At 44.3% G+C, this 111,298-nt stretch overlaps 7 protein-coding genes and 2 long non-coding RNA genes across 10 annotated transcripts; 5 read left to right on the top strand and 4 right to left on the bottom strand.

Moving 5' to 3' along the window:
- The first annotated feature begins 14,078 nt into the window (after positions 1 to 14,078).
- LOC132383925 (uncharacterized) lies at positions 14,079 to 28,066 on the top strand. The gene is made up of 3 exons (XR_009508798.1): positions 14,079 to 14,247; positions 22,116 to 22,220; positions 23,911 to 28,066. It is a non-coding gene; the product is annotated as an uncharacterized LOC132383925 (long non-coding RNA).
- A 3-nt stretch (positions 28,067 to 28,069) lies between these two features.
- Positions 28,070 to 28,369, top strand: LOC132383690 (histone H4-like). The gene has a single exon (XM_059954882.1). The coding sequence runs from the start codon at positions 28,070 to 28,072 to the stop codon at positions 28,367 to 28,369; it is 300 nt and encodes a 99-aa protein (XP_059810865.1).
- Positions 28,370 to 29,597: 1,228 nt separating this feature from the next.
- Positions 29,598 to 34,657, top strand: LOC132383917 (histone H2B-like). 2 transcript variants are annotated; one of them, XM_059955109.1, is made up of 2 exons: positions 29,598 to 29,897; positions 33,738 to 34,657. In XM_059955109.1, exon 2 carries the CDS (start codon positions 33,979 to 33,981, stop codon positions 34,351 to 34,353), a length of 375 nt encoding a protein of 124 aa, XP_059811092.1. In that variant the 5' UTR covers positions 29,598 to 29,897; positions 33,738 to 33,978; the 3' UTR covers positions 34,354 to 34,657. The 2 variants fall into 2 exon arrangements, with proteins under 2 accessions (XP_059811092.1, XP_059811090.1); XM_059955107.1 differs by having other exon boundaries at positions 33,738 to 33,983.
- Positions 34,658 to 42,974: 8,317 nt separating this feature from the next.
- On the top strand, positions 42,975 to 45,926 carry LOC132383689 (histone H2A-beta, sperm-like). The gene is made up of 2 exons (XM_059954881.1): positions 42,975 to 43,277; positions 45,747 to 45,926. Exons 1-2 carry the CDS (start codon positions 42,975 to 42,977, stop codon positions 45,924 to 45,926), a joined length of 483 nt encoding a protein of 160 aa, XP_059810864.1.
- A 2,942-nt stretch (positions 45,927 to 48,868) lies between these two features.
- LOC132383918 (histone H2AX-like) lies at positions 48,869 to 84,805 on the top strand. Its single transcript, XM_059955110.1, has 2 exons — positions 48,869 to 48,960; positions 83,663 to 84,805. Exon 2 carries the CDS (start codon positions 83,779 to 83,781, stop codon positions 84,157 to 84,159), a length of 381 nt encoding a protein of 126 aa, XP_059811093.1. The 5' UTR covers positions 48,869 to 48,960; positions 83,663 to 83,778; the 3' UTR covers positions 84,160 to 84,805.
- On the bottom strand, positions 50,214 to 50,624 carry LOC132383916 (histone H3). The gene has a single exon (XM_059955106.1). The coding sequence runs from the start codon at positions 50,622 to 50,624 to the stop codon at positions 50,214 to 50,216; it is 411 nt and encodes a 136-aa protein (XP_059811089.1).
- On the bottom strand, positions 51,276 to 56,030 carry LOC132383922 (histone H4). Its single transcript, XM_059955115.1, has one exon. It carries the CDS (start codon positions 51,608 to 51,610, stop codon positions 51,299 to 51,301), a length of 312 nt encoding a protein of 103 aa, XP_059811098.1. The 5' UTR covers positions 51,611 to 56,030; the 3' UTR covers positions 51,276 to 51,298.
- On the bottom strand, positions 66,630 to 82,509 carry LOC132383926 (uncharacterized). Its single transcript, XR_009508799.1, has 3 exons — positions 82,371 to 82,509; positions 73,786 to 75,199; positions 66,630 to 66,749 (listed from the first exon to the last, which is right to left on the bottom strand). It is a non-coding gene; the product is annotated as an uncharacterized LOC132383926 (long non-coding RNA).
- Positions 84,806 to 84,879: 74 nt separating the features above from the next.
- Positions 84,880 to 85,252, bottom strand: LOC132383921 (histone H4). The gene has a single exon (XM_059955114.1). It carries the CDS (start codon positions 85,194 to 85,196, stop codon positions 84,885 to 84,887), a length of 312 nt encoding a protein of 103 aa, XP_059811097.1. The 5' UTR covers positions 85,197 to 85,252; the 3' UTR covers positions 84,880 to 84,884.
- Between the last annotated feature and the right edge of the window lie 26,046 nt (positions 85,253 to 111,298).

The raw sequence follows: 111,298 nt of genomic DNA, 5'->3' as shown, positions 1-111,298 counted from the left end.
TGATTTCCACTGATCGAGAGGAAGGGCTGGAGGGCTGGATATTTTGGAAAAAAAGCCAAAATAACACTTCAAGGTACAGTATTGTTTAAATGTGACCCGGGAAAACCTTCTTTTATCAATTCCATTAAATTAACTGCAGCAAGGCACAAAATGCTGGAGGCACTCAACAGGCCAGGCAGCATCTATGGAAAAGAGTTCATATAACATATAATCATATAACAATCACAGCACGGAAACAGGACATCTTGGCCCTCCTAGTCCGTGCCGAACCCTTAATCTCACCTAGTCCCACCTTCCCGCACTCAGCCCATAACCCTCCACTCCTTTCCTGTCCATATACCTATCCAATTTTACCTTAAATGACACAACTGAACTGGCCTCTACTACTTCTACAGGAAGCTCATTCCACACAGCTACCACTCTTTGAGTAAAGAAATACCCCCTCGTGTTTCCCTTAAACTTCTGCCCCCTAACTCTCAAATCATGTCCTCTAGTTTGAATCTCCCCTACTCTCAATGGAAACAGCCTGTTCATGTCAACTCTATCTATCCCTCTCAAAATTTTAAATACCTCGATCAAATCCCCCCTCAACCTTCTACGCTCCAATGAATAGAGACCTAACTTGTTCAACCTTTCTCTGTAACTTAATTGCTGAAACCCAGGTAACATCCTAGTAAATCGTCTCTGCACTCTCTCTAATTTATTGATATCTTTTCTATAATTCGGTGACCAGAACTGCACACAATATTCCAAATTTGGCCTTACCAATGCCTTGTACAACTTTAGCATTACATCCCAACTACTGTACTCAATGCTTTGATTTATAAAGGCCAGCGTTCCAAAAGCCCTCTTCACCACCCTATCTACATGAGACTCCACTTTCAGGGAACTATTCACAGTTATTCCTAGATCTCTCTGTTCCTCTGCATTCCTCAATGCCCTACCATTTACTCTGTATGTTCTATTTGGATTATTCCTGCCAAAATGTAGAACCTCACACTTCTCAGCATTAAATTCCATCTGCCAACGTTCAGCCCATTCTTCTAACTGGCATAAATCTCCCTGCAAGCTTTGAAAATCCACCTCATTATCCACAACACCTCCTACCTTAGTATCATCGGCATACTTACTAATCCAATTTACCACCCCATCATCCAGATCATTTATGTATATTACAAACAACATTGGGCCCAAAACAGATCCCTGAGGCACCCCGCTAGTCACCGGCCTCCATCCCGATAAACAATTATCCACCACTACTCTCTGGCATCTCCCATCTAGCCACTGTTGAATCCATTTTATTACTCCAGCATTAGTACCTAACGACTGAACCTTCTTAACTAACCTTCCATGTGGAACTTTGTCAAAGGCTTTGCTGAAGTCCATAAAGACTACATCCACTGCCTTACCCTCGTCAACATTCCTCGTAACGTCTTCAAAAAAAAGTTCAGTCGACATTTCGGGTCGAGACCATTCATCAGCCCTGATTTCCTTCAGCAATTTGTGTGTTGTTTGGATTTCCAGCATTTGTACGTTTTTTTCATTTGAAATTAACCACAGATTTGAAATCTGTTTTAGGGAATATAGATTGTGCTCAAACCTTAAGAAGAGTTTAATAGCAATTAGTTATGATTTGATTACGAAAATACGTCCAGGTACATCTGATAAAATTAAGAATGAATGGGAAAGAGAATTTCAAATACCTTTATCTACAGAGAAATGGGAGAAAATTTTTGAACTAGTTAATACTTCTTCAATGTGTGCCAGACACGCTTTGAGCCAATTTAAGGTGGTTCATAGAGCTCATATGTCCAAGGATAAGTTATCTCGTTTTTACCCTCATATAAATTCTGCTTGTGGTAAATGTAATTCTGAAGTAGCTTCCTTCACACATAGGTTCTGGTCTTGTCCTCTTCTCGGAAAATACTGGAAAGATATTCTTGATAATATTTCAGTAGTTCTGTGTGTTGATTTAACCCCTCATCCTATTACGGCAATTTTTGGACTATCAGTGATAGAACCCAGTCACTTATCCTCATGAACTTGTCGGTTAATTGCATTTGTGACATTAATAGACAGAAGATCCATTTTACTAAAATGGAAATCTTCCAATCCCCCTACCACTCCTCAATGGCTTTCCCAAACGATAAGATGTCTAAATTTGGGAAAAAATAGCAGTGGTACTATGGACCCTTCGTTGGAATTTGAAGAGACTTGGAGGCCATTTATTTAATATTTTTATATGATGCAAGTCGACTCTTTCTGAATCCTTTATTTTTTAGGGTTCTTTTTTGTTCGTGTATAGAGGAGCGGAGTAAACAACAAATTATAATTTTAACCGATGAAACATGGCAGCCTATTCTTTGTTTGCTTTATTTTAGTTTAGGTTTTTTGTCTCTCTTTTAATAAATATCTTTTTTTTTCATGGTTTATTACTAAGAGATTGGGAGGCAAAACTCTATTTGCTATTTTAAATATGCGTTTTACATGTCAACCGTTTTTATTCCAATCCTGATCTCTATGTACCATTATCAATATTGATATGCTTGTTAATTTGAAACTTAATAAAAAGATTGAAAAAGAAAGAAAGAGGAGGTGATGGGCTAATCGTGAGTCAGGATAAGAAAGTGTGAGAAGGCATTACATTTGAATGTTTTATGTTGCCTAATGAAATAGAGGTATCAGGGGTGTAAAAACAGGTGTTCCAGTGGAGATTTTGATAGAGGAGATTAAATCATTAAATTTCATTTACTGGGAGGCAAGGTAAAGAAGGTAAAGAGATTACAAGTTGTCAGAAATGGAGAAAGGGTGGAGTATTTAACTGTATTGATATGTTAGTTATAATGTATGATCTTATATTCCACCCCTTCTTCGATATTACCAATGTCAGAGGTTTGGGCATGTTGTGGGAGTACATCATGATGTAGAGAGTGTGGTGGGAACATAAGTATGAAGATTGTGCAGATGTAAAGTTTAATTATTGTCATTGTGAAGAGAACACAGTGCAGCTAATAAGGATGTGAGGTGCTTAAGAAGGCAGCTGGTTGATCAGGTTAAAGTACGGTCAGGTGTGTCTTATGCAGAGGCCTTGCAAAAAGTTAAACCAAATGTCAATCAAGTATCACCAGTTGGGAAACAGAATGTGAATTCAGTGGCATATGTCGCATTACTAAAGTTTCATTACTAAACATTCTTTACGAGTTGATAAAATGAAGTTTGTGATGTCTATGAAGACTGTGGTGAGTTGTACCGCCCAGTTATTGTACTGAGAAAATTAAATTATTGTGAAAGCTGCTGAAAAGTATCTATTCATAACTAGTGTTATGTGGGAAACTGTAAATGATGTTTCAATAGGTAATCTCTACTTCAGTCTCCTTCTGCGGATGCATAATGGGATTAAGATTATTGTAGCGGAATCTGAGAAGTCTGATTTTCAAGACATTAAGACATTTATTTCGGATTTATCAAATTCACCCAATATCATATCTATTCAGGAAACCTGGCTGTTAGCACATTTATGTTTTCCTTTGCAGGATTATATTGTAATTCGATGTGTTAAGTTGATTGGTAGAGGGGATGGTGTTGCAAGTTTAATAAGGAAAGGGATTGGATAATGAGTTGGGGATGTAAATAAAGTGTATGAGGCACTTGTAGTAGATGTATTTGATTCAACAGGTGGGGGTTTTAAAGTGGTAAATCTCTTGTGGCAAGCTTTGGATTGATTTGTTGGAAAGTATACTTAGAGACAGAGGGTGGAAGGTCTCAAGCTATCCATTCGAAGTAGGTTGCCGTGGCTTTATTGTGTTCACTTTCCAGAAGCGGCTACGTGACCCTGGCTTCACTAGAACAAAGATGAAGTCAACCAGCAGAGCTGTCGCTGAGGCAGCAGAGACAGGATCATCATGGGTGAGGACCATGTACGTCCAGAGGGGCAGATAGTCGGACAGTGTATTGATCAAACCCTTCAGTAGTTGCATAGACACCTGAAGAGTAAACTATCTGTTGAATGGAAGCGACCAACATCTCTGATAGAGGCAGATGCCAAGTTGTTAAACTCACCAGTGGGAGGTGGTGCTTTAGCACTGCTGGCCCACCACCTCGAGGGACTCTTGATCATAAGCGGGCAGAAACGCCTGAAGATAGGCGGCAAATGAACTGATGATCCCACTGGTGATAGCATAAGCCTGTTAACATCTTAGTCCAAGTGTATTTTCAATTCAATTCTAGGTCCAGCTCACAAAGGGTTGTATGATGTAGGGATTTTTGTGCACATAGTTCACTTGGGGATCATTCATGGAATGGTTTGTTGGTAGAAGAATTTTCAGGTATTTCCAATCTTTGTGCCTTAGTGATGGGAGGGCTATGAGATTCAATGTTTATAATAGTCTGAAAAATGCTGTAGATTTAACTCCAGTTTCAAACATTCTGGCTGGAGTGAGTAATGCCATGGGTGATGAAACATTGGGGAGTGATATTTTTAAGCTTTTGTTTGGAGTTATATAGGGGACAAGAGTCTGCTTTTAGGAGCTGGAATTTTGGAAAAGCAAACTGGGAGAGTTTTTACATGATGAATGTCTGTCAGGGCTGAACATTGAAGATTATATGGATTTCTGCAATGAATAGTTATGTCATATTGTTCATCACACTGCTGTCTAAGTGTCTCCTGTGAAAAATGGCATTAATAAGAGGACTGTGGATGGAGGAGTGTGCAGAGGAAATTAGGGAGAGAAATAAGGTGGTTGCGAGAATTGAGAATCACTTAAGGAGTGATCTTATTAAATATGAAAGGCAACAGGCTGTGGTGAAGAAATTGGTGAAGGTTCTGAAAGAGATTTACTGGAGGTCAGCTTGTGATAGTGTTGACACAATATTAATCAGAGATGTTTGGGGAATGATTAAGGAGATTGGGGGGGGGATTCATAGAGTTAATAACAATAGACAATAGACAATAGGTGCAGAAGTAGACCATTCGGCCCCTCGAGTCTGCACCGCCATTCTGAGATCATGGCTGATCATTCACTATCAATACCCAGTCCCTGCCTTGTCCCCATATCCCTTGATTCCACTATCCATCAGATATCTATCTAGCTCCTTCTTGAAAGCATCCAGAGAATTGGCCTCCACCGTCTTCCGAGGTAGTGTATCCCACACCTGCACAACTCTCTGGGAGAAGAAGCTCTTCCTCAACTCTGATTTAAATAACTGACCTCTTATTCTCAATCCATGCCCTTTGGTACTGGACTCTCCCAACATCTGGAACATATTTCCTGCCTCAATCCTATCAAATCCTTTAATTATCTTAAAAGTTTCAATCAGATCCCCTCTCAATCTCCTCAATTCCAGCGTGTACAAGCCCAATCTCTCTGCGTAAGACAGCCCTGCCATCCCAGGAATCAACCTAGTGAATCTACGCTGCACTTCCTCAACTGCCAGAATGTCCTTCCTTAGTCCTAGAGACCAAAACTGTACACAATATTCCAGGTGTGGTCTCACCAGGGCCCTGTACAAATGCAAAAGGACATCCTTGCTCTTGTATTCAATTCCCCTTGTAACAAAGGCCAACATTCCATTTGCCCTCTTCACTGCCTGTTGCACTTGCTCATTCACCTTCATTGACTGGTGAACTAGGACTCCTAGGTCTCTTTGCATTTCTCCCGTACCTAACTCTACACCGTTCAGACAATACTCTGCCCTCTTGTTCCTGCTTCCAAAGTGGATAACTTCACATTTATTCACATTGAATGACATCTGCCAAGTATCTGCCCACTCACCCAGCCTATCCAAGTCTCCCTGTATTCTCCTAACTTCCTCTTTGCATGTTAAACTGCCACCTAGTTTAGTATCGTCAGCAAACTTGCTGATATAGTTTTCAATGCCCTCATCTAAATCATTGACATAAATCGTAAAGAGCTGTGGTCCCAATACAGAGCCCTGTGGTACCCCACTAGTCACCTCCAGCCAGTCCGAGAAACACCCATTCACTGCTACCTTTTGCTTTCTATCTGCCAATCAGTTTTCTATCCATGTTGAAACCCTGTCCCCAATGCCATCAGCTCTGATTTTACTCACCAATCTCCTATGTGGCACCTTATCGAATGCCTTCTGAACATCTAGGTATACAACATCCACTGGCTTACCCTCGTCTAACATCATTGTTACACCCTCAAAAAACTCCAACAGATTAGTCAAGCATGATTTGCCCTTGGTAAATCCATGCTGGCTCGGCCTAATCCTATTTCTGCCATCTAGATGTGCCACTATTTTGTCCTTAATAATGGACTCAAGCATCTTCCCCGCGACTGACGTTAGGCTAACAGGGCGATAGTTCTCCGTTTTCTCCTTCCCTTCCTTCTTGAAAAGTGGGATAACATTAGCCACTCTCAAGCCTTCAGGAACTGATCCTGCATCTAAGGAACATTGGAAAATGATTACCAATGCATCCGCAATTTCCTGAGCCACCTATTTTAGAACCCTCGGATGCAGACCATCTGGACCCAGGGATTTATTAGCCTTCAGTCGTACCAGTCTACTCATCACAGTTTATTTCCTAATGTCAATCTGTCTAAATTCCTCTGATATCTTATGACCCTGGCCCATCCATACATCTGGGAGATTGCTTGTGTCCTCCCTGGTGAAGACAGATCTAAAGTACGCATTAAATTCTGTTGCCATTTCCCTGTTTCCCATAACAATTTCTCCCAATTCATTCTTCAAGGGGCCAACATTGTTCTTAACTATCTTCTTTCTCTTCACATAGCTAAAAAAGCTTTTGCTATCCCCTTTTATATTCCTGGCTAGACTGAGCTCATACCTGATTTTTTCTCTCCGTATTGCTTTTTTAGTTAAGATCTGCTGCTCCTTAAAACTTTCCCAATCATCTGTATTCCCACTCATCTTAGCCCTGTCATACTTCTTTTTCTTTAATGCTATACAATCTCTGACTTCCTTTGTCAACCACTGTGGCCCCTTCCCCCTCTTTGAATCCTTCCTTCTCATTGGAATGAACTGCTTTTGCATCTTTTGTATTATGCCCAAGAATATCTACCACTGCTGATCCATTGTCTTTCCTGCCAGGGCATCCGCCCATTTAACTTTGGCCAGCTCTTCCCTCATGGCTCTGTAGTCTCCTTTATTTAATTGCAACACTGACACCTCTGATCTGCCCTTATCCCTCTCAAATTGTGATAAAAACTTATCATGTTATGATCACTACTTCCTAATGGCTCCTTTACTTCAAGATCACTCACTACTTCCTAATGGCTCCGTTACTTCAAGATCACTCACTACTTCCTAATGGCTCCTTTACTTCAAGATCATTCCAGTATAACATTCCAGTATTGATTAAGGAAGGCAATTGTTACTGAAACAGAGAAGGTTGAGTCACTGGCTTAGTAATTTGCTGCAATTCATAATCAATATAATTTAATTTTAAGAGCCTAAATGATGTAGGGATGAGGTTTTAAGTGAATACGCTGATGAGTTGGAAGCAATCTGTAGCAAGGATAGTGATGTAGAGTTTTCTTTGCGCGAACTTAAGAAAGTTTTTGATAGTACAGGTCAGACGGCTCCAGGAAAGGGTGATATATGTTATTGTATGTTTCAGCAGATGGCTTACAACTCTTTAGATAATATTAGCATTTTTGGATCATATTTGGAGCTTAGGTCATCTTGGTTCCTCATAGAAAATGGTGCAAAACCTGGAAACACCCATGGGGTCCTTCTAGTTATAGGCCAACATCATTTGAGTAAGCTTATGGAACATATGGTAATATAACAATTGAATTTTATTTTGGGGACAAAGAGGTGATATGGCATTTTATCAGTGTGAATTTCAGAAGGGCTGAATGACATTACGTTTGGAAGATGACATTAGGAAAGCCCAGGTAAATAAGGAAGTTGCAAAATGCAGTAGTTTGATATTGAAAAAATCATATGATATGTTATGGGAGGATTAAATTATGGAAACGGTGTGAGAGGAAGGATATATATTGTTTTCAAAGTTTTTTATGTATGTTCCAGGCAGGTAAGTGTGGTTAAGGTATATTTGGGCTTCTATGTGCTGGAGAATGAGACCCCACATTGTAGCGCTTATTGTTTAATATTATGACTACTGATATTTTCTCTGAGATATGTACTGAGGTGGTGAAATCACTTTTTGCAGATGAATGGGTCTTAATGGATGAGAGGTAGCAAATTCAGTTTAATTGTAAATGGAATGTGATTCACGATTAATAATGTTGAACAGTGGGCAAATAGATGGGGTTTTAAGCTTTCAGTAGCTAAAATACATTATGTGTTTTACAAAGAGGATCAATAGACCTGTTTATTGATCCATATCATCCTCAATATCAATTGATCTGAAATTTTATAGTCGAACTCTTGAATACATGTCAATGGTACGATTTTGTGGCATGTGGCTGGTTAATGAGCCGACATGGACGCACCATATCTGTAAAATAATCTGTAAAGGAGCACCGAATATCCTTGAGTGTCTGTGTACATATTCTTGGGGCACTACTGGCCCATCACCATGACTCTGAGGGGTGGGCGGAAGCGATGCTACATGAAATCCACCAAGCTGCTCATCCACAAACTTCCCTTCCAGCATCTGGTGCAGAAGATCACACAGGACTTCAAAACCGATCCACGCTTCCAGAGCTCGGCCATCCTGCAGGAGGCCAGCGAGGCTTACCTGGTGAGGCTCTTTGCACCATTCACACCAAGCGAGTTACCCCTGTGCCCATAGACATTCAGATGGCCCACTTCATCTGCCGGCAGCGAGCCTAAGCCTGGCCTCGGCACCAAAATCAACAAGAGGATCTTTTAAGAGCCACTAATGTGGCAGATGAAAGGACAGTCATTTCCTGCTCATTACACTATTGTGGAGTTGACACATATTATCCCCCTGACCTCCCCCTGTAGGGGTTTTGGGATTGTTTAATGGGGAATCCCAGCTCTCACAATAACTGACCTACTTGTTTTGCTCGCAGCCTATTTCACCACTACATCGAATGTCACCCTTTAGCCTAAGAGCACCCTCCACACAGCAATAACTCCACCCATCTCACGTTCAGTGTGAACTTACTGCTCACAGTTCCTACATCCACTCCCAAATCCCTCAGCCGTATCACAAACAGCAAAGTTCCCAGAACAGATCCAAGTGAAACAGCACGTCACCAGCATCTGATCACAAAACCGCTCTCTGCCATCACTCTGTCTCCTATTGCAAAGACAATTCTGGATCCAGTTTACTAAACGGCCTGACTGAAGACCATATGAACCATATCAATAAACTTTGTCTGTGTCGGCAGACATAGGTGAGGATGGTCAGGACCAATAAACTAGTCTGTGTCGGTAGGGAGACCATATTGAGTAACTCCTTCACTCAAAATAGGAGAAAAATAAGTAAATAGAAAATAAATAAAAATTACAATAAATGCTGCAGATTCTGTGGTCAGAAGCAAAAGCAGAAAACTGGAAACTCCAGACCTGTCAGATCACCACCTGTACCAGGAAAACATTTGGATCTGTAACAAAGCAGGAAATCATTGCAAACCTACAAAACTTCAAACCATCAGGCAAAATCAATAGTGTGTGGTGAAGGTGATTCCACATTTAACAAGTACAATCGCGTGGTCGGAGCAGTCACACCAACTGTGGATAAAGGGACACAGGAACACACTGATCTGAGATGTGCAGGACAGGTTTGATAAGCCACTCCATCACAGGGGGTTGGGAATTTGTGAGCTGACCATGATTTCTGAACTTGCTGATGACAAATGAAGATGGGAACTGAGTTGTGAAGAGTGGTGCGAGTCCTTTTGTAGACTACAAAAGGTGACGTGATCAGACACAGGTCTGGCAGCTGGGATATTGTGGGGGAGGGAGGGTGTGAACTTGTACATTTTCACAGGAGAAAATATTTAATACAGAACATTTTCTAATTGTTCAAAGGCAACGGTGTCTGGTGGTGCAGAGGGAACTTGGAGACCTGGTGCATCATTCACAAAAGTCCATTTGCAGCTCCAGACAGAATTTGGAATGTGAACAGAATGTATCTGATGAAGGGGCTTCGGCCTGAAACGTTAACTCTGTTTCTCTGTCCTCGGGCCCTGCCTGACAGCTGTTTCCAGCTATCTCTGTGTTTTACTGGAATGTCAGAATTACCATCTTGGAAGTGGTTCATTGTTGCAGATTATCATTGTTAAGTTTTAAGAGATTTCAGCAGAAATTTAAAGAGGTTATGTGTCAGGTCTCCAGAGCATTAGGTATTAACTTTACAGTCTGACAAATACTGACGCTCTGCGTCTGAAGGTTGATCCGAGCGCTGTGTTTCTGTTCTGTTATGGATAAACCATTGGAAATTGGTGGTTGTGGGAGAGTGTGGAGCTGGACAATGAGAGGACGCTCTCGACTCTATCTGTCACTCTGACTCTGTCTCCTCCCCTTCCCGCCTCCGTCTCTCTGCACATTTCTCGGGCAGGTCGGGACACTGTGTATAAAAGGAGACTGCAGCAGTCGGTCTCTGGAGACAGACTGGCTAGTGTAGCATCTCTGAAGACAGACTGTCTGGTGACACCTCTCTATAAACCTACTGACGCTCACGGCTATCTTGACTATACCTTTTGCCACCCTGTCTACTGTACAAATGCCGTCCCTTTTATTTGCCACCGTCACATCTGTTCCCAGGGTGAGGCTTTCCTTGCCAGAATATCAGCGATGTCTTCATTCTTCAAAGAACGGGGTTTCCCTTCCTCTCTCATTGCTGCTGCTCTCACCCTCATATATCCCCTCCATTTCCCAGACATTTGCCCTTACCCCATCTTCTCACTGCCATAACAATGTTACAGTTCCCCTTGTCCTTACGTACTACCTCACAAGTGCCCATATTCAGCACAACATTCTACGTAAAGTCCACCATCTTCAAAGGGATTCCAGCATCCTTCCAACCACCCCACTCTCCACTTTCAGCCGCGATCACTCTCTCCGTGATACCCTTGTCCATCCATCCCTCCCCACTGATCTCACTGCTGTCACATCCCTGTATTCGGAACATGTGCTACACCTGCCCCTGCACCACCATTCAGAAACCCAAATAGTCCATCCAGGAGAAGCAAAACTTCACCTGCAAGCCTGTTGAGATTATCACCTGTATCTGGACAACACGCACAAAATGCTGGAGGGAGTCAGCAGGACAGGCAGTATCAATGGAAAAGAGTACAGTTGATGCTTTGGGCCAAGACCCTTCATCAGGACTGGAGAAAAAAAAGATGAGGATCAGAGTTAGAAGGTGAGGTGTAGAGGGGAAGAAACACAAGGTGGTGGGTGAAACTGTGAGAGGGGGCAGTGAAGTAAAGAGCTGGAAAGTTTATTGGTGAATAAGATACAGGCTGGAGAGGGGGAATCAAGAAGGAGAGGACAGAAAGCCATGGACGAAAGAAAACAGGGACGAACACCAGAGGGAGGTGATGGGCAAGTAGGAAGATAATGTGAGATGGAAACGGGAATGGGAAGTAGTGAAGGAGGCATGGGATATCACCAGAAGATAGAGAAATTGAAGTTCATGTCACCAGGTTGTAGGCTAGCCAGATGGAATATAAGGTGTTGCTCCTTCAACCTGAGTGTGGTCTCATCGCAAGAGGAGGAGGCCATGGATTAACATGAGAATCAACTGTATCCAGTGCTCACTGTGTGGTTTCCTCAACTTTTGACAATGAATTCCACAGAATTCATTGGCTAAAGAAATGTCTTCTCATCACTGTTTTGAAGAGACATCCTACTATTCTGAGTGTGTGCCATCTGGTGCTGCACTAACCCACTACAGGAAACATTCTCTCCACCTTCACTCAAGTGGTTATAATATGATTCTCTCCTTGTTCTTCTAAACTCCAGCAAGTACAGGCCCAAAAGAATGAAAAGCTCCTCTCATGTTAACCCTTTCATTCCCAGGGTCATTCTCGTGAACCTACTCTGGACTCTCTCTGATGCAACCACATCATTCCTTGGATGAAGTGCCCAGCATTGCTCACAGTACTCCTTGCAGACTGACAAATGTCAGCGTGAACAAGTGGGTCCCTGTTTTTACATTTCTGTGAAAAAACTAACTCATTTTCATTCTTATATTTTGCTGATTTTAATGTAATCTTCTCTCTCAGATGTGATTTCTATTTCCCTTCCATGGTGATGACTTTGCATTCAATGTCAACAACATCTCTTCCACAATCACCATCAGCGCTGGTGTACCACAAGGCTGCTTGCTTTGACCACTACTCTACTCACTTTTCTATCTGTGATTGTGTGGCTAAGTACAACTCCAATGCCATATTTAAGTTTGCAGATGACACCACTGTTGTTGGATGAATCAAAGGTGGTGACACACTTGCCCTCAGGAAGGAGATGGACGATCTGGTTGAATGGTGCCACAACGACAACCTCTCACTCAATATCAGCAAAACCGAAGAGCTGATCACTGACGACAGGAGGAGAAAACCAGAGATCCATGATGATCATCATCAGGGACTGGAGGTGGAGAGAGTCAGTAACATTAAATTTCTCAGTTACAAGGAGGGCGGATGAAGGAAAGGCAGTGGATGTTGTCTACATGGACAACATGGCCTTTGACAAGGTCCACACGGGAGGTTAGTTAGTATGATTCAGTCACTAGGTATACATGGTGAGATAGTAAATTGGATTAGACATTGGCTCATTGGGAGAAGCCAGAGAGTGGTAGTGGAGGATTGCTTCTCTGAGTGGAGGACTGTGACTAGTGGTGTGTCACAGGGATCAGTACTGGGTCCATTGTTATTTGTCATCTATATCAATGATCTGGATGATAATGTGGTAAATTGGATCAACAAATTTGCTGATGATACAATGATTGGAGGTGTAGTGGACAGTGAGGAAGGTTTTCAAAGCTTGCAGAGGGATCTGGACCAGCTGGAAAAATGAGCTGAAATATGGCAGATGAAGTTTGATACAGACTCGTGTGAGATATTGCACTTTGGAAGGAAAAACCAAGGTAGAACATATAAGGTAAATGGTAGGTCACTGAGGAGTGCAGTAGAACAGAGGGATCTGGGAATACAGATACAAATTTCCCTAAAAGTGGTGTCACACATAGATAGGGTAGTAAAGAGAGCTTTTGGTACATTGGCCTTTATAAATCAACGTGTTGAGTATGTGAATTGGAATGTTATGGTGAGGTTGTATAAGAGGCCGGATTTGAAAATTTGTTGTCAGTTTTAGTCACCAAATTACAGGAAGGATATTAATCAAGTTGAAAGAGTGCAGAGAAGGTTTACAAGGATGTTGCTGGGACTTGAGAAACTGAGTTACAGAGAAAGGCTGAATTGATTAGGACTTTATTCCCTGGAGCGTAGAAGAATGAGGGGAGATTTGATAGAGGTATATAAAATTATAATGGGTATAGATAGAGTGAATGCAAGCAGGCTTTTTCCACTGAGGTTAGGGGAGAGGACATGGCTTAATGGTGAAGGGGGAAAAGTTTAAAGGGAACTTTAGGGGGGGCCTTCTTCACACAGAGAGTGGTGGGAGTGTGGAATGAGCTGCCAGATGAAGTGGTAAATGCGGGCTCACTTTCAACATTTAAGAACAACCTGGGCAGGTACATGGAAGAGAGGTGCATGGAGGGATATGTTCCAGGTGCAGGGCAGTGGGACCCGGCAGAAAAATGGTTCGGCACAGCTAAGATGGGCCAAAAAGCCTGTTTTTGTGCGGTAATGTTCGATAGATTTTTTTTACCCCAAATTATAAAAGGTTATCCACACAAAAATATACAAAATACACTCATTAAATATTTATAAGAATGTGAATATTACTGTCTATGACACACTCAAATCCCATGGGGGGAGGGGACGTCACCGTTCCCGGAATTCCCCCCCTGTCCCCACTCTGTTACAATGCTCGAAATTTCTCAACGTCTCCACTGATTGACAGCTCTCCCTGCCCCGCCTCCCGTGCTGCCGAATCAGTGTCACGTGATATCATGTCGCAACACGATTGCAACACGGGCGGACGTCACAGATAACTCATAGTTACCGATGTCGTTTCCTGGGGAACGGTCCGGAGCGAGCTGTGGGTCCGGGATGGTGGGCACGGGGTTGTAGTAAAGTGGAGTTGGTCTCTACTTTGGGTTTCGGCTCCACTGTGGGAATCGGCCTCTCCTCTTCCTGCCCACGGAACAGTGAGAATCTGTCAGCGCCTCACCGCACCGGCTCTCTGCCTCAGGTACAATATTTAAACCATATTTGCACAGTTACGTGGATAGGAAAGGTTGAGAGGGACACGGGCCTTAATGCAGGCGGATGGGACGAGTTCAGGTCGACAACATGGTCGGCGTGGATGAGTTTTACCGAAGGGACGGTTTCAGTTCTGTATAAATCACTGACTCTATTCTGGGCGGGTCAACCAGGGCAGGATGTACACTGTGAATGACAGGTTCATAAGAAGTTTTAATGAACAGAGACTTTGTGGGTTTCTGCCCCCACACCTTCTCTGGCAGATGATTTAGGATAGCACCTATTCTCTGTGTGAAGTATGTACATTTCAGATCCCCTTTAAATCTGTCTTTAAACAGTTGTGTACAATTCTAATGAGAGGCAGTTCTTTGGCTGATAAGGTAAGTAGAACACACAACCCTGTCTACCTGTGATGCCACATACAGGGAACTGTGTAACAATATTAGAGACACATGCACAGGTACTTTGGTGAGCAAGGCTTGGAGGGATATGAAACTAATGCAGGAAAGTGGGATTAGTATAACTGTTTGTGATGGTGGAGCATAAATGTGATGAGCCAGAGGTTCTGTTTCTGTCCTGTACAACCCTGGCACAGCAGTCCTCCACTGCAGTGGGGTTTGTTACCTTCATTCTCAGCTGTGAGCTTGTTCCACTGAACCCCTTATCCTCTGAGAAGATATTTGTATCCTTCCATTGTGACCAAGCGGTCTGCTGTCTCCTAATATTAACCAGTGTTCTTTACCAAATTCCCATTTAAAAGTCCTGTTACTGGTGCATGGGGAATGGGTGCATTTTGGTAGCCTTTTGAGGGGGTTGATTCTCTACTCACCCTAATGCATTAATACCTTTGTCCAACAAAAATCAATTGTCCTGGGTTCTGAGTGTTTCAGGTAAGTCCATCCTGAAGTTCCGTGTTCCAGGTTCCCACTGAACTTTCACAGTCAGTGGTTTCTGCATGTTTATACTGACCATCGAGAATCTGTCTCCACTAACTCAGCACTTGGTCTCTCTCCTACCCTGCCCTGGTGATTCAAATGATCATCAAGACGGTCCTTAAATACCAGCCTGCACCACCCCTCAGGCAGTGTGTTCCAGATTGGAACCTCCTTCATTTTGCCAGCTGGTCCATATCCCACATCAAGATTTGCTGGCCTCCTTTGCTGTCCATCATACCCCAGATCTTGGTGTCATCTGCAAACTTGCTGATCCAGTTTACCACATTCTCATCCAGCTCGTTTATACAAATGGAAAACATCAATGCCAGGATAATTTTTGTGAACCTACTGTAGACCCTCTCCTATGCGATGCTCGCCTTTTAGATAAGGGGCCCAAAACAGTTCACAATACTCCAAGTGTGATCGGACCAATGCCTTATAAAGTCTGAGATGATCCTATCGTTGAATATCTTTCCCAGTAATATCACTACCACTAATGTAAGAGTCAGCAGGGTATAGTTTCCTTTTTGTCCCTATTGCAGTTCTTAAAAAGAGGAAGAATATTTGTCATTTTCCACTCTTCTGCATCCTGGCCTGTAATTAAAAGAGCATCAGTTTTAAGTTTTGTTAAATTTTTGTCCTTATTTTATCCCTCAAGCATCAGGTTTTTTAATCAAAGTTCAAAGTAAATTTATTATCAACTCCACAACTTTGAGGTTTGTTTCAAACAGGTTGCCACAAAACAAAGCCAGAAGAACCCACTAATAAAATAAGACCATCGAACACCCAATGTGCAGAAAGAAAGACAAATCCTGCAAACAATCAACACAAGCAAATTCTGCCACATCAAATTGCCTCCAGTTTGAAAGGGAAGTTACAGGCTATCTGTTTGCCAGAAAAAGAGATTCACTGGTGTCACCTTAAACCAGAAACAGTGGAGATAACTCCATTTAACTTCACTTAACTCACCACTAAACTGTTCCCCTCAATCTATCACTTCAATTTCAATGATTCTGCATCTCATGTTCTCTATTTATTTAATTATGACCTATTATTATTTTCTCTCTTGTATTTACACATTATTGTCATTTGCACATTGGTTATTTGGTCACCCTGTTGTTGCGGTCTTTCTGTTGTGGTTCTTGGATTTACTGAGTAAGACCGTACAACATAGCAGCAGAATTAGGCTATTTGGCCTGTCAAGTCCGCTCTGCCATTCAATCTTGGCTGACCCTTTTTACCCTATGCAGCCCCACTCCCTGGCCTTCTCCTCATAACCTATGATGACATGTCCAATCATGAGCCTATCAAGTTCTGCCTTAAATACACCCAAGGATTTGGCCTCCACAGTTGCCTTTGGGTATAAATTGACCTAATTCATCACCCTCTGGCTAAAGAATTTCCCTGCATTTCTGTTTTAAATGGACACCCCTCTATCCTGAGGGTGTGCCTTCTATTCCTAGTCTTCCCCACTACAGGAAACAACCTTTCCACATGTACTCAGTCCAGGCCTTTCAACATTCAAAATGAGATTTCAACCCCCCCCCCCCCATCCTTCAAAATTCCAGTGAGTACAGACCCAGAGCTATCAAAATTTCCTTGTATGATGACCGATTCATTCCCAGAATCACCCTTGTGAACCTCTTCTGAACCCTTTCCAATGCCAGCACATCTTTTCTTAGATGAGGAGCCCAAAACTCTTCACAATATTCAAGGTGAGGCCTCACCAATGCCCTATAAAGTCTCAGCATCACATCCCTGCTCTTGTATTCTAACCGCTTGATGTGAATGCTAACATTGCTTTTGCCTTCCTCACCCCTGACTCTGCCTTCAAGTTATCTTTAGGTTCATCTGCACAAAGACTCCCAAGTCCCTTTGCATCTCAGATTTTTGGATTTTCTCCCTATTTGGAAAATATCTGTGCATTTATTTCTACTACTAAAGTGCACAACCATGCATTTTCCAACAATGTATTTCATTTGCCATTGTCTTGACCATTCTCCCAATCTGTCACCATTCTCTTAGTCTAAGTACTTCTGCAGCTTACCTGTTTCCTGTACAGTACCTGCCCTTCTCGTCATCTACAAACTTGCAAAAAAGCCATCTATTCTATCATATAATTTATTGATATACAGCATAAAAAGAAATGGTCCCAACACCGACCCCTGCGGAACACCACTACTCACTGGTAGCCAGCCAGAGAGGATCCTTTTATTCCCACTTGCTGCCTTGTAACAATCAGCCAATGCTCTAACCACGCCAGTAACGTTTCTGTCATACCATGGGCTATTAACTTGTTAAGCAGCCTTATGTGTGGCACCTTGTTAGTGGCCTTCTGGAAGTCAAAATATACAACATCCGCTACATCTCCTTTATCTATCCTGCGGGTAATCTCTTCAAGGAATTCCAACAGGTTCATCAGGCAAGATTTTCCCTTAAGGGAACCATGCTGACTTTGTCCTTTCTTGTCCTGTGTTTCCAATACTCCATAACCTCATCCTTAACAATTAACTACAACATCTTCCCAACCACTGAGATCAGGCTGACTGGTCTATAATTTCCTTTCTGCCACCTTCCTCCTTTCTTAAAGAGTGGAGTGACATATGCAATTTTCCAGTCCCTGTGCAGGATGCTGGAGTCCAATTATTCTTGAATGATCATTACTAATGGCATCACAGTCTGTAGCAAACAGCCCTAGAGTGCAATTCATCTGGTCTGGGTGACTTAGATACCGTCAGGTCTTTCAGCTTTTTGAGCACCTTTCCCTTATAATAATAGTAATAATAATAATAACTGCACTCCCTTCTCTCCACTCACACCCTTCAACATCTGGCACACGGCTAGTAACTTCCAGTGATGCAAAGCACTCATGTAGTTCATCTGCCGTCTCCTTCCCCACCACCCTGTTGTTATTTCTCTGGCCTGATTTTCTAGCAGTCCAAAATCCAGTCTCATCTCTCCTTTATGATTTACATACTTGAAAAAGCTTAAACTATCCACTTTAATAATATTTGCTAGGATATTTATTCTTTATCCTCTTTAGTTTGCTCTCTGTAAGGTGTTAGAAGCTTCCCAATCCTCTGTATTCTGCCTATTTTTTTTCTTTGTTTTATGCCCTCCCTTTTGGTTTTACATTTGCTTTGACTTCCTTGTCAGCCAAAGGAATTCCTTGAATTCCTTGTTTCGGGAATACATTTATCCTGTACCTCCCTCATTTTACTCAGAAACTCTACCTTTTTTGCTCTGCTGCCATCTCTTGCCAGCATCCCCTTCCAATTTACTTTAGCCAACTCCTCTCTCATACCACTGTTACTACCTTTACTCCACTGAAACACTGCTATGTCAGACTGTACTCTCTCCCTATCCAATTTCAAGTTGAACTCAGTGATACTGTGATCACTGCCTCCTAAGGGTTCTTTTACCTTATGTTTCCTAATTGCCTCCTGTTCATTAAATAACACAATCCAGTATAGCTGATTCTCCAGTAGGTTCAACAACAAACTGCTCTAAAAAGACATCTCCTAGGCATTCAACAAATTCAGTTTCTTGAGATCTGTTTCCAACCTGATTTTCCCAAACGACCTGCATGTTGAAATCTCCCATGATATCTCCAATACCATTGCCCATTTGACATGCCTTTTCTATTTCCTGTTGTAATCTGTGGTCCACATCCAAACAACTGTTGATGGCCTGTTTTCAACTGCATCAATGTCCTTTTACATTTGCAGTTTTTTTTAACTCTATGCAAAATGATTCAACATCTTCCGATGCTATGGCACATCTTTCTACTGATTTGATACCATTCTTTACCAGCAGAGCTGTGCCATCCCCTATGCCTACCTTCCTGTCCTTCTGATTTGTCTAACTTGGGCTTTTAGCTCCCAACTCTAAATAGTTTTCTGCCATGATTCAGTGATGATCACATTATACATGACAATCCATGATAGGGCAATAAGATTATCCAGCTTATTTTTTATACTCTGTGCATTGAGATATAACACTTTAAGTATTGAATTTGCTATCCTTATTGATTCTGCATCCCTGTGCTCTTCCTGACAGCGTGACTGCATGCTGTCTTTTCTTTCCTTACCATCTGTACTATCCTGAGTCCTTTCATGCCAGTTCTCATACCCCTGCCAAATTAGTTTATACCCTCCCCAACAGCTCTAACAAACCAGCAGTATGCCCACAGGAAGATAAATCCCAGGGTTGAGATGATGACAGAAATGTATTTTGATAATACATTTACTTTCAGCTTTGAACTTTGTAGTAGAGAGCCAGGTGTTGTACTGGTCTGTGTCCTCACTGGCTGGTGCTGTGCTCTGGCAGCTGTGTGCTTGGAATATGGTGTTAGTGTTTTTACAGAAGTGTGTCCTTATTACACAATTGATCTTGTCCAACCAGGAGCTTAGAAGATTCACTGGAGACTAGAATATTTTTTCAGACTATTACTGGTCACAGGATAATTCTGGGATGATCTAGACTATTTGACCCATCAAGTTTATACCAGCTCCTGCTACATTTCCGCAGTCCCATTCCCCACTCTGTCCCCACAGCTCTGCAGGTTATTTCCCCTGAAGGACTTGTCTAATTCCTCTTTGAACACTGGTTGTTCCTGCCACAATCTGGTGAGTCCCGTATTTTCCAAGGTGAAGTCAAGAATGTCCATCTCGCTGGTGGGCCACACACTGTTTCAGGAAACCTTCCTGAGCACACTTAATCACATCCAAGTTACAGGTGGTATGAGAGTCCCAGTCACGCTGGGGAGATTTTTCACTATCGATACTCTGTTGTTTTTACATCAGCCCATAACCTGCCGACACATCTGTTTCTCTCTCTTACTGGCTGGGGGAAGCCCTACAGTATAATACAATGATTGCACCTTTCTCATTCCTTAGTTCCACCCACATTGTCTCACTGGATGAGCCTTTGGGATGACCTTGAATTTGTGACATTCTGCCTGATCAGCAGTACAGCTCCCCAATCCTCATTCACCTCCCTCTGGACTGTCTGAATCTGAATCCTGGAATGTTTCGCTGCCACTCCTGCCCTTCTCTGTAATGGATGAATCACTGTGCCATGTACTAATTCAGGCTCTAAGTACGTCTGCATTAACTGTTCCACACCCGGCACTGATACAAACACCCTTCAGCCCCTCGGTGCCACTGTGCTCATTAACTTGGCCTAACTATGCAGTGGTGTACTGGGCCAGTGGCATCAACACGGATGCTGCCATCTGAGAATAAACTGATTAGAAAGGCTGGCTCTGTTATAGGAGTAAAACTGGACACACTGGAGGCGGTGGTAGAACAAAGGACCCGACTGAAAATCCTGGCAGTTCTGGACAGCGTTTATCACCCTCTGCATGCCTCCTTGGCTGAACAGAGGAGCACCTTCAGTAACTGACTAAGACAACTGTGCTGCTCCGAGGAGCGTGTATGAAGTCATTCTTACACTGGGCCATTAGGCTCTGTAATGAGTCAACCTATAGCCGGGGAAGTGATGTTAGACTGTTTATGGTAACTTTTTATTCTTACTCTTACTTCTAATATTTGTTTATCTGTGCACTTGTAGTGCTACTGACACACTGTAATTTATCTATTTGGACTTACTTTCTGTGTTAATCCATATCCGTCAATGCCACGACCCATCTCTCACTTTCACTCTTCCCATTTCCTCTCCTGAAAAAAACTCAATGATCCATGTAACTAAAACCCTCCGTCCTGCACGAGCTTGTGAACCACACATATAACTGTACCATCTTTTTACTTTTTCCCTATTTATTTCGCTAGCAGGTGACACTGGGATTACCTCCACCACTGAGTTTCTACTTAACTTTTTCTCCCAACTTTTTCCCCAACTGCGAAGAGAACTCTGTCTCTTTTGTTAGAACCAATATGGACACGACCTCTGGCTGCTCACCCTGCCCTTTCAGAATGGCCTGTACTTGTTCAGTTACATCCTTGGCCCTGGTACCAGGGAGGTAATGCGCCATCCTGCAGTCTCGCTCCTTGCCACAGATACACCTGTCTGTGACCCCGGCTAAAGACTCCCCCGTCACTGAGGCTCACCGAGAACACAGAACAGTACAGCACAGGAACAGGCCCTACTTCCCATGATGTCTCTGCTGAACGCGATGCCAAATGAAACTAAATCTTTTCTGACTGCGTATAATTCATATGCTTCAATTCTCTGAATATTAATGAGCTTATCTGAAGCCCTGTTCAATGTCATTATCATATCTGCTTCTGCCTCTCCCCATGGCAGCCGAAACCTGGCCCTCGCCACAGTCTTGATAGTCTTGATAGATGATAGATGATAGTCTTGTTCATAATGTGGTGAGGGGATTGCAGACCACAAGCTCAGATGGGAACTTTGAGCTGAAGGGCTCATTGCTGTGTGAATATGGAAACAGAAATCTTACCTGCCTTATCCTGTTGGAGACCAAATGTCTAATCACAACATGCCTCCCCAGCACACTCCCTGTCATTGACAACCATGGACTCCTCCCTCCTCTGGGTCATTAATATCAGTAATAAATCATTGATGATCCAGAACTGGTTGCTCACAAGTTATGTCATCCCAGTCTGAAGGGCAACTTTTCCACACACAGGTTGGTCAGTGTATGGAATGAGCTGCCAGGGGGAGTGGTTGAGACAGGTACATTGAAAATGGTACTTGGACAGGTAGATGGGAAGGAAAGGTTTTGAAGGATATGGGCCAAATTCAAGGAAATGGGACAATGAGGATGATAGCCTTGTTCATAATGTGGTGGTGAGGGGGTTGCAGACCACAAGCTCAGATGGGAACTTTTAGCTGAAGGGTTTGTTTCTGTGCTGTGTGAATCTGACAGTTAACCCCGTTGACTTAGTTGAATGATATTAAACTTTTCTAAATGATGTTATTTCTTCATTGATTATAGACTCCAGTAGCTGAAGTGAAGTTAACTGGACTACAGTCACCTGCTTTTGATCTTCCACCCTTCTTCAACAATGGTTTTCAACTCCACTGGGACCTTTCTGTAACAGTGAGTTTTGACAGACTTCAATGTCTCTACTTTCTCTCCAGACTTCAGTGTCTGTCGTTGGGAACTGGTAATGTTTGCTTGTAGTCCCATTAGTTTCTCCCTAGTGATGGCGGTTATTACACATTATTGCACAATGTTGAAATGTTACCATCAGATATCTGTGGGATGTTTGCTGTGTCCCCACTGTGAACACTAATTCCCTGTCGGCCTGATGTTCAGTGCAGACTGGTAATCCTGTGACACTGCTGGTGCCTGACTCCATCGGTCTCTGCTGTTGCTCTGGATTCATCAGCTGCGTGGAGAGCAGGAGCCCCTGCTGGGGCTTTACGTATCTTACTACCCTGGTTTACATATTGACTTTCACAGTGAGGATACAATATCCTTGGTCGACCCTGACCAGCGGAGGGCCATCACCAACATCTCTGTCTGTAGCCTCCTCTCCTGCTACAATGAGGCCAAATACAGGTTAGCCGAACAACACCTCATATTCTGACTGTGTAGCCTCTAATCTTAAAGGCATGAACATTGATTTCTCAAAATTCTGGATATCACTACACTCTGTTTCCCTCACCCCCACTTCTTTCCCCCCCATTCTGATGCCATTTAACCCCTTCACTTCTCCTCACCCACCCTCATGACCTGCCCATCAATTCTCTCTGGTTCTCCACCTCCTTCGTGTTATCCCATGGTCCAATGTTCTCTCCTATTGGATTCTCCCCTACCATCTCATTCTGGCTTTTGTCCCTTTCTTTCTCATCCTGATGAAGGTCCTCCGCCCAAAATATCGACTGTTTTCAGAGTTCTGTGTATTGATTAAACTAATCAAACTGGTACAGTGGAAGAGGAATTTGTGGAGTGGTCAGAAACAGTTTCTTACACCAGGACCTTACCCAGGAACAGGACATTTCAGTTGTAATCTGTGTAATGAGGTGGGATTACAGAGAGATCTTGTGGTGAAGGATCCCTGAAGAAGTGACCACAATGAGGGAGAACTTCAGACCACAAATTGAGGGTGAACACCAGGGTCCAGGTTTGAGGTTAGGGTTTTCCTTCCACTAGATGAGCTGCCAAGCATGGCTGACGAGCCCATCTGCCCATAGCAGTTGGTTATATGATGCTCGTAAACCAATTTGCACCTTCCCGTCACGAGAAACAGTTCCGTCGGGCTTAGTAGCTAAACCGTCTGTAAATGTCAGGAGCTGGATTTGGCTGACAGAGGCAATTTGTGGCGCACACCATCGGCAGCATTTAATGGGAAGTGGGAGCTTGTCCCATTACTCCCCATCACCAGTTAAGACAGCTGTCAGGCACCAATATGTTGTTATGTGAATGGGAAACTCAGTTGGAATGGGTTGCCACCAGCAGATCGTGGTTGTTGCAGCTCTCAAAGGTATCTATGCAGCAGTACCCCAATCTGCTTCTGATTAAATCTCTCATGACAATCACAGCTCCATTCTCATCTCTCTTTGATATTTCCCCTTTTGTGCTTTATCCCATCGGGAGAACACCTGAGGATCTTGAGACCACTCCTCCCCGTGTCTTCTTTCCCTCCCCCTTTCACCATCATTGTCCCTACATGTAAAGTGCCTATGAAAAGTATTCATGCCCCTTGGAAGTTTTCACATTTTATTGTTTTACAATATGGAATCACAGTGGATTAAATTTGGCTTTTTTTTTTACTGATCAACAGAAGAAGTCTCTCGTGTCAAAGTGAAAACAGATCTCTACAAAGTGCTCTAAATTAATTACAGATATAAAACACAATATAATTATCTGTATATGTATTCACCCCCTTTAATATAACACACCAAATCATCACTGGTGCAGCCAATTGGTTTTAGGACTTACATTATCAGTTAAATGGAGATCACCATGTGCAGTCAAGGTATTTCAATTGATTGTAATAAAATTACACTAGTCAGTACCCTGGCAAAAACTACACCATGAAGACAAAAGAACACTCCAAGCAGCTCTGCAAAAAGCTTATTGAAAAGTACAAGTCAGGAGATTGATACAAGAATATTTCCAAGTCACTGAATACCCTTGGAGTCAAGTTCAGTCATAGAAACAAAAAAACCTACAGCACAATACAAGCCCATCAGTCCACAATGTTGTGCCGAACATGTCCCTACCTCAGAAATTACCAGGCTTACCTAGAGCCCTCTATTTTACTAAGCTCCATGTACCTATCTAAAAGCATCTTAAAAGACCCTATCGTATCTGCCTCCACCACCATTGCTGGAAGCCAATTCCACGCACTCACCACTCTCTGATTAAAAAAACTTACCCCTGACATTTCTTCTGTACCTACTCCCCAGCACCTTAAACCTGTGTCCTCTTGTGGCAACCATTTCAGCCCTTGTAAAAGTCTCTGACAATCCACACGATCAATGCCTCTCATCATCTTGTACACCTCTATCAGGTCACCTCTCATACTCCTTCATTCCGAGGAGAAAAGGCCAAGTTCACTCTACCTATTCTCATAAGGCATGCTCCCCATTCCAGGCAACATCCTTGTAAATCTCCTCTGCAACCTTTCTATGTCTTGCATATACTTCCTGTAGTGAGGCAACCAGAACTGAGCACAGTACTCCAAGTGGGGTCTGACCATGGTCGGGTATAGCTGCAACATTACCTCTTGGCTCCTAAATTCATTCCCATGATTGATGAAGGCCAATACATCATATGCTTTCTTAACCGCGGAGCCAACCTGCGCAGCTGCTTTGAGTATCCTATGGACTCGCACCCCAAGATCCCTCTTATCCTTCACACTGCCAAAAGTTGACCTACCCCGACATGGTCCATTCCCTGTATGTTTGTATGCCTGTCTTAATACAGGACTCCCTTACTCTTATACTCAACACCCTGACCGGTGGGGACCAGCATTCTGTACAACTTATCCCGTTGTGTAGCCATGTTCAGTGAGCTATGTGCCTGGATCCCAAGATCCCCAAGATCACTCTTTTCACCAATGCTGTGAAGGGGTCAATCATTAACATTAACCTTTCTTCTTTCATTTGACCTCCCAAAGTACAATACCATATTCCCTCCCAGATTAAGTTCCTTCTGCAACTTCTCTGCATATGTTTGTGATCTATATCCCACTGTATGCATTGATCAATATTTATACTGTCCACAATTCCACCAACCTTGCTGTCACATGTAAACTTGTAAACCACCCATCAACATTTTCCTCCAAACATCGATATATATCACAAACAACATAATTCCCAACACCAATCCTAGTGGATCACCACTGCACATTGACTTACAGCCCTATATAGCCTTCTATGAGGAATCCATTTCTGAATTGAAATTGCAATTTATATTGAATCCCACTAAGGTCAGTAGAGATCATGTCCACTGTCTTGCCCTCATCAAGCACCAGGATGTTGGGACTGATTATTTTTACATTGTATGTCAGTGATTTCTTTGCCCATTCTCTTCATCTGTCCTTCCTTATTTCCTCAAAAATACCTGCGCCTCCACCTGTCTCTTATAACTATATTACAATCACAGCACGGAAACAGGCCATCTGGGCCCTTCTAGTCCGTGCTGAATGCTTACTCTCACTTAGTGTCACCAACCTACACTCAGCCCATAATCCTCCATCCCTTTCCTGACCAAATACCTATCCAAATTGATGATGGAATTAATGGATTTGTTGCAAAATTTGCAGATGATATGAAGAGAGAGGTGGAGCTGCAGATATTTTTGAGGAAATAGGGAGGGACAGACGGATGAAGAGAATGGGCAAAGAAGTGGCAGATGGAATACAGAACTGGGAAGTGTATGGCCATGCATTTCGGTTGAAGAAATATTAAAAGTTGACTATTTTCAAAATGGAGGGTAGATACAAAAAAATACGCCAAATGGCTTAATTCTACTCCTGTATCTTATAACCTGTATCACCACCACCAAAACCTCGATCAATTTTGTCAAGTGTGATCTGCCCAAACAAAACCATGCTGATTGTCCCTAAGCAAGCCATGCCTTTTCAAATGTCGATAAATCCTGTACCTCAATTTCAAACTCGGATCTGCTAGTCTTTAAACAACTCCCGCATGTCAGATGTGGACTTGTCTGACAGTGGCTGCTCCCAATCAATGCCCCTTGACTTCTGTCTTACTCCGTCCTAACTTGCCCTCTTGCAATTCAGTACCTTCATACAAGATCTGCTTTTATTCTTCCTCATAACTAAGAAAAAAAATAAGATCCCAGAATATTCACTGACTCTTCACTGTCAGCTTTCCTGGCTCATTTTCCAAAACTAATTCCTCCTGTCTGTTCTCTCCTCTTGTTGGGCTCTATACATAATGTTTCAAACACTCTTCAGATTCAATGAAGAAATATTGTGCATCTTAGTATTAAGCAAGTTTCAATCAATTCTAGGGAAGCTAAAGTCCCCCCTCTGGTTATTGGGGTCCAGTATGATAATCCTTTCAGTCTAACTGCATTTTGCATCTGTAAGTGAGCCTTCCAGTTTGTTGTGACATTCCCAGTGGGGTAACCTCTGCTCCTGTTAAACCCACCTGACCAGAACTCAAGTGTAAAGCAATGAAACCCAGGAATGTTGAGCTGCCAGCCCTGTCCCTCCAACAACAGAATACTTCTAATGTTGAAATAAACTCATTTCAGCCCATCAGTCCCAGCATGTTTATTAGCTTGACATTGGCTCTCGTTCTTTTCAGACTGTCTTGTCATACATACTTTCTCCCACTTGCTACTCCAGTGCAAACTTTGCCAAGTGACACCATCAAACCTCCTGGTGAGGATATTGGTTCCCCTCCTGTTCAGATGCAAATAGTCTTGTTTGTCCCGCTCTCCCACCTGCCTGGAAGAGAGCCCATTGATTCATGAATCTGAAGCCCTCACTCCTGCATCAGATCATCATCAACATATTAAAGTGCAGGCATTATCGAATTCTCACCACACCAGCACATGGTTTGGGGCATAATTCCGAGATTGCAATCCTGGAAGTCCCACTTTTTTTCTCGAGTTCGCGAAAATCACTTTGTAGGACCTCATCCCTGCTTGTTTAACCCCTTCCGTGTAGCAGGAAGAAAGCTCCCCTCCTCAAAGTACCCGTTCCACCTTTCCTTCGAAAGGCCTTGCAGCTGAAGCCCCACCCACCTCGCACCAGCTCCTCAGCCACCGCTTTACCTGGGGTTAAGAAGGCGCCAGAGGTGCGGTCTATATGTCCTTATATCTGCCTTATCCTGTTCCTTTATGTGACCGGACTTTCATTTCCCTGGCGACCCAGAGGAACAATTGTTCAAATGAATTAACCCTCTCATCACTGGAAGTGACTGCCCACCAACTGCTGTGTGTGAGGGCGCTCGCACTGGTCATAGGGTCTGGGAGGGACAGACCGAGGTTCTCGAGTATTTGCGAAATGGAAAATCACTTCCTATAATTTAAAGCAGGAGAATCAGCAAATTCCCAGAAATCCTCCAGACTGTACGTGTGTGTGAGGGAGTTTATTTTCGGCTTGAGCGCTGTGTTGCAGATAAACCGTTGGAAATTGGCGGGTGTTGTAAAGTGAAGGCGGAGCTGGACGATGAGCAAACAGGAGGAAATCTGCAGATGCTGGAAATTCAAACCACACACAAAATGCTGGTGGAACGCAGCAGGCCAGGCAGCATCTCTAAGGAGAAGCACTGTCGACGTTTCGGGCCGAGACTCTTCGTCAGGACTGACTGAAGGGAAAGATAGTAAGAGATTATATATATCTCCCCTCCCCGCCTCCGTCTCTCTGCGCGTTTCTCGGGCAGGTCGGGGCGCTGTGTATAAAAGGAGACAGCAGCAGTCGCTTTGTCACTGAGCAGCGATCTGAATGAAGCAGCATCATGTCTGGCAAAGGGAAAGGAGGCAAAGGCGGAGCCAAGCGGCACCGTAAAGTGCTCCGTGATGACATCCAGGGCATCACCAAACCGGGCATCCGCCGTCTGGCTCGCCTTGGCGGCGTCAAGCAGATCTCGGGTCTGATCTACGAGGAGACCCGCGGGGTGTTGAAGGTTTTCCTGGAGCATGTGATCCGGGACGCGGTCACCTACACTGAACACGCCAAGCGCAAGATGGTCACTGCCATGGATGTGGTGTACGCTCTGAAACGCCAGGGCCACACTCTCTATGGCTTCGGCGGCTGAAAAACTCCCACTTCCTTCCGAGAACAACACAAAGGCTCTTCTAAGAGCCACCCACCGCCTCAGACGGAGCCGTGTCCACAACCTTATAATTATTTTTATCGATACAGACAGCTGAGTTACATTTGAAACAGATTAATCGTTTCCGCTTGAAATATTCCTGCGATTCCGCCTTTCTAATCGGTGATTACCGTAAATCCTGAATGTATTAAGATCGATCTTAATCCTTTTATCAGTCTTGGACAGAAATCAGTTCACTCGTTTAGAGAAAGGATTCCGTAATTACGCATTTAAATCTTAACTGAGGGAATTAGACATTAAAAATATTAAATGAAAATGACATTGTATAATTTGTGATATAATTAATGGTAAATAATTTTTTAAAAAGTTATCAAGCACCGTTGCTGGGTGAAATTGGCGGGCAATTTGAAATCAATTCTGTGCCAATATCACTGTATTCCGATTGGATGAAGTCCCACCGCCAGTAAATTCCTAGAATTCCTTCAGTATGTACGTGGTGCGTGAGTGAGTTTTTCCTCTCTCTGGTGCTCTGTGTTTCGGATAAACAGTTGGAAATTGGCGGGTGTGGAAGGTGAGAGGCTAGTCTTGGCTCTGTCCGTCACTCTGACTCTGTCTCCTCCTCTCTTGTCTCTCTGCGCGTTTCTCGGGCAGGAGTAGTGGCAGAGGATTGGAGGATGGGTTATGTTATACAGTAACTTAGGATCGACGGAAAACCGAACAGAGGAAACTGCAGATGCTGGTGAAGGGTCCAGGCCTGAAACGTCGGCTGTTTCCTCGCTACCTGGCCTGCTGAGTTCCACCATTGTGTGTATTGCTGCAAGGAAAAGCCTGTGAGCTTCAGGCTGGTGATGCTCGCGTCTGGAAGGAGAGATCACGAGAACCAGGGCACTGGCTACAATATTGGCCTGGTGGTAGGAGACAAGGTCATTGTTTTCTTACACAACGCTGGAAGAATTCAGCAGGTCAGGCAGCATCCGTGAGAAGAGAGTAGACAACGTTTCGGGCCGAGAACCTTCATAAGGAATGGGGGGGAATAGGGGGCCGAAGCCCAGTAATAGAGATAGGGGAGGGGGTAGGGCCTATAGGCACCAGGTGTAGAACCAGTCAGAGGAAAGATAAAAGGGGGGAGGGGAGGGGATAAGCATGAAAGAACTATAGAGATAAAGAAGCAGAAAGTTGGAAGGGGAGAGAAGCAGAGAAGGTCCTGGGATAGGGGGAGGGGGAGGGAATTACCAGAAATTGGAGAATTTAATGTTCATACCACCAGGCTGGAGGCTACCCAGACGGTAGATGAGATGTTGCTTCTCCAATCTCAGTTTGGCCTCATCATGGCAGTAGAGGAGGCCATGTGTGGACATATCTCGATGGGAATTAGAGACAGAGTGGGTGGCTACCGGGAGGCCCTGTCTATTGTGACATACAGTGTAGGTGCTCGACGAAGGTCACGCCGATGTAGAGGAGGCCGCACCGGGAGCATCGGATGCAATAGACGACTCCAGCAGACTCGCAGGTATTTTTGTGTTTTAAATCATTGTTTAGACAGAGATCTGTGATCAATAGGGTGGCACGGGGATACGAGTCAAGTCTGCTGCTGCAGTTCATTTATTGAAGATTCGGCTGACAATATCAATGCCCGGCTCAGCAAATTTACCGATGTCTCAAAAGTTGGTGATATTGTGGAAGGTGAAATAAAATGTAACTAGCGATACAACACGACGGTGATCAATGAAGTCAGTGATTTGAGGAATGACAGATAAATGTGAGATGTTCCATTGTCATTGACGAACCAGGGCAGAACTGCCGTGGGGAATGGTCTGTCCCTAGGAGTGCTGTAAAACAGAGATATTGGGGTGTAGATATCAAATTCCTTCAAAGTGTAAACACAGGTAGGCAGGACGGTGAAGAAGATGTTTGCCACACATACATTCGTCGGTTAGAGTATTGGGCACTGGACTGTGATGTCACATTACATCTCTACCAGCCTTGGGGCAACTACTCTTGGAGCATGGCGTACAGTTATAGTTGCCCTGTGATCAGAGGGTGATATTAAACTGGAGAGGGTGCAAAAGGGATTTTACAGGAGGCTGGAACTTCCTCACCAGAGTGTATGTGACATTAGAGAGGCTGATAAAATAATGGCAGACATTGATATGGTCAGTAGTGAATCTGATATCTCCAGGGTCATGGCGTTGGAAGTTAGAGATTACAGGTATAAAGTGAGAGAGGGAAGATTTAAATGTGACTATGAGGAGCAGGATTTGTACACAGAATGCGCTGTTTACATGGAACAAACTACCTGTGATGGTATAGATGGGCACCACTGCAATATCTGTTGCACTGTGGAGAGGGAAGTTTCACAGGGTCATGGGAAAATGCAGGTAACTGACAGTGATTTTGTTTGGTCACTTGGTTAGCATGGATGTATTGGGCTGAATGGCCTGATTCTGTGCTGCATAACTGAGTGACTATGTCTGCTACTGTGGCAGAGCGGGAGGGACAGTGTCAATAGTTTGGAGGATAGCCAGGAGAGTGAATGGTTGAGGATGGGGCGGATGGAACAGAAAGTGGGGAAATGTGAGATCACCCATTCCCAGGAACAAACTAAGAGTCATTTCCACACAGGGATGTGCAGAGGGACCTGGGCGTCGTTGTAAACAAATCACTTGAGTTAACATGCAGATACAACAATTGATGAGAGAGGCAAACAGTATTTTGTCCTGTGATCCAGAAGGAGTGGAGAAGAGGGGTACAGATGTCTCACTGAGATTCTATAGGGCCCTGATGAGAGCACACCTTGAATGTAGTGTCCGGGTTTGGTCACACTTCCTCAGGAAGGATATCCCTGCAATAGAAGGAGTTCAGTGACTGTTCCCCACACTGACTGGGCTGGTTCCAGGGATGGTTACGTGAGAGGAGAGTGAGTGAGAGTGAGAGGAGAGTGAGTGGGCTGGGTCTGTATTCCTGCAGTTAATGAGAAAACGAGGAAATCTGTTAGATGCTTTCAGGATGTGACAGACAGTAGGCAAGGAGGATCTTTCCCCTGAATGAGAGCTGCACAACTGAGGAAAATACCCTCAGAATGAGGTGTAAAAAACACGAGATAATCTGTTGATGCTGGAAATCCAAAGGAACACAAAATGCTGGAGGAACTCGTCAGTAGAGGCAGCCTGTATGAAAAAGAGTAAACAGTTAACACTTCGGGCTGAGACCCTTCCATCAGATCTCAGGGTGAATGTTCTCAGCCTGAAGCATCGACTCATTACTCTTTTACTTCAGAATGAGGTGACATGCATTCAGGAAATGAGATGATATCTCTTTAATTAGAGAACCAAGAACTTCTGTATTCCCTGTATAAGTAATCTGGAGCCTCAGGTGTTGGGTTGTGTCTAAGCTGAGATCACCAGACTCTGGGAGAGTTTTCGTCACTAAGTTCATAAGACCATAAGATATAGGGGCAGAATTCAGCCATTTGGCCCATCGAGCTTGCTCTGCCATTTCATCATCACTGATCAATTTTTCCTCTTACCTCTTATCTTCCCTTGTATCCCTTCATGCCCTTATCAATAAAGAATCTATGAATATCTGCCTATACCCAGTGAATTGGGTATCCTCAGTGTATACCCAGTGAACCTGCCTGTGGCAAAAAAATTCCACCCATTCACCACTCTCTGGCTGAAGAAATTCCTCCTCAATTCCATTCTAAAAGGATGCCCCTCTATTTTGAAGCTGTGTGGTTTGGTTTTACACACTCCCACCACAGGAAAAATCCTCTCCACATCCACTCAATCAAGCCCTTTCACTATCTGATAGGTTTCAATTCAGTAACCCTTCTTTCTTCGAAGTTCCAGTGAAGAGAGGCCCAGAGCCATGAAACGCACTTCATATGACAAGCCATTTAACCCTGGTAAAATTCTCCATTTGTGACATCATGTCAGCAGAAAAAGTTCTGGATTTCAGAGATTTTTGTATTTTGGAATTATGGACAAATCTGCACAACCTTAATCACTAGTTTGTACTGCAGTAAACACTGTTAATTTAACCCATGCAATCCCAGGCACACAGATGAAAAATAAAGACAGATGTAAATTTAAAGTAGGGAAGATGAACCTTACTTGGAGGTAAAGCCCGATTACAAGGCCTCAGAACATTCTACTCTCCAAATGGTCAAAATACAACCAAGTAACAAGGTCTAAAATACCCACAACTTGCAGAATTACATGCCTCTCATTATCTTGGCCCATGGGATAAACGCAAGACGGGCCTGATCAACCATGGCTCGGTCACCTGGGCGCGGGATTCTCATGATTAAAGACCCAAATCTCCCAAAGTTGCAGTACTGAAGATGTGTCTCTTTGCACACCCGGTTCTTTAAGCCAAGTGGGGTCAGACCACGTTAATAAAAGGAATCAGCCAGATTAAAGTGGCTCCACTACACTACCCTATCCACCATAGCCCAACATATCTCACCATACTAAACTCCACAGCCTTATCTCTCCCAGTCCCACATATACATCCACCAGCCCTACCCTCAAACCAAATCCTAAGAAGGGGCACCCACCCCTTCTAACCCTGGCCACACAGCCATAAACACAATGACTAGTGTAAGGAGGAGGAAGATCCAATAAAGACAAGGATTGGGCCTGGTGAATGAAGGCATGGGCCAGATCAAAGTGGCAGCGTTGCGTGACTCTGAATCGAGAGTGACCAGCTGAAGAAGCACGAGGGATTATTCTCCCACTGCTCGCATAATCTCTTTGTTATTTTGATTTTGTTCTGATAGTCCTCTGTCTATTTGAATATATTGATATAATTCATATTTAATTCCAGTGTTTCTTGTCATCAACACACACAAAATGCTGGTGGAACACAGCAGGCCAGGCAGCATCTATAAGGGGAAGCACTGTCGATGTTTCGGACTGGGGTCCTGATGAAGGGTCTCGGCCCGAAACGTCGACAGTGCTTCTCCTTACAGAGGCTGCGCCAGGCATCTGTCCGTGCTCTGGACAGCTTCTGCTTATTACTGTTCCACCAGCATTTTGTGTGTGGTGATTGACAAGAAACACTGGAATTAAATATGAATTATATCAAAATATTCAAATAGATCCAGCATCTGCAGATTTCCTCGTGTTTCTTGTCAATGTTGTTTCTGATGCATTGTGTCTGTGATGCTGCTACAAATACGTTGTTCCTTTCACCTGTGCACAAATAAACTCGATTTGTGTCCAAATCTCTCCTTCGTTCTCCTGCTGTCCTGTGTCATGAATTAAACGTCTTGGTTAATTTTACAATATTTCATCTTATTTTATTTTCATTCTGCTTTTGAAATTAGCGTTTCTCTTTTCAATGTCAGCCCGCACCCCCGCCTGTCTCTGCCCTTCTGTACTTCCTCCCGCATTAAACGACAGCGGCAACCGCCACACATTGGCGCCGATTCCCATCCCCCAGTGTTCCGATTGGCGATTCGTTTCTCCAGACAGCCAATGGAAATGCTCAGCATTCCCATCCTCATTAACATACCACTTCGGGCGCTGCCTATTTAATCCGCGCTCCGGACAGTTTTTCTTATTATTGTGTTTGAAACCGACGAGGAAATGCCTGATCCACCGAAACCCGCTCCCAAGAAGGGCTCCAAGAAAGCTCTGTCCAAACCGGCGAGCAAGTCTGGCAAGCGGCGCAAGAAGTCGAGGAAGGAGAGTTACGCCATCTACATCTACAAAGTGATGAAGCAGGTTCACCCCGACACCGGCATCTCCTCCAAGGCCATGAGCATCATGAATTCATTCGTGAATGATATTTTCGAGCGCATCGCGGGTGAGGCTTCCCGCCTGGCCCATTACAACAAGCGGTCCACCATCAGCTCCCGGGAGATCCAGACCGCCGTTCGCCTGCTGCTGCCCGGGGAGCTGGCCAAGCACGCCGTGTCCGAAGGAACAAAGGCGGTGACCAAGTACACCAGCTCCAAGTGAAGAGAAGTTTACTGACAAAACAAACGGGAAAATCAAAGGCTCTTTTAAGAGCCACTCACGGTTTCATTAAAAGAGTTACAGACTATTGAGACAAGGATTTGAGGATTTTAAAATTTTTTGATGCGCTCATTCAGAATCTTATCTCCGTTACTCAGAACTTGCTGTCCACTATTCAGCAGAATCCCGATTTCTTTTGCATTCCTGCGTACTGCACAGGTACGGAATCGTTACGTACCCCTTCCCCGTCATTTCCTCTCGGTCATCAGGTTTCTCTGAAGAAGGCACTAATTGTTGTTTCAGTTTTAATTACCGTGGAGAATGCAGTTCATTAAGTTTTGTCCCATTTTGGTTACTCTCTTAACCCCATTCCAACGCGAGAGCTGAACACTCACGGCTCGTACAGAGCATTTGTTAAAGCTCCACTTTCTGAAGAGCTACGCGTTGGTAAACCGACTTGAGTTTACACAATGTCCATCCGCGAACTGAAGCTGAAAATCTGTTTTATTCCAATCATTTATCCATTGAAAGAAATCGGAAAACTAAATCTGCAGACACCGTCGCAATATTAACTACACTTGGTTCAAATGTGTCGTTCTTCAGTAACGGGGGTAAAGGGTCGAGAAACAAACCTGTTTATAGTTTAATTTCAGCAACAAAGGCTTTTTTGGCGGTCTTTTGCAAATTTCAGTTTATTTCGGCGGTGAGGATATTTTCCGCGCTTATACCGTTGCTGTGTCTTGATTGGTGAATAAAACAGCTCTCTGATTGGAGTATTTTGTTTCACCAATCATAAACGCCCTGCTATATTCCTCCATAAGAGGGGTGATTGCGCGTATTTCCAGAAGCCAAAATTTTTACTGGTCAAGACTTCAAGTTTATTTCTGATTTATCAAATCTATCTGACGTTGTATGTATTCATGAAACCTGCTTGTTACCACATTTAAGTTCTTCCTTCCAGGATTATATTGTAATTAGGCGTGATAGATTAGTTGATAGAGGAGGTGCTGTTGTAAATTTTATACAGAAAGGGAGAAGGCATACAGTTGTGGATGTAAATGAAATGCATGAGACACTTGGAGAAGTATTTGATTCAACAGGTAGCGTCATTAAAGAGGTGTATTATAACCATTGTGGAAAGCTTTCGACTGATTTGTTGGAGAGTTTACGTTGCTCTGGCTCACTAAGGGTTGTATGCTGTGGGGATTTTAATGCATAGAGTTCACTGTGGGGTTGTTCTCAGAATGATGGTCCTGGTTTGATTGTAGAAGAGTATGAGATATTTCACATCATGTGTGTCTTACTGGTGGGAGAGTTATGAGATTTAATATTCATAATAGTTCTGAAATTGCTGTAAATTTAACTTCAGTTTCAAACCTTCAGGCTGCAGTGAGTGAGTGGGATGTCATGGGAGATGAAAATGTATGGTAACAGTGGTTGAATTATATTTTGGAAAAGGGAGGTGACGTGCTGTTGTTAATATACTGGATTAATTTGAGGGGGCAAGTGCTGGTTCAATGCCACATGTCCCAAAAGCAGTCAATGTTTTTATGCAGAAAACTCAGCATCTACTTCAACACAGCAAGCTTCCACAAACAAATTTTCTCAATGGAAATGTCAATCCATGGCCTCCTACTCAGGTAAGAGGAACAACACCTTGTATTCTGTCTGGGCATCCTCCAATCTGATGGCATGAACATTGATTTCTTGATCTTCTGGTCATGCCTTCCCTCTCTCATCATTGACCATCCCCCTTTCCCTCTCGTTACCTGCCCGTCACCTCCCCAGGGTGTTCCTCCCCACTTTTCTTTCTTCCATGGCCTTCTGTTCTCTCCTATCAGACTCCCCCTACTCCAGCCCTGTATCTCTTTCACCAATCAACTTCCCAGCTCTTTACTTCATCTCTCCCCCTCCCAGCTCCATCTATCACTTTGTGTTTCTCTCTCCCCTCCCCCACCTTTAAAATTTACTCCTCATTTTTTTTTTCTCCAGTCCTGCAGAAGAATTTTGGCCCAAAATGCCAACTGTACTTTTATCCACAGATGCTGCCTGGCCTGCAGAGTTTCTCCAGCATTTTGTGTGTGTTCCTTGGATTTCAACATCTGCAGATTTTCTCCTATTTATTACTCAATGTCAACAGGGATTTTGTATGACAATTGTCAAAGTCCCACTCACTTAGAAATGCAGATATGAAACTCGAGGTTCAGCTGCTGCTCAGAATAAACTGAAAAGTAACACACTCCTGCGAGGGAGGAGATTGTTCAGCCTCTGGCGATGATCTTTGCATTATCGGTAGGGATGGGAGAGGGTCCAGACGACTGGAGGGTTGCGAATGTTGTTTCCTTATTCAAGAAAGGGAGTAGAGGTAGACCAGAAAATTATACACCAGTGAGTCTTAACTCAGTGTTTGTTAAGTTGATGGAGAAGATAATAAGAGGCAGGATTTATGAACATTTGGAGAGGTATAATATGATGAGGAGTTGTCAGCATGGCTTTGTCAAGGGCAGGATGTGCCTTACGAGCCTGATTGAATTTTTAGAGAATGTGACTAAACATATCGCTGAAAGAAGAACAGTAGATATAGTGTAAATGGATTTCAGCAAGACATTTGCTAAGGTATCCCATGCAAGGCTTATTGAGAAAGTAAGGAGGCATGGGATCCAAGGGGAAATTGCTTTGTAGATTGAGAACTGGCTTGCCCACAGAAGGCAAAGTGTGGTTGTATACCGGTTGTATTCTGCATGGAAGTTGGTCACCAGTGCATTGCCTCAGGGATCTGTTCTGTGACCCTTACTTTTTGAGATTTTTATAAATGATATGGATGGGGAAGTGGAGGGATGGGTTAGTAAGTTTGCTAATGACTCTAAGGTTGGAGGTGTTGTGGATAGTATGGAAGGCTATCTGAGGTTACAGCGGGACTTTGATAGGATGCACGACGAGGCTGAGAAGTGGCAGATGGAACTCAACCCAAATAAGTGTGAAGTGGTTCATTTTGCTTGCTCAAATATAATGGCAGAATATAGTATTAATAGTATGGCTCTTGGCAGTGTGGAGGATTAGAGGGATCTTGAGGTCCAAGTCCATAGGATGCTGAAAGCAGTTGTGCAGGTTGACTCAGTGGTTAATAAGGCTAAAAGGTTAATAAGGTGTATTGGCCTTCATCAAAAGTGGAATTGAATTTAGAAACCGAGAGCTAATATTGCAGATAGAGAGGACCCTGGTCAGACCCCTCTTGGAGTGCAGTGCTGAGCTTTCCTCACGACAGGAAGGATGTGGAACCCATAGAAAGGGTGCAAAGGAGATTGAGGATGTTGCCTGGATTGGGGAGCATGTCTTATGAGGACAGGTTGAGTGAACTCAGCCTTTTCTCCTTGGAGCGACGGAGGATGAGAGGTGACATGACAGAGGTGTATAAGATGTTGAGAGTCATTGATCATGTGGATAGTCAGAGTCTTTTTCCCAGGGCTGAAATGGTTGCCACAAGAGGACACAGGTTTAAGGTGCAGGGGAGTAGGTACAGAGGAGATGTCAAGGTTACGTTTTTTACTCAGAGAGTGGTGAGTGTGTGGAATGTGCTGCCGGCAACGGTGGTGAAGGAAGATATGATAGGGTCTTTTAAGAGACTTTTGGATAGGTACAAGGAACTTAGGAAAATAAAGGGACATGGGTAAGCCTAGTAATTTCTGGGGTAGGGACATGTTCAGCACAACTTTATTGGCCGAAGTGCCTGTATTGTGCTGTAGGTTTTCTATGTTCTAGAAAGATTTTAATCACACACGGCTTCATCCTTGGTCCAGAGCTCTGAGGAATGAAGACTATTTGGGACAAAACCCGAGTGAATTCATCTTCTGCAGTTTCCAAACAGTTACGGATTTAACTCAAAGTAAACCTCTTCAGTCACAGACTGAGCAGTTGCAACCTGAATATTATAGGGTGAGTAAGAGGTGAAATGCAGGGATGGAGTTAAAATCTCTGGTGTGGAATAGGAACATGAGCAGGTACCAGATAGACTGAGTGGCCTCTCTGCTGTACATTAGCTGTGTGATAGGCAGGCAGCACCTGGGACACAGGAATTGAAATAGATCTGATTAATTTATCAGAGATCCACAATATTAACACCAGTGTATTTTAAGACTAACATTAGCAGAACAAACCCTCCAATGTTCAGTGACCAGTGATCAGTCACAATATCTGCAGAATCTGACATTAACAGCCTCCCATGAACTTCCAACTAGATTCAGTCACCATGATGGTTAAAATGTTCACCTAGAGCTTATTTCAACTTCCTCCCTGATGTGAAGTTGCCAGTGTAAGAGCTCATGTGACTGAATGAATCCCATCCCACACATGGAGCAGGTAAATGCCCTCTTGCCAGTGTTTCAGCAGGTGAGATGACTGAGTAAATTTCTTTGCTGTCACAAGACTGAAGTGTGTCCTCTATGTATTATAAACTCGCTGGAGCCTCACAAAATGGGTGAACTGATTGAATCTCCTCCCACACTTGGAACAGGTGTGAAGCGATACTGAGAGACAATACCAAGTCTAGCTGCTCACCGGTGTGACCCGGCTGATGGTGTAAGAGCTCATGTGACTGAATGAATCCCATCCCACACATGGAGCAGGTAAATGCCCTCTCCCCGTGTGAACTGGCTGGTGTATCTGCAGGTTCAGTGGCCTGGTGAATCCCTTGCAAAATGAGAGGCAGTGAATGTCAGCTCAGTGGTATCAACTCTCAGGCCATTTATCAGGCCAGATCAAGGACATGTCCACGTATTGGGGTTCTCCTTACTCAGACTGGTGTGCTGTCTTCTCAACCATCTCCTCCTTCACATTCAATGATTAGTAGCATTCGAATGTTGGGGAACTGACAAACACAAGAGTACAGACTCACTGTTGTGTTTGAGATTCTCAGACATAAATTCTTTGCCTTTTCTACCCTGTAAAATGTTTGCAAAGAAGACCAACAGGTGAAAGACAACATTTCAGCTGAGATTATTTAGTTTTTTCATTGATGTCTGATGTCACACTGTTACAGTGAGGCTGAACACAGTTTGGTGGATCAACACTTCTAACTGGGAATAGTTCAGGCATAAGGACACAACATCAGATTCTCTGTTTTCCTCTCTGCCCTTCATCAAGCTGTGACTTGGCTCAGTTTGCCTCTCCCCATTAGTACAGCTTCACATCCAGTGTATCTCCCACAGACCTACTAAGAACACACATTTGTTGGCATTTGACGGTGGTAAACTCGGAGTCAGCAATGCCATTGAATCTGAAGAGAATGTGATTGGGCTTCCTCGTTGCAGACTGACACTGCGGTATTCTTGTGGTGTGAATGCTACTGGTGCCCAGTATGTTATTGTGGGTTTTTACAAATAAAATGGCATGAGGCGTTTTATGTTTGACAACTATAACAACTCGTGTATTGCCCTCCAAACACAGAAACAAAGCACGGTTTTTAAAAAAATCACGTAATTACATCATAACATCTGTCCAGCCTTTTAAAGAGAAACGCAACTCAATGTTGGTGGTTGTTAATTTGGCATGTTTCCACCAATTACATTAATCTACACAGACACCCCTCCCCGCCCCCAGTCCTCTGTGATCCTTATAGCAGTTTATTTCCTTTCAATGTCACTTGCAGGATGATAGGGACAAACACATCAAGATACCTCAGTGTGTGGAAGCATTGGAAAGGGTACAGAGGAGATTTACCAGGATGCTGCCTAGTTTATAGAGTATGGATTATGATCAGAGATTAAGGGAGCTAGGGCTTTACTCTTTGGAGAGACGGAGGATGAGAGGAGACATGATAGGGGTGTACAAGATATTAAGAGGAATAGACAGAGTGGACACCCAGCGCCTCTTCCCCAGGGTACAACTGCTCGGTACAAGAGGCCATGGGTTTAAGGTGAGGAGAGGGAAGTTCAAGGGGGATATTAGAAGAAGGTTCTTAACTCAGAGAGTAGTTGGTGCATGGAATACACTGCCTGAGTCAGTGGTGGAAGCAGATACACCAGTGAAGTTTAAGAGACTACTAGACAGGTATATGGAGGGATTTAATGTGGGGGGGGGGGTTATATGAGAGGCAGGGTTTGAAGGTCGGAACAACATTGTGGGCCGAAGGGCCTGTAATGTGCTGTGCTATTCTATATTCTATGTTCTATATGTATATCAGTGCCTCTAAGGGTGCTGCCATTTACTGTGGAGTTTCCTCCAATATTGGACCAATAAACCTCCTCACACTTGTCCAGATTAAACTCTGTCCCCATTTCACCATCGAGGTTTCCAACTGGTCTGCATCCAGTTCTGTCCGTTTGACAACCTTCCTCACCATCCACAACTGCACCAACATTCATGTCATCAGTAATCTGATCAGCTTGTATGTGTTTTAATCTGATCAGACAGAGGCCCCATCACTGATCACTGTGGACACACTGGTTACACATCCACAGTCAAAATCATTCTCAATTCCATCAGCCCGAATGTTGCTACAACACACACCATTCAAACCCCCCCACACAGAGACTCGAGGAAAGTTACATATTTATCACAAGACCAGATATGGATTCGATGGTCTGGTCTTATTGCTCTGGATGCTCTGCTGCAAAGTCCATTCAGAGTAGTTCTATGTAACTAGATACATCATCCCCGAGATACCAATATACAACATTGTGTCACAAACAAGAGAAAATCTGTAGTTTCTGGAAATCCAAGCAACACACAAAATGCTGAAGGAACACATCAGGCCAGGCAACAGCTGTAGGACAAAAAATACAGTCAATGTTTCGGTCCAAAAACATTTGGCAAGACTAGAGACAAACAGACAAGGAGTAGAGTTAAAAGGTGGGGGTAAGGGAGCAAGAAAACAAGGTGATAGGTGAATCCTGAAAGGAAGGAATGAAGTAAAGAGCTGGGAAGTTGATTGGTGAAAGAGATAGAAGGCCATGGAAGAAAGAAAAGGTGGGAGGAGCTTACGGGGGAGGTGATGGGTGGTGAAGGTGAGAGAAGAAAAATGGGAGGGGAATTGGTGAGGGGGGCATTACCAGACGTTTAAGAATTTGATGTTCATGCTATCAGTTTGAAGCTACCCAGACAGAAAATGTTGTTCTTCCAAGCTAAGTGTGGCCTCATCGATTTTATTTAAAAAGCAAACTTGATTTAATCAAAGAGTTCAACTGTAAGAATGAATCTGGAAGAATTTTATCCATTTACACTGCATGAGAGATTGGAAGATACAGGGTGAGGTCCAACTCCCTCACAGTACCGGAGACTGACAGATACAGAATGAACCCCACACTCTTGCACTACCAGAGAGTGACAGATACAGAATGAACCCCACACTCTCACACTGTACCAGAGACTGACAGATACAGAATGAACCCTACACTCTCGCACTGTACCAGAGACTGACAGATACAGAATGAACCCCCACTCTCACACTACCAGAGACTGACAGAAACAGAATGAACCCCACACTCTCACACTGTACCAGAGACTGACAGATACAGAATGAACCCCACACTCTCACACTGTACCAGATTCAGACGGATAGAGACAATCTGTTGTTTAACAAACCTGGACAACCCTCATCACCACCTCAGTAGCACCGCTTTGACCATTTTACACTGCAATGGGCTCTTGTTGAAATTTTGTTGCTTCTTTATAATTCTGTAAAATTAGTTTTTATTTTGTGAATGTTGTGTCTCTGATACTGTGTTTTTCTGAATCTGCTGGAAGCCAGTTTCATATGACAATAAACGGCTTTCACACTCACTCCGAAATGGGTCTCTCATGCTGACAATTGGACCTTCGATCTCCTGCTGCTATGTTTCATTACGTAAATGTTTCATATTATCAAGTGTGTGTTTTTCTCATTCCATCTGCTTTTCTAGCAGACACCATAGGTCGAATGGCCAAAAACTGCACCTGTACTTTATGCCCATTTTGTATTTTAGAATTCCTTCCTGCCAAATTAACCGGCAGCGGCAACTCACCAGATCACTGCCAGTTCCCAGTCCACGGTGTTACCCAAACAAACAATGGACAGTGGAGAGTGTTCTGGTTGGTTGTGCTGTTCCTTCAGATAGGCAATCAAATGATTTGACTGCATGAATCGGTTCTTCAAATGCCCATTGGGAATCCAAAGCATTCCCATCCCTCATTAGCATACTGTTTTGGGCGCTGCCTTTTAATTCGGGCTCCCGGCCAGTTCTGCTTATTTCCGGGTCTGAAACCGATAGACAAAATGCCTGAGCCAGAATGAACCCCACACTCTCACACTACCAGAGAGTGACAGATACAGAATGAACTCCACATTCTCCGAAGAAGGGCACCAAGAAAGCTTTGCCCAAACCAACGGGTAAGGCAGGGAAGAAACGCAAGAGGCTGAGGAAGGAGAGTTACTCCATTTACGTCTACAAAGTGATGAAGCAGGTTCACCCCGATACTGGCATCTCCTCCAAGGCCATGAGCATCATGAACTCGTTTGTCAACGATATCTTGGAGCCAATCACAAACTTTTGAGTTTGTATTCTCAAAGAAGATATAAAAAGGGCGAGTTGGGGGTGGGGTAAACATTCCTTCCTTCTCGTTTGAAGTTAGCAGTTGCTGTGATTGTGGAAATGTCTGGACATGGAAAAAGCGGCGTTGGCAAAGCTCGGTCCAAGGCCAAATCTCACTCGTCTCGGGCTGGACTGCAATTCCCGGTCGGCCAGGTTCACAGACTCCTAAGAAAGGGCAACTATGCTGAGCGGGTGGGAGCTGGAGCCCCGGTCTATCTGGCTACTGTGCTCGAGTATCTGACAGCCGAAATCCTCGAATTGGTGGGCAACGTGGCCCGGGACAATAAGAAGACCCGCATCATCCCCCAGCACCTGCAGCTGGCCGTCCGTAATGACGAGGAGCTCAACAAGCTGCTGGGAGGGGTGACTATCGCTCAGGGCGGTGTCATAAGGCATGCTCCCTAATCCAGCTAACATCCTTGTAAATCTCCTCTGCGCCCTTTCTATTGTTTCCACATCCTCCCTGATGCAGCTCTGGTGCTTAAGGAATTGTCTGAGAATAAGTTGAGGAATTGTAGGCGAGTGAGCCTAACATCAGCTGTGGGGAGTTTACTGGAAAGTATTCTAAGCAAGTATAGGTATAATTATTTGGAATAACAGGGACTGATTGGGAATAACTAATATAGCTTTGTGCATGGTACATCATGTCTTACTAGTCTTGTAGATTTTTTGAGGATGTTACTAGGAACGTTGATGAATGCAAGGCAGTGGATGTAGTCTACATGGACTTTAGCAAGGTCTCATGGGTGGTTGGTCAAGAAGTTTCAGGCACTTTGCATTCAAGATGAAGTAGTAAATTGGATTCGGCGTTAGGTTGGAGAGTGGTTGTAGATGATTGCCTCTCTGGCTGGAGGGTTGTGACATAGGGAAGATGCTCAAAGCTTGCATCACGATACGGAGCAGCTGGAATTTAATGCTGACAAGTGTGAAGTGTTGCACTTTGGGAGGACAAACCAAGGGAGGTCTTACATGATGAGCAGTCAGGCACTGAAAAGCGCAGTGGAGCTGAGGGATCTGGGAACACAGATTCATAATTCCCAGTAAGTGGCATCACACATAGATAGAATCATCTGAGCTGAGGCACATGGTACAAGTTGGATAAGACATTGGTGAGGCCTAACTTGGAATATTGTGTTTGGAATATTTGGAATATTGTGGGTCAGTAACCCACAAGAAAGATGAAAACAAGCTTGAAAGAGTACAGAGAAAATTTCCAAGGATGTTCCTGCGACTTAATGACCTGACTTCTCCGGAAAGATCAATAGGTTAGGATTTTATTCCTTGGAATGTAGAATGTTGTGGGGAGATTAGATAGAGGTATACAAAATTATGAAGATGGGGAAATGATGTTTATTGGTCATAGTTACAGTGAAATGGAGTAGATGGGGAAATGATGTTTGTAGGTCATATTTACAGTGAAATGGTGTAGATAGAGAAATGATGATTGTAGGTCATAGTTACAGTGAAATGGTGTAAATGGGGAAATGATGATTGTAGGTCATATTTACAGTAAAATACCGTAGATAGAGGAATGATGATTGTAGGTTATGTTTACAGTGAAATACCATAGATAGAGGAATGATGATTGAAGGTCAGAGTCACAGTGAAATGCTGGATTGTCCAGCACTGGGTTATCAGTATTGTGTTTTATTAAATCTCCATTAGAGAGCTGGGTGTTGCACTGGTCTGTGTCCTCACTGGCCGGTGCTGTGCACTGGCAGCTCAGTTTGCTTGGAATAGTATCACTGCTTTTACTGAAGAGTGTCTTTATTACACAAACTAACTTTGTTGACCATGGACTTTAAACATTGGTTGGAGGTGAGGGGAGTGTTTGGAACCACAAGAGGAGATCATCTGACCCATTGAGTCTATTCCTGACACTGGAGGATCTGACAAATTCCCCTTTGAATGCCCTGTTTATTCATTCCCACAGCCCCAGCAGGCAGTGAACCTCAGATGAGAACTGCACTTCTGACTGACAACAGTGGGAATTAAACCCAGGTCGCTGGTACTGTAACCACTGCACTAACTACGATGCTACCCCCTCATCTTTAAACCCCTCCATTGATCCAGACTTCATGCCCACCGGAGTAAAGAATTTCCAACATTCTCTACATCAGATGCACGTCAACTCTGGCAGGTTTTCCAGCCATTACGTCCTGCAAAGCAAACCCAACAGCATGAATGGCAGTGATGCTTCACAACCAGATAAGCTTGACCACTTTTATGCTTGCTTTTAAAGGGAGAGTAAAACCACAGCTATGAGGATAGGTGCAGCGTCTGGTGACCCTGTGATCTCTGTCTTGGAGGCTGACATCAGGCTGTCTTTCAAGAGGCTGAACCCTCGCAGGGCAGCGGGGCCTGACGGAATACCTGGTAAGGCTCTGAAAACCTACTGGTGGAAGTGGTCAGAGACATTTTCAATCTCACAGCTACAGTCAGAATTTCTGACCTGCTTCAAAAGGGCAACAACTGCTCCCGTACCCAAGAAGGTTAGTGTGAGTTGCCTCAACAACTAATGTACAGTAGCTCTCACATCTATAGTTACAAAATGCTTTGAGAGGTTGGCCATGGATAGAATTAACACCTGTCCCAGGAAGGACCTGGACCCACTGCAATTTGCCTATCGATACAATATGTCTGCAGTCAATGCAATCTCAATGGCTCTCCGGACAGCATTGGATCACCTGGGCAATGCGAATGCCTATGTCAGGATGCTGTTTGTTGACGAGAGCTCAGCATTTAACACCGTCATTCCTACAGTCCTGATAAAATAGCTACAGAGCCTGACCCTCTGCACCTCCCTCTGAAACTGGATGCTCGGCTTTCCAGCACCTGGTGGACATCGCTCAGGACTGCAAAGCCAATCTGCACTTCCAGAGCTCGACCGTCAGGGTCCTGCAGGAAGCTAGCGAGGCTTACCTGGTGGGTCTCTTCGAGGACACTAACCTGTGCGCCATCCGTGCCGTTACCATCCAGCTGGCTCGATGCTTTTGCGGGGAGCCTGCTTAAACCTGGCCTTTGCACGAAACACAACAAAAGGCTCTTTTAGGAGCCACACTCACAGCAGAGTAAAGGGATATCATCTGCCACACCACTGTTTTGGTACCCAACCTACTGTCAGAATCATTTCAATCCTCCTGTGATGCATTAACAAATCTGCCCACAACTGACCCGCTTAGTTCAGGTGCAGCCTGTCTCACTTCGACTGTTCACCTCTGCCCCAGCACAGATCCCAGTGGTCTGAAACCTAAACCCATCCTCCTGTACCAGCTCCTCATCCTCACATCCGTCTGCCCTGTCCTCCTGTTCCTGCCCTCACCAGTACATGGCATCAGGAGTATTCCAGTGACTACAGATCTCCTTGACTCCATCATCCCCTGCTGTACATCAGAGCCAACAGACCTGGCTGTCGCTGTTCTCTTCTGAAAGGCCGTGTCTCCTGTTGATCAAATCTACAAGTCCAACTGCTTCACCAGTACATTAAATAGATTCAGTTTCCCTTTCCAGTTTCCCATGTCAGGTTCATGTCCACTGGACCATCCAGGAGGTGCCCCCTTTTTATTACTACCATTGGGCCAGAGGTACAGGAGCCTGAACCCACACTGAATGTTTTAGGACAGCTTCGTCCTCACCAATGTCAGATGAACACAGCTAAACATCAGAATCACAAAATCGTCTTGGTGGAAGTAGACCGAGGGTGGTCGTGGCAGCTTGTCATTCAGGTTGGAGGCCTCTGACCAGTGACATTGACAGAGATCGTTGCTGGTACTGTCATTTGTCATCGATGTGAACAATTTCTCTGACATTGTTGTGAATTTGGTGAGTGAGTTTGCAGATGAGGTGTGACATGCAGCCATACAATGCATTAGGTGGGGGATAACTCCTCGGGACCTGAGCAATTACTTCATGGAGGCTGAGGTGAAAATCCTCAGACCGCTAATGAAAGTCATGAAAAATGGAAAGAGGCTAATGTTGTTCTGTCATTTGCAAGGACAAGCCGGGAAGTACAAGCAGGTCTCCTGATATCAGTAGTGGGGAAGCTACTGGAGAGGATTCTGAGTCACGATGTCCCAGCATTTGAATAGCCAGAGTCTGGTTAGGTGTCGAAAGGCTTTGTGCATTGGGAGTTGTGGTTTGAAAATCTCTGAGTTTTTGATAAAAATATGTGTTATTATATGGACCTTGGAAAAGTCTCACATGGCAGCCTGGTCTGGAAGGTTAGGCCCCATTGTACACAGGGTGAGCTAGTCAGCTGGATTCAAAGTTGTCTGGGATGTAGGAAGCAGAGGGTTGTGCTTGAAGGTTCTTTCACAGAATGGAGGCTGGTGATTAGTGGTAAGCCGCAGGGGCCGGAGTTGGGAGCCTCGGCATTCATTATAAATGATTTGTACATGTTCTTGACAGTGAAGACGGTAGTCGCAGGTTAAAGAGGGATCTTGATCGGTTGGGTAGGAGGACCGCAGCGTGGCAAATGCAATTCAATATAGGTAAGTGAGAGGCGGTGCATATTCGAAAATCAAACCAGTGTAGAATTTACACAATGAATGATCGGTCATTACGGAGTGCACTGGACCGGATAGATTTAGGGGTAAAGTGTACAAGCAGTTCATTGAAGTAGTCTCACTGGCAGACAGGCTGGTGCAGAACGGGGTTTAACATGCTGGCACGAACACACAAGGAAATGTGCAGGTGCTGGAAATTCAAGCAACGCACACAAAATGCTGCCTGGCCTGCCGCGTTCCACCAGCATTCTGTGTGTCTGACATGCTGGTCTTCACTAGTCACGGAATTGAGTATATCCTTTTGTACATTATGTTGCAGTGGTGTAAATGATTGGAGGCCACAGTGAAGGTGCAGATGTGAACATTGTGTGAGCATCAACCCGAGAGATTCTGGGAATCGCGAACAACGCGGAGAAAATGCTGGAGGAACCCAACAAGTCAGGCAGCATCTCCCACCAGAATCCTGATGAAGGGTCTCAGCCCGAAATGTCGACTGTTTATTCCCACCATAGATGCTGCCTGACTTGCTGATTCAGAGAGTGCTTTAAAGGGGCGGGCGGCTTAGACCAGTGTCACTGTGTTTGTGGGTCCGAACATATCGCCGGATGTCCCAGCGCTCCCTGAAGGAAATGAAAACATTTTTCTGTTACGGACTCGCCTCACTCCCCAGCTCAGTCCTGAAGACGGAATTAACCGCAGAGTTTTAATTAGTTTAAATATTTCAGCCGAGAAACAGAGAACAAGTCAAAGATCCGGAAAAAGAACATGGGCATTGCAGTAACGAAACTGGTTAAAATAATAAGTGTTGCCTTTAATGCCGATTAAACTTTCCTTCCAGCGAACATTCCGGCCTCAGTGACGGACGGGGACTAGTCCGAGTTTCCGCAGTGTCCGATTTTAATTAGAATCAGCGAGTTTTTGAGGAGAGAGAAACACAGAAAAATGAAGCTGCCTGGAGCTGAAAGCAGGATGTCTCCGCCCCGTCCGCTCGCTGCCTTTAAATTGCTCTGTGCCGCCGCCTTTCGCTTCATTTCTCATTCAGTTCTGATTGTGAGAAGGATTTATCAGAGTCGCCAACATGACCGAGACAGCACCCGCCGAAACGGCTCCTCCAGCCGCACCCGCCGCCGCAAAGAAGACTCCCAAGAAGAAGGCGGCTGCCCGGAGCAAACCAACCGGTCCCACGCTGAGCGAACAGATCGATAAGATCGTGGCGGGTTGTCGCGATAGGAAGGGTATGTCCTCTGGCCGGCAGCGGTGTCGATCTGGTGAAACGTCGCCCCCAGATCAAGATGGGAACTGGAAAGCGGCTAAAAAAGCGGGAGGTAAGAAACCCGCGGCTAAGAAACCATCGGCTAAGAAAGCGGCAGCTAAGAAACCTGCGGCTAAGAAAGCGGCAGCTAAGAAACCTGCGGCTAAGAAAGTGGCGCCGAAGCCCAAAAGCCCAAAGAAAGCCGCAGCAGCCCCGAAGACGAAGGCGGCCAAGAAGCCGAAATCCCAAGAAGACAGCAGTCAAAAAGTGAATTGAGAATCCACCACTTGTAAGTAAAAGAGCTGAACCTGGATATTGTGTTTCCCGTGATAGAGATTTCCGCGGGATTTTCTCCGACAATACCGAGAAATTGGTAACACTCGGTGCGGCCGTGACGAGTCCGTTTTAGAAGTGAAACCTGGACGTTCAAGCTGAGTTTCACTCGGGGTTTGTGATAGATATGGTCGCAAGCCTGGTTCCTCCCCCATCCCGGGGGAGTGACAGAATTGAATTGACCTATTACTTATATCGTTCGGAGATACGAGGAGCAAAATCTTTACCTTATGTATCCGTCTAAATATCTAATTTATAGTAATTTTTAATAAATATTATACACAACAGGATGGGTAATATAACAGAAATACAGTTGCGTCAGCATGAATTAAGCAGCCTGATGGCCTGCGGAGTTTCCGCGCCTTACAGCCGAAAATTCAATTCAGCTGTGTAGATCGCGAACGGATGACTCCCGGGAGAGGGTTAAGGGAGGGATCCCTTTCTGGGGATGGACTGTACGGGGAGGAAATATGATAAACCCCCGGTAGCTTTGCCGACTGACCTTCATTATGCGTCTAAGAAATCGCGGAAATCGTTGTATTTCGCGAAACCGTTGGAAATTGGCGGTTGTACAAAATGGAGGCGGAGCTGGAAGATGAGAGGTCGCTCTTTTCTGGGGGAGGAGGGGAACATTCGCGGTCCACGGACAGCCAGGCTCGAACGAATGCCCATTGTGCAAAACAAAGAAAACGGTAGCGGCCGCACAAACTGTACCTGGCTGGTGTGTGGGAGAAATGAATGATCAGTAGAGATGCTGATGGGGAGAGATTGCGTTCACCTCCGGTTATTCGCTCCATTAACCTGACGTGAGTGTTGGAATTTGTTTGCAGAACTGAACAGAGCCATTAAACATTGACACCTCAGGAGGATGTCCGAGGGATATTGTACATCGCCACAATAATAAGCAGGAACTGATAGCCCTTTCCTCTGCCGCGATAGTGGCTCTTAAAAGAACCTTTTAAGAACTGCTGAAACCGATGCGAGAGGGGAGGGAGCGTGTTGAGAGAGAGATATCTGCAGCGGGAGGATATATGATAAGCTACGCGGTGGCATTGCCGACTGAGCTTCATTCAGGTCCCAGCTACAAAATACTAGTTTACTTGCACAAAACACCAACACCAAACATGTACAATATTTGGCAGCCCTTTCCTTTGCCGTGGTAGTGGCTCTTAAAAGAGCCTTTTCTTGTATTTGGTGTGTAGGCTGGGCTTAGGCGCGCTCCCCGCGGATGCGGCGGGCCAACTGGATGTCCTTGGGCATAATGGTGACTCGCTTGGCGTGGATGGCGCACAGGTTAGTGTCCTCAAAGAGCCCGACCAGGTAAGCCTCACTTGCCTCCTGCAGGGCCATGACGGCCGAGCTCTGGAAACGCAGATCGGTTTTGAAGTCCTGAGCGATCTCCCGGACCAGGCGCTGGAAGGGAAGTTTGCGGATGAGCAGCTCGGTGGATTTCTGGTAGCGCCGGATCTCCCTCAGAGCCACGGTGCCGGGCCGGTAGCGATGAGGCTTCTTCACTCCGCCGGTGGCAGGAGCGCTCTTCCGCGCCGCTTTGGTCGCCAACTGTTTGCGAGGAGCTTTTCCGCCAGTCGATTTGCGCGCTGTCTGCTTGGTGCGGGCCATTCTGCTTCAAGAGTGAGAACACAGACTGAAATACAGGAACAAAATAGACGAAACGGGCTCCAGGACAGCCTTTTATACTCTTAGAGTAGGGCCGCCCCATTGCATCCGATTGGCTAAACATCAGGAGTCTATTAACGGAGTCCGGTTGTTGCTATTGGTTCAGTTCTTCACTCATCACCCGCAGCCTCGCAGCGATTATTAAATTGCGTCTGACTTTGGAACCTGTCTGATTATAGCCAATCAGAATAGAGTGTGATTGGCGCCGAATTACTTTCAAATTACCAGCAACCGTGTTTGAAAATGCTTTTCCCCAATTAATTAAATCACGGATTATTCGCTTTCAGTTCCATTTAATAAATGCAAAAATTTGAATATATGCATAACTACTGGAATACTTCTCGGAGTGAACTGATTTCTGTTCGTGACGGCAAAGAAGATTAAGATCGATTTTAATTTTAATTCATTCAATGAGGTTTTGCGGGCATCACCTGAAAGGCAGAATCGCATGCATTTTAAGCACGTCCAATGAAACTGTATACAAATGTTTAACACAATTTATTATTTATACAAGAAAAATAATATATAACCTAAGTTTGGACATAGCTCCCTCTGTGAGGCGGTGGGTGGCTCTTAGAAAAGCCTTTGTGTTGTGCTCGGGAGGAAGTGGGAGTTTTTCAGCCGCCGAAGCCATAGAGAGTGCGGCCCTGGCGTTTCAGAGCGTACACCACATCCATGGCAGTGACCGTCTTGCGCTTGGCGTGTTCAGTGTAGGTGACCGCATCCCGGATCACATTCTCCAGGAAAACCTTCAGCACCCCACGGGTCTCCTCGTAGATCAGACCCGAGATCCGCTTGACGCCGCCACGGCGAGCCAGACGCCGGATGGCCGGTTTGGTGATGCCCTGGATGTTATCACGGAGCACTTTACGGTGCCGCTTGGCTCCGCCTTTCCCCAGTCCTTTTCCTCCTTTCCCTCTGCCAGACATGACGCTGCTTCACTCTAGCCGCTGCTCAGTGACAAACCGAGTGCTGATGTCTCCTTTTATACACAGCGCCCCGACCTGCCCGAGAAACGCGCAGAGAGACAGAGGCGGGGAGGGGAGGAGACAGAGTCAGAGTGACGGACAGAGCCGAGAGCGGCCTCTCATCGTCCAGCTCCACCTTCACTTTACCACACCCGCCAATTTCCAACGGTTTATCCGCAACAGAGCAGAAACAAAGCGCTCGGAAAAACCTTCAGATACACAGCTTCAATATCGAAGGCCAGTCTGTAACGTTAACACATAGCTCGCTGTAGAACTGGCACATAATCTCTTTAAATTTCTGTTCAATTCTCCGAAAATTAAATGATGAAATTCTGAACCAGGGGACAATTGCGAGGACGGGAAGCATAGAACATTACCGCACAGAAACAGGCCTTCTGGCCCTTCTTGGCTGTGCCGAACCATTCTTCTGCCTAGTCCCACTAACATGCACCTGGCCCATATCCCTCCATACACCTCTCATTCATGTGCCTGTCTAAGTTTTTCAGCCGCATTCACTGTTAAAAGTGAGCCCGCATATACCACTTCATCTGGCAGCTCATTGCACACTCCCACCACTCTGTGTGAAGAAGCCCCCCCCCCATGATCACTTTAAACTTTTGCTCCTTCACCCTTAACCCATGTCGTCTGTATTTTTTCTCCCCTAGCCTCAGTTTAAAAAGTCTGCTTGCATTCACTCTATTTATACCCATCATATACCTCTATCAGGTCTCCCCTCATTCTCCGACGCTCCAGGGAATAAAGTCCGAACTCTGAGTTTCCAGGAAAACGGAGACAGCTGGAAACACGCAGCAGGTCAGGCAGTGCCCGTGGTCAGAGAAACAGAGTTAACGTTTTAGGCCAAAACCCTTCTTCAGATACCCCCTGTTCGCATTCCAAATTCCATCTGGAGCACCAGGACCCAAGTTCCCTCTGAACTGCCAGGTCCTGTTCTCTCTGAACATTTAGAAAATGTTCTGTATTATATATTTTTGCTGCCAAAATGTACAAGTTCACACCCTCCCTCCCCCACAATCTCCCAGCTGCCAGACCTGTGTTCGATCACATCACCGGTATCTACCCCTTTGCAGAATCCTCACCGCCTTCACAACTCAGTCGAAACTTTTGGAAGTTTGCAATTACTCCTTGCTTTGTTACAGTTTAAAACGTTTTGCTGGGAAGGTTGATGAACTACCAGATCTGGGGATTTTTGTTTTCTGCTTTTGCTTCAGTGTACAGAATCTGCAGGTTTCTGTATCTGTTATTTCTTCCGTATTTACTTATTTTTCCTCCTATTTGGAGTTACTATTTGAGTAACTCATAGAAACCCGACAGCACAATACAGGCCCTTTGGCCCACAAAGCTGTGCTGTACGTGTCCCTACCTTAGAACTACCTAGGCTGTTGTTACGCCTGCGGCCGCTCCTTTTTGAGAATCACAAGTTTGCTATTAATTCAGGTCAGGAGACCCAGGAAATGAGAGAGAGACGTTTGGAATGTCTTAGCCCCTCGGTGCTACAGGAAACGGCCATTGTCTCTTGGAGACGGAATTGTGTATTGCGTACACAATATTTATTCAAAACCCTCAGGGAATGACCAAAAGTGGGCTGGTTGAGGGGAGGCATCCCTCCACCCTGATTGACATCTGAGACCCCCGTGAGTGGGGATAAAAGAGGGTCTGTGGGAACAGCCCCTCAGACGCACCAGAAGAAACGCTAGAAATCCTGTAACAGCGTAATAGCGAAAGCCGGTGGAAAGCCACGTGCGTCCTTTTCCATTTGCCTCGGAATTGGTGGGCCTTGCCACAGAGGAACGGCTTTAGCTAACAACAAAGGAGAAATCAGCCCCAACGACTCTCGAAGGATCGACATCATAAAAGGAATGGGCAAGTTTTAATCCGTCTCTCTCTCCAACCAAAAACTGCATCTTGAATGAACTTCAGTGACTTTTATATTTCCATCGCACAATACATTATCCCCGAGACAACAATAGAGCTATTTCTTATTGATTATTATTATACCCGCGCTTTTAGATTTAGTATTGATGACGTATATTATCTGTATGTTTGCACTGATATTATTTTTGTGTATTTTTATCAATAAATACAGTTAAAAATAGTACCAGCAGACTTCAACGGACCTCTCTATCTTTGCTGGTAAGTGACCCAGTTACGGGGTACGTAACAATTGGAGTTCTCGTTTTGAGATTTGACACCAAATTGGGAGGCCAGTGAATCAGTCTTATAAGTCCAAACTTGGATCTGGTTACGCGGGTAGCCAGACGGGAAACCAGCAAAGATGGACGTGGATGAATTTATAGAAAACCCGACTCTGGAGGCGCTAGAGGCGGCCACCAAATCGGACTTGATAAATCTGGCGAAAGGGCTAAACCTCACAGAGGTGAGGTTCTTCATGAAAAAGCAGGAGGTGCGAAGGGCAATAACTCAGTATTATAGTGGGAAGAATGTGTTTGCAGCTGAGGTATTGGAAAACATCCCTGAAAAGGTACCAGCTCGTGGGATGGCTCAGTTAGAGTTGGAGAAATTAAGGTTGGAACATGCAATTAAGTTAAAGCAGCTGGAAGCTGCTGACTAGGAGAAAGAAAGAGCCGAGAGAGAGAAAGAAAGGGCTGTCAAACAAAGGGAGCATGCGCTCCAGCTAAAGGAGTTAGAGGTGAAACGGGAACATGAGCTCCAGCTAAAGGAATTAGAGGTGAAAATGGAGCAGGATCGGGCCGAGAAACAAAGGGAGCATGAAATTCAGTTGAAACAGCTGGAAGCAGCTGAAAAGGAGAGAGAGAGAGCTGAGAAAGAAAAGGAAAGAGCTGAGAAGGAGAGGGAGGCAGAGAAACAGAGGAAACATGACTTGGAGATGGAGAAGTTAAGGCAAGAGCGAAGAGATCAAGGGTCAGACCGAGAAGAGCAGTTTAATGTCAGTCGGGAGTTGAGGTTAGTACCTCAGTTCGAGGAGACAGATGTTGATAGTTATTTCTTGCTTTTTGAGAAGGTGGCAGTGAATCAAAAGTGGCCCAGAGATCAGTGGGTGGCGCTGTTACAAAGTGTGTGAAAAGGGAAGGCACAACGAGCATATACGGCGTTGTCCATGGAGGAGGAAGAGACGGAGAATTATGACAAAGTAAAAGCGGCCATTCTCCGGAGTTATGAATTGGTACCTGAAGCGTATAAACAAAAGTTCAGAAATTTAAAGAAAGGGTGGAATCAGACGTATACCAAGTTTGCCTATGAGAAGGGTGTGCTCGTGGATCGTTGGAGCACGGCAGAAATAGTGGGAGAGGATTTTTGGCGTCTCAGGGAGTTAATTCTGATTGAGGAATTTAAAGGTTGTGTTTTGGAGGATATCCTGATGTATTTGAATGAGGAGCCAAATAAGTCCATCTCCGAATTTGCTAGGTTCGCAGATGAATATGCCCTAAACCACAAGACAAAGTTTTCCTCGAATAAAAATTCCCAGAGATACCGTGGGAACGATAGAGAAAGCCCGCCGGCTGAGGCAGAGGTCCTGCCGGGAGCTAGTGGTAAGATTGAGGGGGAGAGGCAAGACGGCCAGAGATTTCTGGGCTTGGCTTGTTTTAATTGTGGAAAGGGGGGACATATTGCATCTCGGTGCTTTGCTCTGAGGAAGGAGACAGGAAAAGGGAAAGCAGCAGTCCCTATCGGATGTGCCGTGGTAATCAGTAAATCGACAAGAGTTCCCCGGGTAGACAGAGTACGAGAAGGGTCTGAGACTTGTATGTCAAACGGAACCATGTCTGTGAGAGAGGGAGACCCACCGGTTCCCGTGCGGATCTGGAGAGACACGGGCGCTGAACTGTCATTAATTAGCTGTAAGGTACTAGATTTTTGTCGCAAGACGGGAATGGTAGCTGTGAAAGGAATAGGAAAAGGGATGGAAATGGTGCCCTTGCATAAGATCATTATGAATTGTGAGCTAGTTGAAATGGGGGTGTGATCAGAATTCCCAAGAACTAACGCGGACGTCCTTCTGGGTAATGAATTAGCCGGTGGTAAGGTAATGATCACTCGCAGCATGTCGAGAAAGGCAGCTGAGAATGAGAGCATTCTAAATCCGGCCAGTATCGATTTGGCGGAGACGTTTTTACCGGCCCTGTACCACGAGGGTTTAGAGTGTGGTAAAACTAAGAGTAGTAAAGTGAAAGAGAGTAAGGGAGAGGAGGTAGACCTGCCCTTAGCGAGGAGAAAAGTTCGAGAGGCACAAAGTAAAGATGAGAAACAGATAAAGCTGTTAAAAGTGCAGGGTTGGTCATGGATGATCTGTCTGGTTTGGCAGAACTGTTTGAAGAAGTGGACAATTCTAAAGGTGTTCCCAATAATGAAATGAGGGCAATCCTAGATGAAAAAGGTGCCCTTACCTTGAAGAAGTCAGCCCACGGGGTTGAGTTTACTCCGGAAGGGAGTTGCCCAGAGAGAAGCTGGGAGAATCAGGGGAATTTAGAATTTGGACCGGGTACGGGTATTGAAAGCCTGGAAGAGGCGAATGTCCCATTTGAGTGTGTCCAAGATGTGGATGCACGTGGTACAGAAGAAGTCTGAGGTATTTGATTCAGTTGAAAAGGAATGCAGTCCTTGTGGGTCAGATAGATTTGGTTCAGTGAAGAAAGGGTTAACCTTGGTAATAGTGGGAAGTGAGAGTTCCCAGGTGTTTATTCTCGAAGGTGTGTTAAAAGTTAGTGAGGAGATCAAAGGTGGGGAGATGAATATTATTATTGAAGGAAAAGGGAAATATGTCGTTCCCAAATTGAAGGAAGAAAATTTAAAGGCTGGACTGATATCAAAAGCAGCAACCAGGCTACAGAGATAATGGCCTGGTACAACAAGGCCTGTGAATCAATTACAGGTTGAGTTGGAAGGTAACGGGGCCCCACACGCTATTGTTATTCCAGAGTGTGGTGTGAAAAGGCAGAATTTGAAATGCTGTTTGAACAGAGTTTAAACTGAATACTAATAGCCTCCAGGGTCCCGAAGAGAAAACTAGCAACTTGCATAAAATGAAAGAATTGGGTGGAAATTCGGGAAATGGTCTAAGTTTGGAACACATTGTTGATAAAATAACTCCTATGGAAGGAGTTGGCGAAAGCCTATTTCGCCAGGGTGCACAAGCTCCCCACATGGGAATTAACCGGAAAAGAGGTGAGGGTTAATGGGGACGCCATTTTTAAATAGCAGAAGCTGGTTTTACGGGATTTCGACAAAGCATGTGAATAATAAAGACAACCCCATGGAAGCCTGCCTGTTATGTTTGAAAGCAACATAAAGATTAGTATTTGCATGAACTTTTGTAGTATACCCATAAGCTAAGATCACAACTCTTTAGTTTTTGTTTGCTAAGGAAAAATAAGAACTAAAAGAAAAATAGGTGGTTATTAAATTGAAGTCTGATGCTACAAGACTTTAGTAAGGTACAAGATGTTAAGATATTAAAGGAAGTCACAATGTAATCGGTAACTGTTTAGATGCTGAATTGAATGTATAACTGTATTACTCTGTGGAAAAAAAAAACTTTAGTATTGTGTCAGATTCTAAAATCCTGTAAGACTGTATTACTTCGTTTTTTTCCGATGGTACAAAACGCGTTGAAGAAAGGGGGTGTTACGCCTGCACCCCCTCCTTTTTGAGAATCGCAAGATCGATATTAATTCAGGTCAGGAGACCCAGGAAATGAGAGAGAGACGTTTGGAATGTCTTGGCCCCTCGGCGATACAAAGCTACGGGAAATGGCCATTGTCTCTTGGAGACGGAATTGTGTATTGAGTACAGTGCTATCTATTCGAAGCCCTCAGGGATTGACCAAAAGTGGGCTGGTTCAGGGGAGGCATCCCTCCACCCTGATTGACATCTGAGACCCCGTGAGTGGGGATAAAAGAGGGTCTGAGGGAACAGCCCCTCAGACGTACCAGAAGAAATGCTAGAAATCCTGTAACAGCGTAATAGCGAAAGCCGGTGGAAAGCCACGTGCGTCCTTTTCCATTTGCCTCGGAATTGGTGGGCCTTGCCACAGAAGAACGGCTTTAGCTAACAACAAAGGAGAAATCAGCCCCAACGACTCTCGAAGGATCGACATCATAAAAGGAATGGGCAAGTTTTAATCCGTCCCTCTCTCTCCAATCAAAAGCTGCAGCTTGAATGAACTTCAGTGACTTTTATATTTCCATCGCACAATACATTATCCCCTAGACAACGATAGAGCTATTTCTTATTGATTATTATTATACCCGCGCTTTTAGATTTAGTATTGACAACGTATATTATCTGTATGTTTGCATTGATATTATTTTTGTGTATTTTTATCAATAAATAGTGTTAAAAATAGTACCATCAGAATTCAAAAGACCTCTCTATCTTTGCTGGTAAGTGACCCAGTTACGGGGTATGTAACACTGTATACATAGCCCTCTATTTTTCTAAGCTCAATGTAGCCATCCAGGAGTCTCTTAAAATACCCTATCGTTCCCGCCTCCACCATCACCGCTGGCAGCCCAATCCACACAGTCACCAATCTCTGCGTTAAAAAAAACTTACCCGACATCTCCTCTGTACCTACTTCCAAGCAGCTTAAAACTATGCCCTCTCGTGCTAGCCATTTTGGCCCTGGGGAAAAGCCTCTGACTATCCACACGATCAGTGCCTCTCATTATCGTGTATAACTATGTGGTCAAAGTGGTCATCCCTGCAGACACAGACCAGTTCATTGGTCCTAAACACCCTCACCCAGGTCAGCAGACAAGGTTTAGTGATGTGGTTCATATGGGCCTCAGTCAGGCCATTTTGTAAGCTGTATACAGAATTGGCTTTGCACGCAGAGACAGAGTGTTGGCAGAGGGTTGTTTTGTGATCTGATGTTAGTGACTGGTGAGGCGGGGAGGGGAGGAGACAGAGTCAGAGTGACTGACAGAGCCAAGAGCGGCCTCTGATCGTCTAGCTCGGCCTTCACGTTACCACACCCAACAATTTCCAATGGTTTCTCCGCAACACAGCGCTCCGGACAAACTCTCTCTGACATACCACGTGAATGATTCTGGGGATTCTCCTGCTTCTAAATTATAAGAAGTGTTTTTAGAAAGATAGAAACATAGAAAACCTACCGCACAATACAGGCCCTTCCGTCCACAAAGTTGTGCCGAACATGTCCCTACATTAGGGATTACTAGGCTTACCCGTAGCCCTCTATATTACTAAGCTCCATATACCTGTCTAAAAGTCTCTTAAAAGAACCCATCCCCCTCCACCATCATTGCCGGCAGCCCATTCCACGCACTCACCACTGAGTAAAAAACTTACCCCTGACATCTCCTCAGCACCTTAAACCTGTGTCCTCTTGTAACCATTTCAGCCCTGGGAAAAAGCCTCTGAGTATCCACACGATCAATGCCTCTCATCATCTTATACACCTCTATCACGTCACCTCTCATCCTCCATCGCTCCAAGGAGAAAAGGCAGAGTTCACTCAACTTATTCTTATAAGGCATGCTCCCCAATCCAGGCAACAGCCTTGTAAATCTCCTCTGCACCCTTTCTATGGCTTCCACATCCTTCCTGTAGTGAGGCGACCAGAACTGAGCACAGTACTCCAAGTGGCGTCTTACCAGGGTCCTATACAGCTGCAACATTATCTCTCGGCTCCTAAATTCAATTCCATGTTTGATGAAGGCCAATACACCGTACGCCTTCTTAACCACAGAGTCAACCTGCGCAGCTGCTTTGTGCGTCCTATTTATCCGACACACAACACTCCAGAGAGAGAAAACAAAACTCCCTCATGCACCACTGAAGTAGTTCTAGGAATTTGCTGCTTTAAATTATAGGAAGTGCTTTTCCATTCTACAAATCCCCGAGGAGCTCGGTGTGTCCCTCCCTGGCCCCATGACTAGTGCGAGCGCCCTCACACACAGTAGCTGGTGGGTGAGTGTCCAGTGATGAGAGGGTTAATTCATTAGAACAATTGTTCTTCTGGGTCGCAGGTAAAATAATAAAAACTGTCACATAAAAGGGTAGCTGAGGAGCTGGTGCGAGGTGGTTGGGGATTCTGGTACAAGGGTCATGGCAAAGTTTGGACGAGAGTCGCAGGGGAATGGGAACCACAGTATGTGGGAGGGTTGAGAAAGAATATATGACAAGACCGCTTGAGAAGTAACAGACCAAAGGGCAGGCTAATAAACATGGTGGGACTGATACGCTGAAATGAGATTATTTCAACATTATGTTGTTGGACGGACATTGTTTTACACATGAGTGCGGGTGGGACGGGGGTTAAAAGGTGCAGAGGCTACCCGACTGGGAGTGTCACAACAAACTGTAGGGCTCATTTAAAGAGGTAATTTGCAGTTACACTGATGGGATTATCATATTGGCCCCCCAATAACCACCAGGGGCAGAGGCATGGATATGTTTGTGCTCATGGAGTGGTGCAGAACAACAGGGTTGTCACAGTGGGGGCCATTTTCTTCCCTAGAATTGATTGGATCTTCCTCAATACTTAAATGCGGAAGATTTATTCAGTGAATCCGAGGAGTGTATGAAACATTATGTACAGAACCCAGACAGAGGAGAGAACATACGGAATTAGTTTTGGGAAATGGCCCAGGCCAGGTAACAGCTGACAGTCAGTGAACATTTTGGGAACAGTGATCACATGTTAGTTTTTTAGCTAGTTATGAGTGAAAATAAGATCAGACCTTGTATGGAGGTATTATCTTAGAAGAGTCTGCACCGCCATTCTGAGATCATGGCTGATCATTCACTATCAATACCCAGTCCCTGCCTTATCCCCATATCCCTTGATTCCGCTATCCATCAGATATCTATCTAGCTCCTTCTTGAAAGCCCTATCCATCAGATATCTATCTAGCTCCTTCTGCTGAAGCAGGTGATAGGAAAGGCCATAAAGGGGCCACAAAATGCCCTTAATGAGCAATGCCAAAGATAATTTCAGGAACTTTTTGATTTATATTAAAAAAATGAGAATAACAAGATATTGAAAAGGTCCACTCAAGGTGAAAGGAGGAATGTTGTGGTTGGAGTTGAAGCAAGTGGCTGAGCCACGAAATGAGTGAAAACAGAGTGGGACATGTGAACGTGAGAAACATGCTGAGGTTAAGGAGGAGGTCTTCTGAAAAGCATTATGGTGGATAACACTCCAGACCTGATGACTTATATCCTACAGTAGTGAAAGAAGCAAGTGAGGATATTGTTGGGGATTTGACAAGGAACTTTGTGGCATCACTAGTTACATGTGAGGTCCCACAGGAATGGGTGTAACAAATTCTGTGCCTTCATCAAGAAGGGAAATAGTGAGAATCCATGAAAGTATAGAAAAGGGAGCCTCACGTCAGTGGTAGGGAAGATACTGGGGAGGATACGGAGTAACAGGTTTTATGCATATTTCACGACCATGGCCTACAGTTAACCTGGCTCTGTGCAGGCATTTCTGAGGGGGTAATATCACTGCTTGATGAGGGCAAGACAGTGGACATTATCGATATGGACCTTGGTAAGGTAATTGAAAAGGACCATCATGCTCAGCAGATTCTGAAGATAAAGATTTATGGGATCCAAGGTGAACTGAAATTTTGATTTAGAAGGCAGAGTAGAGTAGGAAGACTGTTATTCTGGTTGGTGATCCGTGTCTAGTAGTGTTTCACAAGGATTAATGCTGGAAATTATGTTGTTTGTGATGTATATCAATGTCTGGGTGAAAATGCAGATGGGTGCTTTACAAGCTTACAGGTGACTCCAAGACTGGTGAAGCTGCACACAGTTTGAAAATTGATCAAAAAACACAGTAGGATATAGATTATTTACAGAGACCCTCTTGCAGATTCTCTGTCAGAATAAAAGTTAAATTGAACAGGTTCTGCCTCTGCCGCATCTGCTCTCAGGATGAGACTTTTCATTCCAGAACAAACGAGATGTCCTTCTTTTTCAAAGAAAGGGGCTTCCCTTCCTCCTTCATCAACGCTGCCCTCAATAGCATCTCTTCCATTTCTCACATGTTTGCTCTTACCCCATCCTCACGCCACCATACCAGGGATAGGGCTCTTCTTCTCCTCACCTACCTCCCCTCCAGCCTCCGCATCCAGCACATAATTCTCCAGAACTTGGGCCATCTACTACGGGATCCCACCACCAAGCCCAACATTCCTTTCCCCCAACTTTCCTCAGGGATTGCTCAGTCCCCCACGTGACTCCCTTGACCATTTGTCCCTACCCACTGATCTCCCTCTTGGCACTTGTACTTGTAAGAGGAACAAGTGCTACAACTGCCCCTACGCCTCCTCCCTCACTGCCATTCAGGGCCCTAAATGGCCCCTTCCAGGTGAGGCAACACTTCACCTGTCTGTCTGTTGGGATTATACAGTGTCTGGTGGGGTCTCCAATACATCAGTGAGAACCAACGTAGATTGAGAGACTGTTTTGCTACATCTGCCAGATGTGGGATTTCCCAGTGGACACCCATTTTAATTCCAATTCCCATTCCCATTCCGATATGTCAATCCATGGCCTCCTGTACTGCCAAGATGAGACCATACTCAGGTTGGAGGAACAACACCTTATTTTCTGCCTGGGTAGCCTCCAATCTTATGGCATGAACATCAATTTCTCAAAATTCTGGTAGTACCCCCATCCTCCTTCATCAATCACCTCCCCTTTTCATCGTTTCCCTCCGGTGCTCCTTCCATCTTTTTCTTTCTTCTATGGCCTTCTGCCCTCTCCTATCAGACACCCACTTCTCCAGCCCTGTATCTCTTTCACTAATCAACTTCCCAGCTCTGTACCATCCATCCTACTCACAGTTTCACCTATCCCCTTGTGCTTCTCTCACCACTCCCCCCCCCCCACCTTTTAAATCTACTCATCTTTTTTCCAGTTCTGCCAAAGGGTCGCGTACCGACAAAAACAACTGTACTTTTTCCATAGATGTTGCCTGAACTGCTGAATTCCTCCAGCATTTTGTGTGGGTTGCTTGGATTTCCAGCATCTGTAGATTTTCTCTTGTTAAGTTTGAAGAACCTTGGTTTTCAAGGGATATTGGGGTCCTGTTTAGGAAGATAAAGAGGTCCGCAGCAGGTTTACATAGGTAGGAACAAATGAGGTGCTAACAGAGTATAAGAAATGAAACAGAACTCTTAAGAAGGAAATCAGGACTAAAAGAAGGCGTGAGGTTGCCGTAGAAGACAAGGTGAATGAGAATCATAAGGGATTCTACAGATATGATGAGAGCAAAAGGATGGCAAGGGACATAATTGGTCTTCTGAATATCAGAATGGCAAGCTATGCATTGAGCAAAAAGACATGGGGGAGATCTTAAAAGGATATTTTTGCATCTGTATTTATACGGGAAACAGACTCAGAGTCTGTAGAAGTGAGGCAAAGCAGCAATGAGGTCATGGACCCCAGCCAGCTTCCATAGGAAGAGGTGTTGGCTGTCTTGAGGCAAACTAAAGTGGACAGATCCCCGGGGCCTGATAAGGTGTTCCCGCAGACTATGCAGTTAGCAAGTGCTGAAATTGCAGGGGCCCTGGCAGAGATTTTTAAATCATCCTTAGCGACAGGTGAGGTACAGGATAGCAAACGGTGGAAAGCCCCTAGTGATTTCCCGACGTATGACAGGGCTGAGGATGAGGGAGCAAGTTTACAAGTAGTTGATGGGTATAACAGTAAAGTAAGGAAGGACAAGCCATTGATTTGGTACAAATGCAGACAGAGTAAAAGGTTGAATTGTAGAACAGAGGCAAATTTCAAGTGAAGAATACAGGACTGAAGGTACTGTATTTAAAAATGCAGAGTATTTGGGAAAAGGTAGGACATACTTGTGGCAAAATTTGAGGTTGGTCAGTATGATGTTGTGGGCATCACTGAGTTATGGTTGAAAGAAGGCCATAGTTGGGAGCTGAACATCAATGAATATACTTCGTATTGAGAGAGCAGGTTGAATGGCATAGGCGGTGGTGTGGCTCTGTTGATAACAGATGGAATTACATCTGTAGAAAGAGGTGACAAGGTCAGAGGATGTTGAATATTTGTGGAAGGAGTTAAGAAACTAAGGGGAAAAGATCATTATGGGAATCATATATAGGCCATCAAATAGTAGCCAAGGTGTGGATTTGAGAATGTAAAGGGAACTGGAACAAAGGCATGTCACAATTTAAATAGGGGACCAGATTGCAATTGGATTGGGAAAAATCAGGCTGGTGTCATTTCTCAAGAGAAGGAATTTATTAAATGACTACGTGATGGATTTTTAGAGCATCCTGTACTTGAGTCTACTAGGGGAAAGTCTATCTTAGATTGTGTGCTGTAAAATAACCCAGATGTTATTAGGGAGCTTAATGTACAGGAGCCCTTAGGAGTCTGTATTCATAATATAATTGAATTCATACTGTAATTTGAGAGGGAGAAGCACAAGTCAGATGTATCAGTATCGCAATGGAATAAAGGGAGTGAAAGAGGAGCTTGTGCAGGTGGATTAGAGCAGGATACCAGCAGAAGTTCAATGATTGGAAAGCTTTCAAAATCCAACAAAAGGCAACAAAAAAAGCTGAAGAAGGGAAAAGAAAATGAGAGTAAATAAGCCAATACTATAAAGCAAGATATTAAAAGATTTTATTCAGTAATGTAAAGAGTAAAAGGGAGGTGAGAGTTGATATTGGACAACAGGAAACATGCTGATATGGGAGTAATGGAGGACAAATAAATGGCAGATGAACTTAATGAGTACTTTATACCAGCCTTCACTGTGGGAAGACACTAGCACTATGCCAGAGGTCCATGAGTGTCAGGGAGCAGGACTGAGTGCCATTGCTTTTGCAAAGGAAATAGTGCCAGGCAAACTCAAAGGTCTTAAGATGGATAAGTCACCTGGACCAGATGGACTGAGAGTCCCAAGGAAACATGCTGAAGAGATAAAGGATGCATTAGTCATGATCTTTCAAGAATTACCTGATTCTGGCATAGGTCCAGAGAACTGAAAAATTCCAAATGTCATTCCACTCTTCATGAAGGGAGGAAGGGAAAAGAGAGGAAATTATAGATCAGTTAGCCTTACCTCAGTGGTTGGGAAAGTGTAAGCATGAGTTTTTGCGATCCTGACACTAATGATAAAGTAAGTAAAAGTCAGCATGGTTTCTGTCCAGGGAAAAACATGCCTGGGAATTCTTTTAGAATTCAAGTAAACAACAAAGTTGGATGGACAAAAGAGAGGCAGTGAATGTTATTTGCTTGGATTTTCAGAAGGCATTTGATAAGGTGCCACACATGACACTGCATAACAAAACAAAATCCTATGTCATTACAGGGAAGATACTAGCAGAGATAGAGGGATAGCTGACAGGCAGGAGGCAGTGTGTAGGAATAAAGGAGGCCATTGCTGGTTGGTGGTCAGTGCAGTGGTGTTCTTCTGTGGTCAGTATTGGGACCACTACTTTCCACACTGTTTGTCAATGATTTACAGTGGAATTGATGATTTTGTGGCTAAGCTTGTGAATGATATAAAGATAGATGGTTGTGCTGCAGAAGCAATGTAATTGCAGCAGGAATTAGATAAATCAGAAGATTGGCCAAGAAAATGGCAGATGGAATACAGTGCTGGGTAATGTCTGATAATGCACTTTGGTAAAATGAACGACAGTGCATACTCATCTAAATGGGGTAGAAAGTTCAAACATTGGAGGTACAAAGGGACTTAGGATCCTCGTGAAAGCTCCAGAATGTCTCCAGGTTGTGTCTGTGGTAAAGAAGGCAAATGCAATGTTGGCATTTATTTCAAAGGGAATAGAACATAAAAGCAAGGAGATAATGCTGAGGCTTTAAAAGACACTAGTGAGGCCACACTTGGAGTACTGTCAACAACTTTGGACCCCATACCTCTGAAAGGATGCATTGGCATTGGAGAGATTCCAGAGGAGGCTCCGGGAATGAAGGCTAACACAGGAAGAGCATTTGGCAGCTTTAGGCCTGTACTCACTGGAACTCAGAAGAATGTGGGGTGGTGGGGGGAATGACATTGCAACCTACTGAATATTGAAAGGACTGGATAAGGTGGATATGGGGAGGCTCCTTCCTATCATGGGGATAGCCAGGTCCAGAGGGCGCAGCCTCAAAATTGAGGGGTAACCTTTCAAATAGGAGGTAAAGAGGATTTCTTTTTAGCCAGAGAGTAGTGATTCTGTGGAATGCTCTGCCACAGACTCTGGTGGAGGCCAAGTCTGTGGGTATATTTAAAGCAGAGGTTGAAAGTTTCCTGATTGGTCAGTGCATCAAAGGTAATGGCGAGAAGGGGTTGAATGGTATCTGGGATCAGCCGTAATGAAATGGCAGAGTCGCTGGGCTGAATGGCCTAATTCTGCCCCAAAGTCTTATGGTCTTACACCAATCTCCTTCTAGCATCTCACATCACCACCCCTCCCCCCAAAAAAACACCTTGCCCTTCACCTGGTCTTACCTGCCTTGTAATCCACACCCCTCCCACTGGCTTCTGCCCTTTATTTTTAGTCCTGGCGAAGGTTCTCACCCCGAAATGTCAGGTTTCTGCTGAGTTCCTCCAGCATCTTGTCCATGTTTGCCTCAAACCATGTATTGATTAAACTAATCAACCGGGTACAGTAGAGGAAAACACAAAATCAAAGAATAGATGAAGAGGCAATGGCTGCTGGTAGACTAGAGGACTGGGATTTTTTCAGGAACCAGCGATGAGAGTCAAAAACTAAAACTAACAAGGAAAAAACAGATAAGTTGACTCAATAATTTGCTTTGGTGTTCACAGTGGGGACACAGCAAGCATCCCACAGATATCTAATGGTGACATTTTAACACTAATAATATGTAACAATCGGCATGAGGAAGGAAAATCTAATGGGACTAAAAGCAAACATTACCAGGTCCCAATGACCTGCATTCAAGGGTTTCACAGAGAGTGGCTGTAAAGAAGGTGCTGATAGAACTTAGTAAAACTCACTGTGTGCCAGGAAGGTCTCAGTGGAGTGGAAATCCATTTTTGAAATAGGGCGGAAGACAAAACCAAGTGACTGTGGTCCTGTTAACTTCACATCTATGGTTGGTGAGGTGCAGGAGTCTGTGATGAATGCAGAAATAACAAGTTACTTAGTAAAGATTCATGTGATCAAATGAAATTGACATATTTTAGTGATCTGCCGACCTAAAGAAAGGTGTGAGGTGGGAAGAGGATAGGGAGAAGCTGGCTGAGTAGAATACTTGGTGAATGGAGTTTAATGTGGGAACATGTAATGGTGTGAGCAGATATGTATAATTAACTATAATTTATGTTCCTTCAGGTTGTTACAGACAGAGGTGGTAATTGGACCAATTCCCACTACTTATTAAAAACTCCCAATGATGTTCACCCCAAATAGCCTCTGCCAACCAAGTCCAGCTCCAGGGCTTGACATGTGCCTCAGCTAATAAACTCAGCAGAACCATTTCTACCAGCTTTATTAAAACCAGTCTCTTTGGGCAGATGGGGTTTCATTCGTGTGGTTGGCAGCTTATCTAGAAGCAAAACTCTCAAATCTTGGCTGAATTATGGCTGTACTCACTCATGGGGAAGACTTTCGGAGTAAAACCCCAAGGAAAAAAATCTGGAGCTGGAGTTCCTCAGGCAGTCCTACATTCAGTTCAACATTGACTGGCAACTCCAGTGATGCTGCTGGTGCCAAACTGTATCTGTCTCTGCCATTCCTTTGGGTTCACCAATGCATAGAAAGGGAGAGCTCGCTATATTGGCAACAATTTGCTCTCCATATTATACTGCCCAGGCTTGTGTATCTAAACAGCTAGGACACAAAATCCATGGTCTACCCTGACCAAAGGAAGCCTCTCACAGTATTATTGTGCAGAGAAGTTGTAAGTGGGAAACTGAGATAGTGCAGGTGTCCTGCACAACAAAAACAGATGTGGATTTAGTGAGAGGTTCATTAGATCAGACATGAACAACTTCCAGAAAGTGAATACTGCATTGATTTTTATTGCTGCAGAAATAGACAATTGTTGTTACAGTGTCAGACCATAAGATAGAGGAGCAGAATTAGGCCATTTGGCCCATCGAATCTGATCTGCAATATCATCATGGCTGATCCATTTTGCCTCTTAGCCCCAATCTCCTGCCTTCTCCTCGTATCCCTTCATGTGCTGACTAAACAAGAATCTATCAACCTCTGCCTTAAAAATACCCAATGACTTGACCACCATAGCCTCCTGTGGCAAGGAATTCCATAGATTCCCATCCCCCCATCTTTTAATATACTTTTTTCCCCTCCAGTCCTATTGAAAAGTCTTGGCTCGAAATGTTGACTGTTTTGTTTTCCATAGATGCTGCCTGACCTGCTGAATTGCTCCAGAATTTTGTGTTTTGTTCCACAGATTCACCATTCTTAGGCTGAAGAAGCTGCTGCTCATCCCCTTTCCAAAAAGACTGCCCTCAGTTCTTAAGACTCCCCCACTTTAGGAAACTTCCTCTCCGCATTCAGCCCTTTCAAAATTCAATAGGTTTCAATGAGGTCATCCCTCATTCTTCGAATTCCAGTGCATAAAGGCCCTGAGCTTTCAAATGGTCTTCATACTTCAAGCCTTTCAATCCTGGTATCACTTTTGTGAACCCCCTTTGAACCCTCTCCAACATCAGCACATCCTTTCAAAGACAAAGGGTCCAAAATACTCTTCACTTACTCCAAATGTGCCTCACTCGTGCCTAATAAAACCTCAACATTTACCCTTGATTTTGTCAACTCAAAATGAATGCTAACATCGCATTTGCTTTCCTCACCCTCTCGACCTGCAAATTAACTTTTGGGGAATCCTGAATGAGGTCTCCTAAGTCCATTTGCAACTCAGATTTTTGAATTTTCACTCCATTTAGAAAATAGTCCATACCTTTATTTCTTCTACTATAGTGCACGACCATAAACTTAAGCGACACTGTATTCCATCTGCCACTTCTTTGACCATTCTCCTAATCTGTTTGAGTCCCTTTCTAGCCTTTCTACTGAATCAAAACTGCTGCCTCTCTGCAAACTTTGCATCATCATCCATGTCACTGACATGTTGATAGATCCTGGACCTGTCAGGGCCTGAAGGGTTACAGGGAGAAGGCAGGAGAGGACAATTGAATCAGCCATGATGAAGTGATGGGGCAGACTCAATTGGCCAAATAGCCTAATTCTGCTCCTATATATGGTAAAAAGAAGCCGTCCCAACACAGACCCCTGGGCAGAGCATGACTAATTACTGGCAACAAACTGGAAAAGGCTCCCTTTGTTCCCACTCTTTGCCTCCTGCCAATTAGCTTCTGCTTTATCCATGCTAAGATATTTCCCATGGTATCTCTGGCTGTTAACTTGTTTATAGACAATAGACAATAGGTGCAGAAGTAGACCATTCGGCTCTTTGAGCCTGCACCACCATTCTGAGATCATGGCTGATCATCTACTATCAATACCTGGTTCCTGCCTTGTCCCCATATCCCTTGATTCCCCTATCCATAAGATATCTATCCAGCTCCTTCTTGAAAGCATCCAGAGAATTGGCCTCCACTGCCTTCTGAAGCAGTCCATTCCACACCCCCACAACTCTCTGGGAGAAGAAGTTTTTCCTTAACTCTGTCCTAAATGACCTACCCCTTATTCTTAAACCATGCCCTCTGGTACTGGACTCTCCCAGCATCTGGAACATATTTCCTGCCTCTATCTTGTCCAATCCCTTAGAAATCTTATATGTTGCAATCAGATCCCCTCTCAATCTCCTTAATTCCAGCGTGTACAAGCCCAGTCTCTCTAACCTCTCTGTGTAAGACAGGCCAGACATCCCAGGAATTAACCTTGTGAATCTACGCTGCACTTCCTCTACAGCCAGGATGTCCTTCCTTAACCCTGGAGACCAATGCTGTACACAATACTCCAGGTGTTGTCTCACCAGGGCCCTGTACAAATGCAAAAGTATTTCCTTGCTCTTGTACTCAATTCCCTTTGTAACAAAGGCCAACATTCCATTAGCCTTCACTGCCTGCTACACTTGCTCAGCAGCCTCATGTGTCAAAGGCCTTCTGAAAATCCAAAGTACACAACATCCACCGATCTTCCTTGTTAGTTCTTCAAAGAATTTCAACAGATTTGTCAGGCAAGATTTTCCCTTGAGGAAACCATGCTGACTATGGCCCAAGTATCCCAAAACCATATCCTTAATAATTGCCTCTAACATCTTCCCAACCACCCTGGTCAGATTAACTGCCCTATAATTTTCTTTCTTCTGACTCTCTTCCTTCTTGGAGCAATATTTGCAATTTTCCGTTCCTCTGGAACCATGCCGTCAATGTCAATTGATTCTTTAAACATCATTAATAATGCGTCCACAATCTTGTCAAGCACCTCTCTTAGAATCCCAGGGCCCAGACCATCTAGTCCAGGTGATGTATCTACTCTCAGACCTTTGAATTTCCAAACAACATTCTCCCTAGTACTGACAACTTCACACAGTTCCTACCCTAGCACACTGCAAGTGTCTTCAACAACAAAGACTGATGCAAAATACTTAATCAATTTTTCCACCATTACTACCACTCCAGCATAGTTTTTAATGGTCCAATATGTACTCTCGCCTCTCTTTACCTTTGATTTTCCATATTTTCTTTCTTAATGACTTCAGCTGCCTGATGTTGGCTTTGAAAAGCTTCTGAATCCTGAAATGTCCCACTGATTTTTACTCTACATTATGCCCTCTCTCTGACTTTTATGTTGCCTTTGACTTCTCTTGTTAGCCACGTTTGTGTCATCTTGACATTGGAATACTTCTTCCTCATTGTGATGTGTATATCCCATACCTTCCGAATTGCTTTCACAAATTCCAGCCATTGCTGCTCTGCCGCCATACTTGCCTGTGTTCTTTTCAGATCAATTTTGGTCAGCACCTTTCTTGTACCCCTGTGATTCTCTTTACTCTATTGTGCACAGTGATGCATTTGGAGAGGTTAAAGCAGGTCTGGACATACACAGTGAATGGCAGAGGTCCTGAGGAGTCTGAATGAACAGGGGAACTTTGGGATACAGGTATATAGTTCCCTGAAAGTGGCAACACAGGTAGACAGTGTTGAAGAAGGTGAACAACATGCTTACATTTATTCTCTAAGGCACTGAGAGGAGTTGGGACATCACATTACAGTCTTAAAATTCATTAATTAGGTCACAGCAACAGAACCCTGTGCAGATTTGGTCACCGTACTGTAGGAAGCATGTCATTAAGCTGGAAAGCTGCAGAAAATAATCACAGGAATGTCGCCTGAACTGGGGGCTTGAGTAACAAGGAAAGACTGGACGGGCTGGGACTGCAGTGAAGGAGGTTGATGAAGACCTTGTTGAAGTTTATGGAACTATTAGATGTGCGACAGCTTGAAGACACGTGGACTCCTGGAAATTTGGTAGAATATATTCAAAATGTGACTGCCCATGAGAAGGAAATGGAGCTGGAGATGGATGGACCCAAGATCAACCAGGATTCAGTGAGTTGGTCACACCTGAGGTCAGTCTGCAGATTGTTGTGTGACCACCATGACGGAAAGGGGAAGAGACAGGCAGAGTAATGTCTCCCTGTGGCCGTGACCTTCAGCAACAAATACACTCCTTTGGATACCCCTGGAAGGATGACAAACCAGAGAGAGCAGCCCATCAGGTCAGCGATACTGAGACCCCAGACCGATGCTACACGAGAGGAAAGGTCAAGCAGAGCAGTGATGACAGCAGACTCACAGTACAGGAGATGTGCAGGAGCTTCTGTGGCAGCAAGGGAGATAGCAGGGTAGTGTGTCGCCTCCTGGGTATCACAGTCAGGGACATCTCAGATGTGCAGGATTTCCTAAAGATAAATATGGTGGTTGCGTTGGTGGTAAGGAAGACAAATGCAGTGTTACCATTCATTTTGAGAGGACGAGTAGACAGAAGCAAGGATGATTATTCAGAATGATTATATTACACAGAAGCTGAGGATTGATAAGGCATTTGTCCAATCACATTTGGAGTATTGTGAGCAGTTTTGGGTTCCTTATCAAAAAAAAGGATGTGCCAGCACAGGAGAGGGTCCAGAGGAGATTCACAAGAATGATCCCAGCAATGAAATGGTTAATGCATTTGCACTGTTTAACAGCTCTGAGCCTGGATTCAACGGAGTTTAGAAGAATGAGGGGTCATCTCATTGAAACCACTCGAATACTGATAGATAGAATGGATATGGGGAGGATTTTTTTATATGGGGGAGTCTAGAGTCAAAGGGCTCAGCCTCAGAATATTATTACACCGCTTTAGAACAGAGATAAGGAGAAATTACTTTAGTAAAGAGTAGTACATCTGTGGAATTCATTGCCACAGACAGATATGGACAAGCCATTGGATATATTGAAGGCAGAAGTTCTTGTTTGTGGAGTTATGGACAAAACGGAAAAGAATGGGGTTGAGGGGAATATGATATCTGTCATGATCACTTATTCCCAGCAGACTGTATGGGCCAAATGGCCTATTCCAGCTGCTCCAATGGTCCGGGAGCAGCTGCAGAACATTTCAAAGGGAAGGTTGATCAGCCGGACATCATGGGAAACGGTGCATGTTGTTACTAACAACATAGGGAGAAGGGGGGAATGTGGTCCTGTGCAGATAATTTACAGAAATAAGACAGAAATTAAAAAGCAGAATCTGCAGGGCAGTAAGCTCTGTGTCACTCCCAGTGACACTTGTCAGTGCAGGGAGATATAGAACAATACCACTGATGAATGTGTCACTGAGGAGCTGGTGCAGGGGACAGAGATCCTGTTTCATGGAACAAAGGCTGCTGGGGATGGGTGAAGAGAAAACCTCACTCCCAAGGTCTTCTATGGAAGAAACAGCTTTCTACTTCCTAAAACTGGAGGGATTATTTTTAAAGTGACAGAGAGGAGGTGTTAAGAGGAGCTGAGGGGTGAGGAGATGGAGGCAGATAAAATTATCTGAATCATACAGATGTTAGAGGGACACAGACTGTTTCCCTTGGCATGGGTGTCTGAAACTAAAGGGATTAGTTTTAAGATGAGAGGATGGAGGTTTAAAGGGGATTGGCAGGTAAACATTTCACACACAGAATAGCTGGTATCCCAAATGAGCTACCAGAGGAGGTGATGGAGGCAGAAACACACAAAGTCTCTGTTGATGAACACTTCCCAGCAACCTGTCATTACTGTGTTCATCCTGCACTGGTTGACCTTCCCGGTGCTGGGTCCATTGTCGTTTTCCATCTGTATTAATGAGGTAAACTATGTTTGCAGATGACACCAAGATTAGGGATGCAGGTGACAGCAAGGAAGGCTAGCAAATCTTGATGTGGGATTCGGACCAGCTGGAAAAATGGGCTGAAAGTGGCAGGTGGAATTTAATGCAGAGGAGTATTGTGTACAACAAGTTTAAGGAGAGGTGTGTGTGTGATTAAATTGGATCTGAGGAAAACCTTCCTCTCTCCCCAGAAGAGAACACACTGCCTGTGGAGGTGGTGCAGGCTGGTATTTAAGGACCATCTGAATGAGCATTTGAATCACCAGGGCAGGGTAGGAGACAGACCAAGTGCTGAGTTAGTGAAGACAGAACCTGGAACAGAGAACTTCAGGGGGACTAAGTCTCTATTCATTAAAACTCACCAGGAACCTGTCATTCGCTGTGTACATCCTGCTCTGGTTTAACCTCGCAAAATAGAGTCAGTGATTTATACAGAACTGAAACCGTCCCTTCGGTAAAACTCATCCACGCTGACCAAGTTGTCACCCAACTCGTCCCATCCGCCTGCATTAGGCCCGTTGTTGTGAACTATGTGCCTGTCTGGACACGCCCCCTGTTGATTGCTCCTGTGGCTCCTCCCACAGGCCCCTGTATAAAGGCGATCTGAGGCCTGACGCTCGGCCTCAGTCTCCAGGACAAAGTATGATAGATACTCACTCCTGGTTCCTTCTTCCAGTCAATAAAAGCCGATATCTCGCCTTACGTCTCAGTGTGAGTTATTGATGGTGCATCACCCGTGTCCCTCTCAACCTTTCCTATAATATTGTACCTGAGGCAGAGAGCGGGTGCGGTGAGGCGTTGACAGACACTCACTGTTCCGTGGGCAGGAAGAGGAGATGCCGATTCCCACAATGGAGACCAAATCCACTTCACCGCAGACCCACCGTCCCTGATCGTTTCCCAGGAAACGACGTCGCTGAAGGAAGGCCCTCTCTGACGTCAGCGCGCTTCAGGTCGGCCACACGTATGTCACATGACCGTCATTCCGTGCGAGGGAGCTGTCAATCAGGAAACTTGCGAGCATTGTAAATAGTATTAGTACAGTGGGGAATATCCAGGAACGGTGACGCACACCCACCCCCCATCCCACGGGAATTGACTGTGTTCTAGACTGTAATAATCACATTTTAATTTGACTCCTACACGTGAAAATCTGCAGAATTTGACGCTCCACGGTCTTGTAAGTACTTGATATTTGTATTTTCTATATTTTTGTGTGATCAATCTTTTGCTGTTTTGGGGAGAAACCAACAAACACTTATCACACTCAAAGTAAGTGATTATCAACGTATGTATATGTCACCATATACTACCTTCATATTCATTTCCTTTCAGGGATAAACAGGAAAAAGAATACAATGGAATTTATGTAAACTATGAACAGTAAAGACTGACAGACAACAAATGTGCCAAATAAAACAAATTATGCAAATAATAAAAAATAATACTGAGAACATGAGTTGCAGAATACTTGAAAGTGTCTCTGTAGTTTATGGAATCAGTTCAGTGAAGTTATCCATGCAGTTTCAACAGCAGGACTAATCACTCTTAAGGGTAATAACTCTTCCTGAAGATGGTGGTGTGGGACTTAAGGCTCCTGTACGTCCTTCCCAAAGGCAGCAGCGAGAAGAGAGCATGGAGTAGAGGAAGGCTGCCCTTGATGATGGATGCTGCTTTCCAGTAGCAGCACACCTTGAAAATGAACTCAATGATGGGAGGGCTTTGCCTGTGATGAACTGGGCTGTATCCACTATTTTATGTAGGCATTTTCTGTTCCTGGGTTTTAGTGTTTCCTTATCAGGCCATGCTGCAACCAGTCAGGATACTGTTCACCGTGCATACAAATAAATTATGTCAAAGTTTTAGATGTCAGGTCGATTATACACAAACTTCCAAGTAGAGTCACTGCCGCACCTTCTTTATAGTGGCACTTACTGTCCGTCCCAGGACAGATCCTCTGAAATGATAATGACAAGGAATTTAAAGTTACTGACTCTGCACTCCAATACCCTGATGATTGCTGGCTCATGGCCCTCCTGTTTCTTCCTCCCGGTTCACTGTTTCTTCATCTTGCAGAGAATAATCAACTCTTTAGTTTTGCTGATGTTGAGTGAGAGCTTGTAGTTTTGGCTCCATTCAAACAAATCCTCCATCTCCCTCCTGATGGCAAACTTGTCACCTCCTTTAATTCAATCAGCAACAGTGGTGTCATCTGCAAACCTAAAAGCTGACCGTGGAAGGGGAATAGAAATTACAAATGAGTGAGAAGTTTACATTAAAATCAGCAAAATATTAGACAGAAAATTAGTTACTTTTTTCTCAGAAATGGGAAAATTGGCGGCCCACTTGTTCATGATGACCAAGATCTTCAAAACTGGCCCCATTCGACCTCCTTTGTCCCACATCCCTCTCACCATCACTATTCACATATCTGTCCGTGTGTCGTTTTACATTCTGTCACTGTTCAAGCCTCGACCAATTCCACTATCTGCTTGTTCCATATCCCCACCACCCTCAGAGTGAAAATGTGTGTCCTTCATATTTTAATTCTTTCTCCACTCACCTTAAATCTATGCCCTCCAGCTCTGATTCCTCTGTGCTAAAAATGTTTCCTTTCATCCTAACAATAACCCTGATGAATTTATGTACCTCAAATTTAAAAACCAAGAGGAGGATTGGTAAGACATTTGTCAGTCCACAAGGAGTACTATGAGCAACGCTGGGCCCTTTATCCAAGTAAAGATGTGTTTGCATTGGAAAGAGTCGAGAGCAGTTTCACGAGAACGATCGGGAATGAAAAGATTAACATATGAGGAGTACTTTTTGGCTCTGGGCCTGTACATGCTGGAGTTTAGAAGAATGAGGAGAGATTCACATTCTAAGCAATTGAGTGAACGTGGAGAGGATGGTTCCTGTAGTGGGTTAGTCCAGCACCAGATGGCACACACTCGGAACAGATGGATGTCTCTTTCGAAAAGAAATGAGAGAACATTCCTTTAACCAGAGGGTCATGAATCTATGGAATTCATTGTCAAGAGTGGAGGAGGCCAAACAGTGAGCACTGGATACAATCAATTGACATGTCAATCCATGGCCTCCTCCACTGTTGCGATGAGGCCACACTCAGTTTGAAGGAGCAACACCTCATATTCTGTAAGTGTAGCCTAAAACTTGATGACATGAACTTCAATATCTCGAACTTCTGCTAATGCCCCATGCCTCCTTCACCATTCCCTTTTCTATCTCACATTATCTTCCTACCTGCCCATCACCTCCATCTGGTGTTCATCCCTGTTTTCTTTCTTCCATGGCTTTCTGTCCTCTCCTTCTAGATTCCCCCTCTCTAACCCTGTATCTCTTTCACCAATCAACGTCCCAGCTCTTTAGTTCACTCACAGTTTCACCCATCACCTTGTGGTTCTTCCCCCACCCCTTCACATTCTAACTCTAATTACTCATCTTTTTTTTCGCAAGTCAAGTCGTCAACATTTATTGTCATTTCGACCATAACTACTGGTAAAGTGCATAGTAAAAATGAGGCAACATTTTCCAGGACCATGGTTTACATGACACAGTACAAAAACTAGACTGAACTATGTAATACAAAAACACAGAGAAAGCTATACTGGAGAACAGACCTACACTGGACTGCATAAAGTGCACAAAAAGAGTACCAGCATTACAATAAATAATAAACAGGACAGTAGGGCAAGGAGTCAGTCCAGGCTTTAGGTATTGAGGAGTCTGATAGCTTGGGGGAAGAAACTTATATAGTCTGGTCATAAGAGCACGAATGCTTTGTAGCCTTTTTCCAGACAGCAGGAGGGAGAAGCGATTGTATGACGGGTGCATGGGGTCCATAATGCTGTTTCCCTTGCTGATGCAGCATGTAGAGGTGATGGCGGGAAGAGAAACCCCAATGATCTCACTATACACTGCAGGGTCTTGCAATCTGAGATGGTACAATTTCCGATCCAGGCAGTGATGCAGTTGCTCTGGACACTCTCAATACATCCTGTAGAATGTTTTGAGGATGTGGGGTGGGAGATGGACTTTCCTCAGCCTTTGCAAAAAATAGAGACGTTGCTGGGTTTTCTTTGCTATGGAGCAGGTGTTTAGGGACCAGGTGAGCTTCTCCGTCAGGAACACCAAGAAATTTGGTGCTCTTTACGATCTCTACCGAGGAGCCGTCAAAGTTCAGCGGGGAGTGGTCGCTCCGTGCCCTCCTGAAGTCAACAACCATCTCTTTTGTTTTGTTCACATTAAGAGACAGGTTGTTGGCTCTGCACCAGTCTGTTGGTCACTGCACCTCCTCTCTGTAAGCTGACTCATCATTCTTGCTAATGAGACCCACCACGGTTGACTCATCGGCGAACTTGATGATGTGGCTTGTGCTGTGTGTTGCAGCAGAGTTGTAGGTCAGCAGAGTGAACAGCAGTGGACTGAGCACGCAACTCTGAGAAGCCCCCGTGCTCAGTGAGATGGTGTTGGAGATGCTGCTGCTCCCGATCCAGACTGACTGAGATCTCCCAGTCAGGAAGTCTCGGATCCAGTTGAAGAGGGAGGTGTTCAGGCCCAATAGGCTCAGCTTTCCAATCAGTTTCTGAGGGACAATTGTGTTGAATGCTGAACTAAAGTCTATGAACAGCATCTGAACGTATGTGTCTTTTTTGTCCAGGTGGTTTAAGGCCAGGTGGAGGGTGGTGGCCATGGCGTCATCTGTTGAGCGGTTGGGACGGTACGCAAACTGCAGGGAGTCCAGTGAGGGGGGCAGCAGGGTCTTGATATGCCTCATGACGGGCCTCTCAAAACACTTCATGATAATGTATGTAAGAGTAATGGGACGGAAGTCATTTAGGCAGGACACTGAGGACTTCTTCGGCATGGGGACGATGGTGGCGGCCTTGAAGCACATTGGAATGGTGGCGCTGCTCAGGGAGATGTTGAAGATGTCAGTGAGAACACCTGCTAGCTGGTCTGCACATCCTCTGAGCACGCTACTAGGAATGTTGTCTGGTCCAGCCGCCTTCCGTGGGTTGACCCTGCACAGGGTACTTCTCACATCGGCCGCGGAGAGACACAGCACCTGGTCATTCACAGGAGGGGTGGACTTCCTCACCGCCATGTCATTTTCCACCTCAAAGCGGGTGTAGATCTTATTCAGCGCATTTGGGAGGGAGGCATCACCTGCAGTCAGGTGATGTTGTCTTGTAATAGGTGATGTCATGGATGCCCTTCCAAATGCACCGCGTGTCACCGCTGTCCTGGAAGTAACGGTGGATTAGCTGGGCATTTGCACACTTTGCCCCTCAGATGGTTCGGGACAGTTCGGACCTTGCTGTTGTTAAAGCTGCCTTGTCGCCTGCTCTGAAGGCGGAGTCGCGGGACCTCAGCAGTGCACGCGGTCATCCATGGATTCTGGTTGGCATATATAGTGATGGTCTTGGACAGAGTAACATCATCAATGCACTTGCTGATGTAGCTGGTCACTGATGCTGTGTACTCCTCTAAGTTGGTAGAGTCGCCATCGATTGCAGCCTCGCTGAACATGTGCCAGTCAGTGTCCTCAAAAAAGTCTTGAAGAGACTGATGGCTCCTGCTGGCCAGGTTTTGACTTGCTTCTGAACTCCAGTTCTGATGAAGGGTCTTGGCCTGCAATGTTGACTGTACACTTTTCCATAGATGCTGCTTGGCCTGCATCCCTCCAACATTTTGTGTGTGTTGTCCAGTTACGGGTGATGATCTCAACAGGCTTGCAGGTGAAGTTTTGATTTTCCTGGATGGACTGTTTGGGTTTCTGAATGGTGGTGCAGGGGCAGGTGTAGCACATGTTCCATTACAGGGATGTAGCAGCAGTGAGATCAGTGGAGAGGGATGAATGGAGGGAATCACGGAGAGAGTGATCGCGGCTGAAAGTGGAGAGTGGGGTGGTGGAGGCATGTGTTTAGTGTTAGAATCCCTTTGAAGCTGGTGGACTTTACATGGAATGTTGTGCTGAATATGAACACTCGTGAGGTGGTACATAAGGACAAAGGGAACTGTAACACTGTTATGGCAGTGAGAAGATGAGGCAGGGACAAATGTCTGAGAAATGGGGTGAGGGGTATAGGAGGGTGAGGGCAGCAGCAATGAGAGAGGAAGGGAAACCCCGTTCTTTGAAGAAGGAAGACACCGCTGATATTCTGGCAAGGAAAGCCTCACCCTGGGAACAGATGTAGTGGTGATGAATAAAAGGAACGGCATTTGTACAGTAGACAGGGTTGGAAGAGGGATTGTCAAGATAGCCGTGAGAATCAGTAGGTTTATGGAAAGATCTCACTGGACAGTCTGTCTCCAGAGATGGAGACAGAGGTATTGGGAAATCTGAGAGAGGTGTCAGAAATGTGCAATTGAATTTAAGGGCACGGTGCAAGTTGAAGACGAACTTAATGAAATTCTTGAGCTCCTCATGGATGTATGAAACAGCACCAATGCAGTCTTCAGGGCAGAGCAGAACGAGTTACGGATTGGCTCACTGAAGATGTTCACCAGGATATTTCCCAGATTAGAGTATAGGAGGTCTAAGAAAAGTTTGGACAAACTTGTGTTCTCTCTTGGACCTCAGAAGCTGAGAGGAATCCCAATGGAGGGGTTTAAAATCATTAGAGGGTAGTCAGAATCATTTCTCTAGGGTAGAGATGCCAAAAAGCAGAGGACATGCTTTTAAGGTTTGATAGTAACGGATGCAGACAGTTTGATGGAGATTAAGAGGCTTTTAGACGAACCTGTGAATATGAAGTGACTGGAGAGATATGATGATAAACAGAAGGATGGCATTTAGTATGAATTGGCATCATGGTTAGTACAATATCATGGGCCGAATGGCCTTTCCAGCACTGTACTCATTTGTTTGTTGCATATTCCAAGAAAGGGAACATGAAATGTCTTGAGTGAGATTAAGAAAATGCAATGATATTTTCATATACTTTTAAAACCGGATGCTTGCTATCGAGAACATAGGATCTCTCAGAAATAAATGAGGGAATTTCTGCCAGAAGCCAAAGTATGTGGGTGAGATGCCAAATAACTATGTTGCATCTTTGTATTGGCAGATGGAATTCCATGGAGACAAGTGTGAGGGTTGTAGTTTGGAAGGAAAATCCAGGATCTATACAGTAAATGGTAGAGCAGTGAGGAATGTGGTAGGACAGAGGGATCATTGTGTTAGGAGAGCTTCAGGCACATTAGCTTTATAAACGAGTGCTGAGTACGGGAGTTGGGATGTTACGATGAAGTTATATGAGACATTGTTGAGGTTTGTTTTGGAGTACTGTGTGCAGTTCTGGTCAACTACCAATAGGAAATATATATGAAGACTGAAAGAGTAGAATGAAAATTTCAAAGGATGTCACCAAGGTTTGATGAACTGATAAACAGGGAAAGGTTAAGTGTGTTAGGACTTTATTCTTTGGAGCATAAGAGAATGAGGGGAGATTTAATAGACGTATATAAAATGATGGGGAATACAGATTGTGTGATTGTATGCAGTCACTGTCTTGTATTGTGACACACGTGTTTAATCTTACAATTGCAAGGATAAAGTTGTAGGCTGACCAGGACTGGGAACTCAGTTATCCAGCATATTCAATGTTCCACACAAATCTGCAGAAGTGAAACAAGGAGGGCGGCTTTGTTCATCATGTGGTGGTGAGGCTGATGTACATGTAGAGACAATGAACAACAGGGGGGAGATGAGGTGGGAGGCAGAGCACCCTGAACCATTACATGTTACCTTTTCATGGGACAAAGCACAAAAGGGGAAATGATTAAAGGGAGCTAAGAAAGGAACCGTGACTAACATAGGTGAATTTAACCTCTGTATTGATTAAACTAATCAAACTGGTACAGAGGAAGAGCTGGTTTGGAATGTTCAGGGACTGTGTCTTTCGACAGCATGTTACACAGAGGGTGGAGTTGTCTTGGGTGGACAGAGTAAACAGGCTCATGGACAGCTCTCTGGATGTGCAGTGGCATATGCTTAAACAGCTGGTTCCTAGCAATCAGCAGCTATTGATCCCAATTAAACAGGGGAATCCAGGAGAAAGATGGACTCTGGGGAAATAATAAGTGGAAGTCTAGAGCACAGAAAGTGACAGGGCCCAGAGGTAGACCACTGGACTGAGACTTCCAGTGGGAAGAGACACAAAAGCTTATACCTGCATTTAAATTACAATAAATTAAACTCAACACTGTGAACAGTGTGCACACTGGGGAAATAGCACACATCTCAAAATTATCTCTGTTGACATTTCAACACCGTGCAATAATTTGCAGCAGTCACTATCATGAGAGAAAAACTAATGAGACTAATGGCAAACATCACCAGGTCTCAACGACCTGCACTTGAGGGTTTTACAGGGAAATGGCTGGAGAGAAAATGGAGAAAGAAGTTGCAGTTTGTCAAAATGCCCAGTGTTCCATGAATATCCCAGTGAAGTGGAAAATCTCAATTTTTTCTATTGTTCCAGAAAGTTAGAAGACAGCAGAAGGTAATTGTAATCCTGTTTACTTCACATGTGTTGATGGCAAGATGATGGAGTCTATGATCTTGGAAGAAATTACAAGTCAGTCAGAGAAGTTCTGTCCATCTGGCCCAGGGCAAGAAATCTCCCATACTGGTTGCACCCATATCAGACTGAAGCTTTTCTATCCACATCCCTGTCCAATAGCTTTTCAATCTTGTTAATCTCAATCATTTCCTCTGGCTGTTGGCTCCATATCCTACACTGCCTGGGTGAAAGAAATAGCCCATCATGTTCCTATTCAATCTCTGCCTCTCACCAACTAGTACCCTCAAGTTCCTGATTCCACATCCCTGTTAAAAAGTCTCTGTGCATTCACCCAATCTATGACCCTTGCTATTTTATACATGTGTATGATATTGCCCCTCATTCTCCCACATTCCAAGGAAAACAGTCTTAACCAGCTCAGCCACTCTTCATAACTCAGCCATTCAAGTCCTGGCAAGATCCGTGTACACCTCTCCTGCATTCCTTCCAGCCTAATCGACATCTTTCCTGCAGCAGAGTGAGCAAAACTAAACATAATATTTCAATGCAGCCTCAGCAACATCTTGTACAACTGTAACACAACATCCTGACATCTGTACTCAGTGCACGGACTAGCGAAGGACAGTGTGCCAGAGTCAGATTTAATATCACCGGCATATGCCATGAAATTTGTTGTTAGGCAGTACATTACAATATAAAGTAATAAAAAAACTGTAAATTAATATAGATAAATATACATTAAAAAGATAAAATACATAAATAAATCAAAAAGAGTAGTGAGATAGTGTTCAAGGGTTCAATGTCCATTCAGAAATCTGATGGCAGAGGTGAAGCAGCTATTACTATTACCGTGTGTGCCTTCAGGCTCCTGTACCTCCTCCATGATGGTGGCAATGAGAAGAGTGCATATCCAGGTGAGGAGGGTTTTTATTGATGGATGCCAACTTTTTGAAGCATTGTTCCTTAAAGTTTTCGTCATCATGATGTCCACCTGAGACATGGTTTGAGAGGCTGCCAGCTGGTTGGTGAAATGTAACTCATGTTTGACCAACATGACACACGTTTTAAGATCATCAGACCTTCATCCTGTAAGATAGAGGAACCGAATTAGGACATTTCGCCCATTGTGTCTGCTGCTCCATTTCATCATGGCTGATTCATTCTCCCTCAGCCCCAATCTCCTGCCTTGTCCCCATATTTCTTAATGTCCTGTCTAATCATGAGCGTATCAATCTCTAAGTTAAATATACATAAAGCCTTGGCTCCCACAGCCACATGTGACACTGAATTCCACAGATTCACCACTTTCTGGCTAAAGAAATACCTCCATATCTCCGTTCAAAAAGGCTGTGTCCTCTAGTCTTAGGCTACTCACAACAGGAAGCACCCTACCCACATTCACTATCGGGGCCTTTCAAACATTCGATAGGGTTTCAGTGAGCTCATCACTCATTCTTCTGAAATCCAGTGAGCAGAGGCCCAGAATCAACCTAAAGATAATAGTTTTAAGGCAGAGATGAAATTTGAAGGTTAGGTATTTCACACAGTGAATAGCTGTTATCTGGAATGAGCCGCCATAGGAGGTGGTGGAGGCAGAAACCCGCAATGTCTAGTTACATTAATATTTATACATTAAATTTTGGAAATGTTAATTTAGATATTAAAGTGCGGAAATTTCTTCGTAATCTAATCCAAATTCTCTCCATATTAATCAGAGTTGGTCCCCCGCTCGGTATAATCATAATGTCTTTGTTACATTCGTACAGCACAGACACAAACACTACCCACTCCCTCCCCGTCAGTTCGTCTGCGCATCACATAAAGTATCTCTATAGGAGACAGTTCTGCCGTTCCTGGTTTAATTGGGGTGGGGAATGAACTTCATTAATTTCTGTTCCATTTTGGTAACTTCTCTGAATCTCACTTCAATGCGAGAGCTGAACACGGAACAATGCGGATACCGAGTCGATAATTAGATTTAACTTCAGATTAGGCTTTCACAAAGGACCATTTGGCGGGCTTTTTTTCACATTTCAGTTCAGTTGGGATGTACGCGGTTTTTTTTGCGCTTCTGCAGATGCGGTCTCCTGATTGGTGAATAAAACAGCTCTCTGATTGGATTATGTGCTCTCTCCAATTAGATTAAGCGCTGTTGAACCAATCACAAACGCTCCGCTGCATTCCTCTGGAAAGTAGAAGAAGGGCGAGTGCTATCGTATTCCCTCATTCTCTGTGAAAGACTTGCTGAGAGTGTGAAATGTCTGGACGAGGGAAAACCGTTGGCAAGGCCAAGAGTAAACCCAAGTCTCGCTCTTCCCGGGCCGGACTGCAGTTCCCGGTAGGCCGGGTTCACAGACTCCTGAGAAAGGGCAACTATGCTGAGCGGGTGGGTGCCGGAGCCCCGGTGTATCTGGCTGCTGTGCTCGAGTATCTGACGGCCGAAATCCTCGAATTGGCCGGCAACGCGGCCCGGGACAATAAGAAGACCCGCATCATCCCCCGACACCTGCAGCTGGCCGTCCGTAACGACGAGGAGCTGAACAAGCTGCTGGGAGGGGTCACTATCGCTCAAGGCGGTGTGTTACCCAACATCCAGGCCGTCCTGTTGCCCAAGAAAACCGGCGGCGCCAGTAAGTAAACTGACAGACACTGAACCCAGTAACCCAAAGGCTCTTTTCAGAGCCACTCACAACGTCCGTGAAAGGGCTGCTGTACAGTTAGTAAGAGGGCCGAGGGAAGGTCTCCGTTTCATTCCTTTCCTGTAGGGTAAAATGAAATTCCTTACTGGTGTGCAGCAGGCAGAGCGCTGTCTGACATGGAGCTGAGTCCTGCACTTACTGTTGTACTGTCCCGTCAAATATCAAGTATATTAACCAGGGCTATGATTGGCTTCTATCCGCCCGCCATTCCAGAGCAGTTACGCCGGATTGGGGGGAAATGAGTGAACGATGAACTACACGGGCGATCGGAAGTCATTACCTTTACTTTCCATTACTTACACGCCAATTTCGAACTAATTGAGATTTTTTTTTGAGGAACGAGAGTGAAATTAAATGTCCTGTATTACTTTCCAAAACAAGCTGAATCGTGATGTCAAGATCCAAGGTATATCCAACTTTGCGGGAGAACTGCAGCGAGAGGGTAGGGGTCAGATTTACCCTGACCCTACATAATGAAAACAAGTGTAGTTCATCAACATCTGAGACAATCTCCTCACCCCGAGAATTACGATAACTTTGAGCTTCAACAAAAACATTAATTGAAATAAATATTAAATCTTCACCTGTTACTGCTCCCTCTGTGAGGCGGTGGGTGGCTCTTAGAAGAGCCTTTGTGTTGTGCTCGGGAGGAAGTGGGAGTTTTTCAGCCGCCGAAGCCATAGAGAGTGCGGCCCTGGCGTTTCAGAGCGTACACCACATCCATGGCAGTGACCGTCTTGCGCTTGGCGTGTTCAGTGTAGGTGACCGCATCCCGGATCACATTCTCCAGGAAAACCTTCAGCACCCCGCGGGTCTCCTCGTAGATCAGACCCGAGATCCGCTTGACGCCGCCACGGCGAGCCAGACGGCGGATGGCCGGTTTGGTGATGCCCTGGATGTTATCACGGAGCACTTTACGGTGCCGCTTGGCTCCGCCTTTGCCCAGTCCTTTGCCTCCTTTCCCTCTGCCAGACATGATGCTGCTTCACTCGGGTCGCTGCTCAGTGACAAACCGACTGCTGATGTCTCCTTTTATACACAGCGCCCCGACCTGCCCGAGAAACGCGCAGAGAGACAGAGGCGGGGAGGAGACAAAGTCAGAGTGACAGACAGAGCCGAGAGCGGCCTCTCATCGTCCAGCTCCGCCTTCACTTTACCACCCCCGCCAATTTCCAGCGGTCTATCCGCAACACAGCGCTCGAGCGGAAAAGAAACTGCCCCACACACCACGTACAGACTGGAGGATTACTGGAAATGTCCTGATTCTCGTGCTTTAAATTACAGGAAGTGCTTTCACATTCCGCAAATCCCCGAGAACCTCGGTCTGTCCCTCCCCGGCCCCATGACCAGTGCGAGCGCCCTCACACACAGCATTGGTGGGCAGTCACTTCCAATGATGAGAAGGTTTATTCATTAGAACAATTGTCCCTCTGGGTTGCGAGGGAAATGAAAGTCCAGTCACATAAAGGAACAGGATACATCGGCAGATATAAGGATATATAGACCGCGCTGCTGGTGCGTCGTGGTTGGGGGCTTCAGGTACAAGGATCATTGGGGTCACGAGGGAAAGGGGAGACGGATCCAAGGAGGAGGGGAGCCAATATGTTGAAGGTTTAAACGAGCAGGTATGAGGGCCTACAGTGATTTTCGGGAGTGAGGTTAAAAAGCAGGACTTTCAGCATTGTTATTACGGAATTGTGGGCCAAAACTTGTGCTGGTGTGCTGAGAAAATGATATTTCGTGCAGTTTAATATGTTGCTGAGGAACTGATGCAGGAGGTAGGTCTTCAGATTCATGGTTCAATGGGCTCCCTTCCAGGCAGGTGGGAGACCAGGACAAACAAGGCTATTTGCATCTGAACCGGAGGGGAACCAATATTCTCACCAGGAGGTTTGATGGTGTCACTTGGCAGAGTTTGAACTGGAGTCGCAAGTGGGAGAATGTATGTATGACAAGACAGTCTGTAAAGAACGAGAGCTAATAAACATTCTCGGACTGATGGGCTGAAATGAGTTTATTTCATCATTAGGAGTATTATGTTGTCGGACAGACAGGGCTGGCAGCTCAACGCTCCTGCGTTTCATTGTTTTACATGTGAGTGGGGTTTAACAGGAGCAGAGGTTACCCCACTGGGAATGTCACAACAAACTGGAAGGCTCATTTACAGAGGCAATCTGCAGATCAACTGATGGGATTATCGTACTGGCCCCCAATAACCAGTGGGGGAACTTTATCTTCCCTAGAATTGATGGGAATTTGTTTAATACTTAGATGCACAAGATTTCTTCATTGAATCTTAAGAGTGTTTGAAACATTATGTACAGAGCTCAACGAGAGGAGAGAACAGGAGGAATTAGTTTTGGGAAATGAGCCAGGCCAGCTGACAGCTAAGAGTCAGTGAATATTCTGGGATCTTATTTTTTTTTGCTTAGTTATGAGGAAGAATAAAATCAAATCTTGTATGAAGGTACTGAATTGCAAGAGGGCAAGTTAGGATGGAGTAAGACAGATGCCCAGGGGCATTGATTGGGAGCAGCCACTGTTAAACAAGTCCACATCTGACATGCGGGAGTTGTTTAAAGACCAGCAGCTTGGAGTTCAGGATCAGCATGTTCCTGTAAGGAGTAAGGACAAGGATGGTAAGGCAAGGGAAGTTTGGATGAATGGAGAGATCCTAAATTTAGTCAGAAGGATATGGAAGGTTTGTGAAACTAAAATCAGACTGGGTGCTTTTGAAATATAAAGATAGCAGGGAAATGCAAATGCAGGTGATAGGAAAGGCCAAATGGGGCCACAGACGGTCCTTGCAATGTCGGACCAACAATAATCCCAAAGCCTGTTGATTTGTATTAATAAAACGAGGCTAACCAGAGAATGGAAAGGTCAACTCAAGATTAAAGGAGGAATGATGAGCTTGAAGGCAGACCAAGTGGCTGAGGTACTAAATTAGTATGTTATGTCAATATTTACTGAGGAGAAGGAATTGAATGTCAAAGAAAACAGAGTGGAGCATGCTAATGTGCAGAGATGTGTTGAGATTAAGGAGGAGGTTGTGCTGGGACGTCTGAAAAGTAATAAGATGGATAAAACTCCAGGACCTGAAGGCATATATCCTACAATAGTGAAAGAAGCAAATGAGCAGATTGCTGGCGATTTGACAAGGACCAGTGTGTCCTCGATCACAACATGTGAGGTCCCACAGGACTTGAGTGTCACAAATGTTGCAGCTTTGATCAAGAAGGGAAATAACAAGAATCCAGGAATCTATAGGCAACACAGCCTCATTTCAGTGGTAGAGAAGCTACTGGGGAGGATATTGAGGTACAGAATTTATGCACATTTGGAAAGGCATGTCCTGCTTAGGGACAATCAGCAAGGTTTTGTGTGGGCAGATCACGCTTGACAAAATTGATCGAGGTTTCAGAGGTGGTGATATAGTCTCTAAGATATAGGACCAGAAATAGGCCCATAAAATCTGCTCTGTCATTTCATCATGGCTAATCCATTTTCCCTCAAAGCCCCAATCCCCTGCCTTCTCCGTGTAACCCTTCATGATCTGACCAATCAAGAATCTACCAACCTCTGCCTTAAATATACATAAAGTCTTGGCTCCACAGCTGCCCGAGGCAACAAATTCCACAGATTCTCCACTCTCTGGCTAAAGAAATTCCTCAACTCCACATTCTATAAGGATGATGCTCCATTCTGAGGCTGTGTCCTCTAGTCTCAGACACTCCCAACCTCTGCACATCCACCTTATCAAGGCCTTTCACCATTTAATAGGTGTCAATTAGGTCAGCCCTCATTGACCTAAATTCCAGTGAGTACAGGCCCAGAGCAATCAAACGCTCCTCATATGCCAAGCTGTTTCATCCTGGAGGCAATTTTGAGAATCTCCTTTGAAACGCATTTAGTTTCAGCTCATCCTTCCTAAGATAAAGGGCCCACAAATGCTCACAATACTCCAGTGAGACCTCACCAGTACTTTATATAGTCTCAACATTGTTATGATTGGTGCAGATTGTGATGAATGTGCCACAACTCTGAGGGGCCGAAGGGTACAAAGTCGCCTCCTCCTTTTTGAGAATCGCAAGATCGCTATTAATTCGAGTCTGGGACCCAAGAAATGAGACAGAATCCACAAGGTTTGGAATGTGTCCTGGCCTCAGCGAAACAAAGCCACTGATAACAGCCATTGTCTCTTGGAGACGGAATTGTGTATTGAGTACTGTACTATTCATTGAAGCCCCTCAGGGGACGACCAGAGTAGGCTGGTTGAGGGATTGCATCATCTCAACCTGATTGACATCTGAGACCCCGTGAGTAAGGATAAAAGAGGGTCTGGGGAACAACCCCTTCAGACGCACCAGGAGAAACGCTAGAACTCCCGTGACAGCGTTTAATAGCGACAGCCGGTGCGGGGCTCGTGTGCGTCCTTCCCTTGCCTGGGATCGGCGGGCTCGCCATGGAAGAATGGTTTAGCTAAAGGAGAGGCCACAAGTGAACGGCCACACCAACAAGGCTCTGACAGGTCAAAATCATAAAAGGAATCGGCAAGTTTTTCTCCCAAATCTCTCTCTCTCTCCAACCATTGTGAACCCAGCGGTCCCCAAAGGCTGCAGCCTGCATGAACTCGGTGACTTTCATATTTACATCGGACAATACATTTATCCCCTAGACAACGATAGAGCATATTTCTTATTGATTATTATTATACCCGCACTTTTAGATTTAGTATTGACGACGTATATTATCCGTATATTTGCATTGATATTATTTTTGTGTATTTTTACTAATAAATACTGTTAAAAATAGTATCAGCAGACTTCAACGGATCTCTCTATCCTTGCTGGTAAGTGACCCAGTTACGGAGTTCGTAACAAAGTGGGGGCCTCGGCTTGAAATTTGATACCAAATTGGAGGGCCAGTGAATCGGGCTTTTAAGTCCAAACGTGGGTCTTGTTGCGCGGGTAACCAGCAAAGATGGACGTTGACGAACTTATAGAAGACCTGACTCTGGAGGCGCTAGAGGCTGCCACAAAGTCGGACTTGATAAATATTGAGAAAGGACTAAATCTCGCACATATGAGGTTGTCAATGAAAAAGCGGTAGGAGCGGAGGGCCATAACTCAGAACTATATTGTGAAGAACGTGTTTTCTGCTGAGGTATTGGAAAATATCCCTGAAAAAGTACCAGCTAGTGGGACGGCTCAGTTATAGTTGGAGAAATTAAGGTTGGAACATGAAATTAAGTTAATGCAGCTGGAAGCTGCAGAACAAGAGAAGGAGAGGAAGTATGAGGAGAAAGAGAAACAGAGGCAACATGACTTGGACATGGAGAAGTTAAGGCAAGAGCGAAGAGCTCAAGGGTCAGACCGAGAGGAGCGGTTTAATGTTAGTCGGGAGTTTAGTTTAGTACCTCCGTTTGAGGAGAGGGATGTTGATAGTTATTTCTTGCATTTTGAAAAGGTGGCAGTGAGTCAGTGGGTGGCATTGTTACAAAGTGTGTTATAAGGGAAGGCACAACGGGCATATGCGGCGTTGTCCATGGAGGAGGAGGAGTCTGAGAATTATGAGAAAGTAAAGGAGGCCATTCTTCGGACCTACGAATTGGTAGCTGAAGCGTATAGACAAAAGTTCAGAAATTTAAAGAAAGGGTGGAATCAGACGTATGCAGAGTTTGCCTATGAGAAGGGTGTGCTCTTGGATCGTTGGTGTGCAGCAGAAATAGTGGAAGAAGATTTTTGGCATCTCAGGGAGTTAATTCTCATTGAGGAATTTAAAGGTTGTGTTTCGGATGATATCCAGATGTATTTGAATGAGAAGCCAAATAGGTCCATCTCCGAATTTGCTGGGTTCGCAGATGAATATGCCCTAACCCACAAGACAAAGTTTTCCTCGAATAAAAGTTACCAGAGAGACTGTGGGAACGATAGAGAAAGCCCGCACGGCTGAGGCAGCCAGGAGCTAGTGGTAAAATTAAGGAGGAGGAAAGGCAAGATGGCAGGAGAGGTCCTGGCTTGAACTGTTTTAATTGTGGAAAGGTGGGTCATATTGCATCTAAGTGCCTTTCTCCGAGGAAGGAGACAGGAAAATGGAGAGCAGCAGTCCCTACAGGATGTATTGTGGTGATCAGTAAATCCGGCAAGAAAGCCCCAGGTAGACAGATTACAAGAGGAGTCTGAGAGTGTATTTCAGAAGGAACCGTGTCTGTGAAAGAGGGAGACACACCAGTTCCAGTGCGGATCTGGAGAGCCAGGGGAGCTGAGGTGTCATTGATTCACAGTAAGGTACTGGATTTTGGTCGCAAGACTGGAGAGCTGGCTTTGAGAGGCATAGGAAAAGGGACAGAAGTGGTGCCCTTGCATAGGATCATTATAAATTGTGAGCTGGCATCTGGACCAGTTGAAATAGGGGTGCGATCAGAATTCCCGAGCACTGACGTAGTCATCCTTCTGGGTAACGATTTAGCTGATGGTGATGTTTGGTCGGCCATGGAGCTGACAAGCCAGCCTGTAAGTGTTGAGGACCCGCACCTAGATTCCAAGATCTACCCTGCACTCGCAGCATGTCGAGAAAGGCAGCTGAGAACGAGACCAGTTTAAATCCGGCCAGTATCGATTTGGCCAAGACGTTTTTACTGACCCTGTACCAAGAGGAGTTAGAGGGTGGTAAAATGGAGATTAGGAAAGTGAAAGTAAGGGAGAGGAGGTAGACCTGCCCTTATCCAGGAGGAAATTTATAGAGGCATGGAGTAAAGATGAGAAACAGATAAGGCTGTTAAAAGGTCCAGGGTTGGACATGGATGATCTGTCTGGTTTGGCAGAACTGTTTGAAGAAGTTGAAAATATTAAATGTGTTCCCGATAATGAAATGAGGGCAGTCTTAGATGAAAAGGATGCCATTACCTTGAAGAAGTCTGCTGGGTTGGCAGATGAGGTTGTTTCAGCCCACGGGGTTGAGTTTACTCCGGAAGGGAGTTGCACAGAGAGTAACTGGGAGGATCAGGGGAATTTAGAATTTGTAAAGGGTACAGGTATTGAAAGCCTGGAAGAGGCAGATGTCCCGTTTGAGTGTGTTCAAGATGTGGATGCACGTGGTACTGAACCAAGTAATGAAACTCCGGAAAAGTCTGAGGTATTTGATTCAGTTGAAAAGGAATGCAGTCCTTGTGGGTCAGATGGACTTGGTTCGGTGAAGAAAGGTGAAGTACCTTGGTACTAGTGGGAAGTGAGAATTCCCAGTTGTTTGTGTTCGAAGGTGTGTTAAAACTTAGTGAGGAGATAAAAGGTGGTGATGTGAATCTTATTATTGAAGGAAAAGGGAAAAGTGTAGTTCCTAAATTGAATGAAGAAAATTTAAAGTCTGGATTGATGTCAGAAGCAGCAACCAGGCTACAGAGACAATGGCTTGGTAACACGCTGCCTGCGAATCAATTACAGGTTGATTCGGAATGTAAGGGTGCCCCACATGCTATTGTTATTCAAGAGAGTGCTGTGAAGAGGCAGAATTTGAAATGCTGTTTGGACAAAGAGTTTAAACTGAAAACTAATAGGATGAAGGGTCCTGAAGATAAAACTAACAACTTGCTTAAAATTAAAGAATTGTGTGGAAATTCGGAAAATGGTCTAAGTTTGGAACACATTGTTGATACAATAACTCCTATGAAAGGAGCATGCAAAAGCTTATTCCACAGTAGTATACAAGTTAATCACGTGGGAGTTTACTGGAAAAGGGGCAAGGGTTGACGGGATGCCATGTTAAATAACAGGATCCGGTTTTAAGGGATTTCGAGAAAGCATGTGAATAATAAAGACAACCCCCATGGAAAATTAAGTTAAGTTTGAAAGTAACATAAAGATTAGTATTTGCATGAACTTTTGTAGTATACATGTAAGCTATATCACAACTCTTTAGTTTTTGTTTGCTGAAGGAAAGGAATAAAAATAGGTGGTTATCTGATGCTACAAGAATTTATTAAGGTACAAGATGTTAAGATATTAAAGGAAGTGACAATGTAATCGCTAACTGTTTAGATGCTGAATTGAATGTATAACTGTATTACTCTGTACTGAAAAAAAAACTCTTTTGTATTGTGTTAGATTCTGAAATCCTGTAAGACTCTGTATTAATTAATTTTTACCTGTTGGTAAAAATCTTAGAAGGAAGGGGGTGTTACGAATGTGCCACAATTCTGAGGGGCCGAAGGGTACAAAGTTGCCCCCTCCTTTTTGAGAATTGCAAGATCACTAATAATTCGGGTCTGGGACCCAGGAAATGAGACAGTATCCACAAGGTTCGGAATGTGTCCTGGCCTCAGCGAAACAAAGCCACTGATAATGGCCATTGTCTCTTGGAGATGGAATTGTGTATTGAGTACCGTACTATTCATTGAAGCCCCTCAGGGGACGACCAGAGTGGGCTGGTTGAGGGATTGCATCATCCCAACCTGATTGACATCTGAGACCCCGTGAGTAAGGATAAAAGAGGGTCTGGGGAACAACCCCTTCAGACGCACCAGAAGAAATGCTAGAAATCCCATGACAGTGTTTAATAGCGACAGCCGGAGGGGGGCTCGTGTGCGTCCTTCCCTTGCCTGAGATTGGCGGGTCCGCCACGGAAGAACGACTTAGCTAAAGGCGAGGCCACAAGTGAACGGCCACACCAACGAGACTCCGACGGATCGAAATCATAAAAGAAATTGGCAAGTTTTTCTCCCAAATCTCTCTCTCTCCAACCATTGTAAACCCAGTGGTCCCCAGAGGCTACAGCCTGCATGAACTGAGAGATTTTTATATTTCCATTGGACAATACATTTATCCCCTAGACAATGATAGAGCTTATTTCTTATTGATTCTTATTATACCCGCACTTTTAGATTTAGTATTGACGACGTATATTATCTGTATATTTGCATTGATATTATTTTTGTGTATTTTTACTAATAAATACTGTTAAAAATAGTATCATCTGATTTCAACAGACTTCAACTGGTAAGTGACCCAGTTACGGGGTTCGTAATAAGATATTGTGGACTGAAGGGCAGGTTGTCATCTATTCCATATTGTGTATTGACAAATATGTTTGATCTACCAGCTATTGCAGGGACATGGTTACAGAGACTTGGACTGGGAATCTGACATTCCTGCATGTTTAATGTTCCACACGGAATCAGCAAAATGGAAAGGAGCAGGATGGATTTGTTCATAACGTGCTGGTGAAGGGGTGGATACAGTGCCATCAAAAGTATTCAGTCTCCTTTGGAGGTTTTCATGTTTATTGTTTTGCAACATTGATTCACAGTGGAGTTAATTTGGCTTTATTTTCCCACTCTGATCTGCAGAATGGACTCTCTGGTGTCAAAGTGAAAAACAGATCTTTACAAAGTGGTCTAATTATTTGCAAATATAAAACACAATATAATTTAATTGCATTGGTATTCACCTCCTTCAAGTCAGTTATTGCAGCTTTGTCAGTAATTACCGTTGGCTCTGTGTGGATAGGTCTCTATGCGCTTTGCATATCTGGACAAAGAAAAATGGAAACCTTTTCCCCATTCTTCTTTACAAAACTGCTGAAGCCCTGTCAGATTGCAAGTGGTTCACGAGTGAACAGATCTTTTCAAGTCCAGCCACAAATTCTCAATTGGATTGAGGTCTGGACTCTGACTTGGCCACTCCAGGACATTAACTTTGGTTTTAAGTCATTCCTGTGTAGCGTTGATTTTATAATTGCGGTCATTCTCCTGCTGGAAAATGAATTTTCTCCTAAGTCAGAGTTCACTTGCAGACTGAACTAGGTTTTCCTCCAAGATTTCACTGTATTTGGCTGCATTCATTTTACCCTTTCAGAGTAAATGTAAATGAGCCTTTCAGGACCTGCTGCAGTGAAACATTCCCACAGCATGATGCAGTCTCCACCATGCTGGGATGGTGTGTTTTTGATGCCGTGCAGTGTTTGTCTTGCACCAAACTACGTGTTTAATAGTGATGGCCAAAAAGGTCAATTTTGGTTTCATCAGACTATAGAACCTTCTTCCAGTTGACTTCAGAGTCTTCTGGCAAACTCCAGGTGAGATTTCATGAGAGCTTTTTTTCAACAATGGCTTTCTCTTTGCCATTCTCCCAAAAAGTTCTGACAGGTGAAGTATCTGGGCAACAGTTGTTGTTTACACAGTCTCTCCCATCTCAGCCGCTGAAGATTGTGATTTCTCTAGAGTTAGCATAGGTCTCTTGGTGGCCTCCCTCACTCGTCCCCTTCTTGCATAGTCACGCAGTTTTTGAGGATGGCCTAATCCTGGCAGATTTACAGCTCTGCCATATTCTTTCCATTTCAGGATGAGTGACTTAACTGTACTCCAAGGGATATTCAGTGACTTGAAAATTTTCTTGTATCCATCTCCTGAATTGTGTTTTTCAATTACCTTTTTGCAGAGCTGCTCAGAAAGTTAATTTGTTTTTATGGTGTACTTTCTCCCAGGATACTGACTACCAACAGTGATGTATTTTTATTACAATCAATTGAGACACCTTGACTGCACCCAGTGCCCTCCACTTAACTGATAATGTAATTCCTAAAACTGTAAGAGTGCTGATTTGGGGGTGAATATTTATACAGTCAATTATTTTGTGTTTTATATCTGTAAGTAATTTAAAGCACTTTGTGGAGATGTTTTCACTTTGACAAAAGTCTTTTTCTCATGATCAGTAAAACAAATGCCAAATTCAATCCACCATCATTCAATGCTGTAAAACAATAAAACATGAAAACTATAAAGCAGCACGAATACTTTTCATAGGTACCTTACATGTAGGGACAGTGCTGGTGAAAGGGGAGGGAAAGAAGACACGGGGGAGTGGTCTCAGGATGCTCAGGTGTTCCTGCCGAAGGGATAAAACACAAAAGGGGAAATATCAAAGAGAGATGAGAATGGAAATATGATTGTCATGAGAGATTTAATCAGAAGCAGATTGGGATACCACTAAATCGAGTACCTTTGCTCTGTGAGCTGCAACAACCACAATCTGTCAATGGCAACACATTCTAGTTCCATTTCCCATTCACAGACTGACATATCGGTGCCTTACAGCTGTCTTAACCAGTGGTGGGGTGGTAATGGGAACAAGCTGTCACTTCCTATTAATTGCTGCTTCAAATTACCTGTCAACCAAGTCCAACTCCTGGCTTTTATATATGGCTTAGCTACCAAGCCCAACAAACTCTTTCTAGTGACAGGGGAGGGTCTACATGGGTTTACTGGCATCATATAACTAACTGCAATGGGCAGATGGGACTTTCACCCATGGTTGGCAGCTCCGCTAGTGGAAGGAAAATTATGATCTGAAACCTCTTCCGGCTTGTGGCTCGACCCATTCATGGGAAAGGCTTCGGGAGTAAGCCCCAAGGAACAATCCAGAGCTGGATTCCCTGTCAGCCATATGTTCAATGCAGACTGGCAATCCTGTGATACCATTGGTGCCTGACCCCATTGGTCTCTACCGTTGCTCTGGATTCATCAGCTGTGTGGAGAGCAGGAGCCCCTGCATGGGCAACAGGTTGCTTTACGTATCATACTACCCTGGCTTGCAAATTGACTTTCACAGCAAAGGTACAATATCCATGGTCAACCCGGACCCAGCAGAGGGCCATCATTAACAAGTCTGGCCATGGCCTCCTCTGCTACTACGCTGAGGCCAAATACTGGTTAGATGAGCAACATCTCATACTCTGACTGTGTAGGCTCCAATCTCGACAGCATGAACACTGATTTCTCCAAATTCTGGAAATCACTACTCTCTGTCCCCCCGCTCCCAAACTGCTCCTTTATTTCTGACTTTTCCCCCATTCTGGTGCCATTTAACCCCTTGACTTCTCCTCACACATCCTCATGACCTGTCCATCAACTCTCTCGGGTTCTCCACCTCCTTTGTGTCATCCCATGGTCTAACATTCTTTCCTATTGGATTCCTTTCTCTTCCTCTGTTTGCCTTTTCTGCCTGTCACCCAGCTCCTCACATCATCATCCCTCCACAAACCACACCCCCCATGCGTTTGTCCTCCTCCCCCACACCCACCACCTTGTTCTGGCTATTGCCCCTTTCTTTCTCATCCCAATGAAGGTTCTCATCCCGAAATGTCGACTGTTTGCTGAGTTTCTCCAGCATTTTGTTTTCTATTTGCTTCAGTCTGTGTATTGATTAAACTAATCAAACTGGTACAGTGGAAGAAGAATTTGTGGAGTTTCTTACAGAGACTCAGAGACAGTTTCTTACAGCAGGATATTAACCAGGAACAGGACATTTCAGATGTGCTCTGTGTAATGAAGTGGGAATACAGAGAGATCTTGTGGTGAAGGATCCATGAAGAAGTGATCACAAAGTGGGAGAACTCCAAGGCCAGATTGAGGGTGAACACCAGGGTCCAGAACCAATGTCCTCAACTGAAATAAAGGCAATTACAGTGATGTGAAAGTGGAGTTGTCTGGGGTAGATGGGGTAAATAGGCACAGGGGCAGGTCCGTAATGAGCAGTGGTGATGTTTAAGGAGACTGTACATAACACTCAGCAGACGTTGATCCCGATTAGAGAGAGGGATCACAGAGAGAAAAGAACCTTCTGTGGTCAATGGAGTTCAAGGGAAATATTAAATCAAAGAGCATATAAAGAGGCAAGGGTTGGAGTTAGAAAAGAGGATCGGGATTTTTCCAGGAACCAGTGATGAGACAAAAGCTAAAACTAATAAGGAAAAGGCAGATAAGTTAATTCAATAATTTGCATTAGTGTTCACAGTGGGGACACAGCAAACACCCACAGATATACAATGATGACTTTTCAACATTATGCAATAATGTGTAACAATCACCATCAGGAGGAAGAAACTAATGGGACTAAAAGCAAACATTACCAGGTCCCAATGACCTGCACTGGAGGATTTCACAGGAAGTCTGGAGAGAAAGTAGAGACATTGAAGTCTGTCAAAACTCACTGTTACAGAATGTTCCCAGTGGAGTTGAAAACCATTGTTGAAGAAGGGTGGAAGATAAAAAGCAGGTGACTGTAGTCCAGTTAACTTCACTTCAGCTACTGGAGTCTATAATCTGTGAAGAAATAACAAGTCATTTAGAAAAGTTTAATGTCATCAAACTAAGCCAAGAGGGTTTACGGTCAGATTCACACAGCACAGAAACAAACCCTTCAGCTCAAATGGTCCACACTGACCAAAGTTCCCATCTGAGCTTATGGTCAGTAACCCCCTCACCACCACATTATGAACAAGGCTATCCTCCTCCTTGTCCCATTTCCTTGCATTTGACCCATATCCTTCAAAACCTTTCCTTCCCATCTACCTGTCCAAGTAACTTTGTAATGTACCTGATTCAACCACTCCCCCTGACAGCTCATTCCATTTACTTACCAGCCTGTGTGTGGAAAAGTTGTGCTTCAGGTTCCTATTAAATCTTATCTCAAACCAATGCCCTCCAGTTCCTGACTCCCCAACCCTGGCAAAAACATTGTTATCTTTGACCAAACTCAGGCCCCTTACAATTTTATACACCTCTACAATATCACCACTCATTCTCCAATATTCCAAGGAATACTTTACACAAATCAGTCCTTCGAGATCCAGTAACAATCCTGTTAATCACCCCTGCACTCTTTCCAGCTCAATAGTGCCTATCATATAGCATAGTCACTAAATCTAAACACTATTTATGAAATGCGGCCAAACCAATGCGTTGTACAACTGCACCATTTCATCCCAGCTTCTATATTCGGTGCCCTGACTGAAGGCCTGTGCTCCAAAAGCCTCTTCACCACCCTGTCCATCTGGAACCTGGTTTTTGTCCCTGTAACCTGGGTTACTGAATGTTAAGTCATGTTTGACAAACAGAGTTGTGAGACTTTACAGGGGAAGTTGGAGAAGTTGTGGTTTTGGATTTTCAGGAGCCATTTGCCAAGGTGCCACATGAAAGGCTGGTGCACAAGACCAGATCTCAGTACTGGGAAGGAAGTATGTTAATATTGACTGGTTATCATACTGAGACAGAATAACAGGTCTGTTTCAGGCTGGGATGACATAACTACTGGAGTGTCCCAGCAACCTGTTCTGGACCTTCCATTATTTACTATTGATATTAATGACCTGGAGGAGGTGCAGAGAGTGAGGAATCCATGATTGTCAATGACGGGGAATGTGGTATGGCCATGTTCTGATTGGACATTTGGTCTCTATAACAGGATATGGGGAAGCTGGTGAGTTGGATACTTGGTTAATGGAGTTTAATGTGTTAAGTGTGATGGCATGTGGTAGGAGGAATCAAAATTCACTACTATTTATATGGAGAAAAATTGTAAATGAACGAAGTAGAGAGGGGTCGAGGTGCGCCTGCACAGCAAAATAGAGATGGGTGCAGTGAGGGGTTCATTAGACCATATATGACCAAAGTTCAGAGGTGAATGGCTTATTGACATTTATTGCTGGGGTGTTGGTGCAGAGAAACAGATTTGTTGTTCCAGTGTCAGACAAATGCACAATGATGGATTTTGGGATGTTATAGCAGGTCAGGACACACACAATGAATGGCAGGATCCTGAGGAGTTTTGATGAAAAGATAAACCTGAGGCAGGTACATAGTTCCCTGGAAGTGCCAACACAGGTAGACAAGGTGGTGAAGAAGGTGAACGACATGCTTACCTTCATCGGCAAAGGCATTGAGAGGAGTTGGGACATCACGTTACAGTTGTACAAATCAATAATTTCACCACATCTGGAGTATCCTGTGCAGTTCTGATCACCATGAGAGGAAGGATGTGATTAAGCTGGAAAGGTGCAGAAATGATTCACAGGAATGTTACCTGGACTAGGGGCTTGAGCTACAAGGAAAGAGCAGACTGTTTCCCTGGAGTGAAGGAGGCTGAGGGGAGACCTGAGGGAATTTAATAAAACTATGAGAGGTGTAGACAAGGTAGACAGTCAGAATCACTTCCCCCGGGTAGAAATATCAAATATGAGAAGGCACAGCTTTAAATTGCCAGGGTGAGAATTTAAAGGTGGATTTCAGGGCAGGTAAGATTTCTGTTTCCGTACAGAGAGTTGTGAGGGCTGGGTTTAGGCTGCCATGCGGAGTGGTGGAAGTAGATATGATAATGACATTTAACAGGGTTTTAGATAAGCCCATGAATATTTAGAGAATTGAAGCAAATGAATTATATGCAGGCTGAAGAGATTTAGTTCCATTTGGCATCGTGTTCAGCACAGACATCATAGGAAGAAGGGCCTGTTCCTGTGCTGTACTGTTCTGTGTTCTCGGTGAGCCTCAGTGACGGGAGAGTCTTTAGCCGGGGTCACAGACAGGTGTATCTGTGGCAAGGAGCGAGACTGCAGGATGGCGCATTACCTCCCTGGTACCAGGGCCAAGGATGTAACTGAACAAGTACAGGCCATTCTGAAAGGCCAGGGTGAGCAGCCAGAGGCCATGTCCATATTGGATCTAACAAGAGACAAAGTACTACAAAGAGAACTCAGGAAGTTGGGGGAAAAAAGTAGAGACTCTTGAGGGGGTGGGGGGTTTAATCCCAGTGTCATCTGCTAGCGAGGGAATAAATAAAAAGGTGGTACAGGTATAGGTGTGGCTAACAAGCTGATGCAGGACGGAGGGTTTTAGTTAAATGGATCATTGACTTTTTTTCAGGAGAGGAGATGGGAAGAGTGAAACGTCAGTAGTGGCATTGACCGATGTGGATTAACACAGGAAGTAAGTCCAAATAGATAAACTACAGTGTCTCAGTAGCAGTACAAGGGCACAGATAAACAAATACTAGAAGTAAGAGAAAGAATAAAAAGTTACCAGAAGCAGTCTAACATGAGGGGTGTCATCACTTCCCTGGATATAGGTTGACTCATTACAGAGTCGAGGGTCAGAATGACTTCATATAGCGCTGCTTGGAGCAGCGCAGTGGTGTTAGTCTGTTACTGAAAATGCTCCTCTGTTCAGCCAAGGAGGCACGCGGAGGGTGAGAAACATTGTCCAGAATTGTCAGGATGTTCCGTAGGTTCCTTTGTTCCACCATGGCCTCCAGTGTGTCTAGTTTGAGTACTATAACAGAGTCAGCCTTTCTAATCAGTTTATTCTCAGATGACATCACCCGTATTGATGCCATTTGCCCAGTATAGCACTGCATAGTTAATGAGCACAGTGGCACCGAGGGGCTGAAGTGTGTTTGTATCAGTGACGGGTGTGGAACAGTTAATGCAGACGTACTTAGAGCCTGGATTAGTACATGACACAGAGATTCATCCATTATAGAGAAGGACAGGAGTGGTAGCTGATCATTCCAGGATTCAGGTTTAGACAGTCCAGAGGGAGGTGAATGAGGGTTGGGGAGCTGTACTGCTGATCAGGCAGAATGTCACAAATTCAAGGTAATCCTGGAGGCTCATCCAGTGAGACAATGTGGGTGAAACTCAGGAATGAGAAATGTGCCATCGCTGTGATGGGATTATACTGTAGGGCTCCCAATAACCAGTTGGATCGAGGAACAGATATATTGGCAGGTTATGGACTGACGTACAAACAACAGTGTATCTGTAGTGAATAATCTCCCCAGAGTGACTGGTATTGCCTTACCAACAGTGACTTGGATGGGTCATTATTTGTTAACTTCAGCAAAGTTTCCTGAAACAGTATGTAGATGATCCACCAGGAGGGAGAATTTCTTGACTTTGCCTTGGGAAATATGGGACTCACCAGATTGTGGCAGGAACAACCAATGTTCAAAGAGGAATTAGACAAGTCCTTCAGGGGAAATAACCTGCAGAGCTGTGGAAACAGAGTGGTGACTGGGACTATGGAAATGTTGTAGCAGGAGCTGGTATAAACTTGATGGGTCAAATCGTCCAGATCATACCAGAATGATCCTGTGACCTGTAATAGTCTGAAAAAATTATGCTAGTCTCCAGTGCTTCTTCTGAGCTTCTAGTTGGACAAGATCAATTGTGCAATAAGGACACACTTTTGTAAAAACACTGACATCATATTCCAAGCACACTGAGGAGCACAGCACTGGCCAGTGAGGACAAAGACCAGTACAACACCCGGCTCTCTACTACAAAGTTCAAAACTGAAAGTAAATGTATTATCAAAATACATTTCTGTCATCATTCACAACCCTGGGATTTATTTTCTTGTGGGCATACTGCTGGATTGTTAGAGCTCTTGGGCAGGGTATAAACTAATTTGGCAGGGTCGTGAGAACAGGCCTGAAAGGACTCAGGATAGAACAGATAGAAAAGAAAGAAACGATAGCATGCAGTCACACTGTCAGGAAGAAGGAGCAGATGATAGGACATAACAGCAGTCAGTAGAGGGTTACAGAATCAATAAGGTAGCAAATCCCATTCTTGAAGTGTTATACCTCAATGCACAGAGTATAAAAAATAAGGTGGATAACCTTATCGCCCTATTACGGATTGTCATGTATAATGTGATCATCATGGAATCACGGCTGAAAAATATTTATAGTTGGGAGCTAAGTGCACAAGTTAGACAGATCTAAGGGACAGGAAGGTAGGCAATGGGGATGGCATGGCTCTGCTGGTAAAGAATGGTATCAAATCAGTGCCATAGGTTTGGAAGATGTTGAATCATTGAGTAGAGTTTAAAAAAAACTGCAAGTGTAAATGTACGTTGATGCAGTTATAAACAAGCCGTCAACAGTTATTTGGATGTGGACCACAGATCACAACAGGAAATAGTAAAGGCAGCTCAAAAGGGCAATGTTATTGGAGATTTTAACAATATTTCAATTGGGAGAATCAGGTTGGAAATAGATCTCAAGAGAGTGAGTTTGTTGAATGCCTAAGAGATGTCTTTTTAGAGCAGTTTGTCATTGAGCAGTTTGTCAATCAGCTATACTGGATTGTGTGTTATTTAATGAACAGGAGGCAATTAGGGAACTTCAGGTAAAAAAACCTTTAGGAGGCAGTGATCACAGTATCATTGAGTTCAACTTGAAATTGGATAGGGAGAGAGTACAGTCTGACATAGCAGTGTTTCAGTGGAGTAAAGGTAGTAACAGTGGTATGAGAGAGCAGTTGGCTAAAGTAAATTGGAAGGGGATGCTGGCAGAGATGGCAGCAGTGCAGCAAAGGTGAGAGTTTCTGAGAAAAATGAGGGAGGTAAAGGATAAATGTATTCCAGAAACAAATACTCAAATGGCAAAATAGTACAACTGTGGCTGACAAGGAAGTCAAAGCGAATGTAAAACCAAAAGGGAGGGCATAAAACAAAGAACAAAATAGTCAAAATACAGAGGATTGGGAAATCTCTAACACCTTACAGAGAGCAACCTAAAGAGGATGAAGATTAAATATACAAGCAAGCTAGCAAATATTATCAAAGTGGATAGTTTAAGCTTTTTCAAGTATGTAAAACATAAAGGAGAGTTGAGACTGGATATTGGACTGCTAGAAAGTCAGGCCAGAGAAATAATAATGGGGTCGGGGGTTGGGGGGGTGTTAGAGAAGGAGATGACAGATTATCTAAATTGGTGTTTTGCATCAGTGGAAGTTACTAGTCATGTGCCAGATGTTGAAGGGTGTGAGGGAAGAGAAGTGAATGCAGTTATTATTATAAGGAAAAGGTGCTCAAAAAGCTGAAAGACCAGAGAGTAGATATGTCACCTGGTCCAGATCAACTGCACCCTGGGGTTCTGACAGAGGTAGCGGTAGAGATTGTGGTGCCATTAGTAATGATCTTTCAAAATGTATTGGACTCTGGCATGGTGCTAGGGGACTAGAAAATTGTAAATGTCACTCCACTCTTTAAGAAAGGAGGGAGGCTGCAGAAAGGCTATGATAGAGCAGTTAGCCTGACCTCAGTGGTTGGGAAGATGTTGGAGTTAATTGCTAAGGGTGAGGTTATACAGTACTGGAACAACAGGACAAGAAAGGACAAAGTCAGCATGGTTTCCTTCAGGGAAAATCTTTCCTGATGAACGTTGGAATTATTTGAAGAGATTACATGCAGGATAGATAAAGGGGATGCAGCAGATGTCATATATTTCGACTTTCAAAAGGCCTTTGAAAATGTGCCACACATAAGGCTGCTTACCAAGCTAATAGCCGATGGTATTACAGGAAAGTTACTGGCGTGGTTAGAGCATTGTCTGATTGGTTGAAGGCAGCAAGTGGAAATAAAAGGATCATTGCTGGTTGGCTGCCGGTGAGTAGTGGTGTTCCGCAGGGGTCGGTGTTGGGACCACTTCTTTTTATGCTGTATATCAATGATTTAACTGATGGAATAGATGGCTTTGATACAAGTTCGCAGATGACCAGAAGGGCAGGTACTCTTCATGAAACAGGAAGGCTGCAGAAGTACTTAGACAGATTAGGAGAATGGTGACAGATTAGAAGAATTGGCAAAACAATGGCAAATGAAATACACTGCTGGAAAATACATGGTCGTGCACTTTGGTATTAGAAATAAATGTACAGACCATGTTCCAAATAGGGATAAAATCCAAAAATCTGAGATGCAAAGGGAGTTGCGAGTCTTTGTGCAGACCAACCTAAAGATAACTTGAAGGTAGAGTCCGAGGTGAGGAAGGCAAAAGCAATGTTAGCATTCACATCAAGCAGTTGGAATACAGGAGCAGGGATGTTATGCTGAGTCTTTATAAGGCATTGGTGAGGCCTCACCTTGAGCATTTTGAAGAGTTTTGGACTCCTCATCTAAAAGATGTGCTGGCATTGGAAAGGGTTCAGAACAGGTTCACAAGGATGATTCTGGGAATGAAACAGTTATCATACGAGGAACATTTGATAGCTCTCGGTCTGTACTCACTGCAATTTTGAAGGATGGTTGGGGGGGGGGGTGGGGAATCTCATTTCGAGTGTTGAAAGGCCTGGATTGAGTAGATGTGGAAAGGATGTTTCCTATGTTGGGAAAGTCTCGGACTAGAAGGCACAAACTCAGGATAGAGGGGTGTCCATTTAAAACAGAAAAGCAGAGAAATTCTTTAGCCAGACTGTGCTGAATTAGTTCAACTTATAACCACAGACAGCTGTGGAGGCCACGTACTTGTGTGTACTTAAGGCAGAGCTTGATAGGCTCATGATTAAACATAGCAACATAGGTTACAAGGACCAGGCCGAGGAGTGGGGCTGCATAGAGAAAAAAGGGTCAGCCATGATTGAATGGCAGAGCAGACTCGACAGGCCAAATAGCCTAATTCTGCTGTGATGTCATACGGTCTTACTCAGCAAATCCAAGAACTACAACAGAAAGACCACACCCAACAGGGTGGCCAAATACCAATGTGCAAACAACAATAACTTGTGTAAATACAAGAAAGAAAATAATAATAATAATAATAATAATAATAGTCATAATTAAATAAATAGAGAACATGAGATGTAGAATCATTGAAAGTGAAGTGATAGACTGTGGGAAGCAGCTCAGTGGTGAGTAGAGTGAAGTTAAATGGCGTTATCTCCACTGGTTCTGGTTTACGGTGACACCAGTGAATCTCTTTTTTCTGGTAAATGAATAGCCTGTAACTTCCCTTTCCACTTGGAGGCAATTTGATGTGGCAGAACCAAGATGAGGCAGCCGGCCCATCACAGAGAATGAGGAAGACCCAAAGTATGGTTGATTTAAACTCCAGGCTGAAATGGAAAAGTCAGGTACAGGTCAAATCGAGGTGGTGGGGACCAGGACCTGGATCGTATCAAAGCAACTGAAATCAATGTTCGGATGACGATTTAGACACGGGATCAGATTGAAAAGGTCAGGTTGTTCTGCCTGAGGCCAGGGACAAGCTGGTTCATTTCGCTGCTCCACTGTACACTGAACTAAGCATCTATGTACAGACTCTCTTTGAGCATTTCAGTTCAAAACGCTACAGAATTTGCTTGTGTTTATTGTCTGCAGGATTTGTCTTTCTTTCTGCACATTGGGTGTCTGATGGTCTTCTTATTTTATTAGTGGGTTCTTTTGGCTTTCTTTGTTTTATGGCAACCTGTTTAAAACAAACCTCAAAGTTGTAGAATGTAAACGTACTTTGATAATAAATTTACTTTGAACTTTGATTCAAAAACCTGATGCTTGAGGGATAAAATAAGGACAAAAATTTAACAAACTTAAAACTGATGCTCTTTTAATTACAGACCAGAATACAGAAGAGTGGAAAATTACAAATATTCTTCCCCTTTTTAAGAAATGCAATACTGACAAGACAGGAAACTATACCCTGGTGACTCTTACGTTTGTGGGAGGGATATTATTGGAAAATATATTTAATGATAGGATCAGCTTGCATCTGAAAAAGCAAACAATTTCAGAGTAGCCAATATCACTTTGCATGGGCAACATCAAGTCTTGCAAACTTGGCCGAACATTTTAAGTGACCAATTCAATTGATGAGAGCTGGGTAGTATGTTTAGGACACAAGGACTTTGGTAAATCTTTCAACGAGAGTCCCCATGGTAGGCTGATCCAGAGCATGGAAGCACATGACTCAAAAGAAATTTGGTGAAATGTGTTCAAAATGTAGCTTGGTCAGAGAAAAAAGAAGGTAATGGTTGAGGGGTCTGATTCTGACTGGAGACCTGTGAACAGTGGTGCCCCACAAAGAACTCTGCTCTTTGTGAAATGATTTGGATGAAAATGAAGGAGGGCTGATTTGTTGGTCTGCAGAGACACAGAAATTGGTGCAGTTATGGATCGTGAGGGAAGTTGCCAAAGTATTCAGCAGAACATAGACCAGCTGGAAATGTGGGCAGAGAAATGGGAGTTAAGTCGGTGTACTCTGGGAAGTCAAATGTCAGAGGATTTCTTTGGAATTCCTCTCCCTATTGGAGTATCTGGAATTACAGTTATGGCAGTGGTATGCTCCACCTTAGGATGTGGGAGATCAGGGAGTCACTCAGTGTCCCCGATAACTTCACATGAGGGAAGGGCACCGAGCTGCAGCTCCTGACTGACAGTGTGAAGGAAATGAAGATGGAGATGGATGGACCGAGAGTTTCCAGGATGCTGAGACCGGAGATTCAGTGTGTTGGTCACACCTGAGGTCAGGCTGCAGATTATTGAGTGACCACGACAGGAACAGGGAAACTGTACCCTGGTGACTCTTACATTAGTGGTAGGAATATTACTGGAGTGGTAGGGATATATAGGATCAGCTCAGACTTTATAAGGCATTGGTCCGATCACACTTGGAGTATTGTGAACAGTTTTGGGCCCCTTATCTAAAAAGCTACAAGCTCGCATAGGAGAGGGTCTAGAAGAGGTTCACAAAAATGATCCTGGCAATAAAAGGGTTAATGAATGATTGTTTGAGGGCTTTGGGCCTGTACTCTCTGGACTTCAGAAGAATGAGGGAATCTCATTGAAACCAATCAAATATCGAAAGGTCTAGAATGGAGTGGGGAGGGTATTTCCAATAGTGGGGCAGTCTAGGACCACAGGGCACAGCCTCAGAATACTAGGACACACCGTTAGAACAAAGACATGGAGCAATTTCCTTAGTAAAGGGCAGTGAATCTGTGCTGCCTGTCAGAATGTTGTTCATTGACTAGAGCTCAGCGTTTAACACCATCATTCCCACAGTCCTGATCAATAAGCTACGGAACCTGGTCTCTCTGCAATTGGATCCTCGACTTCCTAATCAGAAGACAACAATCTGTGCGGATTGGTGATAATCCACATATATTTTGTGGATTAATGCAGATGGGCTAACCCCTATTGACAGCAAAATATCTGGGGTTGAGAGGGTAAACAGCTTTATGTTCCTCAGCAGCAACACACCCGAGGATCTCATGTGGTCTGTACGTACATGCTGAGTGGTGAAAAAGGCACAATAGCACCTCTTTCACCTCAGACAACTGAGGAAGTTTGCTATGGGCCCCCAAATCCTAAGAACTTTCTACAGGGGCACAACTGGGAGCATCCTGACAGGTTGCATCATTGTCTGGTATCGGAACTGTACATCCCATAATCTCAGGACTCTGCAGAGTGTGGTGCGGACAGCCCAGTGCATCTGTAGTTGTGAACTTCCCATGATTCAGGACATTTACAAGGACTGGTGTGAGAAGCTGGCCCAAGGGATCATTGTGGACCCAAATCACCCCAAGCACAATCTATTCCAGCAGCAACCATCCAGGAAACGGTAACGCTGCATAAAAGACAGGACCAACAGGCTTCTGGACAGCTCCTTCCACCAGGCCATCAGATTGATTAACTCACACTCATTTGAGGGTACCTGTCTGATACATTGGCTGTTCTTTTGTTTAATCAATTATTATATATTACTATGATTGCACATTGCATATTTAGACAGAGACATATAGATTTTTACTCATCTATGTGAAAGATGCAAGAAATAAAGTCAATTCAAATTCAAATGTCTCCTCTTCGCTGACGATCAACACTGGCCCTGATGCACCTCAAGTATGTGTGTTTAGCCAACTGCTCTACTCCCTCTAAACCCATGACTATGTGACTAAATATAGCTCAAATGCAATCTATAAATATGCCTCATACAACCATTGTTGGTAGAGTCTCAGATGGAGATTATCGGACATACAGGAGTGGGATATACCAACTAGTTGAGTGGTGTCGCAGCAACAACCTTGGGCTTAATATCAGTAAGACAAAACAGCTGATTGAAGGAAGGGTAAGATGAGGGAACATGAACCAATTCTCAGAGGGATCAGAAGTGGACAGTGAACAATTTCATGTTCCTGGGTGTAGCTACAGTATAAAGAAGGCAAGACAGCGGATATATTTCATCAGGAGTTTGAAGATACTTGGGTTTGTCACTTTAAAACACCCAAAAGCTGCTGTAGAAGTATTCTATATATTATTTCTGTTTTTGCATTATATTTAATTTACTTATATACTTATCCATATACACACATACTGTAATTTATTTATTCTTTCCATATTATCATGTCCTGCATTGAACTGCTGCTGCTAAATTAGAAAAATTTCCTGACTCCTGCCAGTGATAATAAACTTGATTCTGGTCCTGACTCTGAATTCATCCCCACAGACGGATGTGGCCAATTCATTGGGTATATTTAATGTGGAGATTCTTGATTGTCAGGAGGAAAAGAGGGTTTGAGAGGGTTAAGAGATCTGTCATGATCTCTTATTCCTGGCAGAATGGGGCTGCAGATGGGATGGGTCAAATGGCCTGATTCTGCTCCAGTGTTTTATGGTCTGATGGTCTCGGAGAATGCTGCAGGATATTTGAAGGAAAATTTGAGCAGCCGGACATCATAGAGGACGGTGCATGTTGGTAATAGAAATGCAGGGAGGAGGAGGGATGTGGTCATGTGCAGTGAATTTACAGAAATAAGACAGAAACTAAAAAGTAGTAAGCTCTATATGACTCCCAGTGACACTTGTTAGTGGGGGGAGATATAGAGAGATACCACTGATGAATGTGTGGCTGAGGAGCTGGTGCAGGGGGCAGAGTGCCAGTTTCATGGATCAATGGGACATCTTCTAGGGATGGGTAGGCTGAAACTGTTCACTCCCTGGGGTCTTTAGAGAAGGAACGGGTTTCTCCACCCTAAAACTGCACGGAATAGTTTTGATGTGACAGGGTGGAGGTTGAAAGTAAATCTGAAGGGTGAGTTGATGGATGTGGATAAAATTACGTGAGGCATACAAAGGTTAGAGAGACAGAGACTGTTTCCAGTGGTGTGGCTCTCTAAGGCTAAAAGGATTAGTTGTAAGGTGAGAGGGGGGTGGTTTAAAGGGGATCCGAAGGGTAAATATTTGACACAGAGAATAGCTGGTATCCTGAATGAGCTGCCAGAGGAGGTGGTGGAGGCAATAACACACAAAGTCTCTGTTGATGAACACTTCCCAGGAACCTGTCATTACTGTGTTCATCCTGCCCTGGTTTAACTCCCCGATGCTGGGTCCATTGTTGTTTTCCATCTGTATGAACGATCTGCATGAGAATGTGGTAAACTGGATCAGCAAGTTTGCAGATGACACCAAGATTAGGGGTAGGATGGACAGCAAAGGCGGCTAGAAAACCTTGATGTGGAATGTGGACCAGCTGGAAAAATGAAGGCGTTTACAATCTGTAACACTCTGCCTGAGGGGGTGGTGCAGGCTGGTATTTAAGGAGCATCTGGATGAGCATTTGAATCACCAGGGCAGAGTAGGAGACAGATGAAGTGCTGAGTTAGTGGAGACAGATTCTCGTTGGTCAGTATGGACATGCAGAAACCACTGACTGTGAAAGTTCAGTGGGAACCTGGAACACAGAACTTCAGGATGGACTTACCTGAAACACTCAGAACACAGGAGAATGGATTTTTGTTGGACAAAGGTATTAAAGCATTAGGGTTAGTAGTGAATCACCCCCCTCAAAAGGCTACCTAAATGCTCCCATTCCACGTGCACCAGTAACAGGACCTTTAAATGGAAATTTGGTGAAGAACACTGGTTCATATCAGGAGAGATGTTGGACAGCTTGGTCAGAATGGAAGGATGCAAGTACCCTCTCAGGGGATAAGGGGTTCAGTGGAAAAAGCTCACAGCTGAGAATGAAAGTAACAAACCCAACTGCAGGGTTCTCCAGAACAGTAACTGGCCCGTCACATTTATGCTCCCCATCATGCACAGCTATATATCTTTTGGTTAGTCCTGACGAAGGGTCTCGGCCCAAATTGTCAACAGTGCTTCTCCCTATAGATGCTGCCTGGCCTGCTGTGTTTCACCAGCATTTTGTGTGTGTTGTTGTTTGAATTTCCAGCATCTGCAGATTTTCTCGTGTTTGCAGCTATACTAATCCCACTTTCCTGCATTAGTTTCATATCCCTCCAGGCCTTGCTCACCTGTGCATGTGTCTCTAATATTGTTACACAATTCCCTGTATGTGGCATCACAGGTAGACAAGGTTGTGTGTTCTACTTGCCTTATCAGCCAAAGAACGGCTCTCATTAGAATTGTACAAAACTGTTTAAAGACAGATTTTAAGGGGATCTGAAGGGTACACACTTCACACAGAAAATAGCTGCTATCCTAAATTAGCTGCCCGAGGAGTTGTGGGAGCAGAAACCCACAAAGTCTTTGTTCATTAAAACTTTCCGGGAACCTGTCATTCACTGTGTTCATCCTGCCCTGGTTGAACTGCCTAAAATAGAGTAGGTGACTTATAAAACACTGAAACAGTCCCTTCGGTAAAAGTCATCCACGCCGACGGTTGTCGACCTGAACTCATCCGATCCGCCTGCCCCTCTCAAACTTTCCTATCCATGTAACTGTGCAAATACGGTTTAAATATTGTACCTGAGGCAGAGAGCCGGTGCATTGAGGCGCTGCCAGACAGTCACTGTTCCATGGGCAGGAGGAGAGGCAGATTCCCACAGTGGAACCGAAACCCAAAGTAGAGACCGACTCCACTTTACTACAACCCCGTGCCCACCATCCCGGACTAAACGCCCGCCCCGGACCGTTCCCCAGGAAACGACGTTGGTGACTGTGTGTTATCTGTGACGTCAGCCCGTCACAGATCAGCAATGAGCAACACGGTATCACGTGACGCGGAGTCAACAGCCCGGGAGGCAGGGCTGAGACAGCTGTCAATCAATGGAGAGGCTGAAAAATTGTGCACACTGTAACAGAGTGGGTACAGATTCAGATTCAGTTTATTGTCATTTAGAAACCACAAATGCAATGCAGTTAAAAACTGAGACAACGTTTCTCCAGAATGATATCTCAAAAATATATGACAAAACAGACTACACCAGAAAATCCACATAACGTTTGGCAATACCCAATCCAGAGTCCGGAGAGGCAGTTGCGTATTAATATCGCGTTAACGTTTTAGCGCGTTCCCCGGAAAGGAGCTCCAAATCCACCAAACAAACGACCAAAAACAAAAGCTACAAGACCTACACAAAACCACATAGTTACAGCAGTGCAAACAATAGCATAATTGATAAAAAAAAAACAGACCATGGGCACAGTAAAAATAGTCTAAAGATGTTAAAGGATTATAAGTTCAAAATAAGTCACCACACAGTTTCTACAAGTCTCCAGGGTCCCGA

Source organism: Hypanus sabinus, chromosome 31 (genome assembly GCF_030144855.1).
Source record: "Hypanus sabinus isolate sHypSab1 chromosome 31, sHypSab1.hap1, whole genome shotgun sequence".
Lineage (NCBI taxonomy): Eukaryota > Metazoa > Chordata > Chondrichthyes > Myliobatiformes > Dasyatidae > Hypanus > Hypanus sabinus.
This window is presented reverse-complemented; position numbering and strand designations above follow the sequence as displayed.

Excerpts from the sequence above, each read along its gene's own strand:
- LOC132383916 (XM_059955106.1), bottom strand. The coding sequence starts at position 50,624 with ATGGCCCGCACCAAGCAGACAGCGCGCAAATCGACTGGCGGAAAAGCT.
- LOC132383918 (XM_059955110.1), top strand. The coding sequence starts at position 83,779 with ATGTCTGGACGAGGGAAAACCGTTGGCAAGGCCAAGAGTAAACCCAAG.
- LOC132383922 (XM_059955115.1), bottom strand. The coding sequence starts at position 51,610 with ATGTCTGGCAGAGGGAAAGGAGGAAAAGGACTGGGGAAAGGCGGAGCC.
- LOC132383917 (XM_059955107.1), top strand. The coding sequence starts at position 29,683 with ATGTTGCTTCTCCAATCTCAGTTTGGCCTCATCATGGCAGTAGAGGAG. Across the intron at positions 29,898-33,737 it reads CGACTCCAGCAGACTCGCAG|CCCGCACCCCCGCCTGTCTC; the intron begins GTATTTTTGTGT and ends TTTCAATGTCAG.
- LOC132383921 (XM_059955114.1), bottom strand. The coding sequence starts at position 85,196 with ATGTCTGGCAGAGGGAAAGGAGGCAAAGGACTGGGCAAAGGCGGAGCC.
- LOC132383690 (XM_059954882.1), top strand. The coding sequence starts at position 28,070 with ATGTCTGGCAAAGGGAAAGGAGGCAAAGGCGGAGCCAAGCGGCACCGT.
- LOC132383689 (XM_059954881.1), top strand. The coding sequence starts at position 42,975 with ATGTCTGGACATGGAAAAAGCGGCGTTGGCAAAGCTCGGTCCAAGGCC. Across the intron at positions 43,278-45,746 it reads TCAACAAGCTGCTGGGAGGG|CACCTGGTGGACATCGCTCA; the intron begins GTGACTATCGCT and ends TCGGCTTTCCAG.